The following is a 122,374-nucleotide window of genomic DNA, read 5'->3' as shown; positions in this document are numbered from 1 at the left end:
GTCTATTTAAATTAACTTATTGGTTCGTTCTGTATTTATTTCTTCGGCACATGCGGCCCTCTCTACTGACTGATGCTGGTGACTGAAGACAAACTCTGTGGATTCTTTGACACAGATTCATTTCCTACCTGCTGGGATGCACAGAAACAAAAACACCTGGAGGTTTAACGGGACACAGAGAAGGAATCAGGACGACACCGAGGAGGACTTGACTGCATGTGCTGTCTGAGGCAAAAAAAAGAAGAAAAATAAGGGAAATATTATAAATTAAGACATGGAAACTGACTTAACTATACTCTGTTATATAGGATGTTTTGTGTAGGAAGCACTCTTGTTCCCATTTTGGTCAGTTTGTGATAACTTCTGTTTCCAGAATTCTGTCTGTGCTTATTATCAAATATGACTTTCTTAAATGTTTGAGCCATTTTGTTTCATGGACATGTTTATATCAATTCAATGTAAATGATCCAATAAAAATCATTTTCAATTATGTCACATCATGAATCAAACCTCCTTTTCTTCAAGCACCAGTGGCATCGCTGTCCTGTAGAAACCATGTATCTCCGGTGACACAGCTCTGTGACACCACCTTTAGGTGATAATGTTTGTTTTTGGTTTATTTGACTTCAGACGTACAAGAACGACCTCTGAACATAAAGGAAAACCTTCAGTTTTTGTCTTTCAGATATGAGGATGCTGGTTTCCTCTGGACAGCGACGAGATGTAATATTTAAAAGAACAAATGCAGCTTTAATTTTAGTCCAAAACGCGTAAAAAGAAATCCAGTTCAAACCTCCAGTTCAAACCAAACACTTGAATTCCCTTCAAATGTTATGACATCATGTCATGACATCATCACACGAGGACTCTCAGTGACCTCATGTGTGAAGATGAAGAAGATTCCTGCAGCAAAGATGGTGGAAACTAATTTTTCAGCTAAAAATACGCAAATAAAAAGACATTTGAGCAGCAAAATTGTGTTTTTTTTAGCAACTCTTCAGTTAGAAATGTACAATTTTGTGCTATTTATACTTTATTTTTATATTTTATTCTACTTTATACTTCACTACATTTTAGATGGAAATACTGTAATTTTTTTTTTACTTGAGTGGTTTATAAGATATGCATAAAAGATACATTGTAAGAGTCTGAATAGCTCAACATTATAAAATGAAGTAGTAACCAGCTCATGCTAAACGATGCTAAATGCTGCTACGAGTTCAATAATATAACTCAGCTCCGGGCTGTGCAGACACTTTTAGAGGAGCAGGTGCTCAAAATGATGAAGTTGCACATGGAACAAAAGCTGCAGTGAGATCGATTACTTTAACAATCAATTCATTACTTCAGTTATTTTTCTGCTTCCAGCTTCTTAAATGTAAGAACAAAAAATTCCAGTTCAAACCAAAAACTTAAATCTCCTTCAAATTTAATGACATGTGACCTCATACAGTCAGACATGAAGAGGATTTCTGAGGCAAAGATGGTGGAAATAAAAATTTCAGCTAAAAATAAACAAAATAAAAAAACATTTGAGAAGCAAAAATGTGTTTTTTTTAGCAACTCTTCAGTCAGAAATGTACAATTTTGTGCTATTTATACTTTTTATATTTCATTCTACTTTATCCTTCTTCTTCGCTACATTTCAGATGGAAATACTGTATTTTTTTTTACTTCATCACATTTATCTCACAGCTACTATACTGCAGATTTCACATCGAGAACACGAGTAGTTTATAAAATATGCATAAAAGATTTTAAAGTCTAAACAACCCAATATTATAATATCCACCTCAACCAGCTACAACATTAACATGCTAAATGCTCCATGATGCTAAATGCTAATAAGACACTCAGCTCCGTGCAGAGACTTTTAGAGGAGCAGGTACTCAAATAATAAAGTTGCACGTGGAACAAAAGCTGCAACGATTAATCGACTGAAATTAAATCAACTATTTGAACAATTGATTAATTATTTCAGTTATTTTTCAAACAGAAATGTCAAACATTTCCTGCTTCCAGCTTCTTAAATGTGAGGATCTCATCACAGTAAACAAAGAGTCTTAACGGGGGAACAGGAAGACGAACACAACACAAGGTACAGTAGTTTAAAGCCTTTTGTGGCTCCAGAGGAAGCTGCATCTGATAAACTGCCTCCAGTGAGGTCATCCAGTGGCTGAGCTGCATTGTGGGTAACGTAGGCGGCTGGTTTTTAAAAAGGAAGAAGAATCGTGTAAATAAAAAGGTGACGTCTCTGGTTCATTTGGTTTTAAACTGTAATGAGTCCATCGATGGCAGACCAGTGGACTGATTTTCAGAACCCGACGCCTACATTACCCACAATGCACCAGATGCTGATATTATTTGAAGGAGCAGACCTCAGGTAGTTCATAATAATAGCTGTTTTACATTGCGAGTACTTTTACTTTTGATACTTTTAAAACACTTTGCTGATGATTTTTCTTTTCTTTCACTTTCAGTGTTGAGTCCATGACTTTTACTTGTAATGGAGTACTTTTACTTTTACTAAAGTAAAGCGTCGTCTTCCACCTTTTCCGGCTGTTGTTTTCAGTCTCCAGCTGCTTCAGGTGTTTAGCAGAATGATGCAACTCTGTTTTACTGTGAAGCTCCAGAAATGTTTTGTGGGCTACGAGACTTCACCTGACTTTACATCAGCATGGAGGGAGGAGATGATGACTGAGATTTCATGTTTGGGTGAACTGTTCCTTTAAACCTCTCAGTACCTCTGCTCAGCTACTTGTGCAAATAACATGGAAATAATTATGAAAAAGGAGACAACAACAGTCCGACTGGTGATAGTGACCGTGGTTTACATCCTCTCTGGTGTAGATGTAGTCATTACTGTGAAAGCTCCACTGGCTCTGGTGATTAGAGAAGTAAAAACTATATGTACGTCTGATTTTTAACTATTTGTTCATCCAGGAGTTCAAGTAGTAAACAGTTCACTGGTTTACAAGTTAAAGAAGGTTAGTTTTCATTCTCAGCAGCTCTTAAAGAAAATTGATCCTGGATTTATTATATAGGTTTAATCTCTTTTCTATTTTTTTTATGTGATTCAGCACAGTTTGCATTTTCTATCCAGTCATCTCGTAGCTGCTCGTTTGTGGATTATTATGAAAATAAATTAAGATCAGCGTCAGAATTTATAATCATATATGAGTGTTTATTAAATCAGAATATGTGTATGTGTGTATATATTTTTGTTTAGCAGAGTTAATCCACAATCTTTCCACAAACAGCCTGACAGCTGCAGAAATACCTCCAGGAGTTGGAGCACACCTGGTTTTTGCAAATTAAAGATTGCTCTTGGAAAACTTTACCTGGAAATTAAGTTCTTAAAATCTTTGAATACTCCAAAGACAAAGTTCTGCCCGTGTGTGAAGTTCACATTAATTCATTTGTATCCGCCTATATAAAGAAAGAAAAAGTAGATTTAATTAATCGTCTGTCAGTCAAGAACCAAAATTAAACAGCAATGTTGAAAAAGTCATTACAAACATACAAACGTACAAAGTCTCGCTAATCAGTTTCATCACCGCCCACCACAGGCTCCACTCGTTCCTCCACGGAGACTCTGTCATCATCTGGAAATAGAAGAAACTCACCCATCAATCTCTCAAACAGTTGTCAAAAAAAAAGGAGAATATTTGTGATTAAACCCTCAAAAGCTGAGTGGGGATTCAAAAGGTGTCTCATGTTTGTTTGACTGTTTAACCTGCAGAATATATTTAGTAGTAGACCTGATTTTTACACATTGAAGGAGAGTACTTCTTCACTTCTTCTGTCTGGTAAATTGCCTCAAGTCATCTCAAATAGTTAGTTATTACAAACCGCAAAGGTGACTGCAGTTTGAGTCTGCAGGGACGTCTCCAGCTGTGTCTGCAGCGACCAAAACTGGTATTTTAATCCAAACCATGATGTTCTCCTAAACCTAACCAAGTGGTTTTTGTCCGTAAACCTAACCAGAGCGTAAACACAGCGTTGTGACAAGACTGAAATAGAAAATTCAACCTGAACAAACGTAAAGTTGCAACATAAAGAAACGTAAAGCTTTAACTTATCTGTGGTTTTGAGAACGGCGTACAAGTTTGTGAATTAAAAAATCCTGAGGATGCAGAGAGAGAAGACCCCTGGCATATTATTTAGTACGCCAGAAGAAGATTCAGTACGTCCCATTATGAAATATGTGAAACGCAGAATGCCACAAATACCAGGATGTCCAACTACAGCCGCAGTATGAAGCTGGCGTGCTTTTCTGGCTATTCTGACCCACAAGCCAGACAGGACCAAGAGGGTCAAAGGTCGAGACGCGTGAAGTGGTACGTCCTCACGCAACAGTGTTTGTGAGAGCAGCTGCGGTACGAACTAAAAGTAAAAATTATGCGATTCAGAACACACCCAGAATTAACTGCTGGCTGCTGAGTTGCATTGTGGGTAATGTTTACATCATGTTTCAACGAGGAAGAGGAATGCATTGGAGAAAAAATGAGCATACGTCTGGTTCTGCTGCATCAGTTTTATACTTCATGTATCTGACGATGTTAAACAGGTGACTGTGGACCACTGTGCTAAATCAGGCAGCTGATATTGTCCTTTAAATTACTGTATATTTGTACATGTTAATAATACTTTAGACCTCACCTTTCATCTGTTAGCCCTTCCTCCCTTAAACCGTCCATATCTTTAAAAAAAAGGTTTCCTGTGATTCTTCTTGTGACTGACGTGTTTACGCTGCACGTCGTCTTTTGTCTCGTTATCTTTCTTTCCGCACATTAATAATTCTTCTAATTCTGCTTCAGACCTGGGTCTACGTGCACAGTTTTTGAGTTTTAAACAGTTAAACCAAAGAATCTTGTTCCCTTGTCGGATTATTTGAGAAGATCTTAGAGGTTAAAACTGTCACACAATCAAATAAGAACAAAACCAAACAAAGATCAGCAGATTGCTAGAAAATATAAAGATAATTTATGAAGCAGAAATATGATTTGTTTGCTGTTTTTGTTTAAAACCACTGCTTTAATGACCAAAACAATGTGATATACATTTAGACTAATTTTATTCAAAGAGCTGAAGTTAAACCCTTTAAAATAAAACAGTCTTTATATGATATAACAGTCACACAGTATGTGCAGCGCCTCCATGATGTCTGTTTACAATCACTAAGAAGAAGCGATCGGGAGGCGGGGATAAAGATTTTTTTGCAGTCTGGCGACAGATGTGAAATAATATTACATAAATGTAATAATTTGTTTCACTATCACCCAGGTTAATTAGTTTGTGGAAATGGGTAACCTATTTCTCATTGGGTAATTTGTCACACACTGACGAGGTAGCCAATCAGTGACCCTGCTGCTGGTGGGATCATTTCTCCCAGAATGCTGTGCAGCGAGTGTGTCGCGGAAAATGTGAGAGCGAGCCAATGTTTACCTCCTATTTATTTCACACAAATAAATGAAATCAGTCAATAAACCATCCAAGGGTGAATATGGCTCTCTCTACCCCGGATTATGAATGAGAGCTCATTAATTTTCCTGTGTGTGTGTGTGTGTGTGTGTGTGTGAGAGAGAGAGAGAGGGGGAGAGAGAATGTGTGTGTGTTTGTATGCATGTATAGGTGTGCATGCATGCGTGTGTGTGTGTGTCCACATGTTATATTTGTGTGTAATAATGGGATGTGTGGATGAAATGAAGTGAATTTAAATCAGTGTATCAGAAATCATCTTTGTGATTATCTTGACAAAATAAGAAAAATTGTTTGACATTTTGGTTTATATGTGAATTTGCATTTTTGACGAGAGTTAGATAAGATCACCTCCGCTCTCTTATGAAAATGTCTTGTGAAAAATTTACCTTTTTTCACATTTGAACATCTAAGTTTCGCATGTAAATTGAACTTTGAATGAAAATTTCCACATAAGACATTTAAACTTTCACATGAGAATCACATTCACTGATACATGATTTCCTTTTCTTCCCCCCATGTGGATGTAGGAACACATTTCTGCTGACAGTAAAGCTATAGCCAGCTGGTGGTTAGCTTAGCTTAGCCTAAAGACTGGAATCAGAGGGAAACAGCTAGCCTGGCTCTATCCAAAGGAGAGCCGAAGTCACGCCTCTTCTGGTCGACCTCACGGTCGTTATTTCAGAGAAAAAAAAGTACGCTAGTGAATGAAGAGAGACAAAATAATTTATTGATCCTGTTTGAATTGTGTCATGAATCACACAAATTATGTTTGTCAGTTTAAAAGATAATTTTCCAAGTCGATAAAGTCGCAGTTTGTCGAAATCAAAGTAAAATCTCACGTAGTTTTGTGTTAAAGCGCTCAGTGAGCTACATCGTCTCACTCAACACCAACATGGAGCCAACTGGGCTCAGAAAAGGCAGAAAAATAACATACGTTAGGAGGTTAAAATACCTCATGTTGACTTTTGTTTCCACACTGGACAGGAACAGCAGTCTCCAGGGTCAAAGTCCTGAGTTTGTGGATTTGTTTCTCATTATGCGACTCCACCTGACTTCCTCCTTTGCTGTCCTAATAGCTTCTAACAACCACTAGAGGTCCCCACCGAACAAGAAACATAAATATGGGTCGTTATGAGCTGCTTTTACAGTTGACTTATCAAAAAAACTGTTTAAATGTACATACGGGGGTGTAAAGATCCGAGAAAATTCACTTGTTACAGCAGCTTGAGAGTCAGAAGCAGAGTGGAAAAGATTGAGTGATTGATTAAAATGAAAGAAGATAAAAATAGACAATAAAATGGAAAACTCGAAATAAAAATGTATGTACAGTATACAGTACACACACATATATATATATATATATATATACTGTCATCATCAACATGATCTGAACCTCAGAGCTGATATTATTGTGACTGGAGCCAGATGTAACAGCAAACATCTCGTCATTATATCACCAGAATAAAATCTTGACTCCTGTGAGTTTCAGAGGCAGAGGTATGTTGGTGGCTTCACACCCACACTGTGAATCCAAATTCATGAGAAGTTTAATGTTATTTGACAGGCAGAGTCCAGCGGTGTCTTGGTGATTGTGATGCCAGATGGCGGCGAGAAAATTCCATTTGAAGGTTTTATTAATTTTCGTTAAAACGGCGAGGTTCTCCGACGCCGTCTTTGCTGTGCGGCTGACGAGGCTGACTGACATCTCGCTGCTCCCTCCATTTGTCATTGTTTGAAAAGGTCTTAATTGTATTACATGCAAATGAAGAGATTTGATTTTTGCCCATTATCTATTCATAAGAGAAAATGAACAGAACATTAGTGGGTCACCAATTGAGGGAGGGAGGGAGGGAGGAGGGACGGGGGAGGAGGAGGGGTGAGACAGACAGTGATGATCAGTCAGACAGAGAGGAAGACGATACAGATTAAACTGCGCCGTATGTCTTCTAACTTTATGGATCTGTACATAAACAATCCTTCCATCCTCATGTTCGAAGTGTGTGAGCGTCTGTGTGTGTGTGTGTGTGAGAGGTCAGGGCTGATAATTAACCTCTGATGACTGAAACACGGCAATTACAGTCAAACTCATGTGACAAATCAAAGTGACAAGCTCGAATACGCTCAGGCATCGTCCCTGGTCAGCTTTAGACCATGATCGTCTGGATTACGTGCCACATATATTATAATCACACCCACATACACTTTAATTAGGTCATATGGTCCAAGTGTCACCATTAAAGTTTAAAGGATCAGTCAAGAAAACAAACAAAATAATATGTGGTTCACACGCTTCACTGGAGCTGCTGGCTAAATGAAAACTGTTGAAAAAGAAAGAGAGAAAGAACAACCACCACCCTGACTTTCAGTCCAGTCTAAAATGTCGACATTGTACATTTCTGCAAACCATAGATACGTTAAATAATACGTTAAATTCAATTTAAACATTTCACCATTACGCGTCGTATCAGGTTCAGATTACGTGACTATGAGCTGGCTGTCATGTCCAGAGGAGGAGGGTATGGTGCTGGCGCGACAGCCAGGAGAGACGCTGCCAAGCCAGAGACCAATATCAGAGATGATGTTTCAACATTTGTAAGCGTGAAACCACTGGATATTTTTTAGCGAAAATTTAGGACAATTTCTCAACATGTTAGTAGCACCAAAACAGATGTTTTTGATGAGATGTTTGCGCCGGAAAACTGGGTATTTTCAACAAGACGTCATGACAGTTTCCACCTGTCTTACAAGGTAACTTCAGTGACTATCAGGACATTTTGCAGTCGTGTTAGTGCTACGAAAACAGGATATTTTTAATCAAATATTGGGACAGTTTGTCTCAACATAACTGGGTATTTTTTCTAAACTCTAACAAAGTGTTTTTTGTAGGAGAAACAGGACTTCCTCTACATCCTCAGCTGTGGACTGTGAAGCTGCCGCCCTGCATGTGGAGGTCTGCAGCAGATCCATGTGAGGCAGCGTCCTCGTAGGTAAAGCAGGACACAGTGAAAGCCTGATGAAGAGGGACAGTGAAGTGTGTTGGTCAAGAATGAGACTCTCTCTTCTACAAGACCCCTCTGAGCTGCGAGCCAGGCAGTCTGTTATTGAATACTGTTGCTGGCCCATTGTTAAATCACAGCTTAATTCCTCTTCCATCATCATAACCATTTGTTTTCCTTAGGAGGAGAGAGGGGGATGAGATCCGGAGGAGGCAGCGGGCAGACTCTTTTCTTTACTCTGACTCTGCTCTTCAGTGCTGCCAGTGTTTCTGGTGGCCATCGCATCATGACTTCACCTCTTAGCTGATTCCTGCCATTGGTCATGTTTGACACCTCGTCTCCAGCAGATGGAGGCGGCCGCACTCAGGAAACACTTCACTTTTATTTCTGAATCTCCTCCTTACTTCCCGTTTTATAACCTCTCTTTTCCTTTTCTCTCATCGTTACCTTTATAGGAGTTTGTTGTGACTTTCCCAGCTAATTTCCTGGCAGCATCCAATCGTTATCGCTTGATTGAAAAACTTCAACAACTTTTGGATGGATTAACGTGAAATCTGGTTCAAAGATTTACCGTTGTCCAAGGATGAATCCTAACCTTGTGAGATCGAATGATTACATGACCTCGTCTTGCCAGGTTTGCGTGGTTAAGATGTGACGACCAGCGAGAGAAGTGACTGTTAGTTTGAAAACAACACGGGCAGCTCCTCCAGAGGTTAGCGTCGCTGCTACAGCATCAGGTCTATCAGACCTGGAGAGTTTATTTCTTTAAAGAAGAACAAAGAACGACACTGATGTTGTCTGTCTTCTCTCGCCGGACTCCCACTGGCTCGTCTGGTCACCACCAGCAGCTCTCCAACTGTTGATCTGATTGGTTGAAGTTAGCATGTGATAGACGCTGAAAGTTTTCTCCAATCACCTGCTGTGTATTTTTTTAAAAGCAGCTGCGTTTTCCATCCAGAGCCATCAACGGGTCAAGATTTCACTTATTCTATGAAACATCTCAACATCCATTGAATGGATTCATGTTCCCCAGAGGATGAATCCTCCGGACGCTGTTGATCCTCTGACGTTTTCCTCTCGAGCCACCACGAGGTTGATGTCGTGGTTTTGAGTGGGATGGTTTGTTGGTTGATTGGTCCAACACTTCGGTCCTGACTGAAATATCTCATTGTGCCCAGAGGATGAATCCTGGTGACTTCGATGATCCTGAGTTTTCATCAAGCGCCACCATGAGGTTGACATGTGTGATTAGTGTGATGATCTTACTTTTCATCTGGTGCCGTCATCAGATCAAAACTTTAATTTGTCCAATACTTTAGTTTATGTCCAAATACAACCAGAACTACAACATGAATTAATAATTAACTAAATATAGTCTTGTAAAAGTGATAAAATATTACTTTGGTAAACGTGAAAGTCACCTATATGAATAGTGATTGAGTAAAAGTCTTAAAATGTCTGATATTAATGTACTTTAATTATCTAAAGCGCAGGTAAAACAATATTTTATTTATTTTATTATTAAAAACAATATTTTAAAATGTGCGTTAGCATTCTGACATTAGCCTTTAGCTCAGAGCAGCGCTGAGCCTGAGTTCAGCCTGTCGTCCTGCAGCTTCTGTACTTGGATCACGTTCCTTCACATCCTCTGAATTAATCACACAGACTCACAACACTTCTCTACATATTTGACCTATTCATCCAGACATCTGACACATAGTTAAACAAACAGAGCATCACCCGTCCCCAAATCTAAAACCCATTCACTCCACCTCACCCAATCCCTCTCCCTAACCCTCCTCCTCTCTGCAGCTGCCCTTGAGCTTTTCTATTACCGCATGGAAAGCACCTCGCAGCCCCTGACAAGCGCGGCGGATCGACACTAAATCAGAAATCAGTGCCAGCCGCAGATCTGAGCCACCATGAAGGTCACAGGCCCTACACTGCGTGTCGTCTCAATCGGGGGAGCAGGAGTAGACACAGCTAGGGTGATGTGTGACTGTGTGTGTGTGTGATGTGTGTGTGTGTGTGTGTGTGTGTGTGTGTGTGTGTGTGTGTGTTAACAGGGGAGACACACAGAGGAGGAGAGTGGAGGATGGAGGAGGAAGATGTGAAGAGGGAGCAGGTCAACATGAATCCAGGGGAAGAAATAAAGAGAAATGGTCGACAGAGAAGTGAAATCACGCAAGAATCAAACAAATGATTTGATTTTTGTCCGTCAAGATTTATGCTCATAATTTAGATCAATACAAGAGGAAGCACTTGGCAAAATAACCTGGTTTTCACTGGGTAATGGAGGCTTGAAGCTTCCTCTGATCTCATGGGATTGTTACACACTGCCATCTAGCTGTGTAAAGGAGGATGACACCTATTTAAACAGGATGCTGAGCAGCTGACTGTGTTGTACCATTACATTTCCCCTCCACTCAAAAAAAACAAAAGACTTTTGTTTGATGTTATTTCACTTTGGATGTTTGAGCTTCACTGTGCAGACTGATGTTCAGTGATTTTTGTGACATCACAGCTGGTTTTGAACGCAATCGTGGTCCAATGAACAAGTGATGTGGACAGAAATCAGACTTTTAAGGGGAAACACTGTTAGATAGAAACGTCCCACAGCTAATAATGAAACGCAAGTTTAAGTATGGAAACGAGACAACATGCACCAAGTGTCCATAACTGAAATCTGAACATCGGATGAATTCAGGTTCAAAGTTCTTGTCTCCTGTTGTCGACATATTAGAGTCAAATGTTTTCACAGAGGGAATTTTGGATTTCTGTTTTCATCGCTCCATAAATCAGCAAATACCGTCAACAGCCGTAAAAAAATAAAACAAATAAAAACATTTTTTCCATGTTTTTAGCAATAAAATCTTCTATAAATCAGGCTGAGAGAGTTTGGTGTCTGTAAGAGCTGCTGATGTGGAGACTTCTGAGAAAAAACTCATTTTAAAATTCAGACATTTTAGACAGAAAATGGTGAAGAGGACACAAATGTTAACTAATAGATCTCTTCGTTAAAACTCCCCCCATTGATCATTACATTACATTAAGACAAGTATTTTTTGTATTACAAGTATCTAATTAAATATGCACACATTTCCATAAATATTCAGAGGAGAAGTGTGAACTAAAACAAACATGACATTTTCTTTTCACTAGTTTAGAAGAAGAAATGTTATGGAAGCAAAATATCTCAAAACTGACCAGCACACGTAAAAAAAATGTGTTTTCACCTTCGAACCAGACGTGATAATTGTGCAGACTTTTAACTTTGATGTTAGCGAAAATACTTGTAAGTGTAAGTTGAGTTTATATACTGATAAAGCAGAAGACCAGGTAAGATTGGGTTATAAACATTATAAGAAAATAAAATACCACACAAGTAAAGTAGTAAGGTAAGTGATGTTGTCTCTGGTCCTTATGTTGTCCTTTACTTTGGGGGAAAAGGACTTTACCTTATAACTTTTGACTAATACAATAAGAGAAGTCTCATTTATAATCAGGCAGATATTATCCAGTACATCATTATCCTATTGAGTTTAAAGGATATCAGAATAAATAGTTTATTCTGTGATCCCAGAAAGATTTCTTCATCTATTCTGTCACTAAAACAAAAGGGTTTTAATAGATTCATTATTGATAATATTGTCCCTGATGTTTCAGTAAAAGCTAATCATTCTCTCAGCATAATGTCATTTCCACAGATCCAGATTTAACAGATCAAACCCTCATTTATTACAGTTGAAACTGAAACTGGGCTGCAGACTGCTGCTCCCTCCAGAAACACTCCTGTGGTTCTGCTTTGAGGTGATTCGTGTGAATGAATGCGTCCCCTGGTATTTATTGTTTGTTTGTGAACACATGTTTGTTTGTGAACACGTGAACTGTTTCTCTCTGTGACAAAGAAAAAACAAACAGCAGCTCTGCTCGCTTCGCTTTATGTTGTCGGCCTGAGTGAATCGCGTCCCTCCAAAGCTTCCGTAGTTTGAGTCACATGACCGGTTTGTTATGGTCGTCAGTGAAATTCACGTCTTTTAAACACGCAGCTGGCTCACAAACTGCCGCTTTAACGTCACATTCAGCGACGTTTAGTGAAATTATCCGGTCGACACCACGAAGCGTGTCATCTTCTCACAGTGCCGATAGTCAGAGCGACATTTCACCGAGCGGAAGTGCCTCTTGTTTCTGTTTACGGCCGCTGCAGCACCGCGACGTTAGCTTGTTTGTTATGCTAACGCTCATGCTAGGCTAGGCTAGGCTAGCTATGATCCCGGCTCGTTTTCAGATTAATACATTCACACAGAAGTCATGCTCCGGTGGATCCTCGGCGGTCGGGAGGCTCAGGGCTCAGCCGAGGTGAGACATGTAACGGGAGGTGAGACATGTAACGGGAGCTAACGTTACCTCAGTGAAGCTAACAGTTAAAGTGTTAGCTAGCTGTGACCAAAATTAAAATTCACAACCTGTAAGGCAACTAAGTCCAGTTTCAACACTTTCAGAGTGAACAGACACTTGTTAACACGTGAAATAAGACATGAAACATGAACTGGCTGTCACGTTACTTTACCAGCTTTATGTTTAATGTGTGTTTTTACTCTGTTTATCTCGATGTGATGAGTGATGATCGTGTCTGAACTGATGTGTAATGTTAAGATCTGATCTCCACAAGCTTCACGTGTCTGTAACAAAAGATCTGTAAGACTGGCGAGCAGTGATGGAAGTAACTAAGTATATTTACTCAAGTACTGCACTGGAGTGCAGTATTGAGGTACTTGTACTACCAGTATTTTTCACTACATTTCAGAGGGAAATATTGTAGTTTTTACTCCTTTACATTTATGCAGTGTTGGGTAAGTTACTTTCTAAATGCAACATATTACATATAATAAGTTACCTTCATTTCAATATTATAATATTACTGTCTGTGTAGAGTAATGTATTACTCTATATTTTCAACAAAATACCCAAATAACCTCTAAAGAACACTGAAACAGCCGAGATCTGTTTAGATAAATTAATGGATCACAGTCTGATATATTATCAGACGGGAACAAATATTTTGAATTGTTGGCTCAGTCACATGAAACACAGCAGACCTGTTCCTTCTATAATGACACGACAAGACAAACATCTCTGTGTCTATGCGTCTTATTATTTTAGTCCACAGAACAAGGAATTCATGATGTGATTCATTCATTCAACCTTTATTTAAAATCTCAAAAAAATCATTGAGGGGAAGCCCTGATGTTCAATGATGTCGAGAGCACAAATAAAAAAAACAGAATAGGTGCAAAAAATGTGATAACAACCAGAAACAGCGAACATAATCACAGAGCGAGTAAACGGATGGGAACATAAAGATGATAAGAGATAAGAAGCAAAATGACAGAATACAAATAAAACAGGAAAAAGTGCTGAAAATGATTAGAAACTGCAAACAAACATGACGAAACACAAATAATTAATATGTTTATGTTGGTGTGGATGGATTCTTAAAAAAACAACAATAAGCTCTTCGTGTTACGTGACAAACCTGTAGTAATATATTACTGAAATATTATTAGTAACGCGTTATATTACTCCGTTAGCACTAAAAGAAATATATTACTGTAACGCCTTTGTAACATGTTACCCCAACACTGCATTTATGTAAAGTAAGTAAGTAAAGTTTATTTAATATAGCACCTTTCACAGAGCAAAGTCACAAAGTGCTTCACAAATAAAATCAATTAAAGTATCGAACCATGTCAACAACAAAAGGAGTAAACAACAAACATAAACAACAACACATCTCAAAAACAAAAAACAAAACAAAGTCAGATTTTCTCAGATGAAATAATCTGACAGTGGAGTGAACGAAGGAGTTTTAGAAATGTTCGGGAGTCCTGAAGGATTTTTTTTGAACCAGTAGAATAAAAACAGATTTTCAAAAGCACTGAGGAAATCCTAAATAAACATTTTACTGACAGGATATTTAGACATTTATGGGAATCCTGCAGCTGAAGATCCTGTTGGGCTTTATGACTCTGAGCTGAAGTTACTAGTTACTGGGAACGTTAATGATTAAACATTAATCAGTTTATCGCTGTAAAAAATTAATTGTTTAAAAAGTATTAACTGACAATCAGAGATGGACGTTAATACATCAAAAAATATCTTGTTACAAATTACAATATTTTGTTCATCAAATATATCAAAATAAAAATCTTGAATTTAGCCACAGACGTCGTGTTATTTAGTTTATTATTCAGTAACTTGATGATGAATGTATCCGTCCTTTTAACTCCTAATAAAGCTGATTGATTTTACATCAAACATATCGATCATGTCAGCTGTTAAAATAGTTTCATTCTGAAAAACATCCACCACATTTCATATATAATTATGTTAATCAGATAATCAATTTTTTTTAGGAAGCCAGCTACTTATTGAAGAAATTGCTTAGAATTTGTAGCTGATCCAGGTGACAGCTGAAGAGCTGCAAAATAAATCGATTACGTTAGTTGTCAACTATTAAATTCATCTCCAAATATTTTGATAATCAATTTCAGTTAATAAAAAAATCAAAAGAAGTAAGAATTCTCTGATTCCAGCTTGTTAAATGTGAATATTTCCTGGTTTCTTTCCTCCTCTGTGAGAGTAAAACTGAATATCTTGGTTTGAGGACACAACAAGACATTTGAGGACGAAACACTGATCGCCATTTTCTTTTTCGACCAAACTACTGATCGATTAATGGAGAAAATAATCAACAATAAAAATAACGGTTTCGTTGCTGCCCTAATAATTCAGCCTCTTTGAGCCTGGAAAATGAAATCCTCTGCGAGGTTAGAGGAGGGATGGAAACAGTTAAACAAAAGACAAGTCCCTTACATTCAGTACAGTTCAGACTTCACACTGTCTCGGCCTGTTTGTCTCACCACTTTCCCTCGTGTGTCTGCAGAAAAGCCCCGTGTTGTGCATCGGAGAGGAACAGCCCAAAAACTGGTTCACTGAGCTGCAGGTGCTGAAAGGACATTTTGACATTGTTCGATTTCTGGTGCAGATTGATGACTTCAGGTAAGCAGACCACGACCCCCCCTTTTCTTCTCTCTTTCTAACCTCTCTCCTCTCTCCCCTTGGCTGGCCTCTATCCCTCTGTGATTGACAGGAGATCCTCACCTACGGAAAACTTACAGAGCATGACAAGAGCCCAATCATCACCGCTGTGTGATTGTGTGTGCACAGTACAGTACAGCTAAAGCCTTTTAATGCTGTCCGTACACACATGCACGCACACACAGAGCCGTTCTGCACCTGCTCTCCTCTCTGCGCTGCTTTGTGGAAGCATGCTGCACGCTGGCACGGTAGAGTGCGTCTGCATAAGTGCTCAGATTGGGATTTATAACACAACTAAGTGTGTGTGTATGTGTGTGTGTGTGTCGGGAGGTGGGGGTCGCTTCACGCCTGGTCTCCTCCAGTAATAACCCCCTCCTCTGGGCCTCGTCCTCTCCGCACACAGGTCCACAGTTGGGGGCAAAGGCCAGAAAATTCTCTCCAGATTGCTTTTGAAGTCCGAAAATGTATCCTGGACAGTTCCTCTCTTCTCATTTTTATCTCTCTGTTTTATCCGCTCATCCTGTCTGTTGATTTTGGGAACAGGGGCTGTAGATGGTTGAGGGTCAGAGGGCAAGTGAAGGTGGAAAGCCTCAGGACAGATGTTTTTCTAAAGAACTCTCAGGTGGAGATGGAGCTACAGGAAATAATTATTATCTCGGAGGCTGTTCAGACGGGTTTTTATTATCCATCCTGAGTGATCCGATCACAAGTGAGAGTCCTCCGTGAAACAAGAAACAGAAGAGGAAGTTAGGAGAGCCCAAACCTGTCATTTACATTACAGTGAACCACATGGAAATCAGACAGCATTCTGTCTGTTGTTGTGGCTGTGTCGTCTTCTTCTTCTTCTACTTCTTCTTCTTCTTCGTCTTTGTCTTTGTCTTCTTCCTCTTTCTTCTTCCTCTTTCTCTTCTTCGTCTTCGTTTTCTTCTTCTGCTTCTTCTTCTTCTTCGTCTTTGTCTTTGTTTTTGTCTTCTTCCTCTTCCTCTTCTTTGTCTTCGTTTTCTTCTTCTTCTTCTTCTTCTTCTTCTTCTTCTTCTTCGTCGTGGCTCAGGACACATTAGAGTAGACACTGCTAAGAGAATGTGGTCACATGCGGCTCAAGCCATCGCTGAATGTTGTCTGAGTGATTGGATCTCAAATGTGTCCTCAATGCTCCCTGCTGGCAGTCACACCTGTCCTGTGATCGGATCACTCAGGACGGATGATATCAGGTCTGAACAGAACCTTGGTCGCGTACGAGTCTACATGTAAGAAACGACTCATGGCGTTCATCTTGTTTTCCAGATGTGCCTCAGCAGGAGACGATGGCCTCGTTCTGGTGTGGAATATTGAGGTAACACATTTCAACTTCAGTATTTCAGAGCTTTGTGAAACTGCAGACGACACAGTGGAGCTAATTGCTTTTTATTTTCCTGACTGTTAGACCGGGGAGAGGCTGCAGGAGCTGAGGGGCCACTCTCAGCAGATAACAGCCATGACCACCTTCACCTGTGACAATGGACTCACATCGCACACCTCGCTCATCACAGCCTCCTCAGACCGAAGTCTCAGTGTATCCTCTTATCAAAGGAAAACATGTAGACACCGGCACTAAATCAATCGTGTGTGATCGCTGTGTTTTGAATTCAAACTTGATTTCCTTTAACTTCATTTGTCAGCTGTGGGACCCTGATACAGGAAACAGAGTTCAGACCATTTCAGACCTTCAGTCCTCTGTAAAGGTAATTCGTGAGCTCCTTTCTCAGGTGTACGCTGTTACATAAACGGCAGGTTTGCATGTCAGATGAATATAAAGGCTACCGCAGCACGAGGACAGAGGGGAATCAAATGCATGTCTTTTTCAGCCTGTCAAGAGTACTGTAAAAAAAAAAATATATATATATATATATATATATATATATATATATATATATATATATATATATATATACTGAATGAGACAATTTGAGTGTTTGAGGAGGTTCTTCTCATGGCAAGGCCAAAACCGATCAACACCTACTTTATTGCGTTGTTACACACAAAATGGTGCCGGGATTCAAAGGTCCCTTTAATTGACAAACTTTCTGGTGCAAACTCCTGAAACTCTGCTGTTCTCAGATTAGAAGAGTTTTTTAAATTAAATTTTTAATAAAAAATTTTCAGTAGAAATATCTGGCAGGCCAAATCAGACCCCACTCTGGGCAGCACAGCTCTGTAAAAATGATATTTATGAATGAATAAACATGTTTATTGAAGCTCTGAGGTGCAAGTGAAGATATTTTGTTTTTCTGGAGATGAAGTCTGATAATCGGTTTCCTCTCCTGTGTTTATGATTTGAGAACTGGTGGGAATAAAAGTTTTGCCAGAATAATCTTTAGAAATTCCTTAAAAAAAAATTCTAACTGTGAAAACATGCAGGAAAAAATTATCTTAAAATAGAGATTTTTCTGGAGAATTTTTTTTTTTTCATGTGTGAAATCGAGGATATTTTTTTCAGGATGATAATTTTTTTTTTCTTGTGGAAAGTGGATAAAAAGTTTTGGCAGGAGAAACATTTTTTGCTTTTTTAAACTCACAGTTTGTTTTTGTAATACTCATGTTGACCACAAGAGGCTGGAGTGTACCACCACCTCTTAAAGCATTCGTGTTTTCTTCCAGAGGAGTTTTAATTTCTCCGTGCACACTAAACACAAGATCCATTATGTGTTAACAGGTTATGAACCATTACTGTCCTTTTGGAGGAATGTGTAATAACTGGTGCTAATCTGCCGTCAGTGAGTGGAATATTGTGGATTATCAACACGTCAGATCAAGCAGGAACATTTAAAGGCCTCATTCTGATGTATGAGCCTTTTCATGTTACATCATAGTTTATGGTTATAATGGTTACAGAGTCCTTTTGTGTTTTCTTATGTTTTATGTCCAAAGTGCTGTTAACACCAACAGTAGTAGTTACCAGGAGGCTCCAGCAGGGGGAGCTTTATCCTCTCAGCCATATTAAACATAATGTGAGGAGAGTTTGTGTCCCTGCATCTTTCATTCAAACACTCCCCATTTCCAGGTGAGCTCCTCATAGTCGGCATTAATGGAAACCTGTGAGTTAGGTGAATGTGTGCATGTGCTCAGGAGACTATTTGTAAAACAGCATTTGGACACCTGCTAAGAGAACAGGATCGTTATACACAACAGAATAAGTACCTTCGATGCATCTTGATTTTGGCAGTATAAATTAATATGGTTATTATTCATATATATGGTCTAGAATTGGATGCTGTTTATTGAATATTGCAATTACAGTACAAGCTCATTCATAATTAAACCTTCAGTTGACAGTTTTACCACTTAAATCAATCGAAATCACCACTGAGGCCAAACAAAAACAAACAAAAACAAATTCTCCTTGAAAATAAAATTTCTTTGGTTTTAGGGGGTTTTTTTGTGCGCGCTGGAAATTGAGTGGGAAAAAAATTTAAGGAGAAAATTTTCAAAATTTTGTTTTCACAGATGGAAAAAAAAAGTCTCCTGATTTGTTTTTTTGTGTTTTCACAGATTGAAAAAAAGGAACATTCCTCATCAAAACAAAGAAGTGACAGTAGTGTTACATAACCTGTAAACACAGTCGATGTATGTTAAAAAACAAACACTCAGAAAAATGAGACTTATTATAAAAAATTGTTGCTCCTGCCAAAACCTTTTTTCACTTCCCACAAGAAAAAAAAATCTCCTGAAAATTTCCTTCCCTGTTTTTTTTCACAAAAAAAAAATAAGGTACTTATAAAAACAGGATGAAAACAATTTACATCAGAAAAACAATCACCAGAAAAACAAAATGCCTCACCTGTCGCTCAGGGCTTCCGTACATGTTCCTGTCATTTCATGCAGATTTGTTTTTCCTCACTTGAATCGAGGGTCTGAGGACTGATGATGTCGTCCACTGCACAGACTGTAAAACCCTCTGCGGTGATGTGATGGGGATTTTGGGCGATGTACAAAAATTGATTTATCTAATTATGATCGAACTGATGAGAATTTTTTAAGTAGATATATTTGTGAGACCGGGGCAAGCAGTCCTCATGCCCAGGCTGGCCATTAATAAAAAAATAAAAATACTTCACTATTTCCTGACGAGAACACGTCTGAAGTGCGTCGTGCAATCAAATCTTTATACCTTTAAGAATTTTAAAAGATCAAAAATTGAAAGTAGTCTAGAAAGAAACTGTGATCTCATACTAATATCGAGTCCGTCTTTGTCCTTAACGTTGGATTTTCTTGGATATTGCAGTCGTCTGCTCAAACTCAATTAACTGTGTTGACGAGAAATGAAACAGAGTGATTAAAATGTTGACACTGAAGGTTTTTGTGCCAGTCATGATGGAAGATAAAAATGGTAATTATCTCCTCTTGATCATAGTTTCAGGTTAATTGCATCACCTGTAGTTTAATTAGATTTGATTTCTTTTCTGCGCTGATATTTCCTCTGTGTGTGTGTGTGTGTGTGTGTGTGTGTGTGTGTGTGTGTGTGTGTCCAAATGAAAACTAACACATGTTCCTCACACGCTGACCCATCTGTGTGTCTCCTCAGTGTTTGCTGGTGTTGGAGCGTCTGTGTGTGTGGCTCTCCGGCGGTGAAGAGTTGTGTGTGTGGAACAAAGACTTCCAGCTGCAGTGCCACAAACAGAACCACAGCGACACCGGTGAGGAGACTGTCACAATAAAGCAGCTCTCATGTGCTGGTTGTTGCACCAGCTCTGCTCCCCCCTGACTCTGCTGTTTGCACACAAACTGATGAATGTTGTCGATGTGTTTGTTGGCATTTTGCAGGAATAACTGCTTTGATAGAGCTGCCCAAGAACTGCCTCGCTGCTGCCATGGATAAAGAGATCGGTAAGAGACGTTAATGTTCGGTGATATCAGTTTATATCATGAGCAAATAGATGAAAACATTTTGTCTTCTTCGCAGTGATCTTCAGGCTGACGGTCTCTACTGATTCCTCTCTGTCTGTGGCTGAGATCCGCTGTCTGTCCGACCACCAGGACCAGATTCGAGCTCTCATCAATGTCAACGGTCAGTCCGACAGGAAACAAGTGTCTGCATTCAGTTTCTGAGATATCGAACAGTCCCTCCAGGAAGTAGTGACAAACAATTAATACATTTTCACCCAATCCCTGTGGGTTCTGCATGGCTGCAATTTTTTCCAATCACCACTACTTTTCTGCAAGTTTCACCAATCATAGCAGCCCCCCGTGCAAAACACTGCAGCATATCCAGCTGCAGCCAAAACATAATGTGAAGGAAGTTAATCCAAATCCAAATTAGGTTTGTCGACTGACAGTAAATATTGTAGCCGAGGGTTTTAAGTTCTGCCTTTACTCATGAAGATAATAAAATGATTATACAAGGTTTTGTAGTCTGAACCAAGATGGCAGACTTTTATTGTTTTATTCCACTTACAACTGCAGCGACAGACTCCTTCCATTTTTGTACCTTTCACAATAAAAGCCTGAGACATAACTGCTTATGATGGGGAAACTTTAAATCAATCTGACCGTTTTACTATATGAATTATTATTATAATAATTATTTCTGCATAATGATCGCCAAAAAAATACCTATATTAATTTTATTTTGTCAAATTATTTTGTTTTCCTATGCCACCTTTTGTTTGCATGAATTCATTGATTAGACCACATGATTTGCATTAAAAGTCACATTGTTTTACTTCAAACGTTTAGACTACGTCACTAGACCAACCTCACTTCCTTATTTGTGGTCGTGATGATGCAGAGACGACACAAACATCTCACATTTATCGACAAAAAATACTACTAAGCGGTAACATTAATGTCAATAATGTTACTGCTAACCGTTACAGAGGTAACGGAGGAAGTACAAATCTGGGAGTGATCAAGGCGTCGTTGCCAGTTTGTGTGACAAAATCTGTGTATGTGTGATAAAGAAAATAGTTTTAGTGAAATCAGACATTTATTTGTATAGAACAATTCAGACACAAGGCAACTCAAAGTGCTTTACAGGGGCATAAAAATTACATTAAAAGACAATGAGGAAGACATCAAGAAACAAAACATTAAAACAAGTTTAAAAAAATTGGAAAATAGGCTCAAATAGAAGAGGGTTAAAAGAGACAAGACTAAAGAATACAAGTCACAGTGTAGTTCAGAGCCTTTAAATTACTTCAGTGAAAGAAAGTGGCAAACAGAAAGGTCTTCAGTCTTGATTTAAAAGAGGTGAGAGTTGGATCGGACCTGCAGTTTTCAGGGAGTTTGTTCCAGATATGTGGTTCATAATAACTGAACGCTGCTTCCTGTTTAGTTTTGACTCTAGGGACTGAAAGCAGACCTGAACCTGACGACCTCAGAGGTCTGGATGGTTCAGTGCTTTATAAACCAACAGCAGGATTTTGAAGTCTACTCTTTGACGGACAGGAAGCCAGTGTAAAGACCTGACAACTTTTATGTGATCTACTTTTTTGGTTCTTGTTAGGACTCGAGCAGCAGCGTTCTGAATCATCTGCAGCCGTCTGAGGTTTTTTTTAGAGTCCTGTAAAGACACCGTTACAGTAGTTGAGTCTGCAGGAGATAAATGCATGGACAAGTGTTGACAAATCCTGCCGAGACATAAGACTTTTTGTAATTGTCTTTGTGTGGCTGCTGAAATTCGGCATAAATGAAGCCCGAGAAATCACACGTTCATTTTCACCATGTGTTCCTCAGACGGGATCTTCGCCAGCGGCTCCCATGCTGGCGAGCTGATCTTGTGGGACGCCGTCGATTGGAACATCCTGGCCTATGAGCACATCCTGTGGGAGGAGTCACAAGCCTGCGCTCAGGCTGAAATACGATTGGCCGCTCCCAAACCCAGCGAGATGTCCATTCAGCATCTGACCACCAATGGGAAGGTGAGGAGGACCAGATGAGTGTGTATCATGAAGAATTATTTGTATGTTGCTTTGAGTTTGATCCATAATGTTTGTGTGTTTTGAAGCTGATCCTCGCGGCGGTGGGCAGCGGTCTGTATGTGTACAGCGTTCTGAGCAAGATGGTGGTCGCCTACAGGAAGGTCGCTCATGACTCGAATGTCTTACACACCATGCTGTTGTCTGACAGGTAAGATATCAGACACTTCCTGCCTCTAACTTCTCCAAAGTGTGACAGAAAATCGGGGTTGGGAATGACTTACTTCAGATAATTAGTTTTCTCTTTGGATGAATGTTTTATTTGCCCAGTTTGCTTCTATGAACGATCTGTGGCCAAACACAAAATTGTAAATGATGACGGTAGTTTAGACCAGTGATTCACAATCTTTTTGGCCTTTTGCCCTTTTGGCTGCAAGCCTCGACTGTGACCACTTCAACCAAAGACAGATTGTTTCCCTGTTATTAAAATATACCTTAGGTTCACACAAACATTAAATTAGTTCGTCGTCTGTTTTTCTCTTCTGTTAACCATCTTGATGCCCCTCAGGTTGGGAACCACTGTTCCAGGCTGATCATTGCAACAAGCATGCACTTCATTTGTCATCCACATGAGGGCGCCACCGCTCTTCTTCTTTACTAGAGACTAAAAACTAAAAATGTCAAGAACACATCAGCATGTTTGAGTGAAGCTCCTCAAAACCTCCTCATTTAACTCGGCCCTCTGCTTTCACTATATTTAAATTCAGACTGGGAACATTGCATATTTTCACCAGGACCATATCTGTCTCCTGATCATTACAGCGTCTCTTTGTGTGACGCTGTCTGTGTTTCAGTGAGCTCATGTCCTGCTCTGAAGATGGCAGCGTGAGGATGTGGGAGATCCAGGACCTGCCGCTACCTGCTGAACCCGCCTCTGCAGGTGAGACACAAACACAGTTTCAGGCCTGATCTTAAATGTCACTCTGCTGATGGGACGTAGCTACATACATCAAGGAAACTGGATTACGTTCCCAGTGATAGATCAGATCCATAAGTGTGAATCAGGAAGTTCAAAGGCTTTGTGAGAATCACCTGCACTCAGCTGTTGTGTGTAGTTGATGTGAGGGTGTAGAGGTGCAGTAATGCAGTCCAGATGTGGACGATGAGCTGCAGCAGCACTCAGGGAGGCTCAGATTAAGAGAGCTGGTCTACAGAGTGTGTGTCTGTGTGACGAGCTGACTTTGATTCTCGCTGTGAGTACCCTCACCTGCTGATCATCACCAAAGACCAATTATTTATTAATTTGTTTGTTTCATGTCTCTTAACAACGTGTCCTAGAGAATTCCATATTGGTACTCCGTGATATCTGAGAGGTGCTGGCCGTGTTTCGTTTTATAGAAAGGAAGATGATCAGCCTGTCTGGTATTCATGAGTGAATCTGAGAATTTAATTTATTAGTTTCTGAAGGATGATGGTAGAGCGGAAGACGAACATATCTTAGTCCAGGAGAATCATTTTTTGGTTGTTTATTCATGTATAAAACCGAGCGGAAAACTTTTTTTCAGGAGTGAAAAAAATACTAGGAGAACATTGTTCAACCATGTTGAGAAATCACTTTTCAGATAATTTTTTTTGTTTTTTTCATGTGTGAAACCGAGTGAAAAAAGATTACAGGAGAAAACTAATTTCTTCACACGTTTTTACCTTGAAAGTTCGTTTTAAGGAAAATTTTATTTTCGCTCGATTTTACACATTTAAAAAAAAAATTCTTCTGAATTTTTTTAATTTTTCATTTACACACATGAAAAAAATGTTTTAATTCCCTGATTTCAGCTTGTTAAATGTGAATATTTTCTGGTTTCTTTCCACTACGATAGTAAACTGAGTATCTTTGGGTTGACAACGAGACATTTGAGGACGGCGTCTTTAGCTTTGGGAAACACTGATCAACATTTCTGGATCAAACTACTGATGGATTAACAGAGAAAGTCATTGAAAATGAAAATGGCCATTAGCTGCAGCCTGTCTGAGTCTCCTGTCTGTGTCCACCAGGGTTCTTCGGGATGTGGACTTTCAGTCGGTCAAACAAACAGACTGGTCCTCCGTCAAAGAAGGTCATGGACGTCCCGAACATCAGGATGCTGGAGCTGACGGGTGATCTGATCGGACACTCTGGGGCAGTTCAGGTAAGACTTCATGATCGTACAGGCTCTTCTACTTCATGGTATCACAGCAGTGTTTTAACGATCTCTTTTGCTCGTGTGTCAGATGTTTGTGAGCTTCGGGGAGAACGGTTTGGTCACTTGTTCGGCGGATCACCTGCTGATCCTGTGGAAGAACGGAGAGAGGCAGTCTCACCTGCGCAGCCTGGCACTTTTCCAAAAGCTGGAGGAGAACGGAGGACTCTGACCTTTAACCCCTGAATCGCTGCCTTAAAACGAGCAGAGGTGTGATGTTAGTCGATGTTACTGATGATTTACTGTAAGGACTGTTGTTTGTATCGAATGATAATGTGATGGTTGTTTGTCTCTTCGTTGAAACAAAGTATTAACTTAAGTTTTAAAAACTCATAAAATAAAAATACCTCATCTCAGAAACTACTTGCAGTATAAGCTTTATTTCAAACTTTTTCTCAAATTTCTGATTTTTTGCCCTCAACTTTTTCTCAAAATTGATTTTTTTCCCTGAACTTTTTCCTCAAATTTCTGAGTTTTTCCCTGAACTTTTTCTCAAATTTCTAAGTTTTTCCCCTGAACTTTTTCTCAAAATTGATTTTTCCCCTGAACTTTTTCTCAAAATACTGAGTTTTTCCCTGAACTTTTTCTCAAAATTAAGATTTTTTTCCCTGAATTTTTTCTCAAATTTCTGAGTTTTTCCCTCAACTTTTTCTCAAAATTGATTTTTCCCCTGGACTTTTTCTCAAAATTCTGACTTTTTCCTTTTATTTTTTCTCAAAATTAAGATTTTTTTCCCTTAACTTTTTCTCAAATTTCTGACTTTTTCCCTTAACCTTTTCTCAAAATTTTGGCTTTTTTTCCTCAACTTTTTCTAACATTTCCCCTTAACTTTTTCTCAAATTTCAGTTTTTTCCCCAACCCTGCATCCTTATCCACAATGAAAGTTTAAAAATGTGACAGATATCAGAGGATAGAAGCTTCAACCTTTTAACCCTGGGAAAAGTCCTCTTTGAGCCAATGAGAAAGAGACAAAGACCTTGTCATTTTGAAAGCTTTTCACTCTTTATTCTTGGTGTTGGACCTTAAAATTCAGAGGATTGAATAAATATTTTGTTTTTCTGCTCGGTTTCACACACAACTACAAAGAAAATCTCTGGAATTATAAAAAAATAAAATAAATTCAGACTTTTTCTTTACTCCGTTTCATGCATGAAAAAAAAATTACATGTGAAGAAACATTTGGAGGAGTCCTTGATGAAGTTGCTCAGGATGTTAAAGCTCTACTCGTAGATTTTTAGGATCCTCGCTCAAACTTTTGAGACTGAAGTCTGTTTTCCAAAAGTAAAAGTCAAAAATGTAAGAATTACACTGGAATTTAGTCAGATCAAATAGCTCAGTGTCTTAGCAGGCTGATCAGAAGTTCTGAGGATGTTGGTTCAATCCTTGTGAGGCTTGAAGGTCAGGTTACTGAAGGACACAGTGAAAACCTCTGAGAAACAGAACACCACATGAACAAGTGGGTCAGCTTGTAAGAGGATTACTTGGAGTTTCAAGAGATTGTGGGTTTGATTCTTATGAGGTTCAAGGACTTCTGAAGTCGGAAATTCTTCTTTTTCCTTTAGTTTCACTTGACAAAAACAAAAAATTGCCTGAATTAAAAAAAAAAAATCTTCATAAATTCCCCCCCTTGGACAGGCTTCGGAGTTTTCAGAGATTTTCCGGAAATTTTAAGGATTCTTTGGAAATTTTCGGGATTCTTCGGAAATCTTCAGAAATTTTCGGAAATTTTCCGGAATTTTTCCGAATTTTTCCGAAATTTTCCGAAATTTTCCGAAATCCTTGGGAATCCTCGGGAATCTTCGGAAATTCTTCTTTTTCCTTTGGTTTCACTCCACAAACAACAAATTTGTCTGAATTTAAAAACAAAAGGCTGATCAGAAGTTCTCAGGATGCTGGACCAAGTTCTGGAGGAAGTTCTGAACAAGTGGCTCAGCTTGTAAGAGTTTCAGAGATTGTGGGTTTGATTCTTATGAGGTTCAAGGACTTCTGGAGTCAGAAAGTCTTTTTCCTTTAGTTTCATTTGACAAAAAAAAAATTGTCTGAATTAAAAAAGAACTTCATAATTTCCCGCCTCGAAAATGCTTCAAAATTTTCGGGATTCTTCGGAAATCTTCGGAAATTCATCTTTTTCCTTTAGTTTCACTTGACAAAAAAAAATTGCCTGAATTAAAAAAAAAAACTTCATAATTTCCCCCCTCGGAAATGCTTCGGAAATGTTCGGACAGCTTGTAAGAGTTTCAGAGATTGTGGGTTTGATTCTTATGAGGTTCAAGGACTTCTGAAGTCAGAAAGTCTTTTTTTCCCTTCTGTTTCACTTGACAAAAGAAATTTAGATTTTTGGGAAATTTTCGGGATTCTTCGGAAATTTTCGGAAATGTTCGGAAATTCTTTTTTTCCCTTTGGTTTCACTTCACAGAAAACAAACATTTGTCTGAATTTAAAAACAATAAAAGGCTGATCAGAAGTTCTCAGGATGCTGGACCAAGTTCTGGAGGAAGTTTTGAACAAGTGGCTCAGCTTGTAAGAGTTTCAGAGATTGTGGGTTTGATTCTTATGAGGTTCAAGGACTTCTGAAGTCAGAAAGTCTTCTTTTTCCTTCAGTTTCACTTGACAAAAAAAATTGCCTGAATTAAAAAAAAAAAAATCTTCATAATTTCCCCCCTCGGAAATGCTTTGGAAATGTTCGGACACTTTTGGGAATCCTCGGGAATCTTCGGAAATTCTTCTTTTTCCTTTGGTTTTACTTCACAAAAAACAAATTTGTCTGAATTTAAAAACAATAAAAGGCTTATCAGAAGTTCTCAGGATGCTGGACCAAGTTCTGGAGGAAGTTCTGAACAAGTGGCTCAGCTTGTAAGAGTTTCAGAAATTGTGGGTTTGATACTTATGAGGTTCAAAGACTTCTGAAGTCAGAAAGTCTTCTTTTTCCTTCAGTTTCACTGGACAAAAGAAATTTAGATTTTTGGGAAATTTTTGGGAGTCTTCAGAAATCTTCGAAAATTTTCGGAAATGTTCGGGAGTCTTTCCGGAAATCTTCGGAAATCCTTCTTTTCCCTTTGGTTTCACTTCACAGAAAACAAAAACATTTGTCTGAATTTAAAAACAATAAAAGGCTGATCAGAAGTTCTCAGGATGCTGGACCAAGTTCTGGAAGAAGTTTTGAACAAGTGGCTCAGCTTGTAAGAGTTTCAGAGATTGTAGGTTTGATTCTTATGAGGTTCAAGGACTTCTGAAGTCGGAAATTCTTCTTTTTCCTTTAGTTTCACTTGACAAAAAAAATATATTAAAAAAATCTTCATAACTCCCCCCCGCCCCCCCCCCCTTGGAAAGGCTTCGGAGTTTTCAGAGATTTTCCGGAAATTTTCGGGATTCTTTGGAAATCTTCCGAAATTTTCCAGAATTTTCCGGAATTTTCGGGAATCCTCGGGAATCTTCGGAAATTCTTCTTTTTCCTTTGGTTTCACTTCACAAAAACCAAATTGGTCTGAATTTAAAAACAATAAAAGGCTCATCAGAAGTTCTCAGGATGCTGAACCAAGTTCTGAAGGAAGTTCTGAACAAGTGGCTCAGCTTGTAAGAGTTTCAGAGATTGTAGGTTTGATTCTTATGAGGTTCAAGGACTTCTGAAGTCGGAAATTCTTCTTTTTCCTTTAGTTTCACTTGACAAAAAAAATATATTAAAAAAATCTTCATAACTCCCCCCCGCCCCCCCCCCCCCTTGGAAAGGCTTCGGAGTTTTCAGAGATTTTCCGGAAATTTTCGGGATTCTTTGGAAATCTTCCGAAATTTTCCGAAAATTACCGGAATTTTCGGGAATCCTCGGGAATCTTCGGAAATTCTTCTTTTTCCTTTGGTTTCACTTCACAAAAACCAAATTGGTCTGAATTTAAAAACAATAAAAGGCTTATCAGAAGTTCTCAGGATGCTGGACCAAGTTCTGGAGGAAGTTCTGAACAAGTGGCTCAGCTTTTAAGAGTTTCAGAAATTGTGGGTTTGATACTTATGAGGTTCAAAGACTTCTGAAGTCAGAAAGTCTTTTTCCTTCAGTTTCACTGGACAAAAGAAATTTAGATTTTTGGGAAATTTTTGGGAGTCTTCAGAAATCTTCGAAAATTTTCGGAAATGTTCGGGAGTCTTTCCGGAAATCTTCGGAAATCCTTCTTTTCCCTTTGGTTTCACTTCACAGAAAACAAAAACATTTGTCTGAATTTAAAAACAATAAAAGGCTGATCAGAAGTTCTCAGGATGCTAGACCAAGTTCTGGAAGAAGTTTTGAACAAGTGGCTCAGCTTGTAAGAGTTTCAGAGATTGTGGGTTTGATTCTTATGAGGTTCAAGGACTTCTGAAGTCAGAAAGTCTTCTTTTTCCTTTAGTTTCACTTGACAAAAAAAATATATTAAAAAAATCTTCATAACTCCCCCCGCCCCACCTTGGAAAGGCTTCGGAGTTTTCAGAGATTTTCCGGAAATTTTCGGGATTCTTCGGAAATTTTCGGAAACTTTCGGAAACTTTCCGAAATTTTCGGAAACTTTCCGAAAATTACCGGAATTTTCGGGAATCCTCGGGAATCTTCGGAAATTCTTCTTTTTCCTTTGGTTTCACTTCACAAAAACCAAATTGGTCTGAATTTAAAAACAATAAAAGGCTCATCAGAAGTTCTCAGGATGCTGGACCAAGTTCTGAAGGAAGTTCTGAACAAGTGGCTCAGCTTGTAAGAGTTTCAGAGATTGTGGGTTTGATTCTTATGAGGTTCAAGGACTTCTGAAGTCAGTCTTCTTTTTCCTTCTGTTTCACTTGACAAAAGAAATTTAGATTTTTGGGAAATTTTGGGGATTCTTCGGAAATTTTCGGAAATGTTCGGGATTCTTCGGAAATCTTCGGAAATTCTTTTTTTCCCTTTGGTTTCACTTCACAGAAAACAAACATTTGTCTGAATTTAAAAACAAAAAAGGCTGATCAGAAGTTCTCAGGATGCTGGACCAAGTTCTGGAGGAAGTTTTGAACAAGTGGCTCAGCTTGTAAGAGTTTCAGAGATTGTAGGTTTGATTCTTATGAGGTTCAAGGACTTCTGAAGTCAGAAAGTCTTCTTTTTCCTTTAGTTTCACTTGACAAAAAAAAATTGCCTGAATTAAAAAAGAACTTCATAATTTCCCACCTCGAAAATGCTTCGAAATTTTCGGGATTCTTCGGACATGTTCGGAAAATTTCGGAAATTTTCGGGAATCTTCCGAAATTTTCGGGAATCCTTGGGAATCTTCGGAAATTCTTCTTTTTCCTTTGGTTTCACTTCACAAAAAACAAATTTGTCTGAATTTAAAAACAATAAAAGGCTTATCAGAAGTTCTCAGGATGCTGGACCAAGTTCTGGAGGAAGTTCTGAACAAGTGGCTCAGCTTGTAAGAGTTTCAGAAATTGTGGGTTTGATACTTATGAGGTTCAAAGACTTCTGAAGTCAGAAAGTCTTCTTTTTCCTTCAGTTTCACTGGACAAAAGAAATTTAGATTTTTGGGAAATTTTTGGGAGTCTTCAGAAATCTTCGAAAATTTTCGGAAATGTTCGGGAGTCTTTCCGGAAATCTTCGGAAATCCTTCTTTTCCCTTTGGTTTCACTTCACAGAAAACAAAAACATTTGTCTGAATTTAAAAACAATAAAAGGCTGATCAGAAGTTCTCAGGATGCTAGACCAAGTTCTGGAAGAAGTTTTGAACAAGTGGCTCAGCTTGTAAGAGTTTCAGAGATTGTGGGTTTGATTCTTATGAGGTTCAAGGACTTCTGAAGTCAGAAAGTCTTCTTTTTCCTTTAGTTTCACTTGACAAAAAAAATTAAAAAAAATCTTCATAAATTCCCCACCCTTGGAAAGGCTTCGGAGTTTTCAGAGATTTTCCGGAAATTTTCGGAAATTTTCGGAAACTTTCCGAAATTTTCGGAAACTTTCCGAAAATTACCGGAATTTTCGGGAATCCTCGGAAATTCTTCTTTTTCCTTTGGTTTCACTTCACAAAAACCAAATTGGTCTGAATTTAAAAACAATAAAAGGCTCATCAGAAGTTCTCAGGATGCTGGACCAAGTTCTGAAGGAAGTTCTGAACAAGTGGCTCAGCTTGTAAGAGTTTCAGAGATTGTGGGTTTGATTCTTATGAGGTTCAAGGACTTCTGAAGTCAGAAAGTATAATTTTTCCTTCAGTTTCACTTGACAAAAAAAATTGCCTGAATTAAAAAAACAAGAAAAAAGAAAAAAACTTCATAATTTCCCCCCTCGGAAATGCTTTGGAAATGTTCGGACATTTTTGGGAATCCTCGGGAATCTTCGGAAATTCTTCTTTTTCCTTTGGTTTCACTTCACAGAAACCAAATTGGTCTGAATTTAAAAACAATAAAAGGCTGATCAGAAGTTCTCAGGATGCTGGACCAAGTTCTGAAGGAAGTTCTGAACAAGTGGCTCAGCTTGTAAGAGTTTCAGAGATTGTGGGTTTGATTCTTATGAGGTTCAAGGACTTCTGAAGTCAGAAAGTATAATTTTTCCTTCAGTTTCACTTGACAAAAAAAATTGCCTGAATTAAAAAAACAAGAAAAAAGAAAAAAACTTCATAATTTCCCCCCTCGGAAATGCTTTGGAAATGTTCGGACATTTTTGGGAATCCTCGGGAATCTTCGGAAATTCTTCTTTTTCCTTTGGTTTCACTTCACAGAAACCAAATTGGTCTGAATTTAAAAACAATAAAAGGCTGATCAGAAGTTCTCAGGATGCTGGACCAAGTTCTGAAGGAAGTTCTGAACAAGTGGCTCAGCTTGTAAGAGTTTCAGAGATTGTAGGTTTGATTCTTATGAGGTTCAAGGACTTCTGAAGTCGGAAATTCTTCTTTTTCCTTTAGTTTCACTTGACAAAAAAAATAAATTAAAAAAATCTTCATAAATCCCCCCCCCCATTGGAAAGGCTTCGGAGTTTTCAGAGATTTTCCGGAAATTTTCGGGATTCTTCGGAAATCTTCGGAAATTTTCGGAAATTTTCCGAAATTTTCGGAAACTTTCCGAAAATTACCGGAATTTTCGGGAATCCTCGGGAATCTTCGGAAATTCTTCTTTTTCCTTTGGTTTCACTTCACAAAAACCAAATTGGTCTGAATTTAAAAACAATAAAAGGCTCATCAGAAGTTCTCAGGATGCTGGACCAAGTTCTGAAGGAAGTTCTGAACAAGTGGCTCAGCTTGTAAGAGTTTCAGAGATTGTGGGTTTGATTCTTATGAGGTTCAAGGACTTCTGAAGTCAGAAAGTCTTCTTTTTCCTTTAGTTTCACTTGACAAAAACTTTTGAGACTGAAGTCTGTTTTTCAAAAGTAAAAGTCAAAAATGTAAGAATTACACTGGAATTTAGTCAGATCAAATAGCTCAGTGTCTTAGCAGGCTGATCAGAAGTTCTGAGGATGTTGGTTCAATCCTTGTGAGGCTTGAAGGTCAGGTTACTGAAGGACACAGTGAAAACCTCTGAGAAACAGAACACCACATGAACAAGTGGGTCAGCTTGTAAGAGGATTACTTGGAGTTTCAGAGATTGTAGGTTTGATTCTTATGAGGTTCAAGGACTTCTGAAGTCGGAAATTCTTCTTTTTCCTTTAGTTTCACTTGACAAAAAAAAAAAATTTAAAAAAAATCTTCATAAATTCCCCCCTTGGAAAGGCTTCGGAGTTTTCAGAGATTTTCCGGAAATTTCCGGAAATTTTCGGAAATCTTCGGGAAATTTTCGGGAAATTTTCGGGAAATTTTCGAGAATCCTCGGGAATCTCCGGAAATTCTTCTTTTCCCTTTGGTTTCACTTCACAGAAAACAAAAACATTTGTCTGAATTTAAAAACAATAAAAGGCTGATCAGAAGTTCTGAGCAGCTGGTTAAATCCTTGTGAGGCTTGAAGGTCAGGTCTTTTTCCTTCTGAATTTTCGGAAATTCTTAGGGAATCTTCGGGAATTTTCGGGAATTTTCAGAAATTGTCGGGAATATTCATAAATCTTGGGAAGTCTATGGAAATTTGACAATTTTTGGAAATTCTTATTTTTCCTTTGGTTTTACTTCACAAAGAAAACAAATTGTCAGAAATTCTCAAAATTCTGGCTTTTTCACTCAATTTTTCTCAAAATTCTGACTTTTTCCTTTAACTCTCAAAATTCTCACTCATCATCCAGCCAGTCACGTGACAAACACACTGAGCTCTGATAGGAGGACACACTCATTCAGCTCAGTAATAAATACACTGACAGTTGTTGGCCGTTATTTCTGGATTCCAGATTTCAGTCTTCTGGATTGTTTGAAGACTGAAGAAACACACTTCATGTTTCTTTTCCTTTCTGTGGGATGATCACTTCTGTTTGACTGACTCTGAAAAAAAGCCCTTCAACATTTTAAATGTTCCTCTTTTTCCCAAGTTGACTATATCCAGCCAGTAATCCAAAATCAATGATTGGAGTCCTTTAGAGGGGCTCAGAGTAAAACAAGGGGCACGAGGAGTGGCAAATGATGATCAATGAGTCCTTTCAATTTTCATTAAAATCTTACACTTTGGTCTGGTTCCATCTCCATATCTGTGAACATGATCAGCTTCTCTTTGTCATTGATGTCAGTAAATTAAGTCTTTGGTTTTAGACTAGCCCCGTTCACACTGCGGTTTGCATGTGGGGATCCTGCACCAATTCTCCACATCCGCCTCTGTGTGAAAGATGCTGCGAGGGGTGAAATTTCGCTGCGCATCTGATGCACCTCCGGAGGTAGTATCTGAAATTTGAGAAAAAGTTAAGGGGAAGTTTGAGAAAAAGTTAAGGGGAAAAAACTGAATTTTGAGAAAAAGTTAAGGGAAAAATCAGAAATTTGAGAAAAAGTTGAGGAGAAAAAGTCAGAAATTTGAGAAAAAGGTAAGGAAAAAAAATCAGAATTTTGAGAAAAAGTTAAGGGGAAAAAACTGAATTTTGAGAAAAAGTTGAGGAGAAAAAGTCAGAAATTTGAGAAAAAGGTAAGGAAAAAAATCAGAATTTTGAGAAAAAGTTAAGGGGAAATGAGAAGTTTGAGAAAAAGTTTAGGGGAAAAAACTGAATTTTGAACTAAAGTTAAGGGGAAATTTGAGAATGAGTTTAGGGAAAAAGTTACGGGAAAAATCAGAAATTTGAGAAAAAGTTCAGGGAAACGTCTGGACTTTGAGAAAAAGTTACATGAAAGGGGGAAAAAATTTAATTTTGAGAAAAAGTCAAAATTTTCAGAAAAAGTTAAGGGAAAAATCTGAAATTTGAGAAAAAGTAAAGGGAAGAAAGTCAATTTTCAGAAAAAGATAAGGGTAAAATCAGAAATTTTTGAATAAGTCAAGGGGAAAAAGCAGAATTTTAAGAAATTTTTTGAAACAAAAGTCAAAATTTTAGAAAAAGTTAAGGGGAAAATCAGAAATTTGAGAAAAAGTTAAGGGAAATTTGAGAAAAAGTTAAGGGGAAAATGTGAGTGAGTGCGTGTGTTGGATTGAGAGCAGGTTGGACCTGCTGATTGGCTGCCTCAGCCTGATTGCTGCCACGGGATTGGTCAGTGGGAGGAGAGCCCTTTTTAAGCCGCTGGCTGACTGCAATCTTCCTCTCCACCGACGCTTCCATGTCAAACTTGGACCAGTGTCTAGCTTGACTAGCGGTTTGTTTGTGATATACACTATTAAGTAACTTCTGTAGTACAACCTGATACTTTGTAAATTTGTAAATAGAAAAAAACCGTGGTAGCCTAGTAGGAGGGAGAAGCCTTTTTCTTTAACCCCTTTTCTTCTGTTTTTCTCATTTAGGAGTGTTGTGGAAATCAAATCTTACTTTGTGAGATATCTGAAATAAACTTGTAAGAAATACCAGTTGTCTTTTGAGGATTTTATTCTTTATAAAGAAGGTTCAACAATCATGCACAGTGGCATGCAGTCTGCAGAGAGAAGAGCAAGATGAGACAGTTGAGAAACCTTTTTGATAGAGGGAAAGTAAATGTATTTAGTTACTTTTGGTGTTGTAAAAATTACTGTTGTAAGTCATACTTGAGTAAAAATAAAGATACCATGTTAAACTACTTGATTTCCAGTAAAATAACTAAATTTTAAATGTTCTACTAAATGCAGCATGTAATCTGAGGTAACAAGTAATCAAATAAATGTAATATAAGTATATATTTGACCCCAAAATGTAGTGAAGTGGAAGTATGAAGTAACAGAAAATGAAAATACTCAAGTGCAAGTACCTCAAATTGTATGTAACAGAATTGGTGAAGCCGTTATATTTAAAGAATCTTTAATGGTCTCACAATACATGTGTGTGTTTGACAGAACATCAAAATAAGACATCGTAATCAGAGAGCAAACTAAACATCTCAAACATCTTCAGTGACTCTGATGAAGCTTTTTTTTGTTTTTTTACTTCTATGCATGAGGCAGTAAAATCTTCACCACACGTTACAGTTCTCACGGCCAGTAATGATTTCTCTTTGAAAAATAATTTGTACTGTAAATTACATCACTTTCTAATTATTGTTCTGTTTAGAAATGATACAAAACAGCAGAGGATTGGCACGTTGTCGCAGCCGTCGGTGTCCGAGATGAAGGAGCGGAAATAGAAACCACTGTGAGTGTCGAAGGCTGATCGTTACATAACAAGCAGTTACACAAACGGGTTCTGCCTCAGACGACTCGGAGCGAGTGAGGCGTCAAACGACCGGCTGCCATCTGATCTAATTGATATCATCACATTCAGTCAGTGCAGCTCACAGAAAAGGCATGTTTTCTATCCCACACACAAATCTGGAAATCGTCTTTGTGAATAGAAATCTCTCATTATCGACTAGCAAAAATATTCTCTCATGATCAGCGAGAGCGGTCATGAAACAATCAGAGGTGGAGTCGCGTTTCAGGTCACTGTAAAAAAATTTAAATCTTCTTTTACAGATTTTGATCAGAAATCACCCCTGCAACAAAAAAAAGCCAAAACAAAAAGGGTACATCAGCAACATAAGCATTAAAAACAATCATCTGGGTGAGTATTTACAGAACAGCAGGTACGTTAGGTAGTTTACAGTGTATTGCAACAGTAGCAGAACTAAACAGTGAGACATGACAGGATTAAGGCGTTCGTTCGACCTCGGTCATCGGTTAAATTACTTCACATCATGAAAACATGGATGGGACCAGTTTGTCTCCTTAAAAGGTGCAGTTTGTGAGAAATGGCCAGAATTCAAGAGGTAGCTCCAAAACTATAGGGGGCAGCATTACTGCTAACTGCTGCTCACTATACTCTTATAGCTAAGTGGAACTACAGAGTGCTGCAGGAATGAGTCCTAACAGCTGGTGATAAGTTAGCATTTTTGCACATCGTGAGAGATTTTCATGTTTTGTGTTATGACATGAAATACATCAAAAATACTTCAAGTTTGAATTTAAAGAAATGTTTACGTGTCTTAAAAATGGTGGTTGTTAACAAGTGGCTAATGACTGAGGTTAAATAAAATTTGGCGAAGATAATCTGTCGAAGTTCTTTAATTTATCTTTCCATCCGTGAAAAAAAAATTTCAGGAGGAAAAAAAAAAAATGAAACAAAGCAGACAAAAAAAGATTTCAAGAGGAAAAAAAATGTGTGAAACTCACAAAGAAATCTTCAGGGGAAAAAAAAGTTTATATTCGTGTATGAAACCGTGGAAAAATATATTTAGGATCATTTTTATTAGCAGAAAAGTGAAAATTTAGTGGAAAAAAATTCAGGAGATTTTTTTTTGTGTGAGAAAAACCAAGTGAACTTTTTTTTTTTTTTTAAGTACAAAAAAAATTGTGTGAAAGTGAGTGAATTTTTTTTGAAGTGAAAAAAAATTTCAGGTGATTTTTTCCGTATGTGAAACAGTGAAACTGTTTTCAGGAGGAAAAAAAAAATCAGTAAGTTTAACCGAGCAAAAACAAAAAGCTAATTTCAGTCGACATCTCTGCAACACAGATGTCTTTGACACAGCGATGATGATATTAGCTCATTATTGAATGTTTTAAACTAAAACTCTGGCCATCTCTCACAAATTTTCCCCTTTAAAGTGAAATAAAACAACAAACTAACAGAACTCACGTCTGATCCAACTTCAGCTGATTCGGGATTTGTCTTTAAAAACCTTGTTGTTGGAGAATCAAAGGTCCAAACCATCGTGACAGAACTATTAACACAGACCACAAAGCAACAAACCTAAAGTCATATTTTCTAAAAACATCTAAAACACGTATGGCTTCTCTTGTTTTTTTCTCTCACGGGCAGGAGGAAGTTAAATACTTTAGTTTGTGTAACGATGACCAAAGAATAAGGCACCTGTAAAGAGCTCTCTGTGCCTTTGGTTAACACTGCGTCTCCTGGACGAACACACACTGAACACACACTGCAACACGTCCTCCTTCGCTCACATGAGACCAGAACCATAAAACATGATGGAATCACACAATGTCACCAAAGCAGCTCAGGTAGTTTATCTGCAGATTTAACCTCTAATCAATATTTTAAATACGATTTTCTTTATAAAATAACATCAGTGTGCTGCTAGAAACAGCTCTCCAACACCATCTCACCTTTACGGGTTAAAGTTTAAGAAAAATGCTCCACGTTGATTAGTTGAAAAAAATTTGTTTCAAGCTAAAAAGTTCAACTCCAGCTTCTCAAATGTGAGGACCTGCTGCTTATCTTTGTCATGTATGACCGTAAGTGAAGAGTCTTTGTGTTTTGGACCGCTGGTTGGACAAAAGAAGAAATTTAAAGTCGTCACTTCGGGACTCTGACAAGGATGTTCACATCAATCTTTTGACGTTTTACAGACTAAACTTTTAATCATGAAAGTAATCAATAGTTCTCAGATATTACAGCTGATTGTTTTTCTGCGTAAATGCTGACAAATTCTTTGATTTTTCATTCCAGACTACAGGTGAGTAATAACTCATTTCCTGATCTGATCTGGAAAATGATGAATGATGAACCATCACTGATTTATGTTTGTGTCCCACTACTGCAGCGCCCCCCTGCCGCCACCAGAGGGCAGACACATCACACAACCTTTTGTTGTTTCTCTGAATCCAAATAATCTGGAAATCATGTGCAGCTTCATTTCTCCAAAAAGAGACAAATAACTGCGAGCTGCAGGTTTTTAGACTAGATTAGATTGAACTAAAACAATGTGAGAGCAGACCGACGCTGCAGCCGGATCCAAACATGGATCTCCTTCATATTCACATCGAACGTTTATGTTGTTCAGATGCTCGTCAGTCACATTTGTTTCTTCCTATTTGGGTGAAAACTTCTACAGTTAGTGTCACAAAGCAACATCTGATGTTTTTATATTATTGGATGAAGGAACAGTTCACTAAAAAATATAAATCCAGTCATCATCTCCTCCCTCAATGCTGATGGAAAGTCAGGTGAAGTCTCGTAGTCCACAAAACATTTCTGGAGCTTCACAGTAAAACAGAGTTGCTGGAGACTTGATTTAAAACGGAAAAACAACCAAAAAACAACCCATCAGATGTCTCCATACAGCTCGTCTGCTGTGATCCAGGTCTCCAGCTACTAAACTTCACCTGACTTTCCATCAGCATGGGGAGGAGAAAATGTTCTGACGTACAGGTTTGACAAAGATCTCCACTGACTGCTTTCACAGTGCACACAGGACGATGATGTGGAGGATGTGACCATAACAGTAGATCTCTGGGTGACATATTTCACCACCAGCTACACGATCTTTAAATCCAGCAATCGTCACCAAAGATGGCTGGTCCTCCCTCCTGATCGGACCGTGGTACCTGGCTCACCGTCTCTGGAGCGAGTTCTTTCTGTTCGGGGGCCCGACAGCGGCGTGGATTGCTCAGGATTTGGTCCCGGACACAAGTCAAAGTGTCGCTCACACAGCAGTTAGATCACAGCTCCTCAGAATGAATCAGTCCAGCTGAGCACCTTCACAAGTTGGTGGTTTGAAGAGGGAGTTTTGATTGCACACACACTGCATGAGGAGCCGGTGCTTCTGGCTTCGGTCACCGTCTTAATCACCACTTCTCTTTTACACAAATAGATGCAGAGTGAAAAAGATACAAACTGAAAAGCAAAAACAGCAGAAGGAGCTCAAACTGAAAACGTCTCGATTAGCTAAAGTGCAGGTTTGTGGTGTGTCACACTGTATGGTACAGATTGTCAGGTGAGGTCCACACAGGTGCTATTAGGAATACTTAACAGGGCCGTAAAAAGTGGCAACAGAGAGTCGACGGGGCCCTCAAATGACAACCTGTTCTCCTCCGACTGAACACCACCTCCACACGAGAAAAGAGGCTGTGATTTGAGATGGAAACACGTCTCAGCGTCCGTCAGTCAGTGATGTTCGCTCTGCCGGCATCGGCCCGAGTCCGGGGTCGCCCGGGAGGGCACAGCGCTCCGTCGAATCACAGCTGAAGAGACTTAATTGTTCCAGTGCGGGGCCACATTATCTGTCCCGCCCCGCTCGGAGTGATGGAGGCGACGAGGAGTCGGTCAAGAAGGAGGAGGAGGACGCAGACTCTTACACTTCATCTCGTCCAAGCCCTTCCAGTACTTGTAGTTCTCCGACAGGTGTTCCATGAGACCCGGCAGGCTGGCGAAGGCTGAGAGGAGACAGAGAGGAGGTCGGTTAGAGAAGAGACAAATGATTTGACGTCCTGACTGGATTCAATAGGTTCAGCTTCTTAAAGGGTCATTTCACCAGTTTTACACATTAAAGTGTGTTTACAGGTCTTGGGGTGTTATCGAAGCCCTGAGGGGCTCCGTGATCCATTTTCTGAGTCTGATCTAAATCGTTTTCTCTGCTGCGTTTGTGACTTCACAACTGGTGGAAATATAGTTTGGCATGGATCATCTGTCGAAGTTCTTTAACTTCTCTTTCCATCTGTGAGAACGCAAGGTACATTTATTTATTTATTTATTTCAGTGAAAACATTTTTAATTTTAATTTAATTTTTAAAAACATTTCAAAATTATTAGATTTTTTTTTCCCATCAGGAAGCAAAAATTCCACGAGTGAAGTGAGTAAAAAAATATTTTTCCATCTGAAACTGACTGAAAAAATGTTTTCCAGGAGCTTTTTTATTTCAAGATAATTTTTTTTTTCATGTGTGAAACCGAGTGAAATGTTCTTTAAGGAAAAATATTTCAGTGAAAAAAGAAAAAACTCTCGGGGAGATTTTCCATGTGTGAAATCGAGTAATTAAAATAAATTCAGGAGCAACAAAATGTCAGTGAAAAAACAACCCAAGGGAAAAACTTTTTCTGATGTGTGAAATTTATTTTCAGGAAAAATGTTTTTTAAAATTCATGTTTCTCTGTGAAAAAGGGTGACAAAATGTCTTCCAGGAGAAAAAAACAAAACCAAATTAAATTAAAAAAATTCCCATGAGAAATAATTTGCTTTTACTGCGAGTGATTTTTTCCCCTGAAAAAAGTATTCCTAAAAAAAAAAAAAAATTGCATTCGTGAAACGCGGCAAGAATTAATTTTTTTTCCATGTGTGAAACCGGGTGAATGTTTTTTTCAGTAAAAAAAAAAAAAAAAGTTTAGGGGGAAATTTTTTTTTTGAACTATGAAAAAATAGTTAAAAATAAATTGTGTGCGAGACATTTTTGTTTCATGTGTGAAACGGCAAGAAAAAAAAAAAAATCCCATAAGAACATTTTTTTCCTCCATGGGTTAGACGGGACATTTCACGGGGGAACTTAGAAAGATTCTGGGCTAAAAAAAATATGACTTGATTTACATTTTTTGGGTGAATTGTTCCTTTAAGACCTTCCAGGAACAAACACAATGGCGGTGAAATGTGAGCTGGTGGACACACCTGCTGTCAGACGCTTCCTGTTGTCCTCCCACATGAGCTGCTGGACTGGAGGGTTCCTGTACAGTGGCTGATGTTATGTATGTACACTCTCCCACATTACAGGAGTCAAAGGTCTCTGTGTGTTTCAGTCTGCAGAGTGTGTGTTCTCAGTGCACGACCTCGTCTTGTTTACATCCTCGTTTCCGGTCTGTTGATGACCCACGATGCATCTGTGAAGCTAACGCTGACCCCGACGCTGACCCTGCTGGATCGAGAGCGGCTGCATGTGTGTTTTTGTGTTTAGAAGTGAAGCCGTACGCCCCCATCCTCTCCTCTATTTTCCCAACTTCCTCCCCCGACGCCCTCGCAGTCTCTCCCCGTCCCACTGGCGTTTGGAAATCTTTCCGTGACATCAGAGCGCTGTTGACAGTAAACAACTTCCCTCTTGGGGGAGACTAAAGTAAAAGGGAAAATCAGTGGGAATGTGAAGATATACGCACCAAACTATCCCTTCCCTCTTCTCCTGACTCCTCCTCCTCATCTCTTTCCTGTAATTCCCTGTTCTGCAATCAGCCGAGAAACCTCCGAGTGAAGATGTGAATGTATGAGGTTGTGTTTTATCCCGACAGTGTCGCTGTTTTGTTTCATTCATTCTATTTTGATCGCTGAACAAATCAGAAATGTGTGCTGTGATTCAGAGAACTGGAACCAGTTTAATCTTGTTTTTTTAACTGGAAACACTTAAATCCCTGGGAACGGTTTTATCCAACGCATCAGTGGATTAGCAACAGTTAAAGTCCACAAAGTTCATTTATCTCAACAGTTATTGGACATATTGCCTTGAAATCTTGAGCAAACTTTCATGATCCCCAGAGGATGAATCGTACTGATTTAAATCATTCCATGACATTTCTCCAGTGCCACCATCAGCCTGATATTTTTGTATTGTATATTTTGTATACTTTTATATCGAAATGTCTCGGCAACTATTAAAAAAGTTTCCCATGAAAATTTTGTCGACACATGTATGTCCCCTTCAGGATGAACTGTCTCAACTTCGGAGATCCTCTGTTTCTATTTTAAGTGTTGGACTAAGTCAGACAACTTTTCCTCCCCTGGCAGTCCCAAGTCGTATTATCAGCCTCCATTTTCCCAAGAGCTCTTTCGCCCAGTGGAAGTCTGGTTTATAGGGAACGAATCTAAATCACAAGTTCATGACAAAAATCCTGCAAAACTAACAATTCCATCAACCTCAGGTGAACCTAGCATGCTAACAAGCATGCTAACATTGCTAAGATGGTGAACTAAACATGTCCTGCTAAACATTAGTATGTTAACACTGTGATTGTTAGCATGCTGATGTTAGCATTAAGCTTGAAGCATTTCTGTGCCCAAGTACACCGTTATACAGCTGCTAGCACGACTGTAAGCCCTTATTTTCTGCTTTTGATATGATTCATTTGAAAAGTCAAAGCTTCTACTTAATAACTGTCAGGTTACATGAATGAGGAGTCTCATAGTTCCTCAAACAAACAGTTTAGAAATGGTTTAAGCTGCTGAAAGGCTTTCTGGCAGCCTTTGATTTTCAGTGGTATCGCTGAGAATTCCCTGCTGCTGATCGCACCAACTGCTATAAAGTTTGCTGGCGTTTAAAAAAGAGTTCAAAGTCACAACTGAAGTGGAAAACCAAATTAAAGGAAGCAAATATGTCTGCGGAGAATATCAGAACATCTCCTTTTACTGCATCTTTGTCAGCAATCTGAGGGGAACTCAGACGTGGTTGAATTCTCCCAAAAAAGCTAAACAAGGAACTTTTATGTTTTCATGCTCAACCTCTTGACTTCATTTTGGAGGAGCTCCAGTTTAGACTAAAGGAGGACGATTGAGAGTTTGAGATAATTATCAAAGAAAAGTGCAAACAGCTGAGAAAGTGAAACTGTAACTGTAATGTGATTATAAGTGGAGACATCAAACATACGAGAGACTAAAAGCAGCTGAGGAAGCTCCACAAAGACAATTATTTGTCAAGTGCTTAAGTTCTTTGAAAGTAAACATTTAAGTTTGTTAAGTAGCCCGTCTGACTCAGAATCAGACCCTACAGTAAATAAGTACAGGACTGTATTTTAGGAACACACTAGCCTACTTGGAAATGGAATTATTAAACACACTCACAGACAAAGAGGGGCGAACCACAAAGGTAAACAGAAGAGAAGGTGATGTTCTTACCATCCCAGGCGTCAAACATGTCGGTGATGAAGTAGTCTATGAAGGAGATCTGAGATTTGGGCACGCTGCAGGTGTTCCTGTCAAACACCGGCATCACCACGGGCAGCCCTTGTCTCTTCTCCTCATCCGTCTGCAGGTCAAACACACACACAGACCACAATCAGCTGACAACAGCGAAGCTGAAACACACACACACAGACTACATGTGCAGCCTGAGATGTGAAAGGACATAACTGAGATGAATCGTACAGAAGCAGCTCTGTCCTCAGCTGTATCAGTGTTTGTCCCCTCACCTGTGCAAAGTACTCCTCAGAGATCCGTCCTGCCCACTCGATGCAGAGCTCCAGCGGTCTGCAGGGGTTCGCCACATCTGCACACTTGATCAACATCCTCTTTATCAGCAGCCGGTTCTCTGGAGAGTTCCTGATGTTGGCCTGACCGTCACAGTCGCTGTTCACGCTCTGCAGGAACGACACCACACACATGAGCATCTGCACATACAGACAATAACACATACAGACAATAACACGTGCACGCTCTGCCTACACACGTTTACTGAGACACTCCAGTAACACTTTATTTTAAATCTCCTAAAATGTATCTTAGAGTTTTCTTATAATTTGGCATGAAAGGTATGCTGTGCAGGACTTTCAGTCAGCAAATCATCACTTTTGAACCACTAGAAGCCTTCACCCTCTGTCTGTATTTTCTTATTTTTTAAAATTATTTTGCATTCTCACATCGTCAGATAAAACAAGCTTTCAAAACACCAAAGTGTTGGTATGGAATCTAATTCTACAGCGTAGCTTCATCTTTAAACAGGGTTTAAACAGAAATGCAAAATGACAAAAAGCTGCGCAGCTTCGAATGTTGATTTAAAATTCAGATGTCAACGTTCTGAATGAAGCTTCTAACTCCGTACAGACTTAAAATAACAGATCTCTTAAAAATAAGTGTCATCTTCTTGTCCGACCTTTCTGGAAGACGTTTAATTGTAAAATGAGTCGAACTAAGTGCAGCCACACTCACACTTGTGCTGGTCTCTTCTATGGCCGCCATCGGCTTGTTGATGCTGTTGACGAACTTGCTGACGTGCTCGAAGTGTCTCGTCATCTCTGTGGCCAACACCATGTCGATAATCGCCTGTCGCAGCGTCCGGAACTGATTCCTGTCAGACGTGAAGGAGATAAAGTTAACATCCGGATCAGTCGCAGTCTAACACACCGCAGGAAGTAATGTAAACACACTGCGTTGTATTCACGACACCACCAGGAGCTGCTGCTACCGACCTGTCTGTGTTCTTGAAGATGTTGCTCTTGCTGTCTCGGACGGTGAGCTGGAAGGCGAGCGCAGCGTGGTGGCTCTCCAGCACGGCCGTGTCGTTGTACAGGATCGCCAGCTCACTGCCGGCGTTACACAGGAAGGAGTTGGTCCGGCCCGGGTGGTCCACGTCGTGAACCGTGGCTGCGATCAGAGCTGCTACCTCATCCAGCTGGTCCAGACTGCTCTGAACAAACCAGCAGAGACAGGGTGACGTCAGTACTGGACCGAACTTGTTTGTTTTAATTTCTCCGACGTTTTAACTTGGGCTTGTCGACAAAATATATAAAAATAAAAAACACTGCAAATTATGTCAATATGTAACTTAAAAATGTACATTAATAAAATAATTATAATAAGTTAGCAGACTAGTATTTCTGCTGCTGACTAGCGAGAGTAGCATCGTTTAATCCACTACTGAACTAACCACACACGTCTATTATAAACACACATCGGCACCTTTTGTCATAATGAAATTTTGTTGTTTTGTTTAGCTTGTTCTGAATGACATTGCCAATAAAGTTAGTTCAACACAGAGTCACCAGACACCATAACCCTTGTAGTGGATCACATCACATCTTTGACATTTTGAAGCGCTGCTTGTTTTTATCCGATGTTGTAAGTTGGGACATATGATGACCTTCAGTGACACGAGGAGCGCTCCTCTTTGTGCTGTAATCCAGCCATCATATATCATGTGCCTTGGTATGAGTTAGTACTATTAAAATGAGTTATTATATTTCGCTGTGTGACTAATAAAAGGTCACAATATTTGTTTTATAGTGTTAAATATAAAACACTGGACTCCAGATGTGTTTTTCCTCTAACCTTGACTCTCTCTTTGCGTAGGAAGTAGGCAGTGGCGTGCAGCACGTCTGCGGCGTGCGTGGAGTTGTGGTAGGAGTTGGAGGCGTGGTAGCTCGCCTCGATGAGCTGCAGCCAGGAGCGCAGCGTGGCCTCCGAGCAGTTCAGGAACTCGCACACGCCGAAACTGGTGAAGATCTTCAGCCCGAGGTACGTCAGCGGTCTGCAGAGGAGGAAAGAAACCAGAAAATATTCAGAGAATTCTGACTTTGTTTAATCGTTGCGGCTCTCTAATCTTTCTCCTCATTCTGGCTGCCGTGACTCCACCATCTTCGTACCTCTTGTGTGTTGCTGCCTCCAGCTCCAGGATGTTGAACTCCCAGCACTCCTCATCATTCAGCATCTCGGCGATGGACGGGGGGACGTCATTCAGGGTGACTGGGATAGCCAGCTGGCTCTGACTCATATCTAGTGGACAGACAGAAGCGTGCAGCGTTGAAGGTGAGTTGACCATAAAAGGGGCAAACAGAGACGGAGCTCTGTGTGGGATTTCACGGATAAATCAAAAATGGCTGTGCCAATCTTGGCTCTCTAATATCGGTATACATGAGCAAACATACTGGCACTCTGGTCCTTCGAGACTGAGGTACAAAGATGTTGTTTGATAAGATTGTTTAAAGAGTCATATGAGAGCAGAGGGAGCTGCAGTTCTGAGAGAAAGACGCTGGTTTCTTGGAAATTAAACTCTTGATTCAGATCGGCTAAGTGTTCTTATGACTTTAATCATTATAATGGGGATTACATAAGAAACTCAATGGAAGAATTCACACTCCAGAAAGCTACAAGAACATTTTAATGCTTTCATCAAGACAGTTACCACCTTAAACTTTATATTAACTCGTGAGATTCAGTCACGATCCATAATCTTTGTGATGATGAAGGCCGCAGGCTAAATCTCCTCCTACATGTTCTTTACTCATTAACATTAACTTCTGGGCTTCTCTTATATCATCTTTAAAAGGTACAGTTCACCAAAAAATGAAAATGCAGTCATTATCTCCTCCCCCTCATGCTGAAGATGTTATTTTTACTTTTAGCTTAGCTTAAGATTTCAGCTTTAAAAAGCGTGTAAATAACATCTTTTCAAATCACTTCAGGATCTTGAGGCTTCTGGAGACTTGGATTTCACTTGGCGAGCTGTACGGAGACATTTTATGTTTTTTCCATTTTAAATCAAGTCTCCAGCTGCTTCAGGTGTTCAGCAGAATGCTGCAACTCTGTTTTACTGTGAAGCTCCAGAAATGTTCTGTGGACTACGAGACTTCACCTGACTTTACACCAACATGGAGGGAGGCACAGACGCCCTGATGGGTAAGTACATTTTTTTTTATCCGCTGATCCATTTTCTAAGACTGATCTTAATTGTTTTTCTCTCCTGTGTTTGTGACTTGAGAACTGGTGGGGAAAAACAGTTTTGCCAGGAAATCTTTCTAATGTTCTTTCACATGTGAAAATGTGGGAAAATAAAAAAAATGAGAGAATTTTTTTTCCTGGCAGAAACAGACACTGATAAATGAGCTTACTTTTTTATTTTTTCTCCAGCCAAGAAGTTTTTTTTTCATCTGGAAAAAAAATTATCTGGGGAAACCACCAAACTCTTCACTTTCCCTCAGGGCGTCCGTATTTTTGGCTGAACTTTTCCTTTAAGAGTGTGAACCTGTGTCATTGTCAGTGTATGTAATCTACTTTAAGGAGATCCTTTTCCTCTTTCTCTAATGCACCTTTTGATTTCATTAGCAAAACCATGTTATGTTCTTAATGGACTTATTGTGTGCATCATTCACTGTTATATACAGTTGGTTCTTAAAACTCACTTTTGCAGAAGACATATTCGTTCCCAGAGAGTCTCCGCAGGCCATCCTGGAGAGAAAACAGAAAGAAAGAAGTGGTTTAATTAACTGTAGAAGAGCAGTGAGCGGCCTTTGGTTCATCTAAAGCTTATAAAACAGTTTTCATAAAAAGTTTTAGCTCTATAGTTCTCTAACATTTTCTCTGCAAAGCACAAATCTTTATTCAAAATGTTTTTTTTAATTTATTGTCAAAAACCTCATGTTGGTCTACACCCTGTCTGTGGCTCAGATTCAACCCCATTTGTTTCTTCTGAAGACATAAATCTTATTTAAAAAATACATAATTGTTTTTTGTTTTTTTCAGAAAAAGCTCAGTAGTTTCCTGAAACATCTGGACATGTAGCTTTAACTTTATTCACTTAAACAGACGTAAAAAGAGAATTTGTTGGGGACTATTTTCAGCGGAGGATTAATCCACATTTGGATCAATATTTCTTCACTCCGACTGAAGATTTAGGGTCAACTGTTTACATGGGACGGGATTAATAGAGCCTGTGTTTACATGCGACAATTAATTTAATTAGACACACCAGCTGTGTGACATTCGCTACAGTCATGTTACGTCACAAGTTCCTCTTCCCCGTCGGAGATTTTTTCTCTTTCGGTGTGTTGATAGTGTTGATGGATATCTATTGTTCTCTCAGAGTTTGTGTGTAAAAAAAAGCGTTGCAGTGTTTTTCTCTCTTCACCTTAGAAGCCGCCATCTTTAGTAAGTGGAGCATTATACGTCACTATGCATTTACATCATGACGGTGGGCCCCTGATAATTATCCAGCTGCGTCTTGTCTGCTGATACAAGACGCAGCTGGATAATTATCAGGGGATATCGTTTACAAGAGAGTTTTTATTTTGATCAGTTTTTTCCCTCAGAATTCAGACTTTATCTCAGAACCAAAGTTTAAAGGGATAGTTCGGATTTTTTGACATGAAGTTGTATGACATCCTCACCATCAGTTTCGTGCATCAGCAATGACTTTTCCCCCACTGCGTCCTGTGAGCCGAGGTCTGTCCCGCTGTTGTTGCTGAAGAAAGTAGTTACGGCTAGTTTGCGGGGTCACGAAGATAAAGCGTTTTGCTTCAAAAAACAATATCCGTTCAAAAGAGTAAAACATTTGCATCACAAAATCGTTAACGACAAAAAAGTCAGACCTCGCGATCACCTGGCACTACTTTCCCTCCCTTTGTATCACTGCGCGCTTCCGCCTGTTGACACACGGCACCGCTCCGTCAGCTGTTTCACTGTGTTTACATGCCCGGATGTGCGAGAGAGCTAACGTGAGTACTAGCGAGATTATTAGACAAGAGGATATATAAAAATGGTGCGGATTTGCGATTATCCGGGTTGCAACAACAAAGATCACACCAAGTCGCCGTATATATTTCACCGCTTTCCTGTCACGGACATTGCTATTAGGCAACTTTGGCTTCTTGCCATAGGCTTGAACATTGAAGCGAGACTGCCAAGGGTGAAAAAGCTTTGTGTGTGTAGTGCACACTTCAGCAAGGACGATTATGTTCCTACACGCCCAGGAAAGAGGAAGAAACATGTTTTGAAGAGCGCTGCTGTGCCACGACCCCAGGTAAGAACAACTACCTACAAGCTAAAGACGGTGCCTTTTTATATGATGACTGTTATTATTATTGTCAGCAACTATGTACTGTCTGTACAGGTCCAACTTCAGCTTGGACCGCTTCTCCGTCTCTCTCCTCTCTCTCTGCCCATTCTAACTCCATTTGACGAAGCTCGGTGTCTGTGTATTCAGGTTCATAAAGATATCCCTTTGGCTCTGTGGTAAAAGGAATGTCTTCATCACTCGTTTCGTAGTCAGACATATTTACATTTACCATGCGAGCATGTAAACACCGTGAAACAGCTGACGGAGCGGTGCCGTGTGTCAACAGGCGGAAGCGCGCAGTGATACAAAGGGAGGGGAAATAGTGCCAGGTGATTGTGAGGTCTGACTTTTTTGTCGTAAACGATTTTGTGATGCAAATGTTTTACTCTTTTGAACGGATATTGTTTTTTGAAGCAAAACGCTTTATCTTAGTGACCCCGCAAACTAGCCGTAACTACTTTCTTCAGCAACAACAGCGGGACAGACCTCGGCTCACAGGACGCAGTGAGGGAAAAGTCACTGCTGATGCACGACACTGATGGTGAGGATGTCATACAACTTCATGTCAAAAAATCCGAACTATCCCTTTAAGGTCAGAACTGTATAAAGAAAAGTCCGAAATCTGAGTAAAAAGTCCAAATTGTGGGGAAAAAAATTTGTCAATTTTTTTCTACAGTGACTTTAATCCTCTTCAGTACATTTTTAAGCCAATTATAATCAGAATATTAGGCTCCATGTAAAAGCAGCTATTGTGGCTCATTGATGTGTTTTTAGCAGTTTTTTGACACAGAGGAAGAAGTTAAAACCGGATGTTAGATATGAAAGAAGGTTTTTAGTCTTTTTTTAATGGGACTTTTTCATACAAGAATAAAAAATATGGCTACAAAATGTATAATTTGTTGTCCAAAAGTCGTCTTTGCTGGACTGAATGATCTGAAAACCTCAACCAACTCTGTGTTCAGAGTCAAACATGTGCGTGCAGTGACTCACCTCATAGTTTGACTCAATCAACAAATCAAAATATAAAAAATAAACAAAGACTCTGCTGGCACCACTGATCTGATTCTGGAGGCCAAAACATTCTTGGTTCAATAAGAACGCATGTTTGATTTCATTTGCATGAGGTAGCAACATTTTTACAACGTGATGGAGGAACAACTATTTCTGACCTCTCCTTATAAAGAGCTTTAAACGTGTGAACTTATGAATGAAGCATCTACGCTGCCTCTTACACTCATGAGCCCCCCGACCAGGTCGTTGGTGTGGGGGTCATCTTCTTTGGAGGCGAGCTGAGGGGAGTAGAGCTCGGTGGTTCTCAGGATCTCCAGCACGCGATCTAAAGCCTCGGCTACGGTCACCGGGCTGCTCTCCTGGGCTGCGTTGATGATGTTTATTACCTGAGTGGGAAGAGGAAAAAGAAAAGTCCTTATTCTGCAGCAAAACAGACATCACATGCAAACACACACACAAACAGCCTCTCTGCAAGACACGCTGCAACAGAGCGCTCCTTTCTTTGTGCATGTGTCATGGAGACGTGCATGTGATGCTGGAGAAGTCCCATCTGGGGCAAAGCAGCTAAAAAAAAAGCTGCTGTCATCCACACAAGGACATCACAGGACCTGTGGTGGGATGTGGAGGGAGACAATGTGACATACTATACACTGTACATGAGCGGCAGCCTGTTGCTCTGAGCACCTTCACATCATGACAGCGGGGTCAGGGAGAATCCAGAGTTCACACCCTGATCACCAACACACTTCTGAACATGTTCACTAGAATGTGATGTTTGCAAATACATACAGGGAAAAACCCGTCATGTGAACTTTGACTGACCAGTGTTGTGGAAATTAGACATGACACTCTGTCATAACTGATATTAACCACGCTGTAAACAAGAAATAATAAGATGTTTATTTTACTGCAACTTACTTACTGCAAAGAAATCATCTGTTTAAAAGGGGCACTATGTAGTTTTGAAGAAATTCAAAACTCAGAATTTTATTATTTACAATATTAATGAGGTAATAATACAAACTCAGAAATACGTATTTTTTTCCATAAGTGAATAAACAAGCTGCTCTCAGAGGAAAATAAGTTGTGACAAAGTTTCTGCTTCAAGTTTTACACACTTCTCCTGTCCATAAAAGAGGTGCACAATTAAAAATAGGCTTTTATTTAAGTTCAAATGCACTTGAAATTGTTGAAAGTGCACTGTAGAAATTTAGATGAGACTCATTTTTAAAAGTCTGTGCGATCACTGTCGGTGTCCAAAGGAAGTTAAAGCGGCATACCTTGGTGATGGGAGCCTCGATAGTCATTGAGTGAATCCTGGCGACGGAGGAGTACCTTCGGTTCTGTAAACTGGGAGCTGAAATTCAGAAAACAGTGATTTTCAGTGGGGCTCACTGATCGTCAGCTTGTATGAGTCTATCAATTAACAACATTAATACTGTAACTGCAAGTAGTAAATCATAGGACCTGCGATTGTTGGCCACGAATTAAAGGAAATGTAGAACAAATGTTAACTCAAACGTAATGAAGGACGAGAAGACAAAGTTTGTACGGTGGTTTTCATTCGATTCGAGAAGAGAAGCAGACAAAGCAGGGACACCTGAAAATAGCAGCAGTGAGTCGAGGAGGGAGGTACGTAATGTCATCAGCCCACGACATCTCTCTTTAGGATCTCTTTAGTTTAAGTACCGACCATAACACAGTCTGACTCACTCCCATCATCGGCCCATTCTTCCTTTGTGTCCCTGCCTTCGCTTTATTCTCAGAGCAGTTATCTAGTCCTCTCTGCCTCTCATCTTCAAAACAGCACAAACTGGAGCTGGGTTCATTTAAAAAAAAAAAAAAAAAGAGCCTCAAATAGAAGATAATGCATTTTGAATGGTCTTACCGTCACTACCACGAGAGCTGAGCGATCTGGCGTCAATTGAATCTTTCCTCCTGTCCCGGTGACGTAAAGAATGACACTCTGAGGAGAAGACAGAGGGAGGAAATGGACGTTAAATGTTCAGTATGTTTCAACAGATTTATGCCGATACAGCCGAGTCTCAGAGCTGCTTCATTTTAATTGACCTTCTGGGATGTTCAAAAATGGGTATTTATGTTTCTGAAAAACGGGACGCTTACAAAAGCTTGAATTTATTGATAATACACAAGAGGCACAAACTGGGGCAAGATTCAGAAGTGCTTCCAACATCTAATACTTTTCCAAACGTATTTCCACAACCCTCAAAGACTTTTCAAAACAGCTGGATGAAAAAATAATCCATCTGCTGCTTGATCACGAAGATTTTTAACCAGATTCCTAAATTGCAAGTTCTTGTCTAGGTTCTTGTTTAGGCTACAGATGAAGGTGGGGACACGTTCATGTTGTAGGCAGCAACATAAAGAAAACAAACATGCCCAACAACAGTCGGCAGGAAGAAGAGAAAATATGTCTCCTGTCTCAAGAGGTTTTGTTTTTGTTTGTCAGACAGTGAGCGATGAACTTCACAGGACAAAATATTTAACTGTGATTTATTTGATAAAAAACCCTTTTTGATTCCTTTGATCAGTGGAGACTTACGGAGCAAATGAAGATACATTTTCAATTAATGGACACAAATAAGGACTTTATGAGCTCAACAAATGTCGGGAGTCTCCACTTTTCTCCATCTTTTTTGCAGACCATGTCGGCAAATCTGAATGAATTATTCTACAGTGTCCATATTGACACAAGTTTTAACATTTATATTGTTATGCGCCTCTTTGAAGGAGCTTCAACAGGCTGCCAGTGATCCAGTGGGTCTTTATTTCAGATGGCAACATGTTACCAGAGTTAGTAACTGTAATAATATTACAGATAACCCGAATAGAAACACGTTATATTACTGCTCAAAGTAATATATTACTACAAGAGGTTACTTGTTACAACACTGACAGAGAATAATAATAAATAGTGAAATGTTTTTGGTTCATGTGGAGGAGAGCCATCACTTCTACTGCCTTTGTTTGGATCGGAGTCAAAGTTTAAGAAACAGGTTAAAATACCTTTAAGTATAAAATATATTTAGCATGAGGCGAAGCAAGAAACATCAACATTTCAGTCATGTCAGTCTCGCGGCTACATAGCTTAGCTCCGTGATTTACATGTAATCTACAGGACTCCCTGCTAATGACTGCTGATCTAAATCATGCTATTCTAAATTTACCAGTCAGGTTTTAATTAGAAACTATACTTGTCCAGTTCAGGTTTAATAAATACGTCATGTTAACTTACCTGACTGCGAATGTTCCCCGCTGCATCGCTCTTCCTTGTTGAACTTGTGGACCTGACAGAGACGAGAGAGCAGAAGCTGATTAAAGTCGAGATCTGGACGACGACCAAGAGTCACTGTTGGTTCGCCTTCGCTGTCAGGAATACAACCAGCCTAATTTCCTGTTCCTTGAAACCAACACACTGGTAGGATTACTTCTGTTGATTAAAGACTTAAGGTGAGCCAGCGATTTGATGTGCTTCATACTGAGGATAACTTTTCATCCCACCTCAACAAACCAATATTAAAATGCAGCACAGAACTGTTTGATATTTGAACACTTCACTGTGTTTGTACATCACCTGTGAGAGCAATTTCTTAAGAAGATTCTCTGAAGCTACCACCTGTGAGTGGTAAAGCTGCTTATAAATACAGAGAAAACACTGGTAAACAGTGGAGACAGCTCTGCCCTACGAGCCATGACGTTAGGAACTGGTTTTTGGAGCGACGTCATCAGTGGCTAAGCTGATAATTTTTCATAGAAAAAAAACAAAAAACAAACAATTGTGGAGACTCTCTTTTCATGATCCAGTGTGAGTGATTAAATAAATATGATTCAATTCAACACTTCTAACATATCCAGTGGCATCCAGCAGGATTTTCATGTGAGAAGGGGGGCTTCTGTGCTTTAAGCCTGTGCTGCTTGTTGACGTTTTGGGACACTCGCAGGTCATTTGTTGCTACCTGTAGAGATAACTTTGAGTAGTTTGTGTCACTATCACTGCTCCTAGATGCCGTTTCACACCAGAAATGTCAAAGCGAGTGGAGCTCAGCCCAAAACAGAAGATCAGAAGTGCAGGCCAAATACCAATTTGTGAGATTTTGTCTCTAATTTCTGACAATTTATTTTCAATAACAAAAACCAAAACATCATCTTATTTTCAAGATATTAACTGGCTTCATTAAATGGAACAAGAATGATAATTAACAAATGTGGTGAATAGGTGAACATGATTTTAATGTTTGTTCTGTGCTTCATCTACCCCGACTGTGAACCTTACAGCACATTCTCTCATGTTTATGATAACATATTTTCATGCAGGTGACAATTTGTACAGAACATCCTGTTAGTCACACTGAGGTTATTGAAGATTTGGATATGAAGAGCCTCTAATCCAGTTACAGAAGATTTTCCTCACCCAGTGACTCACGGCACCTTTACATCGTGCTGACTGTGCATACTGCACATTTATGTAATGATGAATGTGTACATCCAAACATGTCGTTTTTATTCAGGTTCATGTACAAAATCTGAAAAAATAAAATGTATTTTGACACGTAGAAATGAATCTCTGTAATGTTTGTTAATTACTTCCACTCTCACACGAGTTTCTCCTCTTACAGCCCCTCTCTTTAAATGTCTAAGTCACTTCGCTCTCAGGTCTCCAGTGCGTCCCATACTGAGTAAATAGGATTAAGACAGTGTAAACACTTCTAATGACATACACGGCTGCCAGATTTAGCTGGCTTCATCGTAATGGGCTTCTTGGGCTGCAAAGCACAAACAGACATCTAAAAAAAAAACATCTTTTGAATTAACATGAATAAAGCTGGGAAATAGTTGAGATTATGATGGCCCTTAATTGAGAGGGAAAGACAAACAAAGCTGACCCTAAACCTGCTGTAAGTCTGGAGTGCTTAGACAAATACTGCTAACTAAACAACACAATGAAATGGAAACCGTGGTCTACAGCCAACAACTGGGTGGGAAAAGATGTGGAATAATGTGTGGTTTCAAGTGCTCAGAGGAAACTGTTCTAAGAAAGGGAACAGTATTAGATCAGTGATAACCTGAGGGGACCTCTCTGGTCTTCAGCTGGTCTGGATAATTTTATCTCAGTGAAGACGCACTTAAGACATCATTTAGTTTAAAATGTCATCAAATACTTAACTTTTGTTCCTACTTTGCATCAGCTCTGTTCTGTAAAGCGTGGTGAAAATACATCAAGAAAAGGGGGCACCCTGATAACACCATTCAGTTTGACACTGCACAATTCAGGTTGTGTGGATGACTTCCATGGTTTCGGGAATGGGATCAGTCTCTGGCATGTCTAAGGATTCCCAATCCCAACAAGCAGGAATGAATGCCATGTGGCTTTGGCAGGCAGATGCCAACGGCTGACTCACCTTATGCACACACGATGAAAGAGAGCAATGAGCTAAAGCTAGTCTCTGTGCAGCTTTTCCTGAGGTATAAATAGCCCTGGCGCCTGGCTGCTAGCCCTCCGGGGCCTTAGAGGGGGATCCTGGTGCTTAGCCGTAGCTTAGCATAGTATGACGTTATTGGCCTGGAACCCAGCTGAGAGCAGCGACACACCTGCTTCAGAGTAAGTGTGCACGCTGCTCAGCAGAGCTGGAAGCCTGCGAGGCTGCATGCCCCGCTCAAGTATTTAAATCTGACACTTTAGCCTGCAGCTCATTTGAAGTATTTATGTAAAACTAACTGCCAGCAGAGTTTGTAATTTACGTCCAGTTTGGACTCAATCATTCACTCTTGATTGGGCCAAGCTGTGCTGTAGCATTAGGACTGACGTCTGTTCAAGCTCCACAACAGAAAGACTCACTGTAATCTTCAAAAGTGAGTTTATGAGTCTGAGGCTTTAATTTTGTAGCAGCATTTTCTCCAAGCAGCTGTTAGTAAGCTAAGGATTTATCATTTTGAGCTACAAATCAGCATATTGGGCATATTTGAGAGAAAGTGTTTTGAGATTTCAAAGTGTTGCTGATGTGCAGATGCTACTCATTTCGGGCTGGTACAGTGAAGGCAATGAAAGGATGGTATCATCCAAGATCAATAGTTTTATTTTGTCACTCGAAGCTCTTGTGTGGCTTCTTCTAAGAACTTCTCCTGCTCTCAGGAGGTCTCCACATTTTGCTACAGTGTAACTAAACAGCTGGTGAGGCATTTTTTGTAATATACTATGTATATAAGTGTACAGTAACTTAACTATAATGCTGGAAATGTATAGCCAGATAAGGATTAGTGGATACAGATAACGGTGTACTCGCTCTTCCCTACTTAAAAGATTACTGGAATGAAATGACGTCATCTGTGTGACACAGGAGATGATGACTTCACTCACCTGATTATTGTTGTCTATGTGAGGTCTCTTGATGGATACAAAATGACGAATCTTCCTGTTGGAAGCGATACAAGAGTGTCAGTAATTTCAGTTATTTGGAAATGTACATTTATCACTTTGGCTTGATTAGTATTTGCTCACCCTCCCTGGCCGATGACTGGTGTTATCTTCACATGTTGTTGTATGCTGTCGCCTGACTTCTTTCTGGCGTAGTAGATACCCTGCCATTCCTTCAGAGAGAACAGAGCAGTCAGGAAATGACAGAGTATCATCTCATTTCACAGATGGGTTCGTGGATGGACGTGAGACAGACCTTTCCTTTCTTGATACAGGTGTTGATGGTGTCCAGCAGGTCAGCTCTGTTCTTGTCACTCTTGGGGAGTTCAGTCAGCTCCTTCCCGATCAGCTCCCCCTTGTGGTAGCCCATCATCCGCTCAAACGCTGGATTCACGTACTGGGACAAAACCAGGAAGACGAAAGAGTTAAAGTCTGTTCTGCTTACGAGTATTGCCTGATTTTTGTGTTGCCGGCATCAAATTCAGAATAATTCAATAGATTTACAAAAATCAAATGAAGTCGATGAGGTAAAACATTAAATATATTGTTTTTCACATGTGAAAATGTGGAATTTACATCTAAAATAAAATGAATGTGAACGTATGTAGTTTACATTTGAAAATGCACCGTGAAAAAAAACAATAACTGGGAAAATTTCAGTTCACACGTGACATTTTCTATTCACGTGTTAAAATTTTATTTCACATGTGAAAATGTGGAATTTAAAAGTGAGAAAGAAATTTTATGTGATCTTGTGCACCGTGTGAATCTATGCAATTCACATGCAAAAATGTAAATTTCAAAATTAATGTCCCAAGTTGAAATTTTAGTTCACATTTGAAAATAGCCGAACGCAATTAAAAACGTGGAATTTAAATGGGAGAAGCAAATTATTATATTATATTATTATAAGCAAAGTTATTTCATGTGCCATGTTCCACATGTGGAAATTCGATTCCACATGGAGAAAAAGCAAATTGCAGGTAAATGCATGTAATTCACATGTGAAAATTTAAATTTCACATGTGGAAATTTTCATTCATATGAGAGCCAATCACTTGTGAAAATGTCCAGTTCACACGTGATTTTATTTTCACGTTAAAATTTTAGTTGACATGAGACAATGGCCATTCGCATGTTAAAATTTTTTAGTCCGCCTGTGAAAATACCCGATTACTTGTGGAATTCATATGTGAAAAAAATTGAGTATGAATGTATGTAGGATAATTCATATGTGAAAAAGCCAACAACTTGTGAAATTGTCAGGTTCACATGAGACATTATTTTATTTTCACCTATTAAATTTTAGTTCACATGCGAAAATAGTGGAAAATGTGGAATTTACATGTGAAGAAGCAAATATGTGATTTCATGTGCCATGTTTTGTTTCCACATAAGTAAATTCAACTCTCTTGTGAAAATGTCCAGTTCACATGGGACATTATTTTCTTTTCATATGTTAAAATTTTAGTTCACATGTGACAAAGCAAACTGCACGTGAAAATGTAGAATCCACGTGAAAAAAAACAAGTATGTCGAAAAGGATATGCAAATTATCACTTTCTGTTTTATATTTGTTCTCCACAGCATCCCAACTAATTTGGATTTAAAAAACGAGAACACAGAATTTCACCTGCCTCACCCTTTTCAGGAAAGGTTTGAGATCTTGCTCATTCTGACTGTATGTATGCATGTACATGGATGCATCATCCCTACCTGTATTATGTGGTCTTCACTGGTGATCTCCACAGCCTCTTGACAGAGCTCCAGAGCAGTGAAGACAGAGTTACAAGCCCTGCGGATTAATAAAGCCACACCGACTCAGGATTAGTGACACCCTCCTTCATATGTGCCTGTGCATGTATGTGCGTCATATGGTGTTTTTCCTCTGCTGTACCTGAGTTTGAACTGGCAGCGCACCTCTCCGTGTTCAATCTGTATGAGCTCATTGTAGCAGGCTGACACGCTGCTGTTCTCCACAAACCTCTGGAGGCCAAACAAGGTTAAGTGGTGTTTGAAGGAGAAGGAGAGAGACGGGCGGAAAATTGAATGAGTCAGGATTTACTCAATAGCGACTTGTTTTCCAACCTCCTACGTCATTTTCACACCATCACACACCGCTGACAATGAGTGCTCTTTCTAAACTGCTGCTATTTTAGTGTCTCGAGTCTCTTAGAAAGGCCGATAAAGAAAAAAAGCATCGATCAGAAACAAGGAAACACACTCAGTCTGTTATAAACACACAGTTAGAAGCTGAGAAATGCTGTTGGACGTACTCTGCTGAATCCAGCACAGAGGAGAGGAAGAACAGATGGCTCCTCCTGGTCAGTCGGCCTGTACAAAGACAAAACAATCATTTTCAGAAACATGCTTGTTCACATCAATATGAAAACAATGTAGTTTCAAGGCCTTGTAAACATATTTGATGGGAATCTAGATGAACATTTATTTTCTGCCAAAGTTACAACAGATATATGTATTTGTGGTGATGTCATGTATTTCCACGGACCAATAAGGATTCAGAAACATTTAAATCAGAAACAGTCATACTCCTGATTGGTGTTACAGGTTAATAGATTAGATTTTGAGCATTAATACAGCAGCAAAAAACTTTTGCCATGTTGAAATATTAGTTAGCTATCCCTGTTGTCTGTTTGTGTAGCCAGGATGGCCGTGCATCCATGTTAATGCATTTGAGTCTCTCTCCGACCTCCCTGCGTCTCTTTTCAACATGGCGGCCTATTAAGAACCTTTCTCGTAGCTGAACAGTACGCTGAAATGTGTTTGTGAACACATTTGAGGAGAAAATGGGCTGTGCAGTAACAGAGTATTGATTCATATTTGATCAGCACTGCCTAATTTTACAGTTTGATCCAAGATACATGAGGCTCCGTTTCAAAGCTCGACACAGTATGGTGGCTGACTCATCAGAAACTCTGTTTTTCGAGCTAAAAAATAAACTGAAATATGGTTCTGAAAACAACTGTAAGCCAGAAAAAGGCTGTGCAGGAACAGAATCTCGATTGATATTTGATCAGCACTGTTTGGTTTGACAGTTTGACCCAAGTTTCTTGAGCAGTGTGTGTTAAGATGTTGTTTTCTTTTTTCCCTTTAAACTTTATTGGGCGAGCATTTGTTTTGGACTGAGATGCTGATGCTCTACTGTGATATCTAATGTCTAATGAATGTGAAATTTGTAGAGGAAAGGTTGAGTTTTATTCATGTTTAATTTAATATCCATCAGGGAAAAACAGCAAAGTGGACAGCCTGACATGATTCATGCTGAACTAATAGAATTAGTGCTTTGGAAATAGACATTACATTGAATTTATCAAGACATGGAGAAGGTTTTAAGTCTGCTTTAACACACAGACACATAGGCTTTTTGACTTGGTCATTGTTTGGTTTTTCACTTTTATTGGTGATAATGTTTTAGATTTGAAGTTTTCAGGAACCTCAAATCACACACAAAACACGGAGGATATTAGGGATCTACAAAAGGTAAAATTAAACTTACTTTTGTGGCACAATGGCGAGAATAACTGTGTTTTCAGAGGGCTTTGTGGCGCGGATCAACCTGGGAATAAAACAAATTAAAAAGATTAAAAGTCAGCAGGAGTTCATTCCATTCACACTTTGAGCTCATGAGCGGTGGCTTGGACTCAGGTACATACAGGACAAACATGTGGGCAGGTTCGAGGGTGATGTCATTACCACAGAAGAAGAGCAGAACATTTCACAGAAACACCAAACACATCTGCTTCAAGCCACACCGCTGGCAGGACGAACGGGGAAAAGAAGACAGCGATGGAGGATGAAATGAAAGGAGGAACAGAGGGAACAGATGATGGCATGGATCCTCATGGGGGATACGGACGGGAGCGGGGGAACAGGAAAGAAAAAACTGTGTCGAGGAGAGGAGTGAAAGAGCAGCTGCCAAACTGTGGTGATCAGCAGACAGCAGAGACGAATGGATCTGTTCCTGTACTCGGGGAAATAATGAAGCACATATAATAAATCAATCTGCAAAATATATGGTTGTGGCTTTTAGGGTAACCGAGAACTCTGGATGGCCTGGTGCTGTTTCTAACAATAACTACATACAGCCAAAGAGTCGGAAGAAATCAGGACAGAAAGTACAAGTAGTCTTGACTAAGAGACACCAGCTTCAACACAAATAAAAGGTCTTTAAAGAAGTGATGCCTAGAAGGTATTCACACAGGCATTAAGACGACCATGGGACACACACACACTGAACTCTTTTATCTCCGGGATTCCCCGTTTAAATGCTCTAAACACAGGTCCTTTGTTCACTGATGTGAGGAAGTAGAAAAAGAACATACTAGTTATTTGCAATAATCGGAGATTGATTGTAATTTTGATGCGATTACAAGATATTAATTTTGGTTAGTGAGCTCAACATCAGCATGAGAAGGAATCTGACCCAGTCGCCACAATAACATGTTGGCATTTTACATTTCTGCAAACCACAGTGTCATACTTATCAGAAAACATTTCTATGTGTCATATCACATCAGATAATATGAGCTAGCTGAGACGGTGCTGGCATGGCAACTGCACTGTTCGAGACGACTGCTCATGAAACTACTGGATATTTTTAACGTCACGTCGGGACATTTTCCAGCTGGGTGTTTTAATGGGACAGCAGGAATACGGGTTACTTTTAATGAAACGTTTGGACATTTGTGGCGACAAAACCAGATATTTTTGACAAGATATCGTGACAATTTGTTGATGGAAACGCAGTATTTTTAAGGAGACAGGACATTGTTTCAGCAGTGTTTGTGGCAAGAAAGTGGTACATTTTAAAAGAAATGTTGGGACATTTTCCAGCTGTGTTTCTGGCGACAGAACTGAATATTTTTGATGAGGCGTCGGGACCATTTGCAGGTGAAGAACAGGTATTTTTAATGAGACGATGGGGTATTTTCCAGCCGTTTCTGTGACGATACATCCGGGTATTTTAAGCCAAAATATGATCTTTTCCTCACCCTAGCCAAGTGGTTTTTGCACCTAACTGTAGCAGAACATAAACACAGTGTTGTCACAACATAAAATCGAACATAAAGAAAAGTTTCAACATATTCGTGTTTTGCAGAAACGTACTGTCAACATGTGAGATTGAGTTGCAGCAGGAAGAGGGGGAAACAGTGTTGTGTAAAACATAGCACTAAAAATACCATCTAAAAAAATCTTGAAATGCCCGTGCATGCCAGGAAGTCCTAGGAGACAAACTTAGCACAGACCAGTATTTCCAGTATAAACTCAACAAAAACCTGGCAACGACCAGTAGTGAATGAGATTATTCTACAGTTAAAGAGGTTTGTGAAAAGTGTCCAGGGGTTTTTGTTGGACAATGAACAAGAAGGAAAAAGCTCCTGTCTGTGTACTACAGTACTCCTGGTTCCCCTGGGCCAGTATCCAGCTTTCATGTCAACAAACAAACTCACCATGTGTAGTTCAGGCTCACTCGAGTGCGTCTCTATTTCAACAGCCTCTTATGAATTGTGACATCCAGTATCAACTGCTGCTTCTCTTTAGAGCAAAACACTGAATTGAGAAACCTTGAAGAACACCAGCTAACAGACTACAGTAACTCAGTGTGCAGCTTCAGGTTGGAGACACCTGCGGTGCCTTCAATGAACACCAGAGGGCACCAACAAGCCCTCCACTACAGTGCCTCAAAGCTGAAGTGATTTAGACAGACTGAACTCTGGAAATCGTTGTAAACTACTGATTATGAAATAAATATCATAGAATGGATGCTTTTTGATTGGAGAGAAGCTTTATGTGGTCTCTGTTATTGAAATTATTTGACCCTTTTGGCAGATGAAGACCTTTCTGACATGTCAGACATGCAGAAAAGAAGCCAGACGAGGAATCACAGCGCAGTTTGACGTTTAAAGGCTTAGGTCAACATTTTGGGAAATAAACTTATTCACTTTCCTGCTGAGAATTAGAAGAAAAGATCAATAACTGACGGACCATAAGCACAGTGTTGGCACAACATAAAATTGAAAGTTTAACCTAAAGAAAAGTTTCAACCTATCTGTGGTTTGCAGAAACGGTTTGTCAATATTTATTTTGGCAACTGGGTTGAGATGGTTATCTTGGCTTAGCATGAAGACTTAAAACAGGGGGACAGGTCTTAAAATCCTCCTTCCACCACCTCTAAAGCTCACAAACTGACTTTTTGTTAATTCATAGAGTAAACATGACAAGTTCATGGTATGTCTGTTAATTATTGAGCTTTAGAGGTGCTGAAAGGTGGATTCTGTTCCCTTAGGGCAGAGTCAGGCTAGCCATTTCCCCGCTGCCAATCTCTGTACTAAGCTAAGCTAACAGTCTGCTGGCTGCAGCTTTTTATTTACCACGAAGACAAATGTGATATCGATCTTTTAAGTAACTCTAAGAAAGAAAGCCAATGAACTTATTTCCCAAAATGTCCAACTTTTCCTTTCAGCAACCATGAATATAGTCTGTCAGTCATTTAAAGATGAAATAAGAAACCACCACAGAAGTAGTGACAGCAGACACACAGGTGAGGCTCACCTGCACACAGCTTCAGGCTCAAAGTATCGCGAGTGGCGTCCATCAATGACTATAATCTCATGGTGCTTGTCCAGGAAACATTCGACGGCAGACTCGGGCGTCCGTGCGATGTTACACCTGAAGCCGGCGCGGTCGCAGGCCCACCAGAAGGCATCGCTCTGGCTGTCCTCCTTGGCGAACACCAGCAGGACCTGAAGAGACAGGGAGGAATGGACGCCTGGGTGAGACAGTGCTGCTACGGCGGTGATAATTACAGAGTATCTATGTTAGTAGGTCTACACTACATTTACTACTCAGACAGGACATTCTCCAGAGCAGCTGCAGACATCCGAGAACCAGATGTCAGCTGTGTTCACCTCAGACACCACAGTTACTGACACTTATGGGCCTGAATACAGTACTCAGGTGTAACCTCTTTCTCTATCATTTAGTAAACACAATTTTGCGATGACAATGAGCTCAGTGCCACAACCCTTTGATGTGACGGCCTCTCAGAGATATTTAACCCATGAACCTCCACCTTCCTTTTAAGGGTCGGCTATTTTTTAATCATTGCAATGAAACTGGACACAAAGTTTTGAAGGACTTGTTTCACTGTTCAGCTGCCAGATGGCTTTGAAGAGCGTGAGTTGTACTTCGCGGGGGAATGTATGTGTGTATTTTCACAATGAAGCATAATACCAGGACTTTACATGGTACTAGCAGTCTGTGCATGTTTCCCATAGTGCTAGTAGCAATATTTTCATTTTGTATAATTTATCTAGAGTACTATTAAGAGCTGGGATGTATAAAAGGTTCAAATTCATGCTTATGAATACAAAAAAACTCAAAATGTGCTGTTGATGTGTAGGCCCGTCACTACAGAAGCATATTGCTTAAGTATCACGTTAAAACATGAAACGTTTGGTTGAAATGGTTTCTTTAAGCTATAACAAGATATTTTCATGTTATAACAAGATATCATGGATCTGTGGAGAGCATTTATACCTGCCCTGCTGGCAGCTGTGAGCGGTTTATCGGCCGTACTTTCACCTTTAAACACCCCGACTCCTTCGGCCGCCTCTGGGCCAGGCCTCGCCACACACACCGAGGTGGAGTGACTCGGTTTCGGCCAGCTAGCGTCTGACCCCCGGGCAGCTCGTGGAGGGGCAGCCCGCCCTTCGGACATCCAGCATGTCGGCTCTCTCTGGCGGACGAGTGCGGTGTGTTTACTGGGGAAACTAGCGGTCACAGTCCGCCGCCAGCACCGGAGGTGAGTCCGGTCTTTGCGAACCGCGTCGCGGCGGCGTGTGTTTACATTTCCCGGGCTGAGGCGGTGGGGAAGGAAGCAGCTGTGCAGCGCAGAAACATAAATAAAGCTCAGAACAACTCAAATCTGGAGACTGTGTTGAAGATGGCGCCCGTTCATTCCTGTGAAAGCTGCTCAGCGGCGTGTAGAAGCCAGAAAAAGCTGGGCAGGTCTTCGTGGGTGTAAAAGGACCCGGATCTTCCGCGTCGTGTTGCCCCGAGCATGCGCACTAGAGACTTCCGCCGCCCGAGCCGGCTAACTTCCGGTTTAGCGCCCGGCTAACTTGGGTAGAGATAAAATAATTTAATCGTGCGGCTCTTCTAGACTTTCCAGATGTTATCAGGCTGAATGGCTCTGGTTATGATATCCGCACGAGATATTTCGCGGAGGTTGTGACGCTCAAAAAAATGTATCCACCATTTTACAGCCGCTGCCATTTTGTTTTATACCATATTTAATTTTCTCTACGTTAATGTTTTATGTGTTAAGAAGTGTCTGATCACTCTTGAAATTGTGTAACTGTGATTCATTGTTGCCTTAAAGTTTGTAAAATAATAATAATAATAATAAAAATAAAAACCTTGATATTGTAATTACAGAGTTTGGCCACTACGAAAGTTGGCTCGAAAGCCCGGCGCTGTTCCTGAGGGGTCGCGAGATTTTTTCATTTTATTATAACAACAAACTTTCTTCTTATAAGAATATACTTTTTTATATATATATAACGTGAAAATGTATCGTATAAAATAAATGTTATATATTGTTCTAACAAAACTTGTTATTGTCAGAACAACATATTATTTATCTTGTTGTGATGTGAAATGTTTCATTTGATAATGTGATAACATTTTACATTGTAATGTGACAAATCACTGTTAAAAAATGCATTGTTATAATGTGAAACCTTTCATGATAGTATATTGTTATAACAAGGAAAGTTTCTTGGTAATCATAAGTCATGATACATTTGTTTTTTCATAATAACATGAAGAACATCGCAACATGCTATAACATGAAACATTTCACTTGTAACTAGGTCATTACTGTATTGTTATAATACAGTATATTTTCTTTGGTTTCTGAAAAAACAAAATGCCACATTCTTCCACAATAAAGCTCTGACAACCAATGAGAAATCTACTGAAGTCTGGCCAGAGAGAGTGTTTTTGTTTGTTTATGTCTCTTCTGATTTCACCGTGTAGCGACTGGCTGTGTAATATTTGTGAATAATTCTAAAGGACACTGCCTTCACCTTCTTATGAGGATAAATGAAATGGGGCACGTATGTTTTTGTTGTTATTTTGGGTATGTTGTTGTGAGAAACACATTTTTCCTACTGGTGAGTCAGCTGGGTTGGGGAGGGAGACAGAAGTATGTTAAGCTGATTGAGTCTCTAAATCACTTTCAAATATAATATCTTCCATTTGATTTGTTTGAAAGGTGCTGTAGTAATGAAAATGTCCCGGCAAATTATTCCTTCAGCATTAAACTGAGCAGCATCACTCATGAAAGCAGTTTCACACCAACAGACGTGAAGCCTGCAGAGTGCAGAATCGTGTTTTTGATCCCACACTGAGTTTCGACCACGAACACACCAGCCACCTTTGGTACAGTGGTGAGGAAATACAACACGCATACAGTAGACACACACACACACACACACACACACACACACACACACACACACACACACACACACACACAAAAAGGCAGCTGGTCTGCAGCCAGAGGCAACAGTACTCAGCTCGGCCTCGCAGCAGCATCACCTCCTGACTCCCTCTAAGGACAACAAAGGATAGAGTGACACAAGGAGAGCATGGAGGTGCAGCAGAGAGAGAGAGGGAGACAAAAGACTCACCGTACTATAGTTTTAGTTTATTTCAGTTCACAGCTGGAGTTAGGACTAGATATTATGGATTTTGATGGTGTGATCATAGTCAGAAGAAACATCGTTGTTTCATGATTATTGCGCATTAATTTATTTAACAACACTAATTTTTAACGAGACATTTTATTGTATTTTGTTCCAACAACATTTCTTTGTTGGTTTTGTTTTTAACAGTTGCCAAATAATACAGTACAAAATAAGACCTCAAATAAAGTAAATAGGTGCTGGACCTGCAGCAGCAGCAACCTTTTTTTCCCAGAAAGATTTGAAGAAAGGATATCTGTTTTCTTGAACAACACCCTGGTCATTCTTTGTGTATCCAAAATGCTCCCATACGACAACTTCAATGCACAATATGTAATTTCTGCCACTAGGGGTCTCTCTATCAAAACATAACAAAATCCAGACCTCCTGGAGGAATAAACACCAGGAGTCTCATCAGATTCTGCTCTGATCTGGAGCCGTTTCCTGACTGGAGAGGAGAGCTCAGAGATTACTTTGTAACTTCTGGATTAAAAAGTGGATTTATCTTCACTCCTGTTTATCAGCCTGACTGCAGCAGTGATCCGGAGGTGACCTCCATCGTCGGGTGTTTCTGTTCTGTAATGTTGACTGCTGACTGGAGCTGGAGGGGAAATGTACTTTACTTCATGAGTGTAACGTTACGGAGAGGAGAGAGAGAACCAGAACCAGAACCAGAGTCTCTGAGTGCTGACTTCAGTCAGACATTCACCTGAATTCAAACACAATTACACTCTCTAGCTTATGGCTAATGTACAGTTGAGTAATCAGGCTGTCTGGGGCGAATAAACACAAATGATCAAGCGATCAAACTGGCTTTGCTCGTGGTGAACTCACCATTTAACAACCACATTTACTGATGAAAATCTATCTGATGTGACTCAGACACTAAAATTCACAGACGAGGTCATGTTTTAGAGTTTTATTCAAGTCGTGTTTAGTCTCGTTCTCTGACTTCCTTCCTCAGCTTGTGGGTTTCTCTGGTTTGAAGATTGTTGGAAACATTTGGGATAATGTGAGGACACAACTCAACAACATATAGAACAAAGATCGAGTTGTTTTTAGACATTTTAATGCTGAATTTTTACATATTATATCTTTAAGGCGTTTTTTGTTTCTGGGGTGGAAAACAAAAGAGAGAAGTCAGTCTTGTGACAGCATGTGTGACTTTGTTTGACCAGGTTTGTTTTTGTCTATACCTGTTTAATTTTCCTCACTGTACAACTGTTGTTCGTTGAAAGATAATTCACCATAATGTCATTTTTTCGAAAGTGAGAACAGAAACAGTCGTTGTAGCTCAACTTTTATGGCTATAAAACTGTGACATTAATAGTGAAATCGATTTATGGCTCCATCTCTACTCAGGACAGACAGAAATCTGGAAAAGCACAGGTGAGAACGACAGAAGAAGATGTAAATAAAAGAAGGAGGGAGACGATGAGCTGGTATTGGTGAGTGCCTGTGAAAGGTCCACAGTCTTTGATCTCGTGCTGGCTTGTGTAACCATGGTGCTAACATGTGAAATTCCACACACACGGTACCCAGTCGAGCCTGAGACGACGCCGACCGCACACATCTCTGACCTGCCACCCAAATATGTCACCAGCGATGAGCCTGGTAGGAGGCGCCGCTGGTCTGATGAACACACAGTCAAACAGATATGATGTTAATGTGATGGACTGCAGCCGTGTATTTTAAATGTGTCTGTGAGACACACTTCTCTGAGCGTAACTCACCGTTAATGCTACACAAATTAATGTATGTTTACACAATAACCTGGTTACAGCCTCTTTAAAGTGAGTACATCATTTTAATTTTCCGTCACCGGCGGGCTTCATGCTCTGGATGAAAACAGCGTACAGTTAGCCTCCAGTTGGCACAGCTTGATCCTCGCCTGCAGCCGAGAGCTGACTCACATTTTCAGGGTTCAGAGGTTAATCCTCCGTGTTTGCACAACCAGGCCAGATGCCATCTGACGGAGGGAGAATCCCAAACACAGAGAGGTGTCATCAGGCTAACTAGCTTTGAGCACTTTATCTGTGTGGGAGCGTAACACAGTCTGAGCCCGTCAGACAGTTTAAATTTAAGTCATTATGTAACACTTTGCATAAAACATTAATTCAATATAAAGAATGAGATCAATATTTTTTTTAACAGGAGGTGCTGCTGGTGTTACTTTAAATGGTGCCAGTGCCGTTTGAATTTTACCTGATTGAAAAAATCACAAATCTAATAGTTTATGATAATAATATAATTTTAAATATATATAATATGGTATTTTCTTTTTTGTTGTATAGTTTGTTTGTTTTGAGTTGGAGAGTCTGGTGTCAGTAGCAGAAGATTGTCAATAAATTGGCGATATATTTCAACAAATGACATCAGCAGCAGTTTGATAATCGATTAATCATTTTTTAAGACAAACTCCTTTTTTCCTACAAGCAAGTAGTTTGAATGTGAACTTGGGCTTTAAGAAATGATGACGAGTAGTTTTCACTGTTGGTGATATTTTACAGATAGAGAAATGATTCATCAAGAAGATAATCACCAGATTAATTGATAATGACAATAATCATTGGTTGCAGCGCCATTTCAATTCCCCACAAAATTAAGATTATTTGGTAAAAGTCAAGAATAAACTTTTAACCTCTTCCCACTTTTCCAGCTTCTTTTATACAACCCGTAATATTTTCCACAGCTTTCACAGATGGTTGCTGTTATTCAACTTTTAAAGCCAGCGATGCAGTTCAGCGTCAGCGTTTCATCATCCAGCATTCACACTGCAATTCCCTTAAAAACAGCCGCCTCCAGTTCTTAAAGCTCGGTTTGTAAAGACTGTAGAAACCAGCAAAAGCTACGTTTGGAAAGTATCCAACCGAATCCCACCTTTCTAGCTTCAACAGCTTGTTTATTCACTTATGGAACAAAGTTTGTATTATTACCTCATTAATATTGTAAATTTTAAAAATTCTTGGCTTGAATTTCTTCTACAAACCTACGTAGTACCCCTTTAAGGCTGCATCGGATTACTTTTTTTCCTTAATTAATCTGCTGATAATTTTGTCAAGTATTCTCCTGGTCAGTTAAATTAGAAAATTGAGTCTAAGTTGACGTATTCAGATCAAGTTTTGTTTAATCAACTAATAATATTCAGTTTTTGTAGGAATGCACACAGATCCATCTAGTGTATACAGCATTTCTATTCGATTTCATGGTATTTATTTGAGTATATTTTTATTTACTCATGTTTAAAATTGAATTTCTCCTACAGGGGATCAATAAAGGTACATCTTAACTTAACTTAACTTTTCTAAGTACTGGCTTGTAGTGAAGGTTTTACATACTGTCTGCACTTTCATCCCCATAAATACAGTAAGTACATATGTGTATATGTGACGTACAAAAACATACAGCGTGTGTATCTTTACCTTCACTTGTGTAATGAGTGAAACATGAACGCTGAGATAAGCTGAAGGAGGAGGGATCTGACGAGGTTGAGACTCTCCAGGACTGTGAGGCAGTAACACTAAATGTCAAGGAAAAACTCACTATATATAACTCTCTCCTGCAGAGAGTTTTATCTCCCTCTTTTCATCTCTCCGGTCCTGTGGAAGGAGCGAAGCGGGAGAGGTCACGGATCCAGCAGCAGGCTGGAGGTCTGACTTTAGCAGGGCTGCTTTGGGAGAGCAGTTTGAGGGTTTTATGGGGCATGAGATGAGGTCTTAGAAGGCTTTTTTAATAAAGCCTGGTCCCTCCACCTGCCTGCATGCTGCCACAGATTCCTGTTGCGATGTTATTTGGCATTGTGAGTAAGGAGGAGGAGGAGGAGGAGGAGGGATACTGTAGCTGAACATGAGTGGCATGCCAGGCCTCTCACATCACTGAACTCAGAAACCTCTGGAGATCACTCACACTGAAGCAAATTCAATCAAAGCAACAAAGCAGCTGATTCCTGAGGCGAACACAGGAACGCTCTGCACGTCGTACCTGCATCTCAACCAGCTGATAAACCTGCAGGAACTCCTTGTTTCTTTGTTACATAAGGATAAATCTGACTAGCACATGTCCTAATCCCCGAGCAGAGGATGAGCACAGACAATCCCTGACTCAACTCCACCTCACCTTGTATATTACCAAGCTCTCAACGGGCAGCAGGAGATCCCAGCAGGCCTGACAGCAGAGTATAGACAACTGTCTGCACGCAGTGTCACATGAATACATAATCCTTTTAAAGAAATGAATGTACAGCTCAGATCAGCAAATAGCTCCTACAGTGAAATATGTTTTTATGAACCTGAAGTTTCAGTCCGGCTCCCAATTTTACATTCGTTTTGTCTGGGAATGGATGAATTTACCTGATATTTTGAAAACAAGTGTCAAAATGTGGTGTTTTTTCTTTAAGTGAACTCAGACAGAACCTCAGGAAGTTGATTTTTTATCTAAAAAGATGTCCTTGAATGTTTCAGACTTCTATATGAGTTTTTGTTTAGTTGAGGTGCCTCTGATCCGGACGCCTCCTGGGCGCCTCCCTTTGGAGGTTTTTCCGGGCACGACCAACTGGGAGGAGACCCCAGGGCAGACCCAGAACTCGCTGGAGAGATTATGTATCTCATCTGGCCTGGGAACACGTTGGGATCCCCCAGGAGGAGCTGGAAAGCCTTTCCTTCATGATACAATGCAGCAGAACATGATGGCGTAATCACGTTCACTACGGAGCCCCTGAAGGGCCAAACAAGACGTGTGTGACACCACTGAAGAGCTGAGAAACTGCACTTTACATGAGTCTTAAAGCACATGTGTAGGACTCGCGGTTTAAAAGTTATTTAACATTTTAGAACAAAAGCTTTTTTAAAGTCTCATTCAGCTTCAGATAAACCTTTAAATACATTTTTGTAAAGAAGGCGATCTCTCAATGCTCAGCACTAATAAAACCTGTGTCAGTGGTCACCTGACTATTGCTTCATGACAGACGTGAATAATTGTGAAACAGTCCTTTAAGATTGTCTGACTGGCTTATGTAAACAGTCTCCTGCAGTACAAGACGAGTGATGGAAAATATTTAGATTAAGAAAACCATCCCAGCATACTTCAAGTCAATTTACCACCAGGAAGTGAATGTGACTGGTTCTTCCCAGTAGAGAGATCATGTTAGCAGAAAATCCTGACGTGACCCGAACACAACACGAGAGTACAAACAGTCTGACTGAGTTTAAAAAGTGAAGTGTGCTGAGAGTAAACACGTCCTGAATAAACACCTGAGGAGAGTTAATAAAATGTTTTAATCTGTTTTTCATTCAGATGTTGAACTGAAGAGAAGAAGAGAGAGCGAGAGAGAGAGAGAGAGAGAGAGAGAGAGAGCACCCAGCAACAAACGATGTCTGAAAACTATTATATCAAGCAAAATTCACAGAGACCATTCTGACAGATATTACGATCTCAACGAGATCATTTTTGCGTCACAATTTTGATTTTTACTGAAACAAACAATCACAATCCTGATTTGTTGACATTTGTTGGTCTGAACCAAACAAAGAGACGTCTCTGCAGCGTGACAGTACTTCATTATAAACAAAGGTCTGAAGCAACAAAGTACAAATACTTAGTTACTGTACTCCAGTACATGTTTCAGGTATCTGTACTGTACTTGAGTATCTCTGTGACTTTCCCTCTCTACATCTGAACACAAACATCTGAACTTTCTCCTCCTCACAGCTTCAAAACAGCCTCGTTACTTTAGTTTGATGCATTTGAGGTGAATTATGGATTATTGTTATTTGGCGTCATCGCACGCCGCCTTCCCAACATCACAAGACTGATGTCGACCTATCAGAGCACATCACGCACGGCAGACGCAGCGAGACGAAACAAAGACGTAAGAAGACGTAAACAGACAGAGAGGGAGGCTGGAATGGGGAGAAAAGGCGTGTTAGTGTCTCGTATCTGCAGAGAGTTTCTTATTTTCTCTCTTTGTTGCTGCTCGGGACGCTTTACCAACCCAACATGTGGCTGTTTGACGTCCTGGGAATGAGACTCAACAATCAACTATCTTTGTGGTGCGTTCAAGAACAGCTGGGACAAATCCTGCTGATTCTACCTTTAACTTTAATAGTCTTTGAATTATATTAATATGACGTGAGCTTCAGTTAGCTTCAGAGGGACAGAGGGACCCACACGTGTCCACACACTCCCACACAGAGTTTAAAACCCTGCAGCTTCTCTTCAGTTAGTTAGAATTGAAGAAGCCTCTTGGATGAGAGGTGAAACTGAAACATGTGACTACGATACAGCACTTAAACCTTCAGAGATATACTTTTTACTTTACGTTTTCTTTATTGTAGACGAGTTCTGTAGTTTAAGAAATGCACCAACACGTGTTATTGTGATGGAAATGCAAAGTGTGAATACCTAATAAGCATAAACAGCCCAGAACATGAATGAATGCTCATTTATGCCTGTTAACAATCTTGACAGGCTAGTTTAGACTTTTCAGGCCGTGTTCCCGTCGTTATCACACTCAGATATGTTTTGCTGCTCCAGACAGATTTCTTGCAAAACTTTACAATCAGAATTAATCTTGAGTTTTCTGGGAATGCTCCTCTTCTGAACAGCCTACTTTATGTATATTCAGTGACGACCCCGTGCTCAGTGACCGCACCAGGAGAGCTTTTAGACAGATTGTTTCAGCAGGTTTAACTCGCGGTTCTCCCCCCTGAGCCTCCATCAATAAAACAATGGTTAGCTGTAATCCACGAAGCACCAGCATCCACTGAAGATCAGGATATCCTCAGCTGCTCCCTCTCCAACCCACACGTTCTCACTCAGATATGACGCGTCGCTTTGTTAGATTGTACAATAACTTACACTCATCTTGTTTACTGTCTGCGCCTACTATACAAATGTATGTATCTATTTATTCATCCACCCCCTCTTTCTTTTTCTTTTTGTTTTCTTTGACACTGGTGGCTTTAACACAGTTTTGCGTCACATGTTTTTCGTATGCACAAGAATCTTCTTACTTATATATCATAATAGTTTAACAAAACGTTGCTGACCCCTGAACGATCAGCTGAAAAACAATCAACAACTATTAGTGATTTTTCAACATTAAAACAACACTGAATACTCTCTGATTCCAGTCTCTCGTGATGCCACCTTGTGATGAGCATTCGACACTTTCTTTTATGAGTGACGAATCAATTAATCATATACATTCGGGTGTTGAGGAAACTCAGCAGGTCGAATGCAGTTATCAAACATAATCTTCAGTTATTGCACAGAAAACAAACAGAGGAGGAATCAGCTGCTCACAAACGAGCTTCATGCCTGCAGGAGTTTGTTTGTCTCTTACCTGAATGGGCTCTTGAGTCAGTCTCATGGGTCCTACACATTCTTCTGTAGCTGAAACCTGCAAACAACAGAGGACACTTTTACAAACAGAGCACAGAAAACACTCAAAACAACAAGCTGGGAACACTTCTTACCATTTTACCGTTCATGTCCAGAAGCATATTGGCATATTGCTTTTTTTTTCTTGCACAAACTGTTTATGTTGCAGTTTAAATCGTTTTCCTCTCTCCTCTCTTTCAGCTTTAAAAAAGTCCTGAGAACAATAATTTCTTCAGTGAAAAACAGCGATCCCCCCTCCTACGCTGCAGAAAGATATTTACATGCAGTCTAAGCAGCACAGAGTGAACCTGCCTGCTGTAAACATCTTTAGAGGGTATTAGCAGCCAGTCACAGATTGAACACACAGGTTTACTTGCATAATCTGGCTGCAGGAGCATCACACTCTGTGCTGTTTATGTGTGTGTGTGCAGGCTTCTTAACCCCATGCGTCACTCTGGTGTGAATAAGCAACTCAGCTACATGTGCATCCTCTGAGCGTATGCGTACACACACATGCTTACACCACACGGTGAATCAGCGCTGCACACACATTAACTCTGTGTGTGTCACACCCGAGATTTTAACCATCAGGTATCTGGTTATTTTTGAGCAAATTCTGAGTCACTTCTCCTCGTCGAACGATGTGGTTTTTTTTTGTTCATAAACACACTCATAACCGACAGGGGGGATGTTTCCAGATTAACGTCTCTATCCAGCTGAAGATGAATAATCCATGAGGTGTCCACAAAAACAGAGCGGGGAGATAAAGGAAGAGGGAGGAGGAGGGGATTTCACTTAATTCTGCTAAAGGCACGAGCTCCGTAACACTGCATGCCACGCACAAACTGCTGCATGACTAAAGTAGTGAGGTGGACGAGAGCCGGTGACTCAGGCGAACATCAATAATATTTGTTGGTGATAATTAGACTTACAGGTGGACACACCACAAGCCACAACTACACTCACACAACCGCCAACGTCATCAAGAGGTTTTATTGCTGCACCTGAAGAAATGTTTGTGTTTAACATGAATGAAGAAACTGATCGAGAGATACGATAAAATAAATGTGGGGAACACTTTATGTTCAGGTCTTTGGCCTTTATAACTGAAGTGTTAATAATAGTGTTTACAGACGTTTAAGAAATAAAAGTCTTTTGAGTTTCTGATAATTGTTATTAAAAGCAGTACAAACACATTTATTGAGTTTATCTAACTTAGATTTTATGCCATTGTGAAACCTTTACTAACTTTTATTGTTGCTTAATACATACCATGGGTGTCGTGATATCGCAATATTCATGATAACCCTGATATTAAAAATGATATGACGTGATATCGGTTTAGAGGCAACAAAGCCTGCAAAGTGAGTGACCCAGTATATGATATTTGTACTCAAACAGTTTTGGTTCCTTTAATCAACCGAACTATAAACCAGAGAAGTTTATGATCAGAAAACACTTTCATTTTTTTGCAACAGGTATTTTTAACAGTTTTGAGTGAATGATTTGACAAATGACGTCCTGCTGATAATCTGCTGATCCTTTAAACAGGTTTGTGTGTGGAGGATGACTCTTTGTACTGTATGTTCTCATTAAATTGAAATTATGTTTATAAAGTCGCTCTGAGAGTGTTGAAGAAGCCAAATATACAGTCTGTTGATCTAAGTAATCCTCACAGCTGTTTGTCTCGGACCACAAGGAGTTTCCCGGACCTCTGAGTGTCAGTTTCATGTCATCAGCCATCTTGCTGAAGTCTAACGGGAAAGTCTAACGGGGCAAAGACACGAGGTCAGTCAGGTAAGAGACGACCTAAGTACACAAATAAGTTAGTCAGAAAGCTGAGGAGCATCTGGTGGTTCAGTGTCGAAGGCAGAAGACTCGTGAGACAAAAGGAAAGTTGTCTAGTGCTCCTGTGATGACAAGAAGCACAACCTCCAAAGATGTCAGGAGGCGCTGAGGGTTGGCTTCATGAGAAAATGAGCAATTCTGTTTTTACTCGAGGACATCGCAGCCAGATGTGAACCAGGACAGGAAGGAAGGAAGAGCTCAGTAATCACAGCTGGAGGGAGATCAGTCCGTGGAGTTCGGAGATGATGGAGGAAGTGTTGGGCGAAGATGTCATAGAGCAACATGGAGTCTTAGAGCAGGTGACTTCATGGAAATACAGGAAGAGGAAACAGGCGAAGGAAGATTTAAGAGTACGCAGACAAGAGTCGGAGAGAGTTAAGAAGATGGACGGGTGAGGAGAAGAAGCTTTGTTGATCCACAACTGAGAGACGTGTGAGGAAAAAGCCGAGAGAGGACAGAAACTAGACGTCAGAGTTTACACTACAGTAAAGATGTGATTTTGAGAGAAGTTATCTTCTTTTATTATCAGTAATCTGAACCTGTATATTTACATTAAAAAAACAAACTTTATTAATCCTGCTGTAAATCTGCACTGTTACAGCAACCGGTCACACAACATACTGCAGGACAAGAGGGAGGAAGAGGACAAATAATAAACTGAAATCTGTAGTCTCTACGATGATAAATATGCCGTACATCGGTCCTGCAAGTTTGATATTGTTTCTCATAAATATCTTAAATCTAATACTTTCATGTTTGTGTATAAAGTACACAAAAGTCATAGTACAGTGAACTTAACTTTGGTGAAAATGAAAGTCACCCATATGAACAGTTCTTGAGTTAAAGGTTTAAAGTTTCTGATATTTAATGAACCCAAGTATCAAAAGTACAAGTAAATTACACATATATTTACATGTACGTGTATACTGGATACTATGGGTCGGCTGATTATTGGATCAGATATTAACTAAATGAAAAATGTACCGTCAAGACTCGCTTCCAGTTGGGAGTAATCGTAGTCTAAGATCTGGATCTACGGTACCCATAAGTTCTGGGGATGCTTGGGGAGCAATAAAATATATGTAACATGATTAAATAATTAGGATACAATAAAATAGTAACTGTATTCTAGTAAAGTTACAGAAATAAAGGAGGTATCAAAGTTACAGATACATCCAGTAAAAAGGGGATTACTAACAGGATTACCACGCACATGTGCACATATGACACTTCTCACACAACAACAAATGAATAACCACATTAAGATTAAATGACGTTCATTGTATTTGCATATGTTTGAAACTGAGATAATCAAGTTTGTTTAACGATATCCTCGCGACAATCTAAAACTATGTGCATCATCTCTGTGATCAGATTTGTTTTGTAAAGCAGCCAATCATCAATATCCAAGTTGTCGTTTTCAGATCGTCAGCGTGCACCTGCCGCCTTCACCTCAAAGTTTCTCTCCTGCTGCAGTAAAGTTTATAAAAACCTCTGACGTAGATTTCAAACTATCTAAATCCTCTCCTGCGTGTGCTGCCGTCACCCCGGACTCATTTCAGCTCAGTCTGCCGTCTCTTTGTCTTTCTTTGTAACGATGGCTTTGAGAGGTGCTGTATAAATAAACCCTAAATTACTCACTCGGGCTCAGGTACATCATGTCATTGCATATATACTGCATACACATTGTTATGATACAGATTAAACAGTGCTTTCATTGTGGAGGGCTGCTCCGGCAGTTTATTCTCCAGAATGCAATGAAGCTAACAAAGTTACAGCGTGTTTAATGTCTTCTTTTGAAGGTGTGTTCACTGTTTACCATGACGGTAGATTAGAAGGATGACAAGTCGGTTTACATTACAGCCGGAGAACAGAAAGGCTTGTTTACACTCGCGGGCCAACGTCTAATCATTCTGGGTGAGTGACAAAGAGGGGAGTGCACCTCTCATCTGGACCTGACCTCGTGTGTGGCTCTTACTTTGAAAATCTTTGACTGTTGAGAGATCAGAAATGAAGCAGTACGACGTCACTGTGGCCTCCAGATCTTCTGATCTTATGCATTATGTCACTTTCTTTCTATCTGACAGGCAGTGAGATGTTATTTATTATGTGTATTCAGAGAAATACCGAGCTGTCATCGCGTCGTATTACTCAGCGTTGTTAACAGCAGGCCTCGCTGTTTACGTGGATCACAGTCCGGTTATCTGCAGTGCTGCCGGCCTTCTGCAGAGCCCGGATGGACCTGAGGTCAGCCTCCGTCTGCTGCACTCATCTTCCTCCAGACTTCTTTCCACAGCATTAAGTCACGATAAGCTCACACTGATCAACTGATACTCTGATGTGGGTTAACTTTATCATGTGAGCATCTTGGCTGCAACCTTAAAATTTGATACGACTCGACCAATAATAGCACAAAGTACAGGCTGTTATTGTGCTCAGAGGCAGGACTCGATTTAATCCCGCCAAGGAGGTTCTGTTCTCACTGCGTCCGCCCGGTAGTTTGTTGGTTTGTTGGCAGGATTTCACAAAAACTACCGAACAGATTTTACACTAAACTCGGATGGAGGATTCGTCTCGATCCAGAACAGACCTCATTAACTTCTGATGTGGATCCAGATTAAAGGGACAGTTTCAGGACTTTTTTCAGATTTTCTTTAACATGGCAAGATTTCGCTTTTCTTTTTACATTTCTATTAATCTGTCAGGGAGTAAAGCATGGACTACCAGAATAAATGTTAAATAAATAAAGCTCAATACGTTTGTGTAGGTTAATGTTTATACTTATTTTAATATATGAGTTTATCATAACCTTTTATTCTTTTAAAACATATTTTATATAGATTTTATTTACATTTTACTGTTGTTATCATTATTATATTTTTGAATCAACTTTTTCATGCAATATTTTATCTTCATCTTTCTTTTTACCATGATTTTATTGCTTGTTTTTATCTTTTATTATTTGAACTATTCATTTTATTGCAGTTGGTGTGTATTTGTTTGTACAGGTCCTATATAAATAAAGTTTGATTGATTTACAGGTTGAATTTTCTATTTCTCTCTTGTCACAATGCTGTGTTTATGCTCTGGTTAGGTTTAGGAACAAAAACCACTTGGTTAGGGTTAGAAAAACATCATGGTCACAGATAGAGATGGTCCGACTTCCCGTGAAAAATAGTAGTTGCCACAAAAAAACCTTTAAATATCATCAGGTCTTATTAAATTCTGACCATTAAAAGTTTGCAGAATTCACTATTAGTTTTTGTTTGATATGAATCCATGGATGTACAGACAACTGTCACTGGATCACTTTGATACTGAATAAAACTTAAAAACATGATGATTCTCAGGCAAGTTCTGCAGCTATAAGAGAAATATCACAAGATAAAAACATCCAGTGGTCAGACAACAAGGCTGTCAGAAGGACGACCGCAATCCGAGTTACACCAGTGGATATCTTTAAGGACACCAGCAGACGTCTCCATCCATGATCGTGGCGACCTGAACAGGTATTTTAATCCAAACAGAGATGTTTTCCTCGAACACTAACAAAGTGGGTTCTGTGCCTAAAAACCTAACCAGAGCATAAGCAGAGGAATAGAAAGTTCAGCCTAAACAAACAGACAGAAACGTTCAGATTCAACATATCTGTGGTTTAGCACAAACGTACTCAGCTAACATTTCTTTCACTCGTAGTTGCTGCATTTTAAAAACTCCCAAAGAAAAGCAGAGTAACACGACTGAGCCTGATGAAAACTCAGACTATGCTCCAGTGAGATAACATGCATGTAAACACACACCTACAGGAACTCCTTTGCATGTAAACAGTTGTCCCTGTCCAACATTCAAACTATTTTCCACTTCACAGCCTGATGACATTCCTGCTCACACACACACACACACACACACCCTCTTACATGGAGCTCAGACTGTGTCCACACTGAGGAGGCTACATCTGAAAATGTAGTTTAACACAATGTGAGTCGGCGCTCAAACGTTAAAACGACGGGAAAACTCTTCCTAGAAGCTGTGCCCTGTTAGGTTGAGGTTGTGTCTGCGCCCACCTCTCACTGAGCAGTGAGAGGTGGTTTTAAAACGATTTTTTAAACGATGCTCACAGAGTAGCCATCAGACATAATTACAATTACAAAAGCTCTTTGTTTTGTTCACATGACAACAGATTTTAATTTATTCACACTGGAGTGTTTTTTAAATTAACTCCTTAAGTGTGAAAAACACAGAGGAGGCAACCGTCCACACAGCCTGTCCTCCAGGAGAAGATACTTGTGTAAAAACAGACTCTGGTAAAAGTAGAAGTACTGATTCAACTTCTTTACTCCAGTTAAAGTAATAGAGTACAGGCTCTGACATGTACTCAGAGTATCACAGTAAAAAGTCTCCCTCTGAAGGACATTTGTCATATTAATATAATTCAAAGACTATTAAAGTTAAAGGTAGAATCAGTCATTTTACAGAACATTACTGGCTAAAAGTTGCAGTAAATTCACAGTAGTGCACTGTAATCATTTTACAGTAATATAGATAAAAACACTAATATGTTATGTATGTGAAAATACATTATTTTGATGTATAATGACATTATGATACTGTAAAAAAGAGCATCTGTAGTTATTGTACATTTACTAAATTATGTACATTTACTGTACTTTTGGAGCAATTTACTGTTTTTTAGGTTAACCCGAACATGTTGCCTGTTCACATGTTAGCTTCTTAGCATCTGTACCTTGTTACCTGGCCTGTTGTTAGCATTTTAATCTGTTAGCATGCTGTTAGCCTTCTGGCATGTTACCATTACAATATTTTTATTGCTCAATCACTGTATGGTGCTGTACTCTGATTACAGTATTTCCTTCTAATGCACCATTTTTTTTTATTTTACAGTAAAAAACAGTTTACAGTCACCTCAGAATGATATTCCAGATAACTACCCATCATGCATTGCAAAAGCTTAAGTACAGTAACAAAGTATTTGCACTTGCGCAACAGGATAAAAAAACACATATTCCAAAAGAGCTGAGCAACATATTCATCCGGCAAAACTCAGATTATAACTGGAAGTGCGATCAGAGCTCCTTCTCCTTTCAAAACATCTTCACTGTCAACAGTTTTTCTTCAGGAGTCCGTCTCTGTTAGTTTATAGTCTCTGTCCTTTGACTACTTGTTGAGATCTGTAAACTTCTTCTCCAGCCACAGATTGTACCATCACACTGCTCTTCTGACCTGCAGCTTCATTCTGTCTTCTCCTCTCTGGGATTTCTTTTGTCGCTGTTCATCATTCTGTTTCTTTTCTCATTAACATCAGTTTGTTTGCAAAAGACAAACAAAGAAAGAAAGACGCTTTCTGCAAAACTGTTGTCAGATGAGAAGAACTGCGATTAGTTTCAGAACATTTTCTTTCCAGAACACAGAACCTGTTTTGTTCACGTTTGCTGAGAAAGCTCTATTTCATGCTCTGTCTGTATGTTCTTACACCCTGCAGCCATCTCTGTACAGGACGCCAGCATCAGCTCCTCACATGCCACCGTCCACACTCCTGCTGCACTGACCAGAGGGCTGAACAGATGACTTGTGTATACTAACATGCACGCACACACACACAAACACGTCAGTGTGATATATACCGCGGCTGATTATGAAGATCCTGCAGGGGAACGGCAGATGGTTTTAATAATAAATGGTATCATTGATCCTCGGAGAGAAAAGAGGAACTGAGGGAAGAGCAGCTGACAAACCAGAGAACACAGCGACTGTGAAACCCTGAGCTAATGACACAAGTCTATTAAAGATCTTAAAGGAGCAGTTCAGCCAAAAATAAAAATTAAATCTGCAAAAATGATATAGTCAGGTGAAGTCTCGTAGTCCACAGAACATTTCTGGAGCTTCACAGTAAAACAGAGTTGCAGCATTCTGCTGAACAACTGAAGCAGCTGGAGACTTGATTTAAAACGGAAAAACAACAACAACAAGCTCCAGATCCCAAACTGATGTGAACAGACGTACCCGCTAACACTGTTAGCTGAGCAGCTACAGTGAAGATTATGGTTTATAAAAGGTGCAAATAACATCAAAGCTTTAAGTGACATGCACTTTTGTTAAAGGTGCTTTTTGTAAGAAAAGTTGGTTTTAGACTCTCAGTCTTTAGAGGTTCTGGGATGGCGGCCGACCCGTCCTACAATCCCAAAGTGTCAGTTTTTGACGAGTTGGGACTGAGAAAATCAACTTTTCTAACAAATAGCACTTTTAAACAAAGTCCAAAAGTATAGTTAACCAAAACTCATACAAAAGGAGAATGGCACTCAGTAGAGCACATACCTCCGCCAAGGCCCAACAAACCCCTTTAATTCAATCAACGCTGATCCAATATTAAACTTGAAGTGAGAAAAAAAAATCCTGGATCCGTCCCTTTATCTGGATCAGCAATGACAGTTAATGGGCCATATTCACACGGCTGCAATTTTCCTTTGACGCTGCACTCAAGGTAGGAAGCTCGGACGATGTCACGCTGCTGTTTTCTAGGTTGAAACTCACAGAAATGTAGAAACGTTTTTACATTTCAGCCCCTCCTGATCAATCAGCAACTAAAGAGATGATGGAGAGTGAAACTGTTCAAAGTAAAACTACATATCTGATAACCTGTTAGCTTACATTAGCATCCAACCACTCCCTGGCTAACATTACTGTTTGAGTACATCCTGAGCGTTTCACAAAAACAACCTCCTTGACGTAATAAAGGTCTGTTTTATTTTGTGAGATCTGATCCAGGCCTGAAAGAGTTACTCTCCTCTGAGGGTCTGCTGACAGGATCATCTGCTGCACCACTTCTTAACCAAACACAGCTACATCCTCTGGGGGTCGATCATAAATATGAAGAAGTATCTGTTCACATGCTCCCTCATGACAAGACATGTACACAACTGCACGATGATCTTTAGACCGATGATCTGATCCCGCAAACAGTCCGAGCCGCTCTCAGTTTTCACATTCGCTTATTGATACGTATAATCTTGGTTTATTAAGATGAGGATGACGATAAGCCATTTTTCAACCATGTTACGTAACATTAAAATGCTGTCGTCCAGCTAATATGTGGCTCTTTGTCCTAAAACACTTTACATACCGTACACTACACTTCACTTATGTAACATGAATGAAACATGGACGTCTTCACCCGACAGCAGTGATATATCAAGATGACATTCACATTCAAAAGGACTGGATCTAAATTAGAGCTGCAACTAACGATTATTATCATTGTGGATTCATCTGTCGATTATTTTCTCCATGTACGATCAGTTGTTTGGTCTATAAAATGTCAGAAAAGGGTGAAAAAAGCTCAAAATGACGTCCTCAAATGTTTTGTTTTGTCCACAACCCAAATATATTTAGTTTAATGTCACAGAGGAGGAAAAATACCAGGACATATTCACATTTAAGAAGCTGGAATCAAAGAACTTAGACTTTCTTTTCTTAAAAAAAAAAAAACTCTAGACAAACTAGAAAACATAGAAAATGGACGCTCCTTATTGCTGCAGAACTTGCTTAAGAATCTTCATGTTTTTAAGTTTTCTTCAGTATCACAGTAATCCAGTGATAGTTGTCTGTACATCCACGAGTACACTGCAAACAGGAAGTGCTAATGGATAATTAATGGAGCTAATTCACCAAAATGTAAACAAATACAGGCTAAAATGTGGCTTAAATTGTAGCCTAAAGCTAACTCCACGTGGGAACTGTAATTGAAGGGTAGTGGATGAGGGCTCAACAGTCAATTTACAACTCATGAGCACATATTACTTTTGCAATAACTGCAATATCAAGGCTGCAACTAAAGATTATTGGCATTGTGGATGATTATTCTGATTAATTGATTAGTTGTTTAGTCTTTAAAATGTTGATAAATGTTTCCCACAGCTCAAGATGTTGTTCTCAAATATCTTGTTTTGTCCCCAACCCAAAGATCTTCAGTTTACTGTCACAAACCAGGAAATATTCACATTTAACAAGCTGACATCAGAGAATTGTGACTTTACTTGAAAAATGACTCAAACCAACTGATCGATTATCAAAACAGTTTGTGATTAATTTGATATTTGACAACCAACTGATTAATCATTTTGAGGAGGAAGAAATACAAAAGTTCCCTCTGGCAGCTTCCTCAGTGGAGGATTTTCTGCTTTTTTCTGTTTTAAATCCTCCAAAACTGAATATCAGGGCTGCAACTATTGATTCTTTACATTGTTGATTAATCTGTTGATTATTTTCTCGATTAAACGTCAGAAAAAGCTGAAAAATGCCAAATCAGTGTTTCCCAAAGCCCAAGATAACATCCTCAAACTCAGATATTCAGTTTAAATTCACAGAAGAGGAAAGAAAATATAAAATATTCACATGTTCGAAGCTGCAATCACAGAATTTTGACCTTTATTCTTAAAAATTAAAAACTGATTAATCATTTATTAGAACAGTTGGTGATTAATTTAATAAACTAATCGATTAATCGCTGATTAAGCTACATTATCGTGTGTAACAAACAATTTTCCTGCTTATACAACAGAGGAGGCGTCAGAGTGAACTTACATAAAGAGCAACTGTAACTCATCGAGCGCTGGGACAGTTTTGACCTCCTCACCTCCTTCATGAGGCCGTATGGTCCAAATGTGAGCTACAACAGAAGCTTGTTCACAGACTCACAAACAGAATACTGATCAATATGAGCAAATATAAAGTGCATCTAATTGATTAGTTCTTATGTAACGAGGCAAAGACAGCGAGCCTCAAAGAGTCCACAGTCAGAAGATCATCTGAGGTTTGAGCCTCACAGTTTATGGCCCTGACAGCTCTGCTTTTATAATGTTTAATGTATAATAATTATATTTATAATGCAAAATAAAGATCAACTATGATGCTTCTAGTTTCCTGAGGTCTTTATTCAGCACAGGAGACGACGAGCATCAACAACACGACCAGAAAACTGCTTAAATACAAGTAAAAGTTCTGCATCCAAAATGTTACAGAAGTCACTTATCAGCCAGATATCGGCGAACTGAGGTAAAAGTACTCACTACTACTGTGCACCCGTTCAGGAAGTCAGTACTTTACACATCTTAATATATGAATACTGATAAACTGACGTATACACAACTTTTGTAATGTTGTTGAAGGTCAAGTCGGTGATCATTGTAACGACTTTAAATTATTTATAAATTATTAATAATAAATTAATATCTTATCTTACCCTTTAAAGTGTTTAACAGAGCGCGGTGAGAAGTAATAAAGTACTTCTAAAGTATATCAGATACTGTAAAGTAAAGAACTTTTTACAATACTTCAGATACATTAAATACAATTTGCTGATAACACTTCAAATGCAGGACTTTAACTTGTAGTGGAGTATTTGAACAGTGTGGTATTAGTACTTTTACTTCAGTAAAGGATCTGAATACTTTATCCACACAGTACAGCAACAACCTGAGTACAGAGGTGGATGATTTATTGAAGTATCGACACCACGATGATATTTAAATACAAGTAAAAGTAATTTATCAGCAAAATGTACTAATATATAAAAAGTAATAGTACTCACTGTGCATTCATTCAGAAGGCCAGTACTTTATACAGTATATAAAGTACTGCATATTTAATTATTATGACTGATATGTATGAGAGATCATTTTAATGACTTTATGTTTAATACAACACATATTTTATCAGATGATATCGTGGGTGCAAGTACATTTACTCCATTACTGCCAACACACAACACACTTTATACTGTTTTACTTTGTTTTACATGTGGCGGACCCTGCCACCTTTCTAGCTTCACACAGTGTTCTGGGACCTTATTGTCCCCTGAGAGCAGCTGGTTTATTCACTGATGGAGACAATAGTTTGTGTCATCACCTCATTAATATTATAGTTTTGGATTAAAACGACACATTGCTCCTTTAATAAAAGACTGATTGTGTCACATCACCTGTAAACACATGAACACAGAGGAGGAAGAGGCTCGGGCCTCCTCTGCTCACAAACAAACAAACAAACAAACAAACAAACAAACAAACAAACAGACAGATGGGCCTCCTCACGTGCGGTGCGCTCTCACTACCCTCTGCTGAGGATGAAGATGAGGATGAGGATGAGGATGGTGCTGATGAGCCTCTACACACTGTTACCTTGACGCTGGTGTGGCTGGTCTGCGTCTCGGCCTCGATGCGGACGTGTCCCCCGCTGTTCTCCTTCCGATCCCGGCACGAGTTGTTGCGGGAGTGTCGGTTCTGGTAGGTGATGACGGAGGGGATGGTCTCCGCCGCGTCGGTCTTGATGAAGAGCCCGTGCAGCGTGGCCGCGGTGCCCTGAGAGATGGTGGTGGTCTGGTGGGGCGAGTTGGACTCGTCCGAGTCTCGGCAGTAGATCACCCCGCTCTGAGAGACGTGGATACTGGGAGCGCAGCCCATTCCTCAGCGGAGCCGGAGCCGGAGCCGGAGCCGGGGCGCAGAGGAGAATCGCTCGGGTACCAGCGTCCTGTCGGCCGCAGCTGCCTGCACACAGCCGGCGGGTTTCTCCTCCGCACACCTCCGTCTGAGCACATGAAGGGACGCGGGGAGGCGTCTTTAATTCACGCTGAGATCATATCCAGCACAGAAAAAGCTGTCGGAGGCTCTGATGTTCGGCTTCCTGACGGCCTGTACCACCCGCTGGACGAGATGAAGCTCTGGACTGAACCACCTGGCTGCTCCTCATCACCTCCTCCTTCACATCCGGATCCGTCTCTCCTCTCTGTCCTCTGTCCTCCTCTGAGACATCATGCTCCTCTTTATGAAATCTCCTGTCTCCACTCCAGTTTATTCTGCTGGTCGATGATTGGCTGCGGTCCATCCCTCTCTCTCTCTCCCTCGCTCTCTCTCAGTGTCTCTCTCTCTCTCTCTCTCATCCCTCCATTATGACCCTTCTGGTCTCCCCGGGGCCTCCTCGGCTCTCCCCGGGGCCTCCTCCTGACTCCAGGGGTTATTTAAAGCCTCTCTGCCCCTGAATGAGACACGATGCTGTCAGGAGTAGCGGAGGCTTGATGGAGATCCACCTCCCACCTCCTCTTTCTGCTCCTATTAATAGATTTCGTGATAAAGACTCTCAGAGATCATCCCGTCTGTGATGGTTCAGGCCGACCTCTGACCGCGGACATCAGCACAAACATCATCAACTAACGCTGCTTTTCCACCAAAATCAGCGGGTCTACATGGGTTTTTTAAAGACCCCATTCCCACTTCCTGCAGACAAGGCAGCCCGTCTGTGACGTGTGTCTGAAGCGTTGCGTTGGCTCTGACCCGGGTGCAGTGGCGGCTGGTGATCAAAATTTCTTTGGGTGGAAAGCACAGAAAGCAAATCAATAACGACCGAATAGGTTCGATTGTCAGCGACTCAGAAAACAACAGAACCATTGAAGCTGGGTGAACCGGACCTTCGTCGTTGGCTAGCAGTTTGGTTCGGTTCGGTCTGGTTAAATTGCTACACTATTACTGAAACTCCAGTTACAAACAAACCTACGTGAAGTTATCATGACCCGCTGCATCAAAGTCCTGTGACCCAACTGTCCAACCCGTCCTCCCCCCGATGAGCTGACTACGTCCCCTCACTTCCTCCTTTGCAGCCACAATAACAACTACGTCCACTAGAGGTCGCCGCCTAACAACAAACATGAATATGGATCATAACAGAGAGCAGAGGTCACCAGAACCCAAACCGCCATGGTTAAATGCTAAACCTTTGTCTGGTAGTGAAGGACAAGAGATAAATAATGTTTTGATCCTGTTTGAATCACACAGATGATGTTTGTCGTTAGTGAAGTCGTCTCCTAACTTAAACATTGTAGAGCTGCTCCTGTATATCAGCAGCTCACAGAACTGAACCAGAAACAGAACTGCAGTTGTCAATATGAGCAGATTTATTGTGATGTTCATCTTTTTTACGAGCTTTTCTGAGCCCAGTCGGCTCCATGTTGGTGTTGAGTGAGACGATGTAGCTCACTGAGCAGTTTAACACAAAACTACCTGAGATTTTACTTTAATTACAACAAACTGAGACTTCATTGACATCATCTGTGTGATTCATGACACAATTCAAACAGGATCAAACATTTATTTGTCTCCGTCGACTACTGAACACATTCTTTCCATAATAAGGTCCCATGAGGTCGAGTTGTTTTTCTGATGAGACGTGATGGTCCAAAAGTAAAGATATGCTGCTAAATGTCATAAATGACAAAAACAATATTCACATCCTCAGCACTCCGACATGAGCAATAGTTTTTATTTTATGACATTGATTAAATATATTAAAGTTTTTCAAGGCTAGTATGAGCTGAGTTTCTCACTGACATCGTCCACACAGCAGAATAAAACCTCCCTCTGCTCCCTTTAAGGCTCAGCTGTCATTTCACACGTGCTCTGTAGCTTCATCTGTGTCAGCTCGCTTTGTTTGTATTCAATTCTCCTGCTGCAAATCAACCTGCACCGACTGAAGACTGGAGGTGATCTCTCAGTCTTTGTTCAGTCTTCGTCCAGTGTTTCTCCTGCCTCCAAACTGAGGCTGCTGTCAGGCCTCACGCAGTCACACCGAGCTCATCCATTACTTTCAGTTTCATAAATCAGCCCTTTAAGTGTCGTCCAACAAGTGATAGTGCAAAAATATAATATATATTATTGAGAGAAGGAAACTATGATAACGGTACAGAAATAGTCAGTGTTCTCGCTGATGGTCTCGTTTGCTTATAAAATTAAACTGAGACAGTTTCATAAACTGTTAAAAAGTCTTTACAATGTTTTCCTTAAACATTTAATCAATAATCAAGTTGGTGATCAATGCATGGATCTTTACTATTTTCCACAGATTAAACAATTAATCAATTAGTGAAGAATGACCTGGCAGATGGTTGGATAATGAAAATAACTGTTTGTCCTCTCGTGTCATTAACAAATCTGTTTCTGTCAACGTCAGTCGCAAAAACTCAAAAATATTTAGATCAAGTTGATCTCCTGTCAAACAATCTGCAACACCTCAGTATATCTTCTATGATCCAGGATCAATTTGACTGAACAGCTTTCCTTGCACACGTACTAAAACATACAGCGACATGTAGACACACAGACGGAGCAGTAATAAATAAAACAAGAATGAAAATAAAATGAAATAACAGAGTTCAGTAGAACAAAGCACTCTGTAGGAAATATAAGATGTTAATAAATTGTTGGATTGCGGAATAATAAAATAAAAAAACAGTAAAATCAATAAAAACATCTACAGAGAGGGAATAAAAGAGGTCAAGTCTCTGTGCGTCTGTCCTGCGATCGTAGAAAAGATTTGAACAAGGCTGTAATATTGTAAATATTATTATTAAATTCTGAGTTTGAATTTCTTCTACAAAACTACGTAGTGCTCCTTTAATCAAAATGTTCTGCCGTCAGTCACAGATCTGATTTATTCGACTGTAAACAAACACAACAGATGCTTTTCAACCTGCAGTGATGAAGGAAGTATTTAGACGCTAAAGTACTATAAAAATACTCCACTACAGTACAAGAAAAATTGAAGTATTATCAGCAATTTGTACTTAAAGTATGAGAAGTAAAAGTACTGCTACAAGTAGTAAAAATAGGAAAAAACTTGAGTACAATGAGATTTGTACCTTAAGTAAATAGTATTTGAGTAAATGTACTCTGCATCTGATGATATATGTGTTATATTAAAGGAGCATTCTGTAGTTTTGGGGCAGAAATGTTAATGAGAAGAGAAAGAGCTTCACTTTACTGTAAAGCTATAAACCCTGGCTGTAAACAGAGTAAACAAACAAACAGCAGACAAACACAGTTCAGAGCAGCCGGTGATCTTAGCGCAGCATTTAGCAGCTAAAGAGACAGACATCCCCTTCGGAGGTGGTGGAGACCAAAAACAGAGCTAAAAGTGAGAGAATATAGATGCTAATGTTGCTCTCTAACTGCTGACATCAGCCACATACTGTCTCTACACACTGTTAACAGGTTTAATCTTCTGCACTGATGATTCTTTTGTTACAGTGTTTTGTTTTCTTACTTCCTCTTTTGTGTTTTTTTCAGTTCATCCCTTCGTCCTGTTCCCGCCATTTTCTCTCTTCAACTGTGTTTCGTTTGTTAATTAGTCGTCTGCATTTAAGACTGTTTTTCAGTTCTCTTCTGTTCGGTTCTGTTCTGTTCTGTTCCTCGTGTTCCCAGTCAGGGCCGTAGCCAGGATTTTAGAAACACTGAGGTCACTGGAGAACATTTTGAAGACTAAAGTATAAATCTATGCATTTCTCTGCATTTTGACAGGACCGATAATCATTTAGGAAATAATATCAGTGCCAGCAAATAGATGAAAACTGGACTCAAGTTCTGACAGAAGAAGAAAAGTAACAAAAATGGCTGATTTAACTTAAATTTATTCAACTTATTTAAACTTATATTTATGCTAAGAAGAACTTAAGCAAATGAAGTAATTTTACTGTTAAGAAACAATAAAATGGTTCATAAAACATTTATTTAGTAATTATAAAGGTTAAAAACATCAACATCATTTATTAAACATTTATAAAGTATTATGAACATCAACTGCAACTTTTCAATAAATAATTGCTAATAAATCATTTATAAAGCATTTCAGTGCTTGTTAACAGTTTTTTAATATAGCTTTTAATTATATATAATTGTTTATTTTAAAGATATGACAGATAGTGTTACCATATATATATATATATATATATGCATTTTGGATTTTTGCTCAGCGTGTTAGTGAAGCTCACTTCTTGTTCCACCTGCCGACCTTTTTGTGTCTTGTGTTTGTGTCCCTCTTTGTTTATACTTTAACATAAATAATTCATCATGACGTCGGTGAACATCTTTGTGTTTCACTAACAAACCGTCACATGTTCATCATTTTCTACCCTGTCGACCAAAGCTTTGACCTTTCATGCTAAATACTGATCTAAGAGACATTAATATATGATTTATTAAACATGTAGACTTTAACTTGTGATATATCAAGTACATTTTACTAATAATACTTCTGTACTTTTACTAAAGGAACTTTATCAACGCAGGAATCTCACCTCTCGTCCTACTTCAGTCTGAAACCACGATTACAAACTGTCCTCGACTCTTGAACGTAACTTTGTTTTGTTGTCAATCATTTTGTGTATTTGTTGTTTCGAGTGAGAGCGTGCCCTCCACGAGGCTTGAGATTAGAATAAAGGGTTAAATGAATGAATGTTTGAATAATAACTAAAATAATAAATACTTTTACTTGAGTAAAGGATGTAAATACTTCTGTCAGCTGTGGCTTTAAGTCTGAGCAGTTGTCTCTGTGGTTATTTGTATCAGATGATCTCCTGCAGTGCGCCCCCTGGTGGCAGCCTCACACACCTCCTCATCAGCAGCACCTCATGTATTTATTGATTAACCATGTGGTAGTTGTACACATTATACCTCATGTCATTCATTAATACCTTCCAGATACTTTCTTCAAGAGTTCATACAGAGGAAAGTTTTCACTTTTCTTTAAATACGTGTCAGTCTAATGAGCTCATCGTGTAAAGAAAATAAAATATAATAATTTATATTAAACATAATTAATTAATGGGAATTTCATCGTTAATTAAACTTTAATAAATTGTTAAACTATTAAGCTGTTATGAAGGTTTATAAACATCAACTTTATCTGTTTCTCATCAGAATCATTTGATAAAATGAAAACATTTAACATAATAAGTAATCTGTAATCTGCAAAGTAACTAGTAACTAAATTTATCAAATAACGGTAGCAAAGAGGAAGTATAAAGTAGCAGAAATACTTATTTCAAAATTGTACTTTAGTACAGTACTTAGTTACATTCCATCACTGCTTCTTCTTCACTACACTTCAGAGGGAAATATTGTACTTTTTTTTTTTACAGTTACTTTACAAGGTTTTACATACAGAACATTAATCGGCTCATGTAATGTAACTAAGTACATTTACTCAAGTACTTCAGTGTGAGTAGTAACAGTACTTCAGTGTGAGCAGCAGTACTTCAGTGTGAGCAGTAACAATACTTCAGTGTGAGCAGCAGAACTTCAGTGTGAGTAGTAACAGTACTTCAGTGTGAGTAGTAACAGTACTTCAGTGTGAACAGCAGAACTTCAGTGTGAGCAGCAGAACTTCAGTGTGAGCAGTAACAGTACTTCAGTGTGAGTAGTAACAGTACTTCAGTGTGAGCAGTAGTACTTCAGTGTGAGCAGCAGAACTTCAGTGTGAGCAGTAACAGAACTTCAGTGTGAGCAGTAACAGTACTTCAGTGTGAGCAGTAACAGTACTTCAGTGTGAGCAGCAGTACTTCAGTGTGAGCAGCAAAACTTCAGTGTGAGCAGCAGAACTTCAGTGTGAGCAGCAGAACTTCAGTGTGAGCAGCAGAACTTCAGTGTGAGCAGCAGTACTTCAGCGTGAGCAGCAAAACTTCAGTGTGAGCAGCAGAACTTCCTACCTTTCTGGGTCCATTTGGAAGTGAAGCCCTCTCCTCTGTTGACGGTCCACTCATGTCTTACTTCCTCGGTGTTTTTTCCGTCAGTGTGAGTCAGAATAACGTGAATACACCGTGAAGTGTCTCCACTGAGTGACCTGCTGAACCACAGAGTGTCTGACCAGCTGTGGAGCTGCGAGGTGTCCCGCAGGTACTGACTCTCAGTCGGCCCCTGAACTTCACAACCTCCTCGGCTCAGACTGCAGCGGCAGGCTCGGTGTCCGTGCGGCCCTAGTGTCCGCAGCCAGGCTGGAGTCCAAGTAACTAGGAGTATTTACACTACATGTAACGTTGTACTTCTACTCCACTGCATCCACACGTCTGACAGCTTTAGTTACTAGTTACTTTTCAGATGTTTACAGTTTCAACGTCTTTAGAGAAAGAAATTGCAAAATCCTGCCAGGGTACAACTGGACAGATGTGGAGTGTAACTAAGTATATTTACTCAGGTACTGTGTTTTGAGTTAATTTGAGCTACTTTTTCTGTAATTGAGTATTTCTATTTCATGCCTTATACTTCTACTCCATTACATCTCAGAGGTAAATATTGTAGTGCAAATATAAAGTAGCAGAAAATGGAAATACTCGAGTAAAGGACCTAAAAACTAGGAATGAATGAGTATATTTAGTTACATTCTATCCCTTGGTAGTAACATGTAAAGTAACTAGTAACTACAGCTGTGAAAAGTACAATATTTCCTCTCTGAAATATAGAAGAAGTACATTTACATAAAAACAAATGTGTGGTACTTCTACTTTACTTGAGTATTTCCATTTCATGCACCTCTGCTCCACTACATCTCGGAGGCAAATATTGTACTTTTTACTCAACTACATTTGTCCGACAGCTTTAGTTACTTGTTATTTTTGCAGATTAAAGTGTTTCCATTTCGACGTTTTTAGAGAAAGAAATTTCAAAATCCTGTCAGGGTACAGCTTCACAGAGGTGGAGTGTAACTAAGTATATTTACTCAAGTATAGTACTTGATGTACTTATCTTTACTCGAGTATTTCCATTTCATGCAACAATGTTAATGAGAGCAGTGCAGAGCTTGAACAGTAAAGATGCAGCTGTGAAAACCAAAACACTGAACTGAAAGAGGCTAAAATGCTCTGCAGAGCTGAGGGATGATTCTGTCAGTTCACACAAACGTTGACTGAAGCAGCTTTAAGTTCCCACTTTGAGAAAATAACAAACACATGTAACGATGTCGCTTTGGAGGGCGAATTATTCACATTCACTTGTAATGTTTTATCTGTTCATCAAGAGTTCTGACGGTCCGGTCCGGGATGCAGGCGTGGCTGTGAAGAAAAACAGACGCTTTTGTACTTCATGGAAAAGATGAACTGATCTGTCTGTACCAGCAGAGATCAATCAATCATGGGCCACTGAGTGCATCCATTAGTCGAGCCTCGTTGAGGTTAACCAATCATGAAGTGTGTTCGAGGAACATGAGTATTCTCAGAACTGAGGATGAAGCTGTGGTGATGACGGTCGGAGGGGAGGTTGTTTAGAAATCTCTACTCTCCTGAAAACGTTCCTCTCTAAGCTTCACGTGAGAGATGAAACATGGTCATCAAAGTGCTCTTCAGCATGCAGAAAAGTACGTTTGATCCGGAGCATGACGAAGATCCTGCAGATATGAAAAGCCAAACGATTAACCTTTGGTTACGTTACGTCCTGATTGTGACCCTGCTCACACGTTTCACTGGAAGGAGGATTCGAAGAAATGTGGACGTTGGAGGAACCAATCATCCACGAGAGAGGAGCCTGTCATGTTCTACACCTCGGAGCGCTGACAGTCTGCTGCTGACCCTGAAAGCAGTCGTTGACAAAACATCTCAGCTCATGGTCCACTAACTTGTACTTGTGTGCCTTTATTTGTACTGTAAATTCACACTCACTAACACACACTTGAGTGGCATGTGAGAGTGAGAGCGGTGGAAGAAACTGCTTCGTTTACACGTGACGAAGGATCATTTAATTATATTTACTTATTTAAATTTACTACAAGGAACTTTTACCTGATTATGAGACAGTCTCAGTTCAATACTGTCGCCTCTATATGACCTAAACGAGAACATCAGAGAGAAGATTCACTGTTTCTGTGCTGTCATTATAGTTATTCTTCCGGCCTGGTGGTGCTCATACCGCTTTTGTCCACAGGGGTCGCCAGAATCAACAAAAAAATTTGTTTCTAGCATAGTTTCTATGTAAAAAATAAAACACAAAACTATTGTCTATTACGTACACACAAGTAGTTAAAAAATAATGTAGATATCGTTTAATAATATGTAAAAAGCAGCAACAACATGCAATGTTTCTATACGAGTCAAGTGTTTCTGTTAATAAAATAAAATACAAAAAGTGCAAATGGATAAATACTGACTGGGTGTTATAATAGATTACTTATCAACATGGAAGTATTAATACTAATATTCAGCGAGACGAAACAAAGACGTAAAAGACGTAAACAGACAGAGAGGGAGGCTGAATGGGGAGAAAAGGCGTGTTAGTGTCTCGTATCTGCAGAGAGTTTCTTATTTTCTCTCTTTGTTGCTGCTCGGGACGCTTTACCAACCCAACATGTGGCTGTTTGACGTCCTGGGAATGAGACTCAACAATCAACTATCTTTGTGGTGCGTTCAGGAACAGCTGGGACAAATCCTACTGACTCTACCTTTAACTTTAATAGTCTTTGAATTATATTAATATGACGTGAGCTTCAGTTAGCTTTGACCACAAATGTCCTTCAGAGGGAGACTTTTTACTCTGATACTCTGAGTACATGTCAGAGCCCGTACTCTATTACTTTTACTGGAGTAAAGAAGCTGAGTCAGTACTTCTACTTTTACCAGTCTGTTTTTACACAAGTATCTGAACTTCTCCTGGAGGACAGACTGTGTGGACTGTTGACTCCTCTGCATCTACAGTATACATATAATAATGGATGATACTAGCTGTAGATGTTAAAGCACAGTGTGTTTTAAACGATACATATAATGAATAATCTGCAGGAAAGTGAACTGTTGCTCACAGTGATCACCTGTGGACAGAAACTGTTCTTGTGTCTGTAGCGCCTCCCTCAGGAGAGAAGTAGGAACAGGTTGTGATGAGTCTGCAGGGATGTTTCCAGACTCTGGACATGTATAATTCCTGGATGGAGGGCAGGTTGGTACCAGTGACTTTCTCTGCCATCCTGACTGTCTGCTGTCATCAGTTTCTGTCCTGTTTGGACCCAAACACTGATGGACTTGCAGAGACTGGACTGGATCACTGCAGAGTAAAGACGCATCAGCAGCTCCTCAGGCAGGAGCGTCCCTCCTCACTAGATTTGCTTAATCAGAAGCTTCAAAACTATGAGTGTGTGACACGTCTGAAAACCAACTAAATATCTATGAACTGAGCTGAACTGCTCAGTTTGTTAAATAGATTTCATTCATGTGCAGGCTCCTCAGCCGGCCAGCAGAGGGCGTGAGAAGTACAGTAGATAATATGTGACCAGCTCCAAACAGTCTGTGAGGGTTTATTTACAACCTGTCAGTAGCTCTTTCTTCTTCTGTATCATGATCAGAAACTGTGGGGAGCTGTGTGCAGAGCAGAGGACGTCTGAGTGTTGACGGAAACAAGAAAACACAACAAAGTGTCACAAGATTGTCTCGATGAGAAATGAGTTTATCTGAGAACGAGGCGTCAGACCCGGGTCACAACAAAGAGAGAAACAGGATCAGACTGGTCAGTTTTCAGACAACAATGGAAAACAATAATAAATTGAACATCTAAAGACGACACGTGGCAATATTCTCCTCGATACAGGTGGTCGAATTCTTCATGAAGTAAAGAAACTGAATGTTTTGTATTGACTGTTGTGTGTTCATTGTGTATATAAATGTGTAAAACCTGTTGGTGGAGGACGGATGGAGGCTGAAGATGCTGACTGAGCGTCACGGTGTTTACCAGCAGGATGGATTTCTCTCTCTTCTGCTCAACTTGCAAGAATGTGTAGCTTACCCTGTTATGACATAAGCAGGCCTTTGTTTCCCTAAATCTGAATTATGCACGGCTGAACTGAATCCGTCTTACACACACACACACACACACACACACACACACACACACACACACACACACACACACACACACACACACACACACACACACGGCACAGACTGCTTATGTTACATTTTGATGCATGGAGGAGGCTTTCACACTTGTCTGTGTGCGCCTGTGTTTGTCCATACGTACATGTGTGCATACAGTACATGACGTGTGATGTCGTATGACTCATTTGTGAATCATTATTTACTGTCCATCGCTTTCTATCTTCTGATCACTTTCATCCATCATCAAACAAAAATGGACAGATTTTTTACTTCCTGTAAGACTTTTTCTGACATTGTCAATGTTAATAAAGTTTTAACAGTCTGTTAAAAAAACAAGCAAATCTATAACAACAAGGGAACTCAAAATGGAGGAGCGGACGTCGTTATTTCATAAACTGAATGTTCATATTTTATTTATAATGTGAGTGAAACCACACGCGTCACTAATTTGTTTAATTTACACCTCATTGATTGCAGCATTGCTTTGTTTTGCACAAAAGAGGTTCGTTAGCAACTTTTAGATGAACAGGAACATTTGGACAAATACTGTGTATCAAGATATCTGGCTTGTTGTTTGTTGTCCTACCTGAATACATTTGATTTAACTTGGCATTTTTCGGTAATTACGTGACGCTAAACCTTAAAAGGTGTAACTTGTACCACTGTTTACTTTACTCTGTGGCTGTAGCTGGCTGCCGTCAGCTACTTAGCTCAGACAGCCATGGAGCTAGTGGCCTTGTTAGCTAACTGGAGTCCGTGTGGTCAAAAAGGCTCAGCAGCCTCCCCGTGAAGACGTCTGGACAACAGACTGGGACTGAACTCAGCCTCTGAGAGGTCAGTGTGAAGACAGAGGACACAGTACAGAGGTGATTTACAGCGGATCTGACCAGGACTATGACTCTGGGGGACGGGAAGACACGGCATGCAAGGACAGGAGAGGACAGAGAGAGAGAGTCGGACAGCATCAGCATGTAGAGCCAGAATATCTTTACATGTTACTATGTGAACTGAGGATTGATTTGGACCGAACCAGACCCAATAACCTCCTTTCATTCACCGGAACAGCTGCGTGTCAAGACAAAGATCGCTCTTGCAGGCATCTGCACGTCTAACACGTCGGCAGCTATGGTGCCGCAGCTTACCGGGTAAAACTCAAAACGATATGATCAAACCCGGACCTGTCTGCTGCCTTCTTACCTCTCCCACCTTTTATATTAGTCTGAGCATCAAAATGTCTCGACAGCAGACCATCCATAAGGCCTGACAGTTTGTCGTGTGATAAGAAATGTAATTTTCTTAATACTAAAAATGGAAACTTGGTCTGAAGAATCGAAAATTTTACAAAAGATTTCGGTTTTCATTAACATGTAATTTGTGCAGAGTGTGAGGGCTGTTTATCAGTGTCAGGGGCAGCAGATACAAGGAAACCTCTCACAGCCTCTCAGTCAGTGTTTGGCTCGCAGCCCTGCGAGGCAGCACGTTCTGCATTTATATCAGCATGTGTGATGCTATTATCTGTTGTCTGTGTTTATTTGTTTCAATTTGTAATCAACGTTTGACTATAAAGCATTCTCATATGAAAAGTAACACGCTGGTTTTGTTCTTGTTCAAATCTCTCAGGTTTCAGTCTTAACGAACGTCAGATGGAGGACGTGTCAAACTGAAATCATCGCTGAAATGTCAGTAACACAAAGCTCCAGGCTCTCTGTCTGACCTGCAGAGGTTAAGATGTAAAATTGACAGCCGTTCTTCCAGTCGCTTTAACTGATCAATCGATATTATCTGATCAGGTCAGTCCATCACTTTAGTCTGGGCTGAAATATCTTAACAACTATTAGATGGATGGCCGTTAAATTCTGCACAGACATTCATGTTCCCCAAAGAATGAATCCTGGACACTGGTGAGCTTCTGACTTTTTCCACTAATCCGTTGAAATATCTCAACATCGACGAGATGGATCAGACATTCATGGTTCCCAGAGGACGAATCTTTAATGAATTCTGTAATGTTCTACCTTTTCTACCTCATTATTGAGTGAAATGTCTCATCAACTTTTGGATGGATTGTGATTAACTTTGTTAAATACGTTGATGTTCCCCTCACAAAAGCCTGATCTTAGCGGATTGAAGTTCTCCTGATTCAGGCTGTGATGTCTGGAGGTCGGCAGGTTTACTGATCAACCAAACTTACTAATCATTGACCAGGATTATTGTCTTCACATGATTATTATGACCCTGACCTCTGCTGTGGGTGATGTCACAGAGTAACTGCTCATAAAATACACGACTTCACTGTAAACAAAACAGAAAAATACATTCAGAACATAAAGACTAATCTACAAGTCTCACGAAAAAAAGGGAATTCAGCTTCACGTCCACTCATTTCTTCCCTCTCTTGTCTGAGATCTCCATTGGATCTGTGTGAACACAGTCAGTCTTGTTTTAAAAATGATTTGCCTCAAATTTTCAGAGAAATGACACTGAGAGGAAACACACTTGGACATAAAAGGAATAGATCTGTACAATCATCTGAAGCTGCCTAATTGAGAGTACAGCCGAACATTAGCGGCACTCATGCCACACGGAGATATTTCTGTCCACAGAGCTACAACTGGTGCAGATGTGAATACTTCCTCCAGCATATTTCAGAAACATCATTTGCTAAAGTGGACATTATGTCAGAGTCCGCTCCACTCAAAGATAATGTACATAACTTCCAGAAAAGACACAATGGGAAGCATCTGATTCGATGGAGCCTAACGAGGCTTCATCACCAGCACTTAATGGCTTCTGCTATTCAACCAGACCTCTCAGGGCTAAATGAAAAGCTACAGATTCCCTTAAGTGGGTCGTCGTCTGTACAGAGTCACTCAGGAGCCAAATTAAACTCCCGACGCAGACCGGTTGAAAGAAAATATTTCCAATGAGCGTCCAAACGGAAAAGGTCTGTATGCAAATGTCAAAAACAGCACAAATTAGCGAGCTTAATGAAAAGTGTGTCCGCGATTTAAAAAAGTATATGTTGCTCATATCTGAATATAATGTGAAACTCATGTCCTGAAACGGTGGTGATGGAAAACACTTTGGCCTTGTAAACAAATAGCTTCCTGCCAATCTCACCGTGTTACACAGGAACATATAGTGGATGAAAAATAAACAAACTGCATGTTCACAAAAACTATTAAAGCCTGTATGGAGCTGCTGGGTTTACACATCATACCTGGTGACTGTTTCTACATCCTGCACTGGTTACAAACATTACAAATCAAATGCAAAGGAGGTACAATGATGCATAATTGAAGATTCAAGATTCAAGAGGGTTTATTGTCATTCCAGCCATATACACAGTACACAGTGCAATGAAATAACGTTTCCCAAGAAGCTTCAGTACAAACAAACAACAACAGCATAGATCAACAACAACAACAATACCACATATGCTACATGTAAGTGACTGTATGATTATTATTATTATTTACATGAGGTGCAATAGTGCATCAGACTAATACAAAACAGCGACGCAGGACAGCATACAACAGGGTAACAGAGGTGATCAGATCAGTCCCTGAGCGTTGAGGAGTCGTATGGCCTGGGGGAAGAAGCTGTTTTGTAGGCTGGTAGTGACAGACCTTCTGCCAGATGGAAGGGGGGAGAGAAGTCTATGTGAGGGGTGGGTGGGGTCTTCCACAATGCTGGTTGCCTTCCAGATGCAGCGTGTGGTGTAAATGTCTGACATGGAGGGGAGAGTGACTCCGATGATCTTTTCAGCTGTCCTCACCACTCGCTGCAGGTTCTTGCGGTCCAGTTGGGTGCAGTTTCCGAACCAGGCGGTGATGCAGCTACCCAGGAGGCTCTCTATAGTCCCTCTGTAGAAAGTGGTGCGAATGGGGGGTAGGAGGTGGGCTCTCCTCAGCCTTCTCAGGAAGTGGAGATGCTGCTGGGCTTTCTTCAAGGTGGAGCCGGTGTTTAGGGACCAGGTTATGTTCTCCGCCAGGTGGACACCGAGGAACTTGGTGTTCTTCACAATCTCCACCGGGGAGCCATGGATGTCCAGTGGCTCGTGGTCCCTCTGTGTTCTCCGGAAGTCAACAACCATCTCTTTGGTTTTGTCTATGTTCAGGGACAGGTTGTTGACTTTGCACCAGGTTATCAGTTGTTCCACCTCCTCTCTGTATGATGACTCGTCGTTCTTGTCGATGAGACCCACCACGGTCGTATCGTCGGCGAACTTGATGATGTGGTTCGAGTCGTGTAGTGCTGTGCAGTCGTGGGTCAGGAGTGTGAACAGCAGTGGACTGAGCACACAGCCTTGAGGTGCCCCTGTGCTCAGTGTGGTGGTGCTGGAGGTGTTATTCCCGATCCGGACTGTCTGGGGTCTCCCCGTCAGAAAATCCAGGATCCAGTTGCAAAGGGATGTGTTCAGGCCCAGCAAGCTCAGCTTCCTAGTCAGATGCTGGGGGATGATTGTGTTGAATGCTGAACTGAAGTCTATGAACAGCATTCTGACGTAAGTGTCCTTTTTATCCAGATGGGTGAGTGCTAGGTGGAGGGTGGTGGTGATAGCGTCGTCGGTGGAGCGAGATCAGCCTTTCAAAGCACTTCATGATGGTAGGGGTGAGTGCGATGGGGCGGTGTGGCTATGAGCCTATGTTTGTAAAAATGAATGAAGCGGATGTGGTTTGTTTGCATATGGAGTACAACACAGTCAACTCATATAATGACACTGCATCCTGTAAAATGTCAATGGGAGGAAGTCTTTAAGAGCCAGACTTACGAATCCATCTATGTTCTGACCCTCACCAATGGTCATGAGCCGAGTGTAGTGACCGAAAGAACAAGATTACGGATACAAGCGGCAGAACTAAGTCCTCCGTAGGGTGGCTGGGCTCAGCCTTAGAGACTGGCTGAGGAGCTCGGATATCTGGAGGAAGCTCGGTATAGAGCCGCTGCTCCTTCACCATGAATGGAGCCAGCTGAGGTGGTTCGGGAAATCTCAAATGTTTACACTTTACAAACAAAAACCACTTGCTAGGGTTAGGATAAGATCATGTTGAGGCTTAAAAAACATCAGGTTCTGTGACCACAGACACAGCAGGAAAATGTCCTGATGACTTGTTGGAAATGTCCAGTGGCTTCACACTTATAAATGTTGAAGTGCCACCTCCAACAGTGGTTTCCTCGCTTTGCAGCCGCTATCATTGCATCTGTAGCTAAATGCGAACCACATGGTCTAATTTAAACTGGGGACGATGGGGACATATCCACTTTTCAACACATAGTGACTTCTCATGCTCTCACACCACACGTCCATTTTCTCATGGCCAAAAACAAATGTCTGAAAACGGCGTGAAAAGAGGACATGGACAGCTCAGAGACAGAAAGCAGACAGAGGGTTTTTTACGATTACAGGGACGCTCTCTGTCCCTCTGAAACTTTCTCTTGATAAGATATTATGCACACAGATATCCGGGTCAGGTTTGTTCTTCTGATTCAGGCTGTGATGTCTTGAGGTTGGCAGGTTTACGGATCAACCAAACTTACTAATCATTGACCAGGATTATTGTCTTCACATGATTATTATGACCTCAACCTCTGCTATGAGTGATGTCTCAGAATAACTACTCAACTTCACTGATACTGAATCTCACTCTATACTAAACAGAAAAATACATTAAGAACATAAAGACTAATATACAAGTCTCACAACACCAGACAAACTTTCACTGGGTCTGAATTTCAAGATTATTTTTGCTTTAAAGCAGAAAAAAAAATCTAAATATTATAGTACACAGCAACTTTTTAGTTGTCTCTTGTCTTTAGTTGAATATTTGGTACCAAGTGGTCCAAAAGTAACGGAAAGTAATCAAGTTATATTACTTTAACATTGTGATACTTTGATCAGGTTGCTGACTACAATATATATCAGAATACATCATTAAAGTAACTCTCCCGACCTGATATAATTAGAATGATGTTTTAATCATAAGATAAAATGATCCTGATCACATATTATAAAAGGATAAGAATAATAACATATAAAATAAAATAAAATAAACATCTACATCAGATATCAGTAATTTATATCCTGTAATCACCAGCTTGAATGTTGGTGACACCTCCGCTGTAAAGCTTTAATAACTTTAAGGTGATGATAAAAATATAAAGTATAAAATATTGACGGAGCTTCAGGTTCTGAAGAATGAAGCCAATGTAGAAGTGTCTTAAATCTTCATTCTGTCTAATTACCTGCAGGGGGCGACTCCACTGGTTTCAAACAGAAGTCTGATTGTATGTAAGCTTATGAGAAAAAGACACCACTTCTGTCTTGATTCATGAGCTCAGTAAACAGTTTCCTGATGAGTTCATGGTCTCAATCGTCTTCATCACAGCATGATGTCCATTCAGTACATTATGCTCCCATTTACAGTGAAAGAGGCGATAAAGCAGGGTATGTTTTAGGGCGTGGCTACCTTGTGATTGACAAGTCGCTGCCACGGCAACTTGTCCTTTGGTTCGCAGTCAGAGCCAATCAGGATATCCTCCCCAGCTCCACCCTCTCGTCCAAATATAGTCACTTCTGGTTCCAACAAAACAAGATGGCGACGGCCAGAATGCCAAACTGGAGGCTTCAAAACAGAAGTTTACACTTATAACTGAAACTAATAATCAAATACAACAAACAAACCAAAGTGTGTCGATCCTGCAGATTAATTGATTCATATGGATCCACAGATGATCAGCAGAAGCAGCTGATCTGGTTCATTCTCGTCCTTCTGGATTCACAGTTCACTAATAACTTGTCTGATGAGTTTTGTTTCAACACGTCTGAGGCTTGAAATGCTGCTTTGACTCAGGATGAGATTCTGAAGCTCAACTGTTTTGTCACAAGTGCTTCAATGTAGATCATTAACTGTGTGAGACAACTATTATACAGCAGCTTGAATCTTTATGAGGGTTTAGTTTCTGCTGTCAGTCAGCTGTTTTTAACCAGGAAAAGTAAAGTGACCAGAATCAGAGGAAGAGTTAGAGAAATATCAGCAAAGCCTGAGGAGCCAAGAAATATTTTACAACTAAAACCTTTGATGTTTTCAAATGTGGAGCAGGTTTTAACTGAGGCTTCGTTGTAAAAGAGGAAACACAGTTGATAACCACATCCTCTTCTCTCTGCTTGTCTTCTTCCGTCATTCTGACTTCAGTCATCAGGAAGTGAAGCTCAGACAGTCGTTGTCGCTGAGAGGTGAAATGGCGCAGAGAGCAGTTCAGCTGGACCAAGACATAATTTCTTGTCCGATCTGTTTGGATCTACTGAAGGATCCGGTGACTACTCCCTGTGGACACAGCTACTGCAAGAACTGTATTAACGATCACTGGGACACAGAGGATGAAAGGAGGATCCACAGCTGCCCTCAGTGCAGGAAGAGCTTCACACCGAGGCCTGAGCTGCTGAAAAACACCATGTTAGCAGCTTTAGTGGAGGAGCTGAAGAAGACTGGACTCCAAGCTGCTCCTGCTGATCTCTGCTATGCTGGACCTGAAGATGTGGCCTGTGATGTCTGCACTGGGAGGAAACTGAAAGCCCTCAAGTCCTGTCTGCAGTGTGTGGCCTCTTACTGTGAGAAACACCTCCAGCCTCATTATGAATCACCTCCATTTAAAAAACACAAGCTGGTGGAGCCGTCCAAGAAGCAGGAGAACATCTGCTCTCGTCATGATGAGGTGATGAAGATGTTCTGCCGTACTGATCAGCAGTGTATCTGTTATCTCTGCTCTGTGGAGGAACATAAAGGCCACGACACAGTGTCAGCTGCAGCAGAGAGGACTGAGAGGCAGAGAGAGCTGGAGGTGCGTCGACAGAACATCCAGCAGAGAATCCAGGACAGACAGAAAGATGTGAAGGTGCTTCAACAGGAGGTGAAGGCCATCAATCGCTCTGCTAATAAAGCAGTGAAGCACAGTGAGAAGATCTTCACCCAGCTGATCCGTCTCATGGAGAAAAGATGCTCTGATGTGAAGCAGCAGGTCAGATCCCAGCAGGAAACTGAAGTGAGCCGAGTCAAAGAGCTTCAGGAGAAGCTGGAGCAGGAGATCACTGAGCTGAAGAGGAAAGACGCTGAGCTGAAGAAGCTCTCACACACAGAGGATCACAACCAGTTTCTACACAACTACCCCTCACTGTCAGCACTCAGTGAGTCTACACACTCATCCAGCATCAATATCCGTCCTCTGAAGTACTTTGAGGATGTGACAGCAGCTGTGTCAGAGGTCAGAGACAAACTACAGGACGTCCTGAGAGAGACATGGACAAACATCTCACTGACAGAGACTCAAGTGGATGTTTTACTGCCACAACCAGAGAACAAGACCAGAGCTGACTTCTTAAGATATTCATGTGACATCACACTGGATCCAAACACAGCAAACACACTTCTGTTATTATCTGAGGGGAACAGAAAAGCAACAGTAATGAGACAACATCAGTCTTATTCTAGTCACCCAGACAGATTCACTCGGTGTGTTCAGGTCCTGAGTAGAGAGAGTCTGACTGGACGTTGTTATTGGGAGGTGGAGAGGAGAGGAGGAGAAGTTCGTGTAGCAGTCGCATACAAGAATATCAGCAGAGCAGGGAGCTCACATCAATGTGGATTTGGATACAATGACAAATCTTGGATGTTATATTGTTCCACAGACAGATATGAGTTTTGGTACAACAATGTCAAAACTCCCGTCTCAGGTCCTGTGTCCTCCAGAGTTGGAGTGTACCTGGATCACAGTGCAGGTATTCTGTCCTTCTACAGCGTCTCTGAAACCATCACTCTCCTCCACAGAGTCCAGACCACATTCACTCAGCCTCTCTATGCTGGACTTCGGTTTGGCTGGTCTTCTAGAGACTCTGCTGAGTTTTGTAAACTCAAATAGACAGAAGTCATTTCAGGGTCAGTGGGTTACATTCTGTGTTTCATTTCTTCACAGTTGTTGTGTTTCCATCATTGTTGCTGAGAGCTGATTGTTGTGGCATTTCTTCACTGCACACAGATCACCTGTCAATCAAACATGATGGGCGGTACTTTGACGTCTTCCTGTTCTGTAAATGTTGGACTTTGTTCAGGCGGCGCTCCTTCCTGTGTCTGTTCAGCCACGGAGGTTCTCGCTGCTCATGATGACTTCAGTTTACATGATCATAATCAATAAGGAGATGCTTCATTATTTGCTTGTACACAGCTGAGATTCTGCTCCAACAAACTGATTGTGTGGATGAAGTGAATCTGTTCATGAAATCATTGAACAAGAGTGGTTTAACAGACTTTACTGATGACTGACTGAGGCTTGTTAGCCTGTTAGCATATTTACCTTGTTGGACCACTTGAAAGCCTGTTAATACTGTTAGCCTGTTGTTAGCATGTTAGCCTGTTCTTATTCTTTTGTCATGTTAGCATGTGTACCATGTGAAACTACAATATTTTATAGCTCAATCACTGTATTTTACTGTACCCTAATTACAGTATTTACTTGTAATGTACCATTTTAAAATGTTTTACAGGTGCTTCAGAATACTGAAAACTGATCTTCCAAATAATTTCCCACAATGCATTGCAAAAACATAATTACAGGAGTTGACTGTCAGAATTTACAGTGAAACCTGCTGTTTGTTAACACTGTACAATGCAGCCAAATAAAGCAGGACACAGTTTACTCTGCAGGGTGATGTAATATATTCTGAGGTTTATCTGCACAGTCAGGTCAAAGTGCAAAACAGCCTATAAACAAACAAATGTACGAGCATCATGTGGGTCCTTCCCCTGAAAAACTATTTTTAAAATAATGACGAAGTTTTCTGCAGTTTGACAAATATATTCAAAGTCTTTGTGGGGATTATTTTTAATGTCACTTTATCAGCCTCTGTAGCTCAGTAATCTCCTAATTTATATCAGTGTAAAAACTGTTTATTAAAGACTTTCATGTCAGGTATTTGTGCTGTTATGGTTTTTGAAACTGACGCTCACTTTTCACTCACTTCTACACAAGCGTCTACACTGCTGACACTTTTCTTGAACAGCAGCTCAATTTTGTCTGCTTCACTCAAACACTTTAAAGGGCTTAAATTCACATAAAAAGATTATATCCACAATGTAAATGAATTTAGAGAACACAGATGATGAAGCCACACGTCAGGAAGCTGCCAACATGGTAACAGCTGTATCTTCACACACGATGCAGAGGAAGCAGCACGAGTAAAGATCAGACTGTGCTGACGTCACACAGCAGTGTCTGCTCCACTGTTAATAAAAGCTCAGACTGAGCATCAGTCACCTGTTTTACAAACTGCTCGGCCTCTTTAAAGATCCATCATCACCAGCAGCCTAAAAACATCCTGTATAACCTGTAACCACACCTGCACACTGAGAGAGAGAGAGAGAGAGAGAGAGAGAGAGAGGCCAAGTGTAGGATTTGCATGCCGACCTTAACGTCTGTCTGCAAAACTCTGATCACTTCTCTGTCCTCTCTGCCTCGACTGCAATGATCATCTATCACAAGTCACAACTAGCTGTAACTGAGGGATGGGAACTAACTTTAGCTTGTACTAGCCAACTATCTTCCAAAGAAAACTGTGCCAACCGAGTGAACATTTTTACAGGTAGAAAGACTGTTTTTAACCAGGAAAATAAAAGTGAACAGAATCAGAGGAAGAGTTAGAGAAATATCAGCAAAGCCTGAGGAGCCAAGAAACATTTTACAACTAAAAACTTTGATGTTTTCAAATGTGGAGCAGATTTTAACTGAGGCTTCGTTGTAAAAGAGGAAACACAGTTCAGATTCTCAGAGCGGCTCCTCGTCCTGGAGCGAGTCGCAGCTCGATCAGCCCTCCCTCTTCTTCCTCCTCTCACACAGCAGCTCCACTCTGTCACTATGTTTCCTTGTTCCCTCCCCTTCAGATCTACAGTTTGTGGTTGGGTGTAACTGAGCTGACGTCCTCATTCACTGCACAAACACACCTGTTCAGATCAGAGCTCAGACTAGTTTCAGTCATCAGGAAGTGAAACTCAGACAGTCGTTGACACTGAGAGGTGAAATGGAGCAGAAAGCAGTTCAGCTGGACCAAGAAATAATTTCTTGTTCCATCTGTTTGGATCTACTGAAGGATCCGGTGACTACTCCCTGTGGACACAGCTACTGCAAGAACTGTATTGAAGACCACTGGGACACAGAGGACGAGAGGAGGATCCACAGCTGCCCTCAGTGCAGGAAGAGCTTCACACCGAGGCCTGAGCTGCTGAAAAACACCATGTTAGCAGCTTTAGTGGAGGAGCTGAAGAAGACTGGACTCCAAGCTGCTCCTGCTGATCACTGCTATGCTGGAGCTGAAGATGTGGCCTGTGATGTCTGCACTGGGAGGAAACTGAGAGCCCTCAAGTCCTGTTTAAAGTGTGTGGCCTCTTACTGTGAGAAACACCTCCAGCCTCATTATGAATCACCTACATTTAAAAAACACAAGCTGGTGGAGCCGTCCAAGAAGCTCCAGGAGAACATCTGCTCTCGTCATGATGAGGTGATGAAGATGTTCTGCCGTACTGATCAGCAGTGTATCTGTTATCTCTGCTCCATGGAGGAACATAAAGGCCACGACACAGTGTCAGCTGCAGCAGAGAGGACTGAGAGGCAGAGAGAGCTCGAGGGGAGTCGACAAAACATCCAGCCGAGAATCCAGGACAGAGAGGAAGATGTGAAGGTGCTTCAACAGGAGGTGGAGGCCATCAATGGCTCTGCTGATGAAGCAGTGGAGCACAGTGAGAAGATCTTCACCGAGCTGATCCGTCTCATGGAGAAAAGACGCTCTGATGTGAAGCAGCAGGTCAGATCCCAGCAGGAAACTGAAGTGAGTCGAGTCAAAGAGCTTCAGGAGAAGCTGGAGCAGGAGATCACTGAGCTGAAGAGGAAAGACGCTGAGCTGAAGAAGCTCTCACACACAGAGGACCACAACCAGTTTCTACACAACTACCCCTCACTGTCAGCACTCAGTGAGTCTACACACTCATCCAGCATCAATATCCGTCCTCTGAAGTACTTTGAGGATGTGACAGCAGCTGTGTCAGAGGTCAGAGACAAACTACAGGACGTCCTGAGAGAGACATGGAGAAACATCTCACTGACAGTGACTGAAGTGGATGTTTTACTGCCACAACCAGAGCCCAAGACCAGAGCTGACTTCTTAAGATATTCATGTGACATCACACTGGATCCAAACACAGCACACACACAGCTGTTATTATCTGAGGGGAAAAGAAAAGCAACATACAGGAGACAACAACAGTCTTATTCTAGTCACCCAGACAGATTCACTTACTGGCAGCAGGTCCTGAGTAGAGAGAGTCTGACTAGACGTTGTTACTGGGAGGTGGAGAGGAGAGAGAGAAGAGGAGTTGGTGTAGCAGTCGCATGCAAGAATATCATCAGAGCAGGGAGCTCATATGAAAGTGGATTTGGATTCAATGACAAATCTTGGATGTTCTATTGTTCCCCAGGCAGTTATGAGTTTTATTACAACAAAGTCAAAACTCCCGTCTCAGGTCCTGTGTCCTCCAGAGTTGGAGTGTACCTGGATCACAGTGCAGGTATTCTGTCCTTCTACAGCGTCTCTGAAACCATCACTCTCCTCCACAGAGTCCAGACAACATTCACTCAGCCTCTCTGTGCTGGACTTCGGTTTTACAGTTGGTTTTTTCTTTCTGGAGGCTCTGCTGAGTTTTGTGAACTCAAATAGACAGAAGTCATTTCAGGGTCAGTGGGTTAAATTCTGTGTTTCATTTCTTCACACTTGTTTTGTTTCCATCATTGTTGCTGAGAGCTGATTGTTGTGGCATTTCTTCACTGCACACAGATCAGCTGTCAATCAAACATGATGGGCGGTACTTTGACGTCTTCTTGTTGTTCTGTAAATGTTGGACTTTGTTCAGGCGGCGCTCCTTCCTGTGTCTGTTCAGCCACGGAGGCTCTCGCTGCTCGTGATGACTTCAGTTTACATGATCATAATCAATAAGGAGATGCTTCATTATTTGCTTGGACACAGCTGAGATTCTGCTCCAACAAACTGATTGTGTGGATGAAGTGAATCTGTTCATGAAATCATTGAACAAGAGTGGTTTAACAGACTTTACTGATGACTGACTGAGACTTGTTAGCCTGTTAGCATATTTACCTTCTTGGACCACCTGAAGGCCTGTTAATACTGTTAGCCTGTTGTTAGCATGTTAGCCTGTTCTTATCCTTTTGTCATGTTAGCATGTTTACCATGTGAAACTACAATATTTTATAGCTCAATCACTGTATTGTACTGTACCCTAATTACAGTATTTACTTGTAATTTAATGTTTTACTTTTTTAACAGTCACTTCAGAATACTGAAAACTATGATTTTCCAAATAATTTCCCACAATGCATTGCAAAAACATAATTACAGGAGTTGACTGTCAGAATTTACAGTGAAACCTGCTGTTTGTTAACACTGTACAGTGCAGCCAAATAAAGCTGGACACAGTTTACTCTGCAGGGTGATGTAATATATTCTGAGGTTTATCTGCACAGTCAGGTCAAAGTGCAAAACAGCCTATAAACACACAAATGTACGAGCATCATGTGGGTCCTTCCCCTGAAAAACTATTTTTAAAATAATGACGAAGTTTTCTGCAGTTTGACAAATATATTCAAAGTCTTTGTGGGGATTATTTTTAATGTCACTTTATCAGCCTCTGTAGCTCAGTAATCTCCTAATTTATATCAGTGTAAAAACTGTTTATTAAAGACTTTCATGTCAGGTATTTGTGCTGTTATGGTTTTTGAAACTGACGCTCACTATTCACTCACTTCCACACAAGCGTCTACACTGCTGACACTTTTCTTGAACAACAGCTCAATTTTGTCTGCTTCACTCAAACACTTTAAAGGGCTTTAATCCACATAAAAAGATTATATCCACAATGTAAATGAATGTAGAGAACACAGAAGATGAAGCCACACATGTCAGGAAGCTGCCAACATGGTAACAGCTGTGTCTTCACACACGATGCAGAGGAAGCAGCACGAGTAAAGATCAGACTGTGCTGACGTCACACAGCAGTGTCTGCTCCGCTGTTAATAAAAGCTCAGACTGAGCATCAGTCACCTGTTTTACAAACTGCTCGGCCTCTTTAAAGATCCATCATCACCAGCAGCCTAAAAACAGCCTGTATAATCTGTAACCACACCTGCACACTGAGAGAGAGAGAGAGAGAGAGAGAGAGAGAGAGAGAGAGAGAGAGAGAGAGAGAGAGAGAGAGAGAGAGAGACCATAAAAAATAAAAAGACCTAAACTCAAGAGCTGAGCCCAGAAAAAGTCCCCTATGTCAGCTGGTACTGAGGCTGACTGCCCCCTCTCAGACAGTCGGACCAGCCTCACAACAACACTGCTCTCCAAACACCAATCAGAGTAAAGCACATTATAACACAATGTAAAGAAACCTGCCTGGAACATTGGAAAGAAGAAACTAAAAGCCAAAGTAGATCAGGATGTTATCTCGCCCAAAAAAGAGATGATGAATGAGCAGAATATCTCTCTACTGTCAGAGATAGGAAGCAGAGACAGATGCTCACCAAGTACAGGCTCAGTGACCACAAACTGACCATCCAAACAGGAAGACGCAAACAATCATGGCAACCAAAAGACAACAAAACATGTGGTCACCGCTCGACAGGTGAGGCTGAGACAGAGATGCACTTTCTCCTACAATGTAAAGCATCAACCAAACCAGGAACATTTATTTTAACAAGTTCAACTCTGTAATCTCAGAGTTCAAAGAGCTGAACGACCCTTTCAACATTAAAAATACTCCTGGGAGAAGGAGACAGGGCCCTGCTGCCAAATATGTGTCAACATGCCACAACCTGAGACACACAAACACATGCAGACACACGCACACACACACACACACTGTATAAACTGTATATATAATTAATGTAAATCAATCTTGGTGTTGTGTTTGTGTTGTTATTTGTTGTGTTCTGTCCGATTGTTGGACAGATGCTTTGGCAACATTGTTGTTAAACTTTCATGCCAATAAAGCTCCTTTGAATTGAATTGAATTGAATTGAATTGTGAGAGACAGAGAGAGAGAGAGAGAGACTTTTTTTTTTTTACTTTTAAAACAATGTTTATTTATATAATATTATAAGGACAAATCTTGGTTCATTCTCATCTACTCGAACTGGTAAAACTGAAAACAATAAGTTACTACAATTCCATCAAATCACTTTATACACACACACACACACACACACACACACACACACACACACACACACACACACACCCTTCAGACTCTGCACTACATCGGTCCAGCCCTGACCTAACATCTGATTCTTCCTGGTCTTCCAGATAGCCAGCTTTGCAGTTCCAAACAGGAAATTCATTAGAACCAAAGTTGATCTCTTACTCGATACATATCTAGGCCATGTCTAGAGAGACAGAGAGAGAGAGAGAGGCCAAGTGTAGGATTTTCATGCCAACCTTAACGTCTGTTTGCAAAACTCTTATCACTTCTCTGCCTTCTCTGCCTCGACTGCAATGACCATCTATCACAAGTCACAACCTGCTGTAACTGAGGGATGGGAACTAACTTTAGCTCGTACTAGCCAACTATCTTCCAAAGAAAACTGTGCCAACCAAGTGAACATTTTTACAGGTAGAAAGACAGATTTTAACCAGGAAAATTAAAGTGACCAGAATCAGAGGAAGAGTTATAGAAATATCAGCAAAGCCTGAGGAGCCAAGAAATATTTTACGACTAAAAACTTTGATGTTTTCAAATGTGGAGCAGGTTTTAACTGAGGCTTCGCTGTAAAAGAGGAAACACAGTTGATAACCACATCCTCTTCTCTCTGCTTATCTTGTTCCGTCATTCTACCTTCAGTTATCAGGAAGTGAAGCTCAGACAGTCGTTGTCGCTGAGAGGTGAAATGGCGCACAAAGCAGTTCAGCTGGACCAAGAAATAATTTCTTGTCCGATCTGTTTGGATCTACTGAAGGATCCAGTGACTATTCCCTGTGGACACAGCTACTGCAAGAACTGTATTAACGATCACTGGGACACAGAGGATGAGAGGAGGATCCACAGCTGCCCTCAGTGCAGGAAGAGCTTCATACCGAGGCCTGAGCTGCTGAAAAACACCATGTTAGCAGCTTTAGTGGAGGAGCTGAAGAAGACTGGACTCCAAGCTGCTCCTGCTGATCACTGCTATGCTGGAGCTGAAGATGTGGCCTGTGATGTCTGCACTGGGAGGAAACTGAGAGCCCTCAAGTCCTGTCTGCAGTGTGTGGCCTCTTACTGTGAGAAACACCTCCAGCCTCATTATGAATCACCTACATTTAAAAAACACAAGTTGGTGGAGCCGTCCAAGAAGCTCCAGGAGAACATCTGCTCTCGTCATGATGAGGTGATGAAGATGTTCTGCCGTACTGATCAGCAGTGTATCTGTTATCTCTGCTCTGTGGAGGAACATAAAGGCCACGACACAGTGTCAGCTGCAGCAGAGAGGACTGAGAGGCAGAGAGAGCTGGAGGGGAGTCGACAAAACATCCAGCAGAGAATCCAGGACAGAGAGGAAGATGTGAAGGTGCTTCAACAGGAGGTGGAGGCCATCAATGGCTCTGCTGATGAAGCAGTGGAGCACAGTGAGAAGATCTTCACCAAGCTGATCCGTCTCATGAAGAAAAGACGCTCTGATGTGAAGCAGCAGGTCAGATCCCAGCAGGAAACTGAAGTGAGTCAAGTCAAAGAGCTTCAGGAGAAGCTGAAGCAGGAGATCACTGAGCTGAAGAGGAAAGACGCTGAGCTGAAGAAGCTCTCACACACAGAGGATCACAGCCAGTTTCTACACAACTACCCCTCACTGTCAGCACTCAGTGAGTCTACACACTCAACCAGCATCAATATCCGTCCTCTGAAGTACTTTGTGACAGCAGCTGTGTCAGAGGTCAGAGACAAACTACAGGACGTCCTGAGAGAGACATGGACAAACATCTCACTGACAGAGACTCAAGTGGATGTTTTACTGCCGCAACCAGAGCCCAAGACCAGAGCTGACTTCTTAAGATATTCATGTGACATCACACTGGATCCAAACACAGCATACACATATCTGTTATTATCTGATGGGAACAGAAAAGCAACAAGAGTGAGTCAACAACAGTCTTATCCTGATCACCCAGACAGATTCACTGACTGGCATCAGGTCCTGAGTAGAGAGAGTCTGACTGGACGTTGTTACTGGGAGGTGAAGAGGAGAGGGAGAGAAGTTGGTGTAGCAGTCGCATACAAGAACATCAGCAGAGCAGGGAGCTCAGATGAAAGTGGATTTGGATTCAATGACAAATCTCGGATTTTATATTGTTCCACAGGCAGGTATAACTTTTATTACAACAATGTCAAAACTCCCGTCTCAGGTCCTGTGTCCTCCAGAGTTGGAGTGTACCTGGATCACAGTGCAGGTATTCTGTCCTTCTACAGTGTCTCTGAAACCATCACTCTCCTCCACAGAGTCCAGACCACATTCACTCAGCCTCTCTATGTTGGACTTTGGTTTAACTGGTTTAATTCTGAAGTCTCTGCTGAGTTTTGTAAACTCAAATAGACAGAAGTCATTTCAGGGTCAGTGGGTTAAATTCTGTGTTTCATTTCTTCACACTTGTTGTGTTTCCATCATTGTTGCTGAGAGCTGATTGTTGTGGCATTTCTTCACTGCACACAGATCACCTGTCAATCAAACATGATGGGCGGTACTTTGACGTCTTCCTGTTGTTCTGTAAATGTTGGAGTTTGTTCAGGCGGCGCTCCTTCCTGTGTCTGTTCAGCCACGGAGGCTCTCGCTGCTCATGATGACTTCAGTTTACATGATCATAATCAATAAGGAGATGCTTCATTATTTGCTTGTACATAGCTGAGATTCTGCTCCAACAAACTGATTGTGTGGATGAAGTGAATCTGTTCATGAAATCATTGAACAAGAGTGGTTTAACAGACTTTACTGATGGGACGTGTGAACAAACTGGAGCTTTAAATCATCAATAAACAAACATGAACAAAGTCTGTCTGTCAGTCTCTGTCCTTTCAGCTTTCCTTTTTAAAACAGCTTCATCAGCTTTGTAATAATTCACTCATGTTTAAAATGATGTCTAACTCAAATATTTCCATACAGTAGCAGATATCTATTTCACTATGTCTCAGTGTATCAGGCCAGTGAAAGCAAAGCTCGTATGATACATGGAGAACCAAAACATCGGACCCGGAGAAGACGTTGATCTATTCAGCATGAATATCAGGAAGACACTGACAATTTTAACAGTGAAACTTTGTGAGACTGATAAGTTTATACTTTTTTTGCACCAGCTCAAAACTTATTTTGTTCCAGTCCTGTGTGTGAAGGTCCATCTCCCTTCCAGGTGTATAAAAATATCTTAATGGATTTTCCAAGTTCTATATATAGATCTGCTTATCTTGGAGACACAAACACAGTGTTTTTGTCGCACTCACCACCGACAGTATGGATTACACCGAGGCCTGATTTTCTGCATCTGAATGGGCTGACCTTTTCCAACAGCCTGAGGCACCTGCAGACCTCAGGGACTGAGCTCAGACAGGTGGAGGATGAGCACTGTGTGTCCTTGAGTCTCAGCAAAGTCTGTGAAGGTACTTTTTAGTAACTTTTAACGATCACGTATTTCATTGTTAGCTACTTTAAAACTAACAGATTATGCAAGAAGAGCTGCTCGGTTGTGGAAAATGGTGTCCCTCTGCAGCTCATCAGTTTAGGGATTTCGTTCTTTTTTCAGAATCGTAGAGGAAGTCTGACGCGCTCAAGAGGTTAATGAGTTAAAGCGTTTAATTAATCGTGTCTGTTGAATCACAACAACAGTAAAAACATGCCTACGTGTTTCAGCCGTTAAGGCCTTCATCAGGGCAGTACAAAATGGCTACCTATTGGCTCCTACATTTATAGCAGGTTAGCAGACAGTCACATGGTCGATGAAGACAGGTGAGCAGTAACGTGATTGGTCTAGATAACCACATGACAGACAGGTAAGGTAAATTGTCACATTATAAGTACGAGCAGGTCAGTAGTCACGTAATTAGGCGGCTACAATCAAAACATTGAGCACGTTTAGTCAAAAAAATCACAAACAGTAAGAAAGATAATAGAAAAATATACATACACAAAAATCTTTAAACTTCTAAATATGTCAACACACTCAGAAAAAGCTTCAACTAGTTCAGTTCAGTTCATTATCTTGACCGCTTCAACTAGTCATTTCTCAAATGCCTAAAATTACTTTTTCTACTTTTTAGGCCTCAGTAGAATAAAAGAGTTATAAAAAAAGAGTTATAAAAGTCTAGTTCCCTGTTCAAACCTGCGTGTGCTTCACAGATGCTGAAGAAAACATAACCACAATAATGATATTACATGATTAAAGAAATGACTCTGCGCTGTCCAAGAGCAATTTGGTGGTTCGTTTAGTATTATGGAATAGTTTGTGTGCGATATATACCATGAACAAAAGCTTACATTCTTGTGATTCTATTCATGCAAACCATTTCGAGATAAAACCACATCAGAGAGGTCCAATCAACGAACAAACGGACAAACAAGTGTTGACGAAGCCTCTTGGCCTTTCAGTAGAGCACAAACTCTGACAAAAACTGTCTCCTCTTCTTTTCAAATGTCCAGAAGATCAATTTCAGTCAAATATTTAGAACAAAACACAGAACTTCATGATAAAATGGTGACGAAATAGCGACAAACCCCGACCGCATATCCCTTTATATACTTATACGTCAAAAGCTCCTTCCATTACAATCCATAACGCCATTATTCAGTAAGACTTGTGATACCAAGATGGCCGCCAATTACCAAACGTTTTATTGACACCTCGTTTTACCAGTTTGGAGCTTCTATGCCCGCCCTGGAGCCTACAACAGCCAATGAGTGATTGCACAGACCCTCCCCTGCAAGCAGCCATTTAAAATTCAAAACCAGCAATATACAGTTTAAATGTGTTTCCTAAGGATTAAACATGGAAAGTATCCAAGTTTATGTAGTTTTAAGCATTTTGCTCTTTGAATCGTCTGTTTTTCCACCCTAAGCAAATAGTTTTGACTATTTCATGTGCACAAAGTTTGTGTTAATAAGGAAATAAAGACCTATAATGAGTTTAATGCTCCTGTTGCTCCAGGCAGGGGGATTTTGATGTCACAAAATGGCATTTGTTACCAGGCGCCTGGACATCAGTGATATTGTTATAACATTTTAACTCGGACTATGTGAGACTATATGATGTGGACTCATTGTGTTTTCCATCTAATAGGGACACTAATAGAGAGCCCAAAACCATGCCTGTACTTCAAATGGTTCAGCTTTGAGCTTACATTCAGCTTGACTTGGATAATGGGTTCCTGGATACACATTTTTATGAACAGGACAGTGGTTTTTGTGTTTCCCCTGCAGTCTTCTCACCCTCCCTGAAACGAGCCAGACTGCAGCGCTGGAGGACTGCGGGGTTTGTTTGTGACGGCGTCACACCAGGCAGGCGTGAAGGCAGCTTAGTGAATGTACTCTGGGTGTGAAGTGAACGCTGTATAAATCACAGCAGGTCGTTACGCGTGTTAGACGTCGCTGTTGTGTGAATATAAATGTCCAATCGTCCAGTTTTACTATCAGACGGTCGAACAAGTGGAAGGGAATCTCCCCAGGGACTCTGACTCCTCCATCAAAACCTTCTGTAATGTTCTCAACATGATTTTAATCCTCCTGCTTCTCCTTCTGAACTTCTTTACATCCAGTGTTTTACCTTGTTTAGGACGCTGAACCTGTATGTTTACTGTTTGTGCGCACTGTTGCCCCGAGGGAATGCTAATTCATTCCACTGCATGCTGATTATCATGTATATGTATGGAGGGAATGACAATAATCCACCTTGACCTTTGACCCCTGTTTTCCAGCTTATTCTTTTAATAGAGATTGTCACAGAGTAGTAAAAGTGGTGGTGGTGGATGTGGGTGTGGATAGTGGATGGTGGAGGTGGATGGTGGTGGTGGATGGTGATTGTGATGGTGGATGGCCGATGGTGGTGGTGGATGGTGGATAGTGGATGGTGATTGTGATGGTGGATGGCCGATGGTGGTGGTGGATGGTGGATAGTGGATGATAGATGGTGGATGGTGGTGGTGGATGTGGGTGTGGATAGTGGATGGTGGAGATGGATGGTGGATGGTGGTGGTGGATGTGGGTGTGGATAGTGGATGGTAGAGGTGGATGGTGGATGGCCGATGGTGGTGGTGGATGGTGGATAGTGGATGGTGGATGGTGGATGGTGGTGGTGGATGTGGGTGTGGATAGTGGATGGTGGAGGTGGATGGTGGATGGTGGTGGTGGATGTGGGTGTGGATAGTGGATGGTAGAGGTGGATGGTGGATGTGGATGGTGGATGTGGATGGTGATTGTGATGGTGGAGGTGGATGGTGGATGGTGGTGGTGGATGGTGATGGTGGATGGTGGAGGTGGATGGTGGATGGTGATGGTGGAGGTGGATGGTGGATGATGGATGGTGATGGTGGATGGTGGATGGTGGAGGTGGATGGTGGATGATGGATGGTGATGGTGGATGGTGGATGGTGGAGGTGGATGGTGGATGGTGGTGGTGGATGGTGGTGGTGGTGGTATGATGGATGGTGGTGGTGGTGGTGAATGGTGGTGGTGGTGCTATGATGCCTGGTGAGATGGCTGCCACATGAGCGACCACTGTCCAAGCTGTCTTTGAGGGAATTTAAATGAGATGACGGGACATTTTCCAGGCGTGTCAGTGGTGACAGAACCGGGTATTCTGATCCAAGACGTGATCTTTTCAGAACAATGATGGACTGTTTTTTAAAATGTAAGATTGAGGCGTAAAGAATGTAAAATTTTTAACACATCAGTGGCAGAAATGTAGAATGCCAACATTTATTCTGGATTGTCTGTCCTGAAAAATGTATAAAGCATCTACATTGCTTGTTAACAGTGAAATAACTGTTAACTAACGTGTAATTAACTATAAATTTGCATTTTTTATTATATATAATTGTTTATTTTAAAGTGTTATTAAATATATATATTAAGATATGGCCTCAGTGTCCTCGTGGACTTGAGAGGAGAGCGTAGTGACATTAAACTCATCTTCCATCATGGATCAGCTGTTTATTGATCAGGTCTGTGGATGAAGGACTGCAGCCACCTGAGATGATGACGTCACGATTCATGAGGTTTGAGCATCTTTTGGCACCAGCTCCTCTCTCTCCCCCCCCTCTCTCTCCCCCCTCTGTCTCTCTCCCCCCCCCTCTCTCCTCTCTCTCTCCCCCCTCTGTCTCTCTCTCTCCTCTCTCACTCCTCTCTCTCTCTCCTCTCTCTCTCTCTCCGCTTGCCCTCGTCACAAACACGTAGTTGGTGGGATGAAGGAGGAGGAGGAGGAGGAGGAGGAGGAGGAAGGCTGCTGGTCGGTCGCTCCAGAACTTGCTGTTACTGTATAAAAAGCAGCGCGGGTCGCGGAGCCGCTCACTTCCTCCGCTCAGGTGCGCCGTGCGGACAGAGATGCGCGTTATGGAGCGCACGTTCCGAGAGCAGCTGTTCTTCCTGCTGCTGTGTCTGTCTGTGCTGAAGGGAGACTGCAGGTACATCGAGGTGAGTGTCAGCACACACCTCCACTTTGTTCTGTCAAGATGCACTGATAACTTCCTGTTAAACTCTGTTTCTCTGCAGAACAACGAGATCTCCAAAGATGAATTATATTCATTTTTCAACTCGGAGCTGAAGAGAGAAACAGCAGAGGAGTTAATGTACCGTCGACCTTTACGTGAGTCTCATTACACCTTCATCACATCTGCTTTAATTCCTCTCTTCTGAAGTCTTTTTCCTCTTTTTCTTATCCTGCTTTTATTTCTTATTTTTAATCCGTTTATCCTCCTTTTATTCATTTTACTGCTCAGAATCTTTTTATCTTATATTCTTAATTTCTCTGACTTGATGTCGTTTTTATAATCCTTTATTATTTTTGTATGTATTTTCCTTCCTCTCTTCCTTTTCTGTGATTTTGCCTGTTATATCATTTTTTCCACATTTTACTCGTAAAAACTCATGTTGACTTTTTGTGTTTTTACATGTTCCTGCTTTTTACTTGATCGTCAAAGCACTTTGTAAACTCTGTTTTATTATTATATATATCTATATATGCATAATGCAAAACCTCAAAATCTTACTAAGTATATTAGTCTAATTTAATCAAAACTAAATTATTACACCAATTTTAACGTGTTACATTTGCATTTTTTTCTTTCTTTTAACGAGCAAGAAACATTTTGTTATTGTTTTTTACTGAATTTTTAAGAACAAAATTATAAAATGTCCATTTTGAGCAACACATATTAGGTATTTCTTACACTTCTCTTTGTTTCGGTTTTTAGATTTTCAGGCTGTTTTATTGGCGTAACATGTAGGAGAAGCAAAAGAGTGGATCAGCTGATCAGAAACATATAAAATACAGAATAGATAATAATACAAAATAAATAAGTGTAAGTAAAAATAAAAGGGGCAAAGGGTCCGGGTCCGCCACATATAAACAAAGTAAAACAGTATAAATTGTGTTGTCCTTTAAGGTCAGTTTGTTTATTCAGTCATGGAAACAAAGAGTTTGACCAGAACTACATAATGCTCCTTTAATTAACAGAGACGTCAAAATGGTGGATAAGATGATCAGAATCAGAAATACTGTATTGATCCCTGAGGAGGGAGTCACAGTACAATCATCACAGTGTAGAGAAATTATAACAAAAATATAAAATACAGAATAGATGATAAAAGTAAAGTATAGATAATAAATGTAAAATAATCTGAAGTTTTGTTAACAAAAATAATGGGCAGTAACTGTTGCTGTTGTAACTGTGCTCATGCTCGTCCGTCTTCAGGCTGTCTGGACATGGTTGCAGTGGAGGGTCAGTTCACCTTCACGGCCGAACGTCCTCAGCTCAGCTGTGCCGCTTTCTTCATGGCCGAGCCCAACGAGGTGATCACTGTGGAGTACGACAACGTTGACATCGACTGCAGGGGAGGAGACTTCATCACGGTGAACTCACAACCGCTCACACAAACACACACCTCGTCTTCTCCTCCATGGTGGAGTGGAGCTAAAATATCTAACATCTTAAAAATGATTCCTTTATTTAAAGACTTTAAGCGTAACTTAAATATTTCTGTACGCATGAAATCTGGTGTAGTTTTGTTTCTGTCGTACAGTCATGAGCCTGTTTTCATACCATCAACCTGGGGTCAGTCACTTGCTGCACTAAGCTTAGAAACACTTCCTGATTAGACAAAAAGCTCCTTTAACACAAGGCAACTGTATATAACCTGCTTACTTCAGGTGACCTTAAATCTCCCCCTTCATGGTCGCATGTTAATGCTCTCGACACGCTCAACACCACGATGGTCCAACAGACCTTTAGTTCAATGTGTGTCCCACAGAGCAAGATCAACCAAAGTACACTCATTATTTGTGAGTATTTAAGCGTTAAACAAATCATCTTCGACTGAATCTGAAATCCTACTTTTAGCGTCTCCCTCTTAAAGGAACAGTCCAACCAAAAAATGTAAAATCAGTCAATATGTACTCACCTGCATGCTGATGGAAAGTCAGGTGAAGTTTCATCGTCCAGAAAACAAAACAGCGTTGTGTAATTCTTCTGAACGACTGAAGTAGCTGGAGACTTGTTTTAAAACTTGTCCGGCGTAATCAAAGTCTCCAGAAGCCTCATTACCTTTTTTAAGCCACTTGTCGAGAACGTGAAAATCATTTTCTGTGTCCTGTGAAGGTGTTTGACGGCTGGGTGATGAAAGGAGAGAAGTTCCCCAGCTCCCAGGATCACCCGCTGCCTCTGTACGAGCGTTATGTGGATTACTGCGACTCGGGAGCGCTGAGGAGAAGCGTGCGCTCCTCTCAGAACGTCGCCATGGTCTTCTTTCGGATTCACAACGCCGGCAGCAGCTTCACGCTGACCGTCAGGAAACACATCAATCCTTTCCGTGAGTACGATTCTCACATTCATGAATATCTGAGTCTAATGTGTGCGTCTGTGGTGATAATACGAGCCTGGCAGGGTGTTTTAGTCATTAATTTCGATCACATGTGAGGACAAGAGAAATGAATTAATTTTAATTATTGAAATAATTTAACGGTTAGATTTAACCCAAAATTTAGTTGATTTCTCCTTTAAACCTGTGATTCATTCCTCTTAATTTCCTCCTGTTTTTAAAATCACTTCATTTATTTGAATTTTGTCAACAGCAGCACTTGTTTCAGTCAGTTTAACACCTCTGCAGCCACATCATCTCACCAAATAATCAGAAATAAAATCAATGAGTTTTGTCATTATTGAATCCCCTTTACGTTCTGTCGTTGTCGCAAACTTAGAGACTCGTTTTAACAAACTGTTGGTGAGTGTGCTCGTGCTTCACCTTGACAATCCATCCTTGAAATCTGGTGTAACGTCCCTCCCTCCTCTCACCATCTCTGGTCTCCCTGCAGCCTGTAATGTCATCTCCCAGTCACCAGAGGGCAGTTACACGATGGTGATCCCGCAGCAGCACAGGAACTGCAGCTTCTCCATCATTTACCCGGTGGAGATCGACATCTCTGAGTTCAGCCTCGGACACTTCAACAACTTCCCCAAGGTGAACAAGCGCGTGAAATACTGATTTCTGCACAATACCCACCACATCAGTACAATAGAGATGAAGTTGAATTTGTTCAGGACGCTTAAAGCAGCTACAAAAATCACGTGAGGAGAAAAAAAGCAGAAATATCAGTTACATACTATTACCTACTTGTTGTAAAAAGGGAATTTTGCATTAAAAAATTGTGGTAATTTGAGTGAAACGACCCTTTAAAACGTTAATATTAAAGGAATAGGATTCACTCATCATCTCCTCCCTACGTGCGGAGGGTATTTCTAAAGTCCTGGTTACGGCCCTGAGTCTCAGTGCTCATGTTGGACCGAGCATCAGTATCTGAGACCCTGAAGCCTGCAGGTCAGTCACGGATCTGGATGTGTAAAAATCTAATTATGCCACTAACTGCAGCTCAGTGGGACCAAAACAAGATGATTTTATAACTATTTCCAGTCAAAAAATGGAGGTTCAGGTCAGTTTGTTTTGTAACCTGCTGCTCCAAGGTCAAGAATTAAAGGAGCAGTTCGTCCAACAATGAACAACCACTCATCATCATCTCCTCCCTCCATGCTGATGAAAGTCAGGTGAAGTTTTGTCGTCCACAGAACATTTCTGGAGCTTCACAGTAAAACAGAGTTGCAGCATTCTGCTAAACAACTGAAGCAGCTGGAGACTTGATTTAAAACATCAGATGTCTCCATACAGCTCGTCTACTGTAAGCCAAGTCTCCAGAAGCCCCAAGATCACAAATTCAACTGATTAGATAATGACTAAACTTTTCCTTCAAGTGCATCTTAAGGTCCATTATTGTCCAACAGGATATTTTTAGATCATACGATTCACCTTAATCTTACACCTGCCTGCTGGTTTTTATTTATTTTAAGTCACAAGTTCCTTTTTTGATGCTTTGGAAGTAAACAGCAACTAGTCCCTTTATCTGTGTGATATTTACACACCTGCCAACATCAGGCCTGAAGACAAACATAAAAAACATGTGTGTATGAGCATTATTAATAATAACGTCACCCAGGAGAAACAACAAAACAGCAGGGTGGT

At 40.4% G+C, this 122,374-nt stretch overlaps 5 protein-coding genes across 5 annotated transcripts in view; 4 read left to right on the top strand and 1 right to left on the bottom strand.

Annotated features, from left to right (window-relative positions):
* Window positions 1–12,483: 12,483 nt before the first annotated feature.
* Window positions 12,484–25,071, top strand: wdr41 (WD repeat domain 41). Its single transcript, XM_073478724.1, has 13 exons — window positions 12,484–12,839; window positions 15,427–15,542; window positions 16,866–16,914; window positions 17,005–17,133; window positions 17,240–17,302; window positions 20,143–20,254; window positions 20,382–20,444; window positions 20,521–20,625; window positions 22,293–22,477; window positions 22,564–22,685; window positions 23,329–23,414; window positions 24,527–24,660; window positions 24,743–25,071. The coding sequence occupies exons 1-13, from the start codon at window positions 12,792–12,794 to the stop codon at window positions 24,881–24,883; spliced, it is 1,353 nt and encodes a 450-aa protein (XP_073334825.1). The 5' UTR covers window positions 12,484–12,791; the 3' UTR covers window positions 24,884–25,071.
* Window positions 25,072–38,185: 13,114 nt separating this feature from the next.
* On the bottom strand, window positions 38,186–73,136 carry pde8b (phosphodiesterase 8B). The gene is made up of 24 exons (XM_073477576.1): window positions 73,110–73,136; window positions 72,977–73,033; window positions 65,489–65,501; window positions 63,467–63,654; window positions 62,435–62,625; window positions 59,379–59,438; window positions 58,138–58,195; window positions 57,759–57,847; window positions 57,578–57,656; window positions 56,118–56,258; window positions 55,946–56,034; window positions 55,805–55,859; window positions 52,685–52,736; window positions 51,317–51,394; window positions 50,709–50,785; window positions 49,650–49,814; window positions 46,766–46,811; window positions 45,230–45,359; window positions 44,916–45,114; window positions 44,057–44,274; window positions 43,797–43,935; window positions 43,061–43,228; window positions 42,768–42,897; window positions 38,186–39,339 (listed from the first exon to the last, which is right to left on the bottom strand). The coding sequence occupies exons 1-24, from the start codon at window positions 73,134–73,136 to the stop codon at window positions 39,230–39,232; spliced, it is 2,559 nt and encodes an 852-aa protein (XP_073333677.1). The 3' UTR covers window positions 38,186–39,229.
* A 29,559-nt stretch (window positions 73,137–102,695) lies between these two features.
* LOC141006332 (tripartite motif-containing protein 16-like) lies at window positions 102,696–104,482 on the top strand. Its single transcript, XM_073478499.1, has one exon. The coding sequence runs from the start codon at window positions 102,788–102,790 to the stop codon at window positions 104,459–104,461; it is 1,674 nt and encodes a 557-aa protein (XP_073334600.1). The 5' UTR covers window positions 102,696–102,787; the 3' UTR covers window positions 104,462–104,482.
* A 2,131-nt stretch (window positions 104,483–106,613) lies between these two features.
* On the top strand, window positions 106,614–113,658 carry LOC141005654 (uncharacterized). The gene is made up of 2 exons (XM_073477575.1): window positions 106,614–108,301; window positions 111,484–113,658. Exons 1-2 carry the CDS (start codon window positions 106,614–106,616, stop codon window positions 113,201–113,203), a joined length of 3,408 nt encoding a protein of 1,135 aa, XP_073333676.1. The 3' UTR covers window positions 113,204–113,658.
* Window positions 113,659–118,189: 4,531 nt separating this feature from the next.
* Window positions 118,190–122,374, top strand: part of crhbp (corticotropin releasing hormone binding protein) — a 5,361-nt gene continuing 1,176 nt past the window's right edge. The window contains exons 1-5 of the mRNA XM_073478397.1: window positions 118,190–118,279; window positions 118,358–118,451; window positions 119,560–119,717; window positions 120,463–120,673; window positions 121,176–121,321. Of these exons, the coding sequence (XP_073334498.1) occupies window positions 118,190–118,279; window positions 118,358–118,451; window positions 119,560–119,717; window positions 120,463–120,673; window positions 121,176–121,321 (699 nt within the window). The remainder of the gene's footprint in view (window positions 118,280–118,357; window positions 118,452–119,559; window positions 119,718–120,462; window positions 120,674–121,175; window positions 121,322–122,374) is intronic.

This window comes from Pagrus major, chromosome 12, assembly GCF_040436345.1.
Source record: "Pagrus major chromosome 12, Pma_NU_1.0".
Lineage (NCBI taxonomy): Eukaryota > Metazoa > Chordata > Actinopteri > Spariformes > Sparidae > Pagrus > Pagrus major.
Note: the sequence above shows the minus strand (reverse complement) of the source record. Positions and strands in the feature narration are given on the sequence as shown.

Excerpts from the sequence above, each read along its gene's own strand:
- wdr41 (XM_073478724.1), top strand. The coding sequence starts at position 12,792 with ATGCTCCGGTGGATCCTCGGCGGTCGGGAGGCTCAGGGCTCAGCCGAG. Across the intron at positions 17,134-17,239 it reads CCTCAGACCGAAGTCTCAGT|CTGTGGGACCCTGATACAGG; the intron begins GTATCCTCTTAT and ends TTCATTTGTCAG. Across the intron at positions 20,626-22,292 it reads AGCTCTCATCAATGTCAACG|ACGGGATCTTCGCCAGCGGC; the intron begins GTCAGTCCGACA and ends TGTGTTCCTCAG.
- pde8b (XM_073477576.1), bottom strand. The coding sequence starts at position 73,136 with ATGCTTCTGGACATGAACGGTAAAATG. Across the intron at positions 55,860-55,945 it reads CCAGTCATCGGCCAGGGAGG|GAAGATTCGTCATTTTGTAT; the intron begins GTGAGCAAATAC and ends CGCTTCCAACAG. Across the intron at positions 52,737-55,804 it reads ACATAGACAACAATAATCAG|GTCCACAAGTTCAACAAGGA; the intron begins GTGAGTGAAGTC and ends CGTCTCTGTCAG.
- LOC141006332 (XM_073478499.1), top strand. The coding sequence starts at position 102,788 with ATGGCGCAGAGAGCAGTTCAGCTGGACCAAGACATAATTTCTTGTCCG.
- LOC141005654 (XM_073477575.1), top strand. The coding sequence starts at position 106,614 with ATGGAGCAGAAAGCAGTTCAGCTGGACCAAGAAATAATTTCTTGTTCC. Across the intron at positions 108,302-111,483 it reads GAGTTTTGTGAACTCAAATA|TTATCAGGAAGTGAAGCTCA; the intron begins GACAGAAGTCAT and ends TTCTACCTTCAG.